At 47.4% G+C, this 140,653-nt stretch overlaps 4 protein-coding genes across 9 annotated transcripts in view; 2 read left to right on the top strand and 2 right to left on the bottom strand.

Moving 5' to 3' along the window:
* Nucleotides 1-58,848: 58,848 nt before the first annotated feature.
* On the bottom strand, nt 58,849-71,363 carry CCNE1 (cyclin E1). Of its 2 annotated transcripts, none has more exons than XM_084215430.1 (11): nt 71,171-71,363; nt 70,783-70,873; nt 70,494-70,562; nt 64,093-64,238; nt 63,882-64,017; nt 62,935-63,081; nt 62,051-62,146; nt 61,558-61,692; nt 61,363-61,474; nt 61,122-61,279; nt 58,849-60,265 (listed from the first exon to the last, which is right to left on the bottom strand). In XM_084215430.1, exons 2-11 carry the CDS (start codon nt 70,816-70,818, stop codon nt 60,143-60,145), a joined length of 1,158 nt encoding a protein of 385 aa, XP_084071556.1. In that variant the 5' UTR covers nt 70,819-70,873; nt 71,171-71,363; the 3' UTR covers nt 58,849-60,142. The 2 variants fall into 2 exon arrangements, with proteins under 2 accessions (XP_084071556.1, XP_084071555.1); XM_084215429.1 differs by lacking the exon at nt 71,171-71,363 and adding an exon at nt 70,971-71,078.
* Nucleotides 71,364-71,523: 160 nt separating this feature from the next.
* Nucleotides 71,524-92,416, top strand: LOC311159250 (uncharacterized protein F13E9.13, mitochondrial-like). Of its 3 annotated transcripts, XR_014616502.1 has the most exons (8): nt 71,524-71,562; nt 71,730-71,805; nt 72,869-72,951; nt 79,543-79,723; nt 84,259-84,409; nt 86,232-86,359; nt 88,962-89,174; nt 89,797-89,855. XR_014616502.1 is itself a non-coding variant. In XM_084215221.1 (7 exons), exons 2-7 carry the CDS (start codon nt 71,733-71,735, stop codon nt 91,824-91,826), a joined length of 807 nt encoding a protein of 268 aa, XP_084071347.1. In that variant the 5' UTR covers nt 71,524-71,562; nt 71,730-71,732; the 3' UTR covers nt 91,827-92,416. The 3 variants fall into 3 exon arrangements, 2 of the variants coding, with proteins under 2 accessions (XP_084071347.1, XP_084071348.1); XM_084215221.1 differs by lacking the exons at nt 88,962-89,174; nt 89,797-89,855 and adding an exon at nt 91,636-92,416; XM_084215222.1 differs by having other exon boundaries at nt 88,962-89,810.
* A 1,375-nt stretch (nt 92,417-93,791) lies between these two features.
* Nucleotides 93,792-119,297, top strand: LOC311159252 (protein C19orf12 homolog). Of its 3 annotated transcripts, XM_084215230.1 has the most exons (5): nt 112,154-112,190; nt 113,992-114,079; nt 114,193-114,295; nt 116,837-117,013; nt 118,032-119,297. In XM_084215230.1, the coding sequence occupies exons 3-5, from the start codon at nt 114,277-114,279 to the stop codon at nt 118,292-118,294; spliced, it is 459 nt and encodes a 152-aa protein (XP_084071356.1). In that variant the 5' UTR covers nt 112,154-112,190; nt 113,992-114,079; nt 114,193-114,276; the 3' UTR covers nt 118,295-119,297. The 3 variants fall into 3 exon arrangements, with proteins under 3 accessions (XP_084071357.1, XP_084071355.1, XP_084071356.1); XM_084215231.1 differs by lacking the exons at nt 112,154-112,190; nt 113,992-114,079 and adding an exon at nt 93,792-93,816; XM_084215229.1 differs by lacking the exon at nt 113,992-114,079 and having other exon boundaries at nt 112,071-112,190.
* A 13,730-nt stretch (nt 119,298-133,027) lies between these two features.
* PLEKHF1 (pleckstrin homology and FYVE domain containing 1) overlaps nt 133,028-140,653 on the bottom strand; it is a 7,689-nt gene continuing 63 nt past the window's right edge. The window contains exons 1-2 of the mRNA XM_084214987.1: nt 140,650-140,653; nt 133,028-135,699 (exon numbers count right to left, since the gene is read on the bottom strand). The exon at nt 140,650-140,653 is cut by the window's right edge and continues 63 nt beyond it. Of these exons, the coding sequence (XP_084071113.1) occupies nt 134,866-135,687 (822 nt within the window). The 5' untranslated portion in view covers nt 135,688-135,699; nt 140,650-140,653 and the 3' untranslated portion in view covers nt 133,028-134,865. The remainder of the gene's footprint in view (nt 135,700-140,649) is intronic.

Below are 140,653 nucleotides of genomic sequence, written 5' to 3'. Positions count from 1 at the left end.
ATGGCCTCTGCGATGGCTTTAATTGTGGCACCTGCCTTAACCCTAGGCTGATTTGCTGCCCGGCCTAGGGTTAGGGTTAGGGTTAGGGTTAGGTTTAGGGGGTAGGGTTCTGAAAACTAAAAAGCCCAGAGCTCCAGGAACACTGCAGCTGCAAAAGGCATCCCAAGGCCATCGCAAAACTGCCACAACATGGCCTCTGCGATGGCTTTAATTGTGGCACCTGCCTTAACCCTAGGCTGATTTGCTGCCCGGCCTAGGGTTAGGGTTAGGGTTAGGGTTAGGGGGTAGGGTTCTGAAAACTAAAAAGCCCAGAGCTCCAGGAACACTGCAGCTGCAAAAGGCATCCCAAGGCCATCGCAAAACTGCCACAACATGGCCTCTGCGATGGCTTTAATTGTGGCACCTGCCTTAACCCTAGCTGATTTGCTGCCCGGCCTAGGGTTAGGGGTTAGGGTTAGGTTTAGGGGGTAGGGTTCTGAAAACTAAAAAGCCCAGAGCTCCAGGAACACTGCAGCTGCAAAAGGCATCCCAAGGCCATCGCAAAACTGCCACAACATGGCCTCTGCGATGGCTTTAATTGTGGCACCTGCCTTAACCCTAGGCTGATTTGCTGCCCGGCCTAGGGTTAGGGTTAGGGTTAGGTTTAGGGGGGTAGGGTTCTGAAAACTAAAAAGCCCAGAGCTCCAGGAACACTGCAGCTGCAAAAGGCATCCCAAGGCCATCGCAAAAACTGCCACAACATGGCCTCTGCGATGGCTTTAATTGTGGCACCTGCCTTAACCCTAGCCTGATTTGCTGCCCGGCCTAGGGTTAGGGTTAGGGTTAGGTTTTAGGGGGTAGGGTTCTGAAAACTAAAAAGCCCAGAGCTCCAGGAACACTGCAGCTGCAAAAGGCATCCCAAGGCCATCGCAAAACTGCCACAACATGGCCTCTGCGATGGCTTTAATTGTGGCACCTGCCTTAACCCTAGGCTGATTTGCTGCCCGGCCTAGGGTTAGGGTTAGGGTTAGGATTAGGGTTAGGTTTAGGGGGTAGGGTTCTGAAAACTAAAAAGCCCAGAGCTCCAGGAACACTGCAGCTGCAAAAGGCATCCCAAGGCCATCGCAAAACTGCCACAACATGGCCTCTGCGATGGCTTTAATTGTGGCACCTGCCTTAACCCTAGGCTGATTTGCTGCCCGGCCTAGGGTTAGGGTTAGGGTTAGGGTTAGGTTTAGGGGGTAGGGTTCTGAAAACTAAAAAGCCCAGAGCTCCAGGAACACTGCAGCTGCAAAAGGCATCCCAAGGCCATCGCAAAACTGCCACAACATGGCCTCTGCGATGGCTTTAATTGTAGGCACCTGCCTTAACCCTAGGCTGATTTGCTGCCCGGCCTAGGGTTAGGCTTAGGGTTAGGGTTAGGGGGTAGGGTTCTGAAAACTAAAAAGCCCAGAGCTCCAGGAACACTGCAGCTGCAAAAGGCATCCCAAGGCCATCGCAAAACTGCCACAACATGGCCTCTGCGATGGCTTTAATTGTGGCACCTGCCTTAACCCTAGCTGATTTGCTGCCCGGCCTAGGGTTAGGGTTAGGGCTTAGGGTTAGGGTTAGGGGGTAGGGTTCTGAAAACTAAAAAGCCCAGAGCTCCAGGAACACTGCAGCTGCAAAAGGCATCCCAAGGCCATCGCAAAACTGCCACAACATGGCCTCTGCGATGGCTTTAATTGTGGCACCTGCCTTAACCCTAGCCTGATTTGCTGCCCGGCCTAGGGTTAGGGTTAGGCTTAGGGTTAGGGTTAGGGGGTAGGGTCTGAAAACTAAAAAGCCCAGAGCTCCAGGAACACTGCAGCTGCAAAAGGCATCCCAAGGCCATCGCAAAACTGCCACAACATGGCCTCTGCGATGGCTTTTAATTGTGGCACCTGCCTTAACCCTAGCCTGATTTGCTGCCCGGCCTAGGGTTAGGGTTAGGGTTAGGTTAGGTTTAGGGGGTAGGGTTCTGAAAAACTAAAAAGCCCAGAGCTCCAGGAACACTGCAGCTGCAAAAGGCATCCCAAGGCCATCGCAAAACTGCCACAACATGGCCTCTGCGATGGCTTTAATTGTGGCACCTGCCTTAACCCTAGGCTGATTTGCTGCCCGGCCCTAGGGTTAGGGTTAGGGTTAGGGTTAGGTTTAGGGGGTAGGGTTCTGAAAACTAAAAAGCCCAGAGCTCCAGGAACACTGCAGCTGCAAAAGGCATCCCAAGGCCATCGCAAAACTGCCACAACATGGCCTCTGCGATGGCTTTAATTGTGGCACCTGCCTTAACCCTAGGCTGATTTGCTGCCCGGCCTAGGGTTAGGGTTAGGGTTAGGGTTAGGGGGTAGGGTTCTGAAAACTAAAAAGCCCAGAGCTCCAGGAACACTGCAGCTGCAAAAGGCATCCCAAGGCCATCGCAAAACTGCCACAACATGGCCTCTGCGATGGCTTTAATTGTGGCACCTGCCTTAACCCTAGGCTGATTTGCTGCCCGGCCTAGGGTTAGGGTTAGGGTTAGGGTTAGGGGGTAGGGTTCTGAAAACTAAAAAAGCCCAGAGCTCCAGGAACACTGCAGCTGCAAAAGGCATCCTAAGGCCATCGCAAAACTGCCACAACATGGCCTCTGCGATGGCTTTAATTGTGACACCTGCCTTAACCTAGGCTGATTTGCTGCCCGGCCTAGGGTTAGGGGTTAGGGTTAGGGTAAGTAGGTTTAGGGGGTAGGGTTCTGAAACTAAAAAGCCCAGAGCTCCAGGAACACTGCAGCTGCAAAAGGCATCCCAAGGCCGTCGCAAAACTGCCACAACATGGCCTCTGCGATGGCTTTAATTGTGGCACCTGCCTTAACCCTAGGCTGATTTGCTGCCCGGCCTAGGGTTAGGGTTAGGGTTAGGGTTAGGTTTAGGGGGGTAGGGTTCTGAAAACTAAAAAGCCCAGAGCTCCAGGAACACTGCAGCTGCAAAAGGCATCCCAAGGCCATCGCAAAACTGCCACAACATGGCCTCTGCGATGGCTTTAATTGTGGCACCTGCCTTAACCCTAGGCTGATTTGCTGCCCGGGCCTAGGGTTAGGGTTAGGGTTAGGTTTAGGGGGTAGGGTTCTGAAAACTAAAAAGCCCAGAGCTCCAGGAACACTGCAGCTGCAAAAGGCATCCCAAGGCCATCGCAAAACTGCCACAACATGGCCTCTGCGATGGCTTTAATTGTGGCACCTGCCTTAACCCTAGGCTGATTTGCTGCCCGGCCTAGGGTTAGGGTTAGGGTTAGGGTTAGGGTTAGGTTTAGGGGGTAGGGTTCTGAAAACTAAAAAGCCCAGAGCTCCAGGAACACTGCAGCTGCAAAAGGCATCCCAAGGCCATCGCAAAACTGCCACAACATGGCCTCTGCGATGGCTTTAATTGTGGCACCTGCCTTAACCCTAGGCTGATTTGCTGCCCGGCCTAGGGTTAGGGTTAGGGTTAGGGTTAGGGTTAGGGGGTAGGGTTCTGAAAACTAAAAAGCCCAGAGCTCCAGGAACACTGCAGCTGCAAAAGGCATCCCAAGGCCATCGCAAAACTGCCACAACATGGCCTCTGCGATGGCTTTAATTGTGGCACCTGCCTTAACCCTAGGCTGATTTGCTGCCCGGCCTAGGGTGGTTAGGGGTTAGGGTTAGGGTTAGGTTTAGGGGGTAGGGTTCTGAAAACTAAAAAGCCCAGAGCTCCAGGAACACTGCAGCTGCAAAAGGCATCCCAAGGCCATCGCAAAACTGCCACAACATGGCCTCTGCGATGGCTTTAATTGTGGCACCTGCCTTAACCCTAGGCTGATTTGCTGCCCGGCCTAGGGTTAGGCTTAGGTTAGGGTTAGGGTTAGGTTTAGGGGGTAGGGTTCTGAAAACTAAAAAGCCCAGAGCTCCAGGAACACTGCAGCTGCAAAGGCATCCCAAGGCCATCGCAAAACTGCCACAACATGGCCTCTGCGATGGCTTTAATTGTGGCACCTGCCTTAACCCTAGGCTGATTTGCTGCCCGGCCTAGGGTTAGGGTTAGGGTTAGGGTTAGGTTTAGGGGGTAGGGTTCTGAAAACTAAAAAGCCCAGAGCTCCAGGAACACTGCAGCTGCAAAAGGCATCCCAAGGCCATCGCAAAACTGCCACAACATGGCCTCTGCGATGGCTTTAATTGTGGCACCTGCCTTAACCCTAGGCTGATTTGCTGCCCGGCCTAGGGTTAGGGTTAGGGTTAGGGTTAGGGTTTAGGGGGTAGGGTTCTGAAAACTAAAAAGCCCAGAGCTCCAGGAACACTGCAGCTGCAAAAGGCATCCCAAGGCCATCGCAAAACTGCCACAACATGGCCTCTGCGATGGCTTTAATTGTGGCACCTGCCTTAACCCTAGCCTGATTTGCTGCCCGGCCTAGGGTTAGGGCTTAGGGTTAGGGTTAGGGGGGTAGGGTTCTGAAAACTAAAAGCCCAGAGCTCCAGGAACACTGCAGCTGCAAAAGGCATCCCAAGGCCATCGCAAAACTGCCACAACATGGCCTCTGCGATGGCTTTAATTGTGGCACCTGCCTTAACCCTAGGCTGATTTGCTGCCCGGCCTAGGGTTAGGGTTAGGGTTAGGGTTAGGTTAGGGGGTAGGCTTCTGAAAACTAAAAAGCCCAGAGCTCCAGGAACACTGCAGCTGCAAAAGGCATCCCAAGGCCATCGCAAAACTGCCACAACATGGCCTCTGCGATGGCTTTAATTGTGGCACCTGCCTTAACCCTAGGCTGATTTGCTGCCCGGCCTAGGGTTAGGGTTAGGGTTAGGATTAGGGTTAGGTTTAGGGGTAGGGTTCTGAAAACTAAAAAGCCCAGAGCTCCAGGAACACTGCAGCTGCAAAAGGCATCCCAAGGCCATCGCAAAACTGCCACAACATGGCCTCTGCGATGGCTTTAATTGTGGCACCTGCCTTAACCCTAGGCTGATTTGCTGCCCGGCCTAGGGTTAGGGTTAGGGTTAGGGTTAGGTTAGGGGGGTAGGGTTCTGAAAACTAAAAAGCCCAGAGCTCCAGGAACACTGCAGCTGCAAAAGGCATCCAAGGCCATCGCAAAACTGCCACAACATGGCCTCTGCGATGGGCTTTAATTGTGGCACCTGCCTTAACCCTAGGCTGATTTGCTGCCCGGCCTAGGGTTAGGCTTAGGGTTAGGGTTAGGGGTAGGGTTCTGAAAACTAAAAAGCCCAGAGCTCCAGGAACACTGCAGCTGCAAAAGGCATCCCAAGGGCCATCGCAAAACTGCCACAACATGGCCTCTGCGATGGCTTTAATTGTGGCACCTGCCTTAACCCTAGCCTGATTTGCTGCCCGGCCTAGGGTTAGGGTTAGGCTTAGGGTTAGGGTTAGGGGGTAGGGTTCTGAAAACTAAAAAGCCCAGAGCTCCAGGAACACTGCAGCTGCAAAAGGCATCCCAAGGCCATCGCAAAACTGCCACAACATGGCCTCTGCGATGGCTTTAATTGTGGCACCTGCCTTAACCCTAGGCCTGATTTGCTGCCCGGCCTAGGGTTAGGGTTAGGGCTTAGGGTTAGGGTTAGGGGTAGGGTTCTGAAAACTAAAAAGCCCAGAGCTCCAGGAACACTGCAGCTGCAAAAGGCATCCCAAGGCCATCGCAAAACTGCCACAACATGGCCTCTGCGATGGCTTTAATTGTGGCACCTGCCTTAACCCTAGCCTGATTTGCTGCCCGGCCTAGGGTTAGGGTTAGGCTTAGGGTTAGGGTTAGGGGGTAGGGTTCTGAAAACTAAAAAGCCCAGAGCTCCAGGAACACTGCAGCTGCAAAAGGCATCCCAAGGCCATCGCAAAACTGCCACAACATGGCCTCTGCGATGGCTTTAATTGTGGCACCTGCCTTAACCCTAGGGCCTGATTTGCTGCCCGGCCTAGGGTTAGGGTTAGGGTTAGGGTTAGGGTTAGGGGGTAGGGTCTGAAAACTAAAAAGCCCAGAGCTCCAGGAACACTGCAGCTGCAAAAGGCATCCCAAGGCCATCGCAAAACTGCCACAACATGGCCTCTGCGATGGCTTTAATTGTGGCACCTGCCTTAACCCTAGGCTGATTTGCTGCCCGGCCTAGGGTTAGGGTTAGGGTTAGGTTAGGTTTAGGGGGTAGGGTCTGAAAACTAAAAGCCCAGAGCTCCAGGAACACTGCAGCTGCAAAAGGCATCCCAAGGCCATCGCAAAACTGCCACAACATGGCCTCTGCGATGGCTTTAATTGTGGCACCTGCCTTAACCCTAGGCTGATTTGCTGCCCGGCCTAGGGTTAGGGTTAGGCTTAGGGTTAGGGTTAGGGGGTAGGGTTCTGAAAACTAAAAAGCCCAGAGCTCCAGGAACACTGCAGCTGCAAAAGGCATCCCAAGGCCATCGCAAAACTGCCACAACATGGCCTCTGCGATGGCTTTAATTGTGGCACCTGCCTTAACCCTAGGCTGATTTGCTGCCCGGCCTAGGGTTAGGGTTAGGTTAGGGTTAGGGGTTAGGGGGGGTAGGGTTCTGAAAACTAAAAAGCCCAGAGCTCCAGGAACACTGCAGCTGCAAAAGGCATCCCAAGGCCATCGCAAAACTGCCACAACATGGCCTCTGCGATGGCTTTAATTGTGGCACCTGCCTTAACCCTAGCCTGATTTGCTGCCCGGCCTAGGGTTAGGGTTAGGTTAGGGTTAGGGTTAGGGTTAGGGTTAGGTTAGGGGGTAGCTTCTGAAAACTAAAAAGCCCAGAGCTCCAGGAACACTGCAGCTGCAAAAGGCATCCCAAGGCCATCGCAAAACTGCCACAACATGGCCTCTGCGATGGCTTTAATTGTGGCACCTGCCTTAACCCTAGGCTGATTTGCTGCCCGGCCTAGGGTTAGGGTTAGGGTTAGGGTTAGGTTTAGGGGGTAGGGTTCTGAAAACTAAAAAGCCCAGAGCTCCAGGAACACTGCAGCTGCAAAAGGCATCCCAAGGCCATCGCAAAACTGCCACAACATGGCCTCTGCGATGGCTTTAATTGTGGCACCTGCCTTAACCCTAGGCTGATTTGCTGCCCGGCCTAGGGTTAGGGTTAGGGTTAGGGTTAGGGGGTAGGGTTCTGAAAACTAAAAAGCCCAGAGCTCCAGGAACACTGCAGCTGCAAAAGGCATCCCAAGGCCATCGCAAAACTGCACAACATGGACCTCTGCGATGGCTTTAATTGTGGCACCTGCCTTAACCCTAGGCTGATTTGCTGCCCGCCTAGGGTAGGGTTAGGTTAGGGTTAGGGTTAGGGGGTAGGGTTCTGAAAACTAAAAAGCCCAGAGCTCCAGGAACACTGCAGCTGCAAAAGGCATCCCAAGGCCATCGCAAAACTGCCACAACATGGCCTCTGCGATGGCTTTAATTGTGGCACCTGCCTTAACCCTAGGCTGATTTGCTGCCCGGCCTAGGGTTAGGGTTAGGGCTTAGGGTTAGGTTTAGGGGGTAGGGTTCTGAAACTAAAAGCCCAGAGCTCCAGGAACACTGCAGCTGCAAAAGGCATCCCAAGGCCATCGCAAAACTGCCACAACATGGCCTTCTGCGATGGCTTTAATTGTGGCACCTGCCTTAACCCTAGCCTGATTGCTGCCCGGCCTAGGGTTAGGGTTAGGCTTAGGGTTAGGGTTAGGGGGTAGGGTTCTGAAAACTAAAAAGCCCAGAGCTCCAGGAACACTGCAGCTGCAAAAGGCATCCCAAGGCCATCGCAAAACTGCCACAACATGGCCTCTGCGATGGCTTTAATTGTGGCACCTGCCTTAACCCTAGCCTGATTTGCTGCCCGGCCTAGGGTTAGGGTTAGGCTTAGGGTTAGGGTTAGGGGGTAGGGTTCTGAAAACTAAAAAGCCCAGAGCTCCAGGAACACTGCAGCTGCAAAAGGCATCCCAAGGCCATCGCAAAACTGCCACAACATGGCCTCTGCGATGGCTTTAATTGTGGCACCTGCCTTAACCCTAGGCCTGATTTGCTGCCCGGCCTAGGGTTAGGGTTAGGGCTTAGGGTTAGGTTTAGGGGGTAGGGTTCTGAAAACTAAAAGCCCAGAGCTCCAGGAACACTGCAGCTGCAAAGGCATCCAAGGCCATCGCAAAACTGCCACAACATGGCCTCTGCGATGGCTTTAATTGTGGCACCTGCCTTAACCCTAGGCTGATTTGCTGCCCGGCCTAGGGTTAGGGTTAGGGTTAGGGTTAGGTTTAGGGGGTAGGGCTTCTGAAAACTAAAAAGCCAGAGCTCCAGGAACACTGCAGCTGCAAAAGGCATCCCAAGGCCATCGCAAAACTGCCACAACATGGCCTCTGCGATGGCTTTAATTGTGGCACCTGCCTTAACCCTAGGCCTGATTTGCTGCCCGGCCTAGGGTTAGGGTTAGGGTTAGGGGTTAGGGGGTAGGGTTCTGAAAACTAAAAAGCCCAGAGCTCCAGGAACACTGCAGCTGCAAAAGGCATCCCAAGGCCATCGCAAAACTGCCACAACATGGCCTCTGCGATGGCTTTAATTGTGGCACCTGCCTTAACCCTAGGCTGATTTGCTGCCCGGCCTAGGGTTAGGGTTAGGCTTAGGGTTAGGTTAGGGGGTAGGGTTCTGAAAACTAAAAAGCCCAGAGCTCCAGGAACACTGCAGCTGCAAAAGGCATCCCAAGGCCATCGCAAAACTGCCACAACATGGCCTCTGCGATGGCTTTAATTGTGGCACCTGCCTTAACCCTAGGCTGATTTGCTGCCCGGCCTAGGGTTAGGGTTAGGGTTAGGGTTAGGGTTAGGTTTAGGGGGTAGGGTTCTGAAAACTAAAAGCCCAGAGCTCCAGGAACACTGCAGCTGCAAAAGGCATCCCAAGGCCATCGCAAAACTGCCACAACATGGCCTCTGCGATGGCTTTAATTGTGGCACCTGCCTTAACACTAGGCTGATTTGCTGCCCGGCCTAGGGTTAGGGTTAGGGTTAGGGTTAGGTTTAGGGGGTAGGGTTCTGAAAACTAAAAGCCCAGAGCTCCAGGAACACTGCAGCTGCAAAAGGCATCCCAAGGCCATCGCAAAACTGCCACAACATGGCCTCTGCGATGGCTTTAATTGTGGCACCTGCCTTAACCCTAGGCTGATTTGCTGCCCGGCCTAGGTAGGTTAGGGTTAGGGTTAGGGTTAGGGGTAGGGGGTAGGGTTCTGAAAACTAAAAAGCCCAGAGCTCCAGGAACACTGCAGCTGCAAAAGGCATCCCAAGGCCATCGCAAAACTGCCACAACATGGCCTCTGCGATGGCTTTAATTGTGGCACCTGCCTTAACCCTAGGCTGATTTGCTGCCCGGCCTAGGGTTAGGGTTAGGGTTAGGGTTAGGGGGTAGGGTTCTGAAAACTAAAAAGCCCAGAGCTCCAGGAACACTGCAGCTGCAAAAGGCATCCCCAAGGGGGGGCCATCGCAAAAACTGCCACAACATGGCCTCTGCGATGGCTTTAATTGTGGCACCTGCCTTAACCCTAGGCTGATTTGCTGCCCGGCCTAGGGTTAGGGTTAGGGTTAGGGTTAGGGTTAGGTTTAGGGGGGTAGGGTTCTGAAAACTAAAAAGCCCAGAGCTCCAGGAACACTGCAGCTGCAAAAGGCATCCCAAGGCCATCGCAAAACTGCCACAACATGGCCTCTGCGATGGCTTTAATTGTGGCACCTGCCTTAACCCTAGGCTGATTTGCTGCCCGGCCTAGGGTTAGGGTTAGGGTTAGGGTTAGGTTTAGGGGGTAGGGTTCTGAAAACTAAAAAGGCCCAGAGCTCCAGGAACACTGCAGCTGCAAAAGGCATCCCAAGGCCATCGCAAAACTGCCACAACATGGCCTCTGCGATGGCTTTAATTGTGGCACCTGCCTTAACCCTAGGCTGATTTGCTGCCCGGCCTAGGGTTAGGGTTAGGGTTAGGGTTAGGTTTAGGGGGTAGGGTTCTGAAAACTAAAAAGCCCAGAGCTCCAGGAACACTGCAGCTGCAAAAGGCATCCCAAGGCCATTGCAAAACTGCCACAACATGGCCTCTGCGATGGCTTTAATTGTGGCACCTGCCTTAACCCTAGGCTGATTTGCTGCCCGGCCTAGGGTTAGGGTTAGGGTTAGGTTAGGGGGTAGGGTTCTGAAAACTAAAAAGCCCAGAGCTCCAGGAACACTGCAGCTGCAAAAGGCATCCCAAGGCCATCGCAAAACTGCCACAACATGGCCTCTGCGATGGCTTTAATTGTGGCACCTGCCTTAACCCTAGGCTGATTTGCTGCCCGGCCTAGGGTTAGGGTTAGGGGTTAGGGTTAGGTTTAGGGGGTAGGTGTTCTGAAAACTAAAAAGCCAGAGCTCCAGGAACACTGCAGCTGCAAAAGGCATCCCAAGGCCATCGCAAAACTGCCACAACATGGCCTCTGCGATGGCTTTAATTGTGGCACCTGCCTTAACCCTAGGCTGATTTGCTGCCCGGCCTAGGGTTAGGGGTTAGGGTTAGGTTTAGGGGGTAGGGTTCTGAAAACTAAAAAGCCCAGAGCTCCAGGAACACTGCAGCTGCAAAAGGCATCCCAAGGCCATCGCAAAACTGCCACAACATGGCCTCTGCGATGGCTTTAATTGTGGCACCTGCCTTAACCCCTAGGCTGATTTGCTGCCCGGCCTAGGGTTAGGGTTAGGGTTAGGGTTAGGTTTAGGGGGTAGGGTTCTGAAAACTAAAAAGCCCAGAGCTCCAGGAACACTGCAGCTGCAAAAGGCATCCCAAGGCCATCGCAAAACTGCCACAACATGGCCTCTGCGATGGCTTTAATTGTGGCACCTGTCTTAACCCTAGGCTGATTTGCTGCCCGCCTAGGGTTAGGGTTAGGGTTAGGTTTAGGGGGTAGGGTTCTGAAAACTAAAAAGCCCAGAGCTCCAGGAACACTGCAGCTGCAAAAGGCATCCCAAGGCCATCGCAAAACTGCCACAACATGGCCTCTGCGATGGCTTTAATTGTGGCACCTGCCTTAACCCTAGGCTGATTTGCTGCCCGGCCTAGGGTTAGGGTTAGGGTTAGGTTTAGGGGGTAGGGTTCTGAAAACTAAAAAGCCCAGAGCTCCAGGAACACTGCAGCTGCAAAAGGCATCCCAAGGCCATCGCAAAACTGCCACAACATGGCCTCTGCGATGGCTTTAATTGTGGCACCTGCCTTAACCCTAGGCTGATTTGCTGCCCGGCCCTAGGTTAGGGTTAGGGTTAGGGTTAGGTTTAGGGGGGTAGGGTTCTGAAAACTAAAAAGCCCAGAGCTCCAGGAACACTGCAGCTGCAAAAGGCATCCCAAGGCCATCGCAAAACTGCCACAACATGGCCTCTGCAATGGCTTTAATTGTGGCACCTGCCTTAACCCTAGGCTGATTTGCTGCCCGGCCTAGGGTTAGGGTTAGGGTTAGGTTTAGGGGGTAGGGTTCTGAAAACTAAAAAGCCCAGAGCTCCAGGAACACTGCAGCTGCAAAAGGCATCCCAAGGCATCCAAGCCTCGCAAAACTGCCACAACATGGCCCTCTGCGATGGCTTTAATTGTGGCACCTGTCTTAACCCTAGGCTGATTTGCTGCCCGGCCTAGGGTTAGGGTTAGGGTTAGGTTTAGGGGGTAGGCTTCTGAAAACTAAAAGCCCAGAGCTCCAGGAACACTGCAGCTGCAAAAGGCATCCCAAGGCCATCGCAAAACTGCCACAACATGGCCTCTGCGATGGCTTTAATTGTGGCACCTGCCTTAACCCTAGGCTGATTTGCTGCCCGGGCCTAGGGTTAGGGTTAGGGTTAGGGTTAGGTTTAGGGGGTAGGGTTCTGAAAACTAAAAAGCCCAGAGCTCCAGGAACACTGCAGCTGCAAATAGCATCCCAAGGCCATCGCAAAAACTGCCACAACATGGCCTCTGCGATGGCTTTAATTGTGGCACCTGCCTTAACCCTAGGCTGATTTGCTGCCCGGCCTAGGGTTAGGGTTAGGGGGTTAGGGGGTAGGGTTCTGAAAACTAAAAAGCCCAGAGCTCCAGGAACACTGCAGCTGCAAAAGGCATCCCAAGGCCATCGCAAAACTGCCACAACATGGCCTCTGCGATGGCTTTAATTGTGGCACCTGCCTTAACCCTAGGCTGATTTGCTGCCCGGCCTAGGGTTAGGGTTAGGGTTAGGTTTAGGGGGGTAGGGTTCTGAAAACTAAAAAGCCCAGAGCTCCAGGAACACTGCAGCTGCAAAAGGCATCCCAAGGCCATCGCAAAACTGCCACAACATGGCCTCTGCGATGGCTTTAATTGTGGCACCTGCCTTAACCCTAGGCTGATTTGCTGCCCGGCCTAGGGTTAGGGTTAGGGTTAGGTTTAGGGGGTAGGGTTCTGAAACTAAAAGCCCAGAGCTCCAGGAACACTGCAGCTGCAAAAGGCATCCCAAGGCCATCGCAAAACTGCCACAACATGGCCTCTGCGATGGCTTTAATTGTGGCACCTGCCCTTAACCCTAGGCTGATTTGCTGCCCGGCCTAGGGTTAGGGTTAGGGTTAGGGTTAGGTTTAGGGGGTAGGGTTCTGAAAACTAAAAAGCCCAGAGCTCCAGGAACACTGCAGCTGCAAAAGGCATCCCAAGGCCATCGCAAAACTGCCACAACATGGCCTCTGCGATGGCTTTAATTGTGGCACCTGCCTTAACCCTAGGCTGATTTGCTGCCCGGCCTAGGGTTAGGGTTAGGTTTTAGGGGGTAGGGTTCTGAAAACTAAAAAGCCCAGAGCTCCAGGAACACTGCAGCTGCAAAAGCATCCCCAAGGCCATCGCAAAACTGCCACAACATGGCCTCTGCGATGGCTTTAATTGTGGCACCTGCCTTAACCCTAGGCTGATTTGCTGCCCGGCCTAGGGTTAGGGTTAGGGTTAGGTTTAGGGGGTAGGGTTCTGAAAACTAAAAAGCCCAGAGCTCCAGGAACACTGCAGCTGCAAAAGGCATCCCAAGGCCATCGCAAAACTGCCACAACATGGCCTCTGCGATGGCTTTAATTGTGGCACCTGCCTTAACCCTAGGCTGATTTGCTGCCCGGCCTAGGGGTTAGGGTTAGGGTTAGGTTTAGGGGGTAGGGTTCTGAAAACTAAAAAGCCCAGAGCTCCAGGAACACTGCAGCTGCAAAAGGCATCCCAAGGCCATCGCAAAACTGCCACAACATGGCCTCTGCGATGGCTTTAATTGTGGCACCTGCCTTAACCCTAGGCTGATTTGCTGCACGGCCTAGGGTTAGGGTTAGGGTTAGGGTTAGGGTTAGGGGTGTTAGGGTTAGGTTTAGGGGGTAGGGTTCTGAAACTAAAAAGCCCAGAGCTCCAGGAACACTGCAGCTGCAAAAGGCATCCCAAGGCCATCGCAAAACTGCCACAACATGGCCTCTGCGATGGCTTTAATTGTGGCACCTGCCTTAACCCTAGGCTGATTTGCTGCCCGGCCTAGGGTTAGGGTTAGGGTTAGGGTTAGGGTTAGGGGGTAGGGTTCTGAAAACTAAAAAGCCCAGAGCTCCAGGAACACTGCAGCTGCAAAAGGCATCCCAAGGCCATCGCAAAACTGCCACAACATGGCCTCTGCGATGGCTTTAATTGTGGCACCTGCCTTAACCCTAGGCTGATTTGCTGCCCGGCCTAGGGTTAGGCTTATTGTTAGGGTTAGGTTTAGGGGGTAGGGTTCTGAAAACTAAAAAGCCCAGAGCTCCAGGAACACTGCAGCTGCAAAAGGCATCCCAAGGCCATCGCAAAACTGCCACAACATGGCCTCTGCGATGGCTTTAATTGTGGCACCTGCCTTAACCCTAGGCTGATTTGCTGCCCAGCCTAGGGTTAGGGTTAGGGTTAGGGTTAGGTTTAGGGGGTAGGGTTCTGAAAACTAAAAAGCCCAGAGCTCCAGGAACACTGCAGCTGCAAAAGGCATCCCAAGGCCATCGCAAAACTGCCACAACATGGCCTCTGCGATGGCTTTAATTGTGTCACCTGCCTTAACCCTAGGCTGATTTGCTGCCCGGCCTAGGGTTAGGGTTAGGGTTAGGGGGTAGGGTTCTGAAAACTAAAAAGCCCAGAGCTCCAGGAACACTGCAGCTGCAAAAGGCATCCCAAGGCCATTGCAAAACTGCCACAACATGGCCTCTGCGATGGCTTTAATTGTGGCACCTGCCTTAACCCTAGGCTGATTTGCTGCCCGGCCTAGGGTTAGGGTTAGGGTTAGGGTTAGGTTTAGGGGGTAGGGTTCTGAAAACTAAAAAGCCCAGAGCTCCAGGAACACTGCAGCTGCAAAAGGCATCCCAAGGCCATCGCAAAACTGCCACAACATGGCCTCTGCGATGGCTTTAATTGTGGCACCTGCCTTAACCCTAGGCTGATTTGCTGCCCGGCCTAGGGTTAGGGTTAGGGTTAGGGTTAGGTTTAGGGGGTAGGGTTCTGAAAACTAAAAAGCCCAGAGCTCCAGGAACACTGCAGCTGCAAAAGGCATCCCAAGGCCATCGCAAAACTGCCACAACATGGCCTCTGTGATGGCTTTAATTGTGGCACCTGCCTTAACCCTAGGCTGATTTGCTGCCCGGCCTAGGGTTAGGGTTAGGGTTAGGGTTAGGTTTAGGGGGTAGGGTTCTGAAAACTAAAAAGCCCAGAGCTCCAGGAACACTGCAGCTGCAAAAGGCATCCCAAGGCCATCGCAAAACTGCCACAACATGGCCTCTGCGATGGCTTTAATTGTAGCAACTGCCTTAACCCTAGGCTGATTTGCTGCCCGGCCTAGGGTTAGGGTTAGGGTTAGGGTTAGGGTTAGGGGGTAGGGTTCTGAAAACTAAAAAGCCCAGAGCTCCAGGAACACTGCAGCTGCAAAAGGCATCCCAAGGCCATCGCAAAATTGCCACAACATGGCCTCTGCGATGGCTTTAATTGTGGCACCTGCCTTAACCCTAGGCTGATTTGCTGCCCGGCCTAGGGTTAGGGTTAGGGTTAGGGTTAGGTTTAGGGGGTAGGGTTCTGAAAACTAAAAAGCCCAGAGCTCCAGGAACACTGCAGCTGCAAAAGGCATCCCAAGGCCATCGCAAAACTGCCACAACATGGCCTCTGCGATGGCTTTAATTGTGGCACCTGCCTTAACCCTAGGCTGATTTGCTGCCCGGCCTAGGGTTAGGCTTAGGGTTAGGGTTAGGGGGTAGGGTTCTGAAAACTAAAAAGCCCAGAGCTCCAGGAACACTGCAGCTGCAAAAGGCATCCCAAGGCCATCGCAAAACTGCCACAACATGGCCTCTGCGATGGCTTTAATTGTGGCACCTGCCTTAACCCTAGGCTGATTTGCTGCCCGGCCTAGGGTTAGGGTTAGGGTTAGGTTTAGGGGGTAGGGTTCTGAAAACTAAAAAGCCCAGAGCTCCAGGAACACTGCAGCTGCAAAAGGCATCCCAAGGCCATCGCAAAACTGCCACAACATGGCCTCTGCGATGGCTTTAATTGTGGCACCTGCCTTAACCCTAGGCTAATTTGCTGCCCGGCCTAGGGTTAGGGTTAGGGTTAGGGTTAGGCGGTAGGGTTCTGAAAACTAAAATGCCCAGAGCTCCAGGAACACTGCAGCTGCAAAAGGCATCCCAAGGCCATCGCAAAACTGCCACAACATGGCCTCTGCGATGGCTTTAATTGTGGCACCTGCCTTAACCCTAGGCTGATTTGCTGCCCGGCCTAGGGTTAGGGTTAGGGTTAGGGTTAGGTTTAGGGGGTAGGGTTCTGAAAACTAAAAAGCCCAGAGCTCCAGGAACACTGCAGCTGCAAAAGGCATCCCAAGGCCATCGCAAAACTGCCACAACATGGCCTCTGCGATGGCTTTAATTGTGGCACCTGCCTTAACCCTAGGCTGATTTGCTGCCCGGCCTAGGGTTAGGGTTAGGGTTAGGGTTAGGTTTAGGGGGTAGGGTTCTGAAAACTAAAAAGCCCAGAGCTCCAGGAACACTGCAGCTGCAAAAGGCATCCCAAGGCCATCGCAAAACTGCCACAACATGGCCTCTGCGATGGCTTTAATTGTGGCACCTGCCTTAACCCTAGGCTGATTTGCTGCCCGGCCTAGGGTTAGGGTTAGGGTTAGGGTTAGGTTTAGGGGGTAGGGTTCTGAAAACTAAAAAGCCCAGAGCTCCAGGAACACTGCAGCTGCAAAAGGCATCCCAAGGCCATCGCAAAACTGCCACAACATGGCCTCTGCGATGGCTTTAATTGTGGCACCTGCCTTAACCCTAGGCTGATTTGCTGCCCGGCCTAGGGTTAGGGTTAGGGTTAGGTTTAGGGGGTAGGGTTCTGAAAACTAAAAAGCCCAGAGCTCCAGGAACACTGCAGCTGCAAAAGGCATCCCAAGGCCATCGCAAAACTGCCACAACATGGCCTCTGCGATGGCTTTAATTGTGGCACCTGCCTTAACCCTAGGCTGATTTGCTGCCCGGCCTAGGGTTAGGGTTAGGGTTAGGGTTAGGTTTAGGGGGTAGGGTTCTGAAAACTAAAAAGCCCAGAGCTCCAGGAACACTGCAGCTGCAAAAGGCATCCCAAGGCCATCGCAAAACTGCCACAACATGGCCTCTGCGATGGCTTTAATTGTGGCACCTGCCTTAACCCTAGGCTGATTTGCTGCCCGGCCTAGGGTTAGGGCTAGGGTTAGGGTTAGGGTTAGGTTTAGGGGGTAGGGTTCTGAAAACTAAAAAGCCCAGAGCTCCAGGAACACTGCAGCTGCAAAAGGCATCCCAAGGCCATCGCAAAACTGCCACAACATGGCCTCTGCGATGGCTTTAATTGTGGCACCTGCCTTAACCCTAGGCTGATTTGCTGCCCGGCCTAGGGTTAGGGTTAGGGTTAGGGTTAGGTTTAGGGGGTAGGGTTCTGAAAACTAAAAAGCCCAGAGCTCCAGGAACACTGCAGCTGCAAAAGGCATCCCAAGGCCATCGCAAAACTGCCACAACATGGCCTCTGCGATGGCTTTAATTGTGGCACCTGCCTTAACCCTAGGCTGATTTGCTGCCCGGCCTAGGGTTAGGGTTAGGGTTAGGGTTAGGTTTAGGGGGTAGGGTTCTGAAAACTAAAAAGCCCAGAGCTCCAGGAACACTGCAGCTGCAAAAGGCATCCCAAGGCCATCGCAAAACTGCCACAACATGGCCTCTGCGATGGCTTTAATTGTAGCAACTGCCTTAACCCTAGGCTGATTTGCTGCCCGGCCTAGGGTTAGGGTTAGGGTTAGGTTTAGGGGGTAGGGTTCTGAAAACTAAAAAGCCCAGAGCTCCAGGAACACTGCAGCTGCAAAAGGCATCCCAAGGCCATCGCAAAACTGCCACAACATGGCCTCTGCGATGGCTTTAATTGTGGCACCTGCCTTAACCCTAGGCTGATTTGCTGCCCGGCCTAGGGTTAGGCTTATTGTTAGGGTTAGGTTTAGGGGGTAGGGTTCTGAAAACTAAAAAGCCCAGAGCTCCAGGAACACTGCAGCTGCAAAAGGCATCCCAAGGCCATCGCAAAACTGCCACAACATGGCCTCTGCGATGGCTTTAATTGTGGCACCTGCCTTAACCCTAGGCTGATTTGCTGCCCGGCCTAGGGTTAGGGTTAGGGTTAGGGTTAGGTTTAGGGGGTAGGGTTCTGAAAACTAAAAAGCCCAGAGCTCCAGGAACACTGCAGCTGCAAAAGGCATCCCAAGGCCATCGCAAAACTGCCACAACATGGCCTCTGCGATGGCTTTAATTGTAGCAACTGCCTTAACCCTAGGCTGATTTGCTGCCCGGCCTAGGGTTAGGGTTAGGGTTAGGGTTAGGGGGTAGGGTTCTGAAAACTAAAAAGCCCAGAGCTCCAGGAACACTGCAGCTGCAAAAGGCATCCCAAGGCCATCGCAAAACTGCCACAACATGGCCTCTGCCATGGCTTTAATTGTGGCACCTGCCTTAACCCTAGGCTGATTTGCTGCCCGGCCTAGGGTTAGGGTTAGGGTTAGGGTTAGGGTTAGGGTTAGGGGGTAGGGTTCTGAAAACTAAAAAGCCCAGAGCTCCAGGAACACTGCAGCTGCAAAAGGCATCCCAAGGCCATCGCAAAACTGCCACAACATGGCCTCTGCGATGGCTTTAATTGTGGCACCTGCCTTAACCCTAGGCTGATTTGCTGCCCGGCCTAGGGTTAGGGTTAGGGTTAGGTTTAGGGGGTAGGCTTCTGAAAACTAAAAAGCCCAGAGCTCCAGGAACACTGCAGCTGCAAAAGGCATCCCAAGGCCATCGCAAAACTGCCACAACATGGCCTCTGCGATGGCTTTAATTGTGGCACCTGCCTTAACCCTAGGCTGATTTGCTGCCCGGCCTAGGGTTAGGGTTAGGGTTAGGTTTAGGGGGTAGGGTTCTGAAAACTAAAAAGCCCAGAGCTCCAGGAACACTGCAGCTGCAAAAGGCATCCCAAGGCCATTGCAAAACTGCCACAACATGGCCTCTGCGATGGCTTTAATTGTGGCACCTGCCTTAACCCTAGGCTGATTTGCTGCCCGGCCTAGGGTTAGGGTTAGGGTTAGGGGGTAGGGTTCTGAAAACTAAAAAGCCCAGAGCTCCAGGAACACTGCAGCTGCAAAAGGCATCCCAAGGCCATTGCAAAACTGCCACAACATGGCCTCTGCGATGGCTTTAATTGTGGCACCTGCCTTAACCCTAGGCTGATTTGCTGCCCGGCCTAGGGTTAGGGTTAGGGTTAGGGTTAGGGTTAGGTTTAGGGGGTAGGGTTCTGAAAACTAAAAAGCCCAGAGCTCCAGGAACACTGCAGCTGCAAAAGGCATCCCAAGGCCATCGCAAAACTGCCACAACATGGCCTCTGCGATGGCTTTAATTGTGGCACCTACCTTAACCCTAGGCTGATTTGCTGCCCGGCCTAGGGTTAGGGCTAGGGTTAGGGTTAGGGTTAGGTTTAGGGGGTAGGGTTCTGAAAACTAAAAAGCCCAGAGCTCCAGGAACACTGCAGCTGCAAAAGGCATCCCAAGGCCATCGCAAAACTGCCACAACATGGCCTCTGCGATGGCTTTAATTGTGGCACCTGCCTTAACCCTAGGCTGATTTGCTGCCCGGCCTAGGGTTAGGGTTAGGGTTAGGGTTAGGTTTAGGGGGTAGGGTTCTGAAAACTAAAAAGCCCAGAGCTCCAGGAACACTGCAGCTGCAAAAGGCATCCCAAGGCCATCGCAAAACTGCCACAACATGGCCTCTGCGATGGCTTTAATTGTGGCACCTGCCTTAACCCTAGGCTGATTTGCTGCCCGGCCTAGGGTTAGGGTTAGGTTTAGGGGGTAGGGTTCTGAAAACTAAAAAGCCCAGAGCTCCAGGAACACTGCAGCTGCAAAAGGCATCCCAAGGCCATCGCAAAACTGCCACAACATGGCCTCTGCGATGGCTTTAATTGTGGCACCTGCCTTAACCCTAGGCTGATTTGCTGCCCGGCCTAGGGTTAGGGTTAGGGTTAGGGTTAGGTTTAGGGGGTAGGGTTCTGAAAACTAAAAAGCCCAGAGCTCCAGGAACACTGCAGCTGCAAAAGGCATCCCAAGGCCATTGCAAAACTGCCACAACATGGCCTCTGCCATGGCTTTAATTGTGGCACCTGCCTTAACCCTAGGCTGATTTGCTGCCCGGCCTAGGGTTAGGGTTAGGGTTAGGGTTAGGGTTAGGTTTAGGGGGTAGGGTTCTGAAAACTAAAAAGCCCAGAGCTCCAGGAACACTGCAGCTGCAAAAGGCATCCCAAGGCCATCGCAAAACTGCCACAACATGGCCTCTGCCATGGCTTTAATTGTGGCACCTGCCTTAACCCTAGGCTGATTTGCTGCCCGGCCTAGGGTTAGGGTTAGGGTTAGGTTTAGGGGGTAGGGTTCTGAAAACTAAAAAGCCCAGAGCTCCAGGAACACTGCAGCTGCAAAAGGCATCCCAAGGCCATCGCAAAACTGCCACAACATGGCCTCTGCGATGGCTTTAATTGTGGCACCTGCCTTAACCCTAGGCTGATTTGCTGCCCGGCCTAGGGTTAGGGTTAGGGTTAGGTTTAGGGGGTAGGGTTCTGAAAACTAAAAAGCCCAGAGCTCCAGGAACACTGCAGCTGCAAAAGGCATCCCAAGGCCATTGCAAAACTGCCACAACATGGCCTCTGCGATGGCTTTAATTGTGGCACCTGCCTTAACCCTAGGCTAATTTGCTGCCCGGCCTAGGGTTAGGCTTAGGGTTAGGGTTAGGGGGTAGGGTTCTGAAAACTAAAATGCCCAGAGCTCCAGGAACACTGCAGCTGCAAAAGGCATCCCAAGGCCATCGCAAAACTGCCACAACATGGCCTCTGCGATGGCTTTAATTGTGGCACCTGCCTTAACCCTAGGCTGATTTGCTGCCCGGCCTAGGGTTAGGGTTAGGGTTAGGGTTAGGGTTAGGTTTAGGGGGTAGGGTTCTGAAAACTAAAAAGCCCAGAGCTCCAGGAACACTGCAGCTGCAAAAGGCATCCCAAGGCCATCGCAAAACTGCCACAACATGGCCTCTGCGATGGCTTTAATTGTGGCACCTACCTTAACCCTAGGCTGATTTGCTGCCCGGCCTAGGGTTAGGGCTAGGGTTAGGCTTAGGGTTAGGGTTAGGGGGTAGGGTTCTGAAAACTAAAAAGCCCAGAGCTCCAGGAACACTGCAGCTGCAAAAGGCATCCCAAGGCCATCGCAAAACTGCCACAACATGGCCTCTGCGATGGCTTTAATTGTGGCACCTGCCTTAACCCTAGGCTGATTTGCTGCCCGGCCTAGGGTTAGGGTTAGGGTTAGGTTTAGGGGGTAGGGTTCTGAAAACTAAAAAGCCCAGAGCTCCAGGAACACTGCAGCTGCAAAAGGCATCCCAAGGCCATTGCAAAACTGCCACAACATGGCCTCTGCGATGGCTTTAATTGTGGCACCTACCTTAACCCTAGCCTGATTTGCTGCCCGGCCTAGGGTTAGGCTTAGGGTTAGGGTTCTGAAAACTAAAAAGCCCAGAGCTCCAGGAACACTGCAGCTGCAAAAGGCATCCCAAGGCCATCGCAAAACTGCCACAACATGGCCTCTGCGATGGCTTTAATTGTGGCACCTGCCTTAACCCTAGGCTGATTTGCTGCCCGGCCTAGGGTTAGGGTTAGGGTTAGGGTTAGGTTTAGGGGGTAGGGTTCTGAAAACTAAAAAGCCCAGAGCTCCAGGAACACTGCAGCTGCAAAAGGCATCCCAAGGCCATTGCAAAACTGCCACAACATGGCCTCTGCCATGGCTTTAATTGTGGCACCTGCCTTAACCCTAGGCTGATTTGCTGCCCGGCCTAGGGTTAGGGTTAGGGTTAGGGTTAGGGTTAGGTTTAGGGGGTAGGGTTCTGAAAACTAAAAAGCCCAGAGCTCCAGGAACACTGCAGCTGCAAAAGGCATCCCAAGGCCATCGCAAAACTGCCACAACATGGCCTCTGCCATGGCTTTAATTGTGGCACCTGCCTTAACCCTAGGCTGATTTGCTGCCCGGCCTAGGGTTAGGGTTAGGGTTAGGTTTAGGGGGTAGGGTTCTGAAAACTAAAAAGCCCAGAGCTCCAGGAACACTGCAGCTGCAAAAGGCATCCCAAGGCCATCGCAAAACTGCCACAACATGGCCTCTGCGATGGCTTTAATTGTGGCACCTACCTTAACCCTAGGCTGATTTGCTGCCCGGCCTAGGGTTAGGGCTAGGGTTAGGGTTAGGGTTAGGTTTAGGGGGTAGGGTTCTGAAAACTAAAAAGCCCAGAGCTCCAGGAACACTGCAGCTGCAAAAGGCATCCCAAGGCCATCGCAAAACTGCCACAACATGGCCTCTGCCATGGCTTTAATTGTGGCACCTGCCTTAACCCTAGGCTGATTTGCTGCCCGGCCTAGGGTTAGGGTTAGGGTTAGGGTTAGGTTTAGGGGGTAGGGTTCTGAAAACTAAAAAGCCCAGAGCTCCAGGAACACTGCAGCTGCAAAAGGCATCCCAAGGCCATCGCAAAACTGCCACAACATGGCCTCTGCGATGGCTTTAATTGTGGCACCTGCCTTAACCCTAGGCTGATTTGCTGCCCGGCCTAGGGTTAGGGTTAGGGTTAGGGTTAGGTTTAGGGGGTAGGGTTCTGAAAACTAAAAAGCCCAGAGCTCCAGGAACACTGCAGCTGCAAAAGGCATCCCAAGGCCATTGCAAAACTGCCACAACATGGCCTCTGCGATGGCTTTAATTGTGGCACCTGCCTTAACCCTAGGCTAATTTGCTGCCCGGCCTAGGGTTAGGGTTAGGGTTAGGGTTCTGAAAACTAAAAAGCCCAGAGCTCCAGGAACACTGCAGCTGCAAAAGGCATCCCAAGGCCATCGCAAAACTGCCACAACATGGCCTCTGCAATGGCTTTAATTGTGGCACCTGCCTTAACCCTAGGCTGATTTGCTGCCCGGCCTAGGGTTAGGGTTAGGGTTAGGGTTAGGTTTAGGGGGTAGGGTTCTGAAAACTAAAAAGCCCAGAGCTCCAGGAACACTGCAGCTGCAAAAGGCATCCCAAGGCCATTGCAAAACTGCCACAACATGGCCTCTGCCATGGCTTTAATTGTGGCACCTGCCTTAACCCTAGGCTGATTTGCTGCCCGGCCTAGGGTTAGGGTTAGGGTTAGGGTTAGGGTTAGGTTTAGGGGGTAGGGTTCTGAAAACTAAAAAGCCCAGAGCTCCAGGAACACTGCAGCTGCAAAAGGCATCCCAAGGCCATCGCAAAACTGCCACAACATGGCCTCTGCCATGGCTTTAATTGTGGCACCTGCCTTAACCCTAGGCTGATTTGCTGCCCGGCCTAGGGTTAGGGTTAGGGTTAGGTTTAGGGGGTAGGGTTCTGAAAACTAAAAAGCCCAGAGCTCCAGGAACACTGCAGCTGCAAAAGGCATCCCAAGGCCATCGCAAAACTGCCACAACATGGCCTCTGCGATGGCTTTAATTGTGGCACCTGCCTTAACCCTAGGCTGATTTGCTGCCCGGCCTAGGGTTAGGGTTAGGGTTAGGGTTAGGTTTAGGGGGTAGGGTTCTGAAAACTAAAAAGCCCAGAGCTCCAGGAACACTGCAGCTGCAAAAGGCATCCCAAGGCCATTGCAAAACTGCCACAACATGGCCTCTGCGATGGCTTTAATTGTGGCACCTACCTTAACCCTAGGCTGATTTGCTGCCCGGCCTAGGGTTAGGGCTAGGGTTAGGGTTAGGGTTAGGTTTAGGGGGTAGGGTTCTGAAAACTAAAAAGCCCAGAGCTCCAGGAACACTGCAGCTGCAAAAGGCATCCCAAGGCCATCGCAAAACTGCCACAACATGGCCTCTGCGATGGCTTTAATTGTGGCACCTGCCTTAACCCTAGGCTGATTTGCTGCCCGGCCTAGGGTTTGGGTTAGGATTAGGGTTAGGTTTAGGGGGTAGGGTTCTGAAAACTAAAAAGCCCAGAGCTCCAGGAACACTGCAGCTGCAAAAGGCATCCCAAGGCCATTGCAAAACTGCCACAACATGGCCTCTGCCATGGCTTTAATTGTGGCACCTGCCTTAACCCTAGGCTGATTTGCTGCCCGGCCTAGGGTTAGGGTTAGGGTTAGGGTTAGGGTTAGGTTTAGGGGGTAGGGTTCTGAAAACTAAAAAGCCCAGAGCTCCAGGAACACTGCAGCTGCAAAAGGCATCCCAAGGCCATCGCAAAACTGCCACAACATGGCCTCTGCGATGGCTTTAATTGTGGCACCTGCCTTAACCCTAGGCTGATTTGCTGCCCGGCCTAGGGTTAGGGTTAGGGTTAGGTTTAGGGGGTAGGGTTCTGAAAACTAAAAAGCCCAGAGCTCCAGGAACACTGCAGCTGCAAAAGGCATCCCAAGGCCATCGCAAAACTGCCACAACATGGCCTCTGCGATGGCTTTAATTGTGGCACCTGCCTTAACCCTAGGCTGATTTGCTGCCCGGCCTAGGGTTAGGGTTAGGGTTAGGTTTAGGGGGTAGGGTTCTGAAAACTAAAAAGCCCAGAGCTCCAGGAACACTGCAGCTGCAAAAGGCATCCCAAGGCCATTGCAAAACTGCCACAACATGGCCTCTGCGATGGCTTTAATTGTGGCACCTGCCTTAACCCTAGGCTAATTTGCTGCCCGGCCTAGGGTTAGGCTTAGGGTTAGGGTTAGGGGGTAGGGTTCTGAAAACTAAAATGCCCAGAGCTCCAGGAACACTGCAGCTGCAAAAGGCATCCCAAGGCCATCGCAAAACTGCCACAACATGGCCTCTGCGATGGCTTTAATTGTGGCACCTACCTTAACCCTAGGCTGATTTGCTGCCCGGCCTAGGGTTAGGGCTAGGGTTAGGCTTAGGGTTAGGGTTAGGGGGTAGGGTTCTGAAAACTAAAAAGCCCAGAGCTCCAGGAACACTGCAGCTGCAAAAGGCATCCCAAGGCCATCGCAAAACTGCCACAACATGGCCTCTGCGATGGCTTTAATTGTGGCACCTGCCTTAACCCTAGGCTGATTTGCTGCCCGGCCTAGGGTTAGGGTTAGGGTTAGGTTTAGGGGGTAGGGTTCTGAAAACTAAAAAGCCCAGAGCTCCAGGAACACTGCAGCTGCAAAAGGCATCCCAAGGCCATTGCAAAACTGCCACAACATGGCCTCTGCGATGGCTTTAATTGTGGCACCTGCCTTAACCCTAGGCTAATTTGCTGCCCGGCCTAGGGTTAGGGTTAGGGTTAGGGTTCTGAAAACTAAAAAGCCCAGAGCTCCAGGAACACTGCAGCTGCAAAAGGCATCCCAAGGCCATCGCAAAACTGCCACAACATGGCCTCTGCGATGGCTTTAATTGTGGCACCTGCCTTAACCCTAGGCTGATTTGCTGCCCGGCCTAGGGTTAGGGTTAGGGTTAGGGTTAGGTTTAGGGGGTAGGGTTCTGAAAACTAAAAAGCCCAGAGCTCCAGGAACACTGCAGCTGCAAAAGGCATCCCAAGGCCATCGCAAAACTGCCACAACATGGCCTCTGCGATGGCTTTAATTGTGGCACCTACCTTAACCCTAGGCTGATTTGCTGCCCGGCCTAGGGTTAGGGCTAGGGTTAGGGTTAGGGTTAGGTTTAGGGGGTAGGGTTCTGAAAACTAAAAAGCCCAGAGCTCCAGGAACACTGCAGCTGCAAAAGGCATCCCAAGGCCATCGCAAAACTGCCACAACATGGCCTCTGCGATGGCTTTAATTGTGGCACCTGCCTTAACCCTAGGCTGATTTGCTGCCCGGCCTAGGGTTAGGGTTAGGGTTAGGGTTAGGTTTAGGGGGAAGGGTTCTGAAAACTAAAAAGCCCAGAGCTCCAGGAACACTGCAGCTGCAAAAGGCATCCCAAGGCCATCGCAAAACTGCCACAACATGGCCTCTGCAATGGCTTTAATTGTGGCACCTGCCTTAACCCTAGGCTGATTTGCTGCCCGGCCTAGGGTTAGGGTTAGGGTTAGGGTTAGGTTTAGGGGGTAGGGTTCTGAAAACTAAAAAGCCCAGAGCTCCAGGAACACTGCAGCTGCAAAAGGCATCCCAAGGCCATTGCAAAACTGCCACAACATGGCCTCTGCCATGGCTTTAATTGTGGCACCTGCCTTAACCCTAGGCTGATTTGCTGCCCGGCCTAGGGTTAGGGTTAGGGTTAGGGTTAGGGTTAGGTTTAGGGGGTAGGGTTCTGAAAACTAAAAAGCCCAGAGCTCCAGGAACACTGCAGCTGCAAAAGGCATCCCAAGGCCATCGCAAAACTGCCACAACATGGCCTCTGCCATGGCTTTAATTGTGGCACCTGCCTTAACCCTAGGCTGATTTGCTGCCCGGCCTAGGGTTAGGGTTAGGGTTAGGTTTAGGGGGTAGGGTTCTGAAAACTAAAAAGCCCAGAGCTCCAGGAACACTGCAGCTGCAAAAGGCATCCCAAGGCCATCGCAAAACTGCCACAACATGGCCTCTGCGATGGCTTTAATTGTGGCACCTGCCTTAACCCTAGGCTGATTTGCTGCCCGGCCTAGGGTTAGGGTTAGGGTTAGGGTTAGGTTTAGGGGGTAGGGTTCTGAAAACTAAAAAGCCCAGAGCTCCAGGAACACTGCAGCTGCAAAAGGCATCCCAAGGCCATCGCAAAACTGCCACAACATGGCCTCTGCGATGGCTTTAATTGTGGCACCTACCTTAACCCTAGGCTGATTTGCTGCCCGGCCTAGGGTTAGGGTTAGGGTTAGGGTTAGGGTTAGGTTTAGGGGGTAGGGTTCTGAAAACTAAAAAGCCCAGAGCTCCAGGAACACTGCAGCTGCAAAAGGCATCCCAAGGCCATCGCAAAACTGCCACAACATGGCCTCTGCGATGGCTTTAATTGTGGCACCTGCCTTAACCCTAGGCTGATTTGCTGCCCGGCCTAGGGTTAGGGTTAGGGTTAGGGTTAGGTTTAGGGGGTAGGGTTCTGAAAACTAAAAAGCCCAGAGCTCCAGGAACACTGCAGCTGCAAAAGGCATCCCAAGGCCATCGCAAAACTGCCACAACATGGCCTCTGCAATGGCTTTAATTGTGGCACCTGCCTTAACCCTAGGCTGATTTGCTGCCCGGCCTAGGGTTAGGGTTAGGGTTAGGGTTAGGTTTAGGGGGTAGGGTTCTGAAAACTAAAAAGCCCAGAGCTCCAGGAACACTGCAGCTGCAAAAGGCATCCCAAGGCCATTGCAAAACTGCCACAACATGGCCTCTGCCATGGCTTTAATTGTGGCACCTGCCTTAACCCTAGGCTGATTTGCTGCCCGGCCTAGGGTTAGGGTTAGGGTTAGGGTTAGGGTTAGGTTTAGGGGGTAGGGTTCTGAAAACTAAAAAGCCCAGAGCTCCAGGAACACTGCAGCTGCAAAAGGCATCCCAAGGCCATCGCAAAACTGCCACAACATGGCCTCTGCCATGGCTTTAATTGTGGCACCTGCCTTAACCCTAGGCTGATTTGCTGCCCGGCCTAGGGTTAGGGTTAGGGTTAGGTTTAGGGGGTAGGGTTCTGAAAACTAAAAAGCCCAGAGCTCCAGGAACACTGCAGCTGCAAAAGGCATCCCAAGGCCATCGCAAAACTGCCACAACATGGCCTCTGCGATGGCTTTAATTGTGGCACCTGCCTTAACCCTAGGCTGATTTGCTGCCCGGCCTAGGGTTAGGGTTAGGGTTAGGGTTAGGTTTAGGGGGTAGGGTTCTGAAAACTAAAAAGCCCAGAGCTCCAGGAACACTGCAGCTGCAAAAGGCATCCCAAGGCCATTGCAAAACTGCCACAACATGGCCTCTGCCATGGCTTTAATTGTGGCACCTGCCTTAACCCTAGGCTGATTTGCTGCCCGGCCTAGGGTTAGGGTTAGGGTTAGGGTTAGGGTTAGGTTTAGGGGGTAGGGTTCTGAAAACTAAAAAGCCCAGAGCTCCAGGAACACTGCAGCTGCAAAAGGCATCCCAAGGCCATCGCAAAACTGCCACAACATGGCCTCTGCCATGGCTTTAATTGTGGCACCTGCCTTAACCCTAGGCTGATTTGCTGCCCGGCCTAGGGTTAGGGTTAGGGTTAGGTTTAGGGGGTAGGGTTCTGAAAACTAAAAAGCCCAGAGCTCCAGGAACACTGCAGCTGCAAAAGGCATCCCAAGGCCATCGCAAAACTGCCACAACATGGCCTCTGCGATGGCTTTAATTGTGGCACCTGCCTTAACCCTAGGCTGATTTGCTGCCCGGCCTAGGGTTAGGGTTAGGGTTAGGGTTAGGTTTAGGGGGTAGGGTTCTGAAAACTAAAAAGCCCAGAGCTCCAGGAACACTGCAGCTGCAAAAGGCATCCCAAGGCCATCGCAAAACTGCCACAACATGGCCTCTGCGATGGCTTTAATTGTGGCACCTACCTTAACCCTAGGCTGATTTGCTGCCCGGCCTAGGGTTAGGGCTAGGGTTAGGGTTAGGGTTAGGTTTAGGGGGTAGGGTTCTGAAAACTAAAAAGCCCAGAGCTCCAGGAACACTGCAGCTGCAAAAGGCATCCCAAGGCCATCGCAAAACTGCCACAACATGGCCTCTGCGATGGCTTTAATTGTGGCACCTGCCTTAACCCTAGGCTGATTTGCTGCCCGGCCTAGGGTTAGGGTTAGGGTTAGGGTTAGGTTTAGGGGGTAGGGTTCTGAAAACTAAAAAGCCCAGAGCTCCAGGAACACTGCAGCTGCAAAAGGCATCCCAAGGCCATCGCAAAACTGCCACAACATGGCCTCTGCGATGGCTTTAATTGTGGCACCTGCCTTAACCCTAGGCTGATTTGCTGCCCGGCCTAGGGTTAGGGTTAGGGTTAGGGTTAGGTTTAGGGGGTAGGGTTCTGAAAACTAAAAAGCCCAGAGCTCCAGGAACACTGCAGCTGCAAAAGGCATCCCAAGGCCATTGCAAAACTGCCACAACATGGCCTCTGCGATGGCTTTAATTGTGGCACCTGCCTTAACCCTAGGCTAATTTGCTGCCCGGCCTAGGGTTAGGGTTAGGGTTAGGGTTCTGAAAACTAAAAAGCCCAGAGCTCCAGGAACACTGCAGCTGCAAAAGGCATCCCAAGGCCATCGCAAAACTGCCACAACATGGCCTCTGCAATGGCTTTAATTGTGGCACCTGCCTTAACCCTAGGCTGATTTGCTGCCCGGCCTAGGGTTAGGGTTAGGGTTAGGGTTAGGTTTAGGGGGTAGGGTTCTGAAAACTAAAAAGCCCAGAGCTCCAGGAACACTGCAGCTGCAAAAGGCATCCCAAGGCCATCGCAAAACTGCCACAACATGGCCTCTGCGATGGCTTTAATTGTGGCACCTGCCTTAACCCTAGGCTGATTTGCTGCCCGGCCTAGGGTTAGGGTTAGGGTTAGGTTTAGGGGGTAGGGTTCTGAAAACTAAAAAGCCCAGAGCTCCAGGAACACTGCAGCTGCAAAAGGCATCCCAAGGCCATCGCAAAACTGCCACAACATGGCCTCTGCGATGGCTTTAATTGTGGCACCTGCCTTAACCCTAGGCTGATTTGCTGCCCGGCCTAGGGTTAGGGTTAGGGTTAGGTTTAGGGGGTAGGGTTCTGAAAACTAAAAAGCCCAGAGCTCCAGGAACACTGCAGCTGCAAAAGGCATCCCAAGGCCATCGCAAAACTGCCACAACATGGCCTCTGCGATGGCTTTAATTGTGGCACCTGCCTTAACCCTAGGCTGATTTGCTGCCCGGCCTAGGGTTAGGGTTAGGGTTAGGGTTAGGTTTAGGGGGTAGGGTTCTGAAAACTAAAAAGCCCAGAGCTCCAGGAACACTGCAGCTGCAAAAGGCATCCCAAGGCCATCGCAAAACTGCCACAACATGGCCTCTGCGATGGCTTTAATTGTGGCACCTACCTTAACCCTAGGCTGATTTGCTGCCCGGCCTAGGGTTAGGGCTAGGGTTAGGGTTAGGGTTAGGTTTAGGGGGTAGGGTTCTGAAAACTAAAAAGCCCAGAGCTCCAGGAACACTGCAGCTGCAAAAGGCATCCCAAGGCCATCGCAAAACTGCCACAACATGGCCTCTGCGATGGCTTTAATTGTGGCACCTGCCTTAACCCTAGGCTGATTTGCTGCCCGGCCTAGGGTTAGGGTTAGGGTTAGGGTTAGGTTTAGGGGGTAGGGTTCTGAAAACTAAAAAGCCCAGAGCTCCAGGAACACTGCAGCTGCAAAAGGCATCCCAAGGCCATCGCAAAACTGCCACAACATGGCCTCTGCAATGGCTTTAATTGTGGCACCTGCCTTAACCCTAGGCTGATTTGCTGCCCGGCCTAGGGTTAGGGTTAGGGTTAGGGTTAGGTTTAGGGGGTAGGGTTCTGAAAACTAAAAAGCCCAGAGCTCCAGGAACACTGCAGCTGCAAAAGGCATCCCAAGGCCATTGCAAAACTGCCACAACATGGCCTCTGCCATGGCTTTAATTGTGGCACCTGCCTTAACCCTAGGCTGATTTGCTGCCCGGCCTAGGGTTAGGGTTAGGGTTAGGGTTAGGGTTAGGTTTAGGGGGTAGGGTTCTGAAAACTAAAAAGCCCAGAGCTCCAGGAACACTGCAGCTGCAAAAGGCATCCCAAGGCCATCGCAAAACTGCCACAACATGGCCTCTGCCATGGCTTTAATTGTGGCACCTGCCTTAACCCTAGGCTGATTTGCTGCCCGGCCTAGGGTTAGGGTTAGGGTTAGGTTTAGGGGGTAGGGTTCTGAAAACTAAAAAGCCCAGAGCTCCAGGAACACTGCAGCTGCAAAAGGCATCCCAAGGCCATCGCAAAACTGCCACAACATGGCCTCTGCGATGGCTTTAATTGTGGCACCTGCCTTAACCCTAGGCTGATTTGCTGCCCGGCCTAGGGTTAGGGTTAGGGTTAGGGTTAGGTTTAGGGGGTAGGGTTCTGAAAACTAAAAAGCCCAGAGCTCCAGGAACACTGCAGCTGCAAAAGGCATCCCAAGGCCATTGCAAAACTGCCACAACATGGCCTCTGCCATGGCTTTAATTGTGGCACCTGCCTTAACCCTAGGCTGATTTGCTGCCCGGCCTAGGGTTAGGGTTAGGGTTAGGGTTAGGGTTAGGTTTAGGGGGTAGGGTTCTGAAAACTAAAAAGCCCAGAGCTCCAGGAACACTGCAGCTGCAAAAGGCATCCCAAGGCCATCGCAAAACTGCCACAACATGGCCTCTGCGATGGCTTTAATTGTGGCACCTGCCTTAACCCTAGGCTGATTTGCTGCCCGGCCTAGGGTTAGGGTTAGGGTTAGGTTTAGGGGGTAGGGTTCTGAAAACTAAAAAGCCCAGAGCTCCAGGAACACTGCAGCTGCAAAAGGCATCCCAAGGCCATCGCAAAACTGCCACAACATGGCCTCTGCGATGGCTTTAATTGTGGCACCTGCCTTAACCCTAGGCTGATTTGCTGCCCGGCCTAGGGTTAGGGTTAGGGTTAGGGTTAGGTTTAGGGGGTAGGGTTCTGAAAACTAAAAAGCCCAGAGCTCCAGGAACACTGCAGCTGCAAAAGGCATCCCAAGGCCATTGCAAAACTGCCACAACATGGCCTCTGCCATGGCTTTAATTGTGGCACCTGCCTTAACCCTAGGCTGATTTGCTGCCCGGCCTAGGGTTAGGGTTAGGGTTAGGGTTAGGGTTAGGTTTAGGGGGTAGGGTTCTGAAAACTAAAAAGCCCAGAGCTCCAGGAACACTGCAGCTGCAAAAGGCATCCCAAGGCCATCGCAAAACTGCCACAACATGGCCTCTGCAATGGCTTTAATTGTGGCACCTGCCTTAACCCTAGGCTGATTTGCTGCCCGGCCTAGGGTTAGGGTTAGGGTTAGGTTTAGGGGGTAGGGTTCTGAAAACTAAAAAGCCCAGAGCTCCAGGAACACTGCAGCTGCAAAAGGCATCCCAAGGCCATCGCAAAACTGCCACAACATGGCCTCTGCGATGGCTTTAATTGTGGCACCTGCCTTAACCCTAGGCTGATTTGCTGCCCGGCCTAGGGTTAGGGTTAGGGTTAGGGTTAGGTTTAGGGGGTAGGGTTCTGAAAACTAAAAAGCCCAGAGCTCCAGGAACACTGCAGCTGCAAAAGGCATCCCAAGGCCATCGCAAAACTGCCACAACATGGCCTCTGCGATGGCTTTAATTGTGGCACCTACCTTAACCCTAGGCTGATTTGCTGCCCGGCCTAGGGTTAGGGCTAGGGTTAGGGTTAGGGTTAGGTTTAGGGGGTAGGGTTCTGAAAACTAAAAAGCCCAGAGCTCCAGGAACACTGCAGCTGCAAAAGGCATCCCAAGGCCATCGCAAAACTGCCACAACATGGCCTCTGCGATGGCTTTAATTGTGGCACCTGCCTTAACCCTAGGCTGATTTGCTGCCCGGCCTAGGGTTAGGGTTAGGGTTAGGGTTAGGTTTAGGGGGTAGGCTTCTGAAAACTAAAAAGCCCAGAGCTCCAGGAACACTGCAGCTGCAAAAGGCATCCCAAGGCCATCGCAAAACTGCCACAACATGGCCTCTGCGATGGCTTTAATTGTGGCACCTGCCTTAACCCTAGGCTGATTTGCTGCCCGGCCTAGGGTTAGGGTTAGGGTTAGGGTTAGGTTTAGGGGGTAGGGTTCTGAAAACTAAAAAGCCCAGAGCTCCAGGAACACTGCAGCTGCAAAAGGCATCCCAAGGCCATTGCAAAACTGCCACAACATGGCCTCTGCGATGGCTTTAATTGTGGCACCTGCCTTAACCCTAGGCTAATTTGCTGCCCGGCCTAGGGTTAGGGTTAGGGTTAGGGTTCTGAAAACTAAAAAGCCCAGAGCTCCAGGAACACTGCAGCTGCAAAAGGCATCCCAAGGCCATCGCAAAACTGCCACAACATGGCCTCTGCAATGGCTTTAATTGTGGCACCTGCCTTAACCCTAGGCTGATTTGCTGCCCGGCCTAGGGTTAGGGTTAGGGTTAGGGTTAGGTTTAGGGGGTAGGGTTCTGAAAACTAAAAAGCCCAGAGCTCCAGGAACACTGCAGCTGCAAAAGGCATCCCAAGGCCATTGCAAAACTGCCACAACATGGCCTCTGCCATGGCTTTAATTGTGGCACCTGCCTTAACCCTAGGCTGATTTGCTGCCCGGCCTAGGGTTAGGGTTAGGGTTAGGGTTAGGGTTAGGGGGTAGGGTTCTGAAAACTAAAAAGCCCAGAGCTCCAGGAACACTGCAGCTGCAAAAGGCATCCCAAGGCCATCGCAAAACTGCCACAACATGGCCTCTGCCATGGCTTTAATTGTGGCACCTGCCTTAACCCTAGGCTGATTTGCTGCCCGGCCTAGGGTTAGGGTTAGGGTTAGGGTTAGGTTTAGGGGGTAGGGTTCTGAAAACTAAAAAGCCCAGAGCTCCAGGAACACTGCAGCTGCAAAAGGCATCCCAAGGCCATCGCAAAACTGCCACAACATGGCCTCTGCGATGGCTTTAATTGTGGCACCTGCCTTAACCCTAGGCTGATTTGCTGCCCGGCCTAGGGTTAGGGTTAGGGTTAGGTTTAGGGGGTAGGGTTCTGAAAACTAAAAAGCCCAGAGCTCCAGGAACACTGCAGCTGCAAAAGGCATCCCAAGGCCATCGCAAAACTGCCACAACATGGCCTCTGCGATGGCTTTAATTGTGGCACCTGCCTTAACCCTAGGCTGATTTGCTGCCCGGCCTAGGGTTAGGGTTAGGGTTAGGGTTAGGTTTAGGGGGTAGGGTTCTGAAAACTAAAAAGCCCAGAGCTCCAGGAACACTGCAGCTGCAAAAGGCATCCCAAGGCCATTGCAAAACTGCCACAACATGGCCTCTGCCATGGCTTTAATTGTGGCACCTGCCTTAACCCTAGGCTGATTTGCTGCCCGGCCTAGGGTTAGGGTTAGGGTTAGGGTTAGGGTTAGGTTTAGGGGGTAGGGTTCTGAAAACTAAAAAGCCCAGAGCTCCAGGAACACTGCAGCTGCAAAAGGCATCCCAAGGCCATCGCAAAACTGCCACAACATGGCCTCTGCAATGGCTTTAATTGTGGCACCTGCCTTAACCCTAGGCTGATTTGCTGCCCGGCCTAGGGTTAGGGTTAGGGTTAGGTTTAGGGGGTAGGGTTCTGAAAACTAAAAAGCCCAGAGCTCCAGGAACACTGCAGCTGCAAAAGGCATCCCAAGGCCATCGCAAAACTGCCACAACATGGCCTCTGCGATGGCTTTAATTGTGGCACCTGCCTTAACCCTAGGCTGATTTGCTGCCCGGCCTAGGGTTAGGGTTAGGGTTAGGGTTAGGTTTAGGGGGTAGGGTTCTGAAAACTAAAAAGCCCAGAGCTCCAGGAACACTGCAGCTGCAAAAGGCATCCCAAGGCCATCGCAAAACTGCCACAACATGGCCTCTGCGATGGCTTTAATTGTGGCACCTACCTTAACCCTAGGCTGATTTGCTGCCCGGCCTAGGGTTAGGGCTAGGGTTAGGGTTAGGGTTAGGTTTAGGGGGTAGGGTTCTGAAAACTAAAAAGCCCAGAGCTCCAGGAACACTGCAGCTGCAAAAGGCATCCCAAGGCCATCGCAAAACTGCCACAACATGGCCTCTGCGATGGCTTTAATTGTGGCACCTGCCTTAACCCTAGGCTGATTTGCTGCCCGGCCTAGGGTTAGGGTTAGGGTTAGGGTTAGGTTTAGGGGGTAGGCTTCTGAAAACTAAAAAGCCCAGAGCTCCAGGAACACTGCAGCTGCAAAAGGCATCCCAAGGCCATCGCAAAACTGCCACAACATGGCCTCTGCGATGGCTTTAATTGTGGCACCTGCCTTAACCCTAGGCTGATTTGCTGCCCGGCCTAGGGTTAGGGTTAGGGTTAGGGTTAGGTTTAGGGGGTAGGGTTCTGAAAACTAAAAAGCCCAGAGCTCCAGGAACACTGCAGCTGCAAAAGGCATCCCAAGGCCATTGCAAAACTGCCACAACATGGCCTCTGCGATGGCTTTAATTGTGGCACCTGCCTTAACCCTAGGCTAATTTGCTGCCCGGCCTAGGGTTAGGGTTAGGGTTAGGGTTCTGAAAACTAAAAAGCCCAGAGCTCCAGGAACACTGCAGCTGCAAAAGGCATCCCAAGGCCATCGCAAAACTGCCACAACATGGCCTCTGCAATGGCTTTAATTGTGGCACCTGCCTTAACCCTAGGCTGATTTGCTGCCCGGCCTAGGGTTAGGGTTAGGGTTAGGGTTAGGTTTAGGGGGTAGGGTTCTGAAAACTAAAAAGCCCAGAGCTCCAGGAACACTGCAGCTGCAAAAGGCATCCCAAGGCCATTGCAAAACTGCCACAACATGGCCTCTGCCATGGCTTTAATTGTGGCACCTGCCTTAACCCTAGGCTGATTTGCTGCCCGGCCTAGGGTTAGGGTTAGGGTTAGGGTTAGGGTTAGGGGGTAGGGTTCTGAAAACTAAAAAGCCCAGAGCTCCAGGAACACTGCAGCTGCAAAAGGCATCCCAAGGCCATCGCAAAACTGCCACAACATGGCCTCTGCCATGGCTTTAATTGTGGCACCTGCCTTAACCCTAGGCTGATTTGCTGCCCGGCCTAGGGTTAGGGTTAGGGTTAGGGTTAGGTTTAGGGGGTAGGGTTCTGAAAACTAAAAAGCCCAGAGCTCCAGGAACACTGCAGCTGCAAAAGGCATCCCAAGGCCATCGCAAAACTGCCACAACATGGCCTCTGCGATGGCTTTAATTGTGGCACCTACCTTAACCCTAGGCTGATTTGCTGCCCGGCCTAGGGTTAGGGCTAGGGTTAGGGTTAGGGTTAGGTTTAGGGGGTAGGGTTCTGAAAACTAAAAAGCCCAGAGCTCCAGGAACACTGCAGCTGCAAAAGGCATCCCAAGGCCATCGCAAAACTGCCACAACATGGCCTCTGCGATGGCTTTAATTGTGGCACCTGCCTTAACCCTAGGCTGATTTGCTGCCCGGCCTAGGGTTTGGGTTAGGATTAGGGTTAGGTTTAGGGGGTAGGGTTCTGAAAACTAAAAAGCCCAGAGCTCCAGGAACACTGCAGCTGCAAAAGGCATCCCAAGGCCATTGCAAAACTGCCACAACATGGCCTCTGCCATGGCTTTAATTGTGGCACCTGCCTTAACCCTAGGCTGATTTGCTGCCCGGCCTAGGGTTAGGGTTAGGGTTAGGGTTAGGGTTAGGTTTAGGGGGTAGGGTTCTGAAAACTAAAAAGCCCAGAGCTCCAGGAACACTGCAGCTGCAAAAGGCATCCCAAGGCCATCGCAAAACTGCCACAACATGGCCTCTGCGATGGCTTTAATTGTGGCACCTGCCTTAACCCTAGGCTGATTTGCTGCCCGGCCTAGGGTTAGGGTTAGGGTTAGGTTTAGGGGGTAGGGTTCTGAAAACTAAAAAGCCCAGAGCTCCAGGAACACTGCAGCTGCAAAAGGCATCCCAAGGCCATCGCAAAACTGCCACAACATGGCCTCTGCGATGGCTTTAATTGTGGCACCTGCCTTAACCCTAGGCTGATTTGCTGCCCGGCCTAGGGTTAGGGTTAGGGTTAGGTTTAGGGGGTAGGGTTCTGAAAACTAAAAAGCCCAGAGCTCCAGGAACACTGCAGCTGCAAAAGGCATCCCAAGGCCATTGCAAAACTGCCACAACATGGCCTCTGCGATGGCTTTAATTGTGGCACCTGCCTTAACCCTAGGCTAATTTGCTGCCCGGCCTAGGGTTAGGCTTAGGGTTAGGGTTAGGGGGTAGGGTTCTGAAAACTAAAATGCCCAGAGCTCCAGGAACACTGCAGCTGCAAAAGGCATCCCAAGGCCATCGCAAAACTGCCACAACATGGCCTCTGCGATGGCTTTAATTGTGGCACCTACCTTAACCCTAGGCTGATTTGCTGCCCGGCCTAGGGTTAGGGCTAGGGTTAGGCTTAGGGTTAGGGTTAGGGGGTAGGGTTCTGAAAACTAAAAAGCCCAGAGCTCCAGGAACACTGCAGCTGCAAAAGGCATCCCAAGGCCATCGCAAAACTGCCACAACATGGCCTCTGCGATGGCTTTAATTGTGGCACCTGCCTTAACCCTAGGCTGATTTGCTGCCCGGCCTAGGGTTAGGGTTAGGGTTAGGTTTAGGGGGTAGGGTTCTGAAAACTAAAAAGCCCAGAGCTCCAGGAACACTGCAGCTGCAAAAGGCATCCCAAGGCCATTGCAAAACTGCCACAACATGGCCTCTGCGATGGCTTTAATTGTGGCACCTGCCTTAACCCTAGGCTAATTTGCTGCCCGGCCTAGGGTTAGGGTTAGGGTTAGGGTTCTGAAAACTAAAAAGCCCAGAGCTCCAGGAACACTGCAGCTGCAAAAGGCATCCCAAGGCCATCGCAAAACTGCCACAACATGGCCTCTGCGATGGCTTTAATTGTGGCACCTGCCTTAACCCTAGGCTGATTTGCTGCCCGGCCTAGGGTTAGGGTTAGGGTTAGGGTTAGGTTTAGGGGGTAGGGTTCTGAAAACTAAAAAGCCCAGAGCTCCAGGAACACTGCAGCTGCAAAAGGCATCCCAAGGCCATCGCAAAACTGCCACAACATGGCCTCTGCCATGGCTTTAATTGTGGCACCTACCTTAACCCTAGGCTGATTTGCTGCCCGGCCTAGGGTTAGGGCTAGGGTTAGGGTTAGGGTTAGGTTTAGGGGGTAGGGTTCTGAAAACTAAAAAGCCCAGAGCTCCAGGAACACTGCAGCTGCAAAAGGCATCCCAAGGCCATCGCAAAACTGCCACAACATGGCCTCTGCGATGGCTTTAATTGTGGCACCTGCCTTAACCCTAGGCTGATTTGCTGCCCGGCCTAGGGTTAGGGTTAGGGTTAGGGTTAGGTTTAGGGGGTAGGGTTCTGAAAACTAAAAAGCCCAGAGCTCCAGGAACACTGCAGCTGCAAAAGGCATCCCAAGGCCATCGCAAAACTGCCACAACATGGCCTCTGCAATGGCTTTAATTGTGGCACCTGCCTTAACCCTAGGCTGATTTGCTGCCCGGCCTAGGGTTAGGGTTAGGGTTAGGGTTAGGTTTAGGGGGTAGGGTTCTGAAAACTAAAAAGCCCAGAGCTCCAGGAACACTGCAGCTGCAAAAGGCATCCCAAGGCCATTGCAAAACTGCCACAACATGGCCTCTGCCATGGCTTTAATTGTGGCACCTGCCTTAACCCTAGGCTGATTTGCTGCCCGGCCTAGGGTTAGGGTTAGGGTTAGGTTTAGGGGGTAGGGTTCTGAAAACTAAAAAGCCCAGAGCTCCAGGAACACTGCAGCTGCAAAAGGCATCCCAAGGCCATCGCAAAACTGCCACAACATGGCCTCTGCGATGGCTTTAATTGTGGCACCTGCCTTAACCCTAGGCTGATTTGCTGCCCGGCCTAGGGTTAGGGTTAGGGTTAGGGTTAGGTTTAGGGGGTAGGGTTCTGAAAACTAAAAAGCCCAGAGCTCCAGGAACACTGCAGCTGCAAAAGGCATCCCAAGGCCATCGCAAAACTGCCACAACATGGCCTCTGCGATGGCTTTAATTGTGGCACCTACCTTAACCCTAGGCTGATTTGCTGCCCGGCCTAGGGTTAGGGCTAGGGTTAGGGTTAGGTTTAGGGGGTAGGGTTCTGAAAACTAAAAAGCCCAGAGCTCCAGGAACACTGCAGCTGCAAAAGGCATCCCAAGGCCATCGCAAAACTGCCACAACATGGCCTCTGCGATGGCTTTAATTGTGGCACCTGCCTTAACCCTAGGCTGATTTGCTGCCCGGCCTAGGGTTAGGGTTAGGGTTAGGGTTAGGTTTAGGGGGTAGGGTTCTGAAAACTAAAAAGCCCAGAGCTCCAGGAACACTGCAGCTGCAAAAGGCATCCCAAGGCCATCGCAAAACTGCCACAACATGGCCTCTGCAATGGCTTTAATTGTGGCACCTGCCTTAACCCTAGGCTGATTTGCTGCCCGGCCTAGGGTTAGGGTTAGGGTTAGGGTTAGGTTTAGGGGGTAGGGTTCTGAAAACTAAAAAGCCCAGAGCTCCAGGAACACTGCAGCTGCAAAAGGCATCCCAAGGCCATTGCAAAACTGCCACAACATGGCCTCTGCCATGGCTTTAATTGTGGCACCTGCCTTAACCCTAGGCTGATTTGCTGCCCGGCCTAGGGTTAGGGTTAGGGTTAGGGTTAGGGTTAGGTTTAGGGGGTAGGGTTCTGAAAACTAAAAAGCCCAGAGCTCCAGGAACACTGCAGCTGCAAAAGGCATCCCAAGGCCATCGCAAAACTGCCACAACATGGCCTCTGCCATGGCTTTAATTGTGGCACCTGCCTTAACCCTAGGCTGATTTGCTGCCCGGCCTAGGGTTAGGGTTAGGGTTAGGGTTAGGTTTAGGGGGTAGGGTTCTGAAAACTAAAAAGCCCAGAGCTCCAGGAACACTGCAGCTGCAAAAGGCATCCCAAGGCCATCGCAAAACTGCCACAACATGGCCTCTGCGATGGCTTTAATTGTGGCACCTACCTTAACCCTAGGCTGATTTGCTGCCCGGCCTAGGGTTAGGGCTAGGGTTAGGGTTAGGGTTAGGTTTAGGGGGTAGGGTTCTGAAAACTAAAAAGCCCAGAGCTCCAGGAACACTGCAGCTGCAAAAGGCATCCCAAGGCCATCGCAAAACTGCCACAACATGGCCTCTGCGATGGCTTTAATTGTGGCACCTGCCTTAACCCTAGGCTGATTTGCTGCCCGGCCTAGGGTTAGGGTTAGGGTTAGGGGGTAGGGTTCTGAAAACTAAAAAGCCCAGAGCTCCAGGAACACTGCAGCTGCAAAAGGCATCCCAAGGCCATCGCAAAACTGCCACAACATGGCCTCTGCGATGGCTTTAATTGTGGCACCTGCCTTAACCCTAGGCTGATTTGCTGCCCGGCCTAGGGTTAGGGTTAGGGTTAGGGTTAGGTTTAGGGGGTAGGGTTCTGAAAACTAAAAAGCCCAGAGCTCCAGGAACACTGCAGCTGCAAAAGGCATCCCAAGGCCATCGCAAAACTGCCACAACATGGCCTCTGCAATGGCTTTAATTGTGGCACCTGCCTTAACCCTAGGCTGATTTGCTGCCCGGCCTAGGGTTTGGGTTAGGATTAGGGTTAGGTTTAGGGGGTAGGGTTCTGAAAACTAAAAAGCCCAGAGCTCCAGGAACACTGCAGCTGCAAAAGGCATCCCAAGGCCATTGCAAAACTGCCACAACATGGCCTCTGCCATGGCTTTAATTGTGGCACCTGCCTTAACCCTAGGCTGATTTGCTGCCCGGCCTAGGGTTAGGGTTAGGGTTAGGGTTAGGGTTAGGTTTAGGGGGTAGGGTTCTGAAAACTAAAAAGCCCAGAGCTCCAGGAACACTGCAGCTGCAAAAGGCATCCCAAGGCCATCGCAAAACTGCCACAACATGGCCTCTGCGATGGCTTTAATTGTGCCACCTGCCTTAACCCTAGGCTGATTTGCTGCCCGGCCTAGGGTTAGGGTTAGGGTTAGGGTTAGGTTTAGGGGGTAGGGTTCTGAAAACTAAAAAGCCCAGAGCTCCAGGAACACTGCAGCTGCAAAAGGCATCCCAAGGCCATTGCAAAACTGCCACAACATGGCCTCTGCCATGGCTTTAATTGTGGCACCTGCCTTAACCCTAGGCTAATTTGCTGCCCGGCCTAGGGTTAGGCTTAGGGTTAGGGTTAGGGGGTAGGGTTCTGAAAACTAAAATGCCCAGAGCTCCAGGAACACTGCAGCTGCAAAAGGCATCCCAAGGCCATCGCAAAACTGCCACAACATGGCCTCTGCGATGGCTTTAATTGTGGCACCTGCCTTAACCCTAGGCTGATTTGCTGCCCGGCCTAGGGTTAGGGTTAGGGTTAGGGTTAGGGTTAGGTTTAGGGGGTAGGGTTCTGAAAACTAAAAAGCCCAGAGCTCCAGGAACACTGCAGCTGCAAAAGGCATCCCAAGGCCATCGCAAAACTGCCACAACATGGCCTCTGCCATGGCTTTAATTGTGGCACCTGCCTTAACCCTAGGCTGATTTGCTGCCCGGCCTAGGGTTAGGGTTAGGGTTAGGTTTAGGGGGTAGGGTTCTGAAAACTAAAAAGCCCAGAGCTCCAGGAACACTGCAGCTGCAAAAGGCATCCCAAGGCCATCGCAAAACTGCCACAACATGGCCTCTGCGATGGCTTTAATTGTGGCACCTGCCTTAACCCTAGGCTGATTTGCTGCCCGGCCTAGGGTTAGGGTTAGGGTTAGGTTTAGGGGGTAGGGTTCTGAAAACTAAAAAGCCCAGAGCTCCAGGAACACTGCAGCTGCAAAAGGCATCCCAAGGCCATTGCAAAACTGCCACAACATGGCCTCTGCGATGGCTTTAATTGTGGCACCTGCCTTAACCCTAGGCTAATTTGCTGCCCGGCCTAGGGTTAGGGTTAGGGTTAGGGTTCTGAAAACTAAAAAGCCCAGAGCTCCAGGAACACTGCAGCTGCAAAAGGCATCCCAAGGCCATCGCAAAACTGCCACAACATGGCCTCTGCCATGGCTTTAATTGTGGCACCTGCCTTAACCCTAGGCTGATTTGCTGCCCGGCCTAGGGTTAGGGTTAGGGTTAGGGTTAGGTTTAGGGGGTAGGGTTCTGAAAACTAAAAAGCCCAGAGCTCCAGGAACACTGCAGCTGCAAAAGGCATCCCAAGGCCATCGCAAAACTGCCACAACATGGCCTCTGCGATGGCTTTAATTGTGGCACCTACCTTAACCCTAGGCTGATTTGCTGCCCGGCCTAGGGTTAGGGCTAGGGTTAGGGTTAGGGTTAGGTTTAGGGGGTAGGGTTCTGAAAACTAAAAAGCCCAGAGCTCCAGGAACACTGCAGCTGCAAAAGGCATCCCAAGGCCATCGCAAAACTGCCACAACATGGCCCCTGCGATGGCTTTAATTGTGGCACCTGCCTTAACCCTAGGCTGATTTGCTGCCCGGCCTAGGGTTAGGGTTAGGGTTAGGGTTAGGTTTAGGGGGTAGGGTTCTGAAAACTAAAAAGCCCAGAGCTCCAGGAACACTGCAGCTGCAAAAGGCATCCCAAGGCCATTGCACAACTGCCACAACATGGCCTCTGCCATGGCTTTAATTGTGGCACCTGCCTTAACCCTAGGCTGATTTGCTGCCCGGCCTAGGGTTAGGGTTAGGGTTAGGGTTAGGGTTAGGTTTAGGGGGTAGGGTTCTGAAAACTAAAAAGCCCAGAGCTCCAGGAACACTGCAGCTGCAAAAGGCATCCCAAGGCCATCGCAAAACTGCCACAACATGGCCTCTGCCATGGCTTTAATTGTGGCACCTGCCTTAACCCTAGGCTGATTTGCTGCCCGGCCTAGGGTTAGGGTTAGGGTTAGGTTTAGGGGGTAGGGTTCTGAAAACTAAAAAGCCCAGAGCTCCAGGAACACTGCAGCTGCAAAAGGCATCCCAAGGCCATTGCAAAACTGCCACAACATGGCCTCTGCGATGGCTTTAATTGTGGCACCTGCCTTAACCCTAGGCTAATTTGCTGCCCGGCCTAGGGTTAGGCTTAGGGTTAGGGTTAGGGGGTAGGGTTCTGAAAACTAAAATGCCCAGAGCTCCAGGAACACTGCAGCTGCAAAAGGCATCCCAAGGCCATCGCAAAACTGCCACAACATGGCCTCTGCGATGGCTTTAATTGTGGCACCTGCCTTAACCCTAGGCTGATTTGCTGCCCGGCCTAGGGTTAGGGTTAGGGTTAGGGTTAGGTTTAGGGGGTAGGGTTCTGAAAACTAAAAAGCCCAGAGCTCCAGGAACACTGCAGCTGCAAAAGGCATCCCAAGGCCATCGCAAAACTGCCACAACATGGCCTCTGCGATGGCTTTAATTGTGGCACCTGCCTTAACCCTAGGCTGATTTGCTGCCCGGCCTAGGGTTAGGGTTAGGGTTAGGTTTAGGGGGTAGGGTTCTGAAAACTAAAAAGCCCAGAGCTCCAGGAACACTGCAGCTGCAAAAGGCATCCCAAGGCCATCGCAAAACTGCCACAACATGGCCTCTGCGATGGCTTTAATTGTGGCACCTGCCTTAACCCTAGGCTGATTTGCTGCCCGGCCTAGGGTTAGGCTTAGGGTTAGGTTTAGGGGGTAGGGTTCTGAAAACTAAAAAGCCCAGAGCTCCAGGAACACTGCAGCTGCAAAAGGCATCCCAAGGCCATCGCAAAACTGCCACAACATGGCCTCTGCCATGGCTTTAATTGTGGCACCTGCCTTAACCCTAGGCTGATTTGCTGCCCGGCCTAGGGTTAGGGTTAGGGTTAGGGTTAGGTTTAGGGGGTAGGGTTCTGAAAACTAAAAAGCCCAGAGCTCCAGGAACACTGCAGCTGCAAAAGGCATCCCAAGGCCATCGCAAAACTGCCACAACATGGCCTCTGTGATGGCTTTAATGGTGGCACCTGCCTTAACCCTAGGCTGATTTGCTGCCCGAGTGAAAGGATGTGCAATGTTTTGTTAAGCCTTGCCCCTCGTGCGTGTGTACACATGTGTGGGAGAAATACATAGAAATAAACTTCACACGCTGGAAAGTGACAGATTGATTCCCACCCATCCACCAGCCTGCCCCACAGCAACAGAGAAAACCTGGGGCACGTAAACATGAGAAAATAAAAAGATTGTACCACCCTGTGTGAAATTTGTGGCAAAAGTTCACTGGTCTGTTTTAGTGCAGAGAAGCTGCTTCATACACCAGCTCTTATACTCAGGAACAGCTTTGATGTATCTTATGAGGATACCCAGCTTGGGAGGGTTGGATGTGGCCAGGTCCCTTCCTGAGGCACCACAATCACAGAATGAGCTGAGCTGGAAGGGTCCCCCAGGGGTCATGCAGTGCAGCCCTGGTGTGCCCAGCACCATCCCCAGGAGTTACACCGTGTGCCCCGTGCCATGTCCCCAAATGCCTCTCCACCTCTGACAGGCGTGCAAGCCATTCCTTCTCCTGCCCCACAACCATTGCCAGTGCCCTGAGGGTGCCTCCTCACTGGGTGATGCCCAGGTGCCCACTGAGGCCCCCTCTGTCCTGCACTCTCCTTCACTGTCAATCCTCCTCGTTTTGGTGCAAGCCAGGGACCAGAATTTTAATCCCTGTGCTGCTGTGCCATGCCAGGGGGGGTTAAAGTGTCCAAGGATTTTTAGGGTGGGCCGGAGGGCAAGGAGGACTTCCTGCAGCTTGCAATACCTTCTGTGGTACAATATAATGCTTTAGCACCAGGAAAAGCCACAGCACTCTCCCAGCATGATTTACACTCCGCTTGAGTCAGTGTGACAGCAGGACTACTTAACGCTACCCTCCGCCCCTACTGTTACAGAGTTATGACTTTGAACGCCAAATATGAATCAAAAATTTCCTCTCCATTCAAGTCCTCCTTCTGCCCTTCTTATCTGACTCATTTCCAGGCTGCCCACTGACCTTCATGCTAATTGATCATTACTAATAGATAAGGGTAATGCAGCTTTTGAGCTGTGCTTACTGTGTGCTTTGTGCTTCTTGATTGGCACCGGCGACATTTTTTTGCCCAGACTGAAATTAAGTCAGAAGCCAGTGGACAACACCCCTGCAGGCTGGAGTGAACTGCCATGCTGCCATGAAATGGCTGGAAAAGCCCAATTCCACCACAGTGGGCATTTGCAGGAGGCTGGGTCTGCTCTGACACCCCCAGAGAGCACCTTTAGTGTCCCCGAGCCCTCTCACACCAGCAGGTTCCTCCTGGAGGGTGCCTGAATTCCCTGGGTGGGTGCAGCGCTCCCCAGCTGCCCTTTCCTGGGGGCTGAGGTGTTTCACAGGTGTTGGTGAGCTCAGGAAGCCACGCAGCACCCCAGGTACCCGTGGAGCTGAGCCATGTGTGGATCCAGGGCAGCAGAGGGGATTTAAGTGACTTTGTCAGGAGTTATGGGGAGAGCCCGAGGTGCAGCTCAGATCACACTCGCTGCCTGCAGCCCCTCTGCAGCCATCAGATAATGCAGCCCTCTGCACTGCACTGATGCTGGGGAGCATGTTTCATACTCAAATGGATTATTACTGCAATCCTATAGATAAAGCCTTTCATCTCTGTGGCCCTTGGGAGTCTGGGAAGCTAATACACATCACAGCAACAGGACATGTAAGGCAGGCAGCACAAAGACACAGTGAGAAGCACCTGCAGGAGTGCTGAAAGGGAGACAGGAACCAGAGCAGGCGAGCAAATTACACAAGATACACAGATGTACACACAAACTTCACCAAAAACCCCAGATCTTCAAGCACTTTCAGGGGAAGCCTTCAGAAATATCAACAAGAGCTAAAAGAAAAACTTCGAACTCCTTTGGTTCAGCCACCGATTTTCTTGGCGGGACTGTCAATGATAGCAGCAATTGTCAGCCTTGTTCTCAGGCTTGCCCATGCAGGTGGAGGCAGGTGCTGGTGGCAGGGGACACCCGGCCTGCCCTGCCCAGGTGTTTGTACATCTGCCCCTTTATCCAACCGCGGGGACAAAAGTAAGAGCAGAAATCCCAACGCCCCATTTTCACCAGCTTAAACCCTGGTGATGAGCACTCTAAGAACCCATTTCAGGCAGAATAGAAAATTAATGAGGGAATAAAAGAGGTTGAGTCACACATCTTACATCTCAAATATGCCTCGCACAAATCGGCCGTGATGAATTGTTGTATGAAGTCTGGGCAAGGCTCCTCGCTGGTCAGAATACTGATAAAGCATGTGTGGGGCTTCTCACATGTTAAACAGAGCTCATTAAGGGAAAGATGCTGTTTATCCTTTTAATTCTGACCACATCATTCACTCGTCATCTTATTTAGACTCTATTTTTCCCCAGACTGGCAGGTGATATGATTGCATTGGCCTCAATACAATCGCAGCTCGCACTTTGCTTGACAATCCAGCAGCAGTGACCAGAGCTTTTGTGCTGGTGCAGCTGGGAGAGCCGGGTGCCTGCTCATGGACATCCCAGCCCAGCGGCCAGCACGGGAACAAAACCAGGCAACTCTCAGGCCATGAATATACATCTCGTTCAGAGCAAAAAGGAGCCTCTCCAGCAGCAATGCCAAACATGCAGATTAATGACAATGCTTTGCCTGTGAAAATGGCCTTGCTGAGTCCAAACACGTTCTCCCAAGATGCCAGATTTTGTAAGTTAGCAAAAATGTTGAGCTGTCTGTTTGCTTTAAACAATTATGTCAGCTCTGCAAGTAAAATATGTTCCCTTGCCTGACCTCCCCATGCTGCTAGGTAGGGCAGCATTTGGCTGGCTCTTGCTTTAACACAGACATCAGGGGACAGCTGGAGATTTTCCCTGAGAGGAGAAGGGCACAGCCAGCAAGGGGAGAGGTGGCAGGACCGGCAGCACCAACAGGACCCAGCAGCAATGAGTGTTATCACCTGCTGCAAGCCCTAGTACCCCAGCACAGGTAAAAGCCCTGGTCAGCTGTGGGTTTAAGTCTTCAGCAACAAGTGAAGACAGACGTGCTTTCAGAAGGCAACTCCTGAAGCAGAGATTTGGTGCCACATTATATACAAATACAGCCCCAAAGCAGACAATACAAAGGAGCCTGGTGTTGCTGCTCCCACCTCTCTCCCCAAGGGAGAGCTGCTGCAGAAAGAGAGATTAAATGATTTATCCTAGGTCAGAGTAGAAGTTAGTGGCAGAACTGGGAATTGCAGAGGCTCCCCCGGGTGCCCACCCAGTACATTAAGCACAAACTGAACCCCCTTGTCCTCAGCAGTGGGTGAGAGGCCAGGTCAGGCATTCCCTGGGCTGGGACAGGCTGTCAGAGCCAGGCTCTGGGCTGCTGAGCAGGAAACACTGGCTGTCAACACCCAGGGCAGAGCAGCAATATTTATATCAGAGCTAATGGAGGCGAACACCCACTGCCTTCCTGTGATTTACACCAGCACAGCACGGCCAGGCTGAGCCACAGGAGCCCATCCTTCCAGCACCTTTCCAAAACCAGCACCCCAGCCCACGGGACAGCCTGCAGGGCATCTTCCCATGGGAGCAAACACTCACTTGACAAACAAATGAGTCACACAAGCACAATTACCCCAGGGCTGGCACTTGGTGTGACACCACACGGGGCTCCCAGCCTGGAAAACACTGCTTGGACAAACCTGGGCTGGATGGCACCAGCCCTGAGTGAACTGCAGTGGAAATAAAGCTAGAGGGCAACCTGGTGCTCAAACACACATCCCAAATATTTCATTGCCAGTATCTCCAGAGCCCATCTAGGCAGCTTTCTGGTATGCAGAAAATCAGGTTTGGGAGAGCCAAAAAAAAATCCAGAATGGTACTGGGGGTTGTGCTGTGGTGGTTGATTAGAACATGAGACAATTCTGAACACATGGTGGGGAAAAAAAGACCAAACCCATGGGGGAAAGAAAACATACAAAAAACCCACAAGAAAAATAAAGGGGTTGTTCATCTGTGCACTGCACTGCAGGGACTGTGGGGTGGCACATCTGGGAGCCCCTGGGCCACAAAGCCCCTGGACACTCTGGTACCTCAGCCTGCTCTGCAGGACTCTGCTCACACAGAGCTCCCTGGCCTGACAGGGAACCTCCTGCACCTTTTAGCTACTCATTCACAAGAGTGGCTTCTTGGGATGCAACTGCATGCAAAGCCAGTATTCATCTTGTCTCAAACACAGCAAAGAACTGTGTGAAAATACACAATTGAAGGTGCTTCCCATGGTGTAATCATGTGACAGTTCAGAGAGAACAGAACTGTGCAACAAATCCAAAAGCCATGACACTTCTGACTGTGATGATCTCACTTCCAAGCTAGCAGCAGGTGAGGACAACACACCTCTTTCCAATATTCAAAGACATTTTAGCATCAAAAAATCTTTCAGAGTGATAACAGTCCAGGAGAATACGTATAATTCCCTTTAAAATAATTTGGAGCTTCACTGGGTAGAAAATTGCTATTTCTGCTCCAATGCCGGAGAATTCCATTTTTAATTATAGAAATTTCTGTTATGCACAATTATAATATTCTTTCATATTCTCCCTCACTCTTAGCTGGAACACACTATTAGCTACTTAAACTGCTGCTATGCATCAGGCAGACACAGGTCACTCCTGCTGCACAGGAATGCTGATGGTCCTGCCTCCAGAATCAGCTCAGCCCAAAGAACAGAGGATGAAGCACCTTTTTTCTGTATATTCCAGGACAAATTAACCCAAGAATCAGTGACTGTTTGGATGCAACCTTCAGTCAGATGCAATTAGAACATAAAAATATTAAATACCTTCTCCAGAGTGCAGATATGTGGACTGATGCCTTGTGGAATTCAAGCTAAGGACCAAATTCAGCGAGCAGAGTGAGAAATGCAATGTGAGAATCCACAGCAGAAGTCAGTGAAAAAGACTGCCTGTGTTTGCAGGATCAGGAAATAGAGGGATAAATTCTCATGTCCCAAACCAATAAACACAAAATTATCTTTACACAATAATTAATCATCCTGTAGAATGAATCAGCTGAACCAAAAAATATCAACCTGTTTCTGAGGAGCTGTTAGGGGCAGCAGCTGGAGATTCACAGCTCAAACCTGTCCCAGTCAGATGAAAGGAGAAGACTCCAAGCACACAGGAGTGTGTCCAGACACACATCCCTGGGATTAGTGCTTGCAGAGGTGCAAAGATGATGAATGAGTTGCTTTAGTCTGTGGCTGCATTAAACAGATTGTCTCTGCACATTTAGTACCTGCTTTTTCAGTTCCAGCGGGAATTTAGTACCTTTGCTGATCAGAATCGATAACTTTAATTGGTAGTTTAGAGTTAGGTGCAAGGTGCATTGACACTAATGAAAATTAGTTGCTTAATTTGCCAGTGACACCAGGGAGCATGCTGGGGAAGGCAGTGGGAAAGCCAGGCAGGGCTGCTGCTCTGTGTGCCCCATTCCTTGGGCACAGGGGGACAGAGGGATGGATGGAAAGAGGGATGGCTGGGAGGGGGACGGCACAGAGGGAAGGATGGGAAGGGGGTGGAACAGTGGGATGGATAGGACTGAGGGACAGAGGGATGGATGGGAAGGGGATGGCACAGAAGGATGGATAGGACAGAGGGACAGAGGGATGGATGGAAAGGGGATGGCACAGAGGGAAGGATGGGAAGGGGGTGGAACAGTGGGATGGATGGGAAGGGGATCAGAGTGAAAACACAGCTACCTTGCAGGCACGTTGGAAGCCCTCACTAGCCAGCAATTGAAAGGTTCTGGCTGGCCCTGTTCCCTTTGAAGCATGCCTGCTGGCTGTAGGTTTCTCTTGTGCTCCCTCGCAATTACAGCACTTTTCAGCTTCTCTCTCTCCTTTTTTCTTTAATTTAAATAGATTGAGAGGAATTAAAAAACCCTCATCAATCAGATTTATCAAATAAAACTGTTGAGGTAGGGCCAGCTGCAGCTACATATGTCAAACTCAGCTGCAGATATGAAAGGAGAGGCTGTAATTCACAGGGTGCTCAGCTTTTTGAGGGTTTAGCAGCAAAGCTAATCCCATTGCTATATTCCTAAGCCTATACAGATGCCTCCAAGCTAGGCAAGGATCAGTCCCTGCATACACAGGTCTGTCTGGACTCTGTGAAAGGGGGTGTCCATGCTGTACTTGCTGCCTGGGCACATTCCTTCTCAAGCTGCTGCATTGTCTCCCTTCTCAGGGCTTGGGAAGGACTCAACAGACCTTTGGCTTCTTTCCTTGTCCTTGTCCCACAAGTGTGGCTGAACAACCTGGGTGCATCATCTGTGCACAGGTTACTGCACTTGTAAGAGCTCAGGTGAAAGAGAAGAGTAACAGCAAAACTTCTCATTGATTAACAGGGGTCAGTATTTCCCCAGCCTTGGCAAATTTTGGTTCAGAGGTCAACTTTTGTTGGACACTATTAGCTGAGTGACAATGCAGCCAAAGAAATCCAAAAGCAGGTAACATATCCAGACTCCTGTACAGGGATCTTGAGGTGTGGGTGAGAGCAGTCTTCAGGGGCACAAGCTGAAAATGATGAGGAACAGATATCTTGGCAATGGAGAAAGGCAGAGGTGGAGCAGTCTTCTCCCATTCTGTTAAAAAGCACTGCTGTTTCCATGTAATCCCCACATGCCACTGCTCTGGGACACGAGGGATGCCCATGGCTCTCCTGCAGATTCTGCTGGACAATGCTTTTTGCAAATACCCTGATCACAACCCTCCCTCTGTCATGGCAAAGTGTCAAGGGGAGCACTGAGAAGCCACAGCATCCTCTCCTCTCCCTCTGCTTTTCCACACTTGTCTTGGTTTGGAAAGACAGGAGTCTGCTAAGGAAGGCAGGAGCCTCCCCTGGAATGGAGAATGCAAACCCTCCCCACCCCTCTGAATTGCTATAAATTTTAAATTAAGGGGCTCTCAGGCAAAAAATATGGGAGCAAGAAATAACAGTTCTTTAACAGGGAAGGAAAATAAAAGGATAAATAAAACAATGCAATACACTAGAACAACACTGACAGAGTCAGAACTCAACCTGACACCCTGTGGGTCAGGGTGTTGGTAGCAGTCCAGTTGGAAAAGGGGCTGCAGTCCTCCTGGAGTGTCAGGCATGGTTCTGTTGAAAAGAACCTGTAGAAAAGGGGTGTATTCTTCCTCCGCAGATCCGTGGAAGTAGCAGCAGCTGCTGTTCCTCTGGGTAGTCCAGTGGAGAAAAGCTGTGCTGGTGTGTCAGAATCTCCAGATTATATCCGGGTAGGAATGCTTGGCTTCTCCCTCTGGGCGGGGCATCTCACAATGGGATGTTACAGTTCTTATCAGCCATGCAGTGACATTCAATAGCCTGTTAGCAGCAGATGTCCCCTGGGAGGGAGGAGAGATTATGACCACTCAGGGAGAGAGATAAGGAGCATTGTCCACTTGACACCAGGCAATGCCATACAGATGGTAGCAGAATACATCCTGCCTTGCAATCCTGAGCAAGGCTGCTGTGGAATGGCCAACTCTGTGCCAGGAGCATCCCAGCAACTGCTGACCACAAATAACACCCCAGGGCACTCAGGGACAGACAGTGTTCAGGGATGCACAAGGGTGGAAGGACTTGGTGGTTTTTCTCGTGGTTACTTTAGCAAAAACAGAGTTTAAAAGCTGCTCTCTGCAGAGGTCGCTGCTGCAGCATCCACCACCTCCTTCAGCAGAGGTGTCCAGACCTCACCTCACAGGGTAAAACCGAGCTGCTCTCTCAGGCTGCTGCCAGGCCCCGAGTCCTCCAACAGACTCCATCTGCTGGTTTTTCAGACAAGCAGCTCCTGCAAGGACAAAAATCTATTGAGTTAAATAATACACGCTTCATCTTCTGTTTCTCTCAGCAAAACTGTGCAATTTTTTGGAGATATTTTGTAAATTCAGATTTATGATGATTATTTTTCATGCTATGGCTACCACAGTGACCATAGAGAATTTATGGAGGTAATAATGTATTTAAATAGCCAATTTTGAAAAAAAACTGAGCCATTGCAATGGATTAACACTCAAACCATTAATATTCAAACATATTAAGTCACTTGAAGGATTTTTTTGTGTGTATGCATATTTTGGGGTATATTCTCCTCATAATACGTGGAGAGAAGATATGCTTTACTGTTGACATTTAACACATTTTCTTTATTGCTTTTCATTTCATTGTGAGTAAAAGCATTATTTGTCCACCCAGCCTTCCTTAGGACAAATGCCATCAATTCTGTTTGCAGAAGCAACCAAAAATTAAAGGAAATATTTTAGATGTCAACATTAAATGTCAAAAACTGATTTTAAGTAATTAGTAATACCCTGGCACATATGCATTTTATTCAGAAAATTCCCATTAAAAAATATTCATCGGGGGATATTCAAATTTATTATGTAGAACAACATGGCATTAACGTGCTGGCTTCTATTTAATGCTTTGGTTCATAGCAACAAAGATACCAATGGGAAATCATTAAACAAATATGAGATTTTTTGCAGCATAATAGGTCTGTGTTTGGTATCACTCGAAAAAAGAAGAAACCCCTCACCGAGCTCAAACTGGCAGAAAAAAAATCAACGATCAGGCAAAGTACAGCAACATTATACATGCGAACAGATTTCAGAAAGTGATTTTATGCTAATTCCAGTGTTAACGCTGTCCGAGGCTGCAGAAGGGAGCGCGGGGCTGCGGGAGGAGCGAGACGGTGCCGGCAGGGAGCACAAAGGGCTGCCTCTTGCTGGGGGGTGGGGGCACTTTTATTAATTATATTTCCTTTCGAGCCCTAACAATAACATGTCAGTAATGCACACATTCTGTACTTAATTGACGTTAATGATTTGGCCGGCCGGGAGCCTCCCCGCGCCGTGAGAATCGCGGCGGTGCCGCGTTCCTCGGCCCGCGCCGCAGCCCCAATTAACTCGATGAGCGTGGGGCCGCCGAGCATCCATCCCCTGCCATCCCCGCGGCCCCCAGCTCCCACCCTCCAGCCCTCCCCGGGCAGCAGCACAGCCCCAGCACAGCAGCCCTGCACAAAGGGACATTCAGGGATGCACCCCCGGAGTGACCGCCAGCACGCACGGCCACCCTGCCTGGTGGCACAGGCGGGGCTGGGGCTGCTCCTCTGGCTCCCCTCTGACACCACAGCCGGGGAGAGTCTGGGATTTCTCTCTCATGCAGGTGAGCAGCAGGTCCCATAGCCAGCCATCCCAAAAAACCCAGCCATCCCCAAAAACCCAGCCATCCCCAAAAAACCCAGCCATCCCCAAAAAACCCAGCCATCCCAAAAAAAACCCAGCCATCCCAAAAAAAACCCCCACCATCCCAAAAAAAAACCCCACCATCCCAAAAAAAACCCAGCCATCCCAAAAAAAACCCAGCCATCCCAAAAAAAACCTCAGCCATCCCAAAAAAAAACCCAGCTCCAACCATCCCAAAAAACCCAGTCATCTCAAAAAACCCAGCCATCCCCAAGGAGCCCAGCCCCAGCCATCTCACATGCCTGCAGCTGCCCTCGAGGTGCCATCCACCTGCAGGCACTCAGCAAAGTCAGGTACAGCAGGGAAGTGATGCCTCTCAAAGCAGGCCCTGCCTGGGTTGCTGTAGTAACTTCACCTGTGGTGAAGCCAGCACAGAGCACCCCAGATTCCCATGGTTTACACCTCCAGAGTCAGCTCTTTCCATGACAGCAGCCCCTGGAAAGGTGGTTTGGCTGTGGCCAGGAGCTGGGGGGAAAGCCCACTGGGCAGCAGCAGGATCCAAACCCACTGCAGCTGCTGGCACTTCCAGAGTTCTGCCAGGGGCAGGCAGTCCTTGGGAACGGCAGGAGATGCCTGGAGTCCTGCCACAGCCCAAGAGCACGTGGAACTTAGAGCAGCAGCACCACCGGGTTGCTCTGGGCAGATGCAGGATGGCCTCCTGGTGTGCTGCCCCAGTGCATCCCCTGCATCCTCCCAGCACAGTGGTATGCAAGGAAGTCATGCAAATTCCTCCATGAGGACCAGTAACAGACCTGCTTTTGTGTATGGCTTGTCCTCCCTCCCTGGGGCTACTCAGGCTCAGCCCTCTTCAATGCCAGATGAGCATCACATCTGCCAGTGCTGCAGCCCCACTTCCTTCTTCCTCTCTTCCCACCTTTGATCCTGCCAGCACAGAGCACAGTGGCTGAGCCTGTGCTGAGCCTTCACAGGGCATCAGTAACTTGTCTGACTCCTTTTTCTTCTTACCTGCATTAGCAGAAGCCAGATCTTAAGTTGTCCAATGGAGGAAGCCAAGAGACAGGGAAGTGGGGAGAGAAACCAGAAAAAAAACCCATGAGTTGAGGTTTGGTAGGAAATCAGTTTTAAAAACCAACCAACCCAGGAACTGCCAGCAGATACCAGTCCCTATTTAGGGGTTTCTAGAGCAGCCATCCCACAAGCAGCACCTCTCCCACTCCCAGCAGAACAGGGTGGCCCAGGCAGCAAAACATCCAACAAATTGTTCCGTTGCCACTTCTCAGGGGAAAACATTTGCTTAAAACCAGTCAGATGAATTTGGAGTGATCTATAGGGCACTTTGTTATGTTAATGACTGTTACCAACTGTCTGTTCTTTATATTAAAGTGTTGACTCATTGTCAGCTGGGGCGAGACAAGACAGCTTGCTTGTGCCTTGCAGTCCTTTTGCACTCACCCAAACTACTCATGTGAAGACACTTTAATATGAAGAGACACTGTCTGTGGCTATTATTAATCTCCTGACTGAAGCCCAGAATACTAATAACACCATGCAGGATCAGCTAACCTTTCCTCAGAGCATTCTTCATTCTGCAAGATTTTGGCCAAAACGAAAACATTTTTCTCTGCTCTCACGAGGCTGACAGCCAGACTTCCCAATCAGAGATGTAAAAAGGTTTTCATTTGCCCTCTCCTGTGCTCAAATAACATCGTCATCATCATCATTCTGGCAGAGGTAAGAGGTGTGCCTCCTGCAAGCCCAGAAACATCAGCTTTACCCACATCAGACAGCAGCATTTGGCAGGTCTGGCTGAGGTGAGAAAGCAACTTGTTTATTCTCAGACTGATCTTAAACCCAAGTGTAACAACTGAACCTCACTGCGAGCTGTACGGTCCAAAAATGACATTGGCATCTGGTAAGAACTGGAAATGGATCATGGGGTGAAAAGATAAAGGTTATTTTTATTTTTTTAAGTCTTGTAATGGTCAAAACTTGACACGTAGAAAAATTGGGCTGAGGTGCAGAGGCTGGTGTCCTGATAGAGTGCCCCCCTCACAAAAATTTCCAAACACCTTGCACAGAACTGCAAAACAAAGCACCATATTACTCTTCTCCATCTGATGCTGCTGCTCTGGGATCCAATCCAAGACAGCTCAAACCATTTATCCTGGCTGCACACAGAGCACACCATAGGTGAGTTTGTGTAACTGGAGTCAGAACACGATAACCTGAGCAAGTCACAGCTGTCCCTACTTCTCCTTTTGCCTTGGGAGGAGCCCAAACACATTCCTACACAGTTTCATTACATTTTTACTCTCCTCTTTCCAGCCAAGCCACTTATTTTTAGTTGTATGTGAGGCCTCTTCCATCCATATTTAAGAAAAAAGCAACAGTCCAAGACCCAGAGCAGCGTCTGCTCCCTGCTCATGCACACCAGCCACTCTCACCCTGGCAGCTTTGGTGGACTTCCCATCCTTGTGTCACCAGCAGCTTCTTTCTGGAAACACATCTGTACATAAGTTACTTTGGGCTCCTGACTACTGAAAATAAAAGAAGCTGCCCCCCAAAGGAAGAAAATAGACCCAGCTTTGCTTTTAGCACCAGGAAAAAAAGTCACCCCACATACATGAGAACTGCATGATTTTCCAGAAAATGTTTAGGGTTTGTTGCTTTTCTCTGTCAGGAAAACTGTTTAGCTCTTGATTAAACCCCTTATTTCATTTTCAAGGAATGCTACTGTATACAGTTTGTGAGAGACCCAAACATTTGATGCTTTGATGTTGCCTTTATAGCACAAAAGTATAACATATGTGACCAAACACTGATTTTTAAATGAAGAGTGACCAATTGTAGTATTGCCAGAAAGACATGAAGTGCATTTAGATTTACAGAAGCATTTCCCCTCCCCAGCCACTGTCTATAAACAAAGTAACTTCTCTTTTTTCAATAGCCATGGCAATTTAAGAAAGCAACAAAACTTACTTCTTTATCCAAGCCAAGGCAGAAGTTAACATATGAGACTCATAACAGCACAGGCTGATAAAGGAAATCTTTTCCCCTCAAATAAAGACAGTTCTTGTCAGGCACCTGCCCTCCTCCACCCCAGGAGCAGGGCTGGGGGGCACACCTGACAGAGCAGGTACCAGGTGGGAGAAGCTCCACACATAATTTTTCCTCATATCCCAGGCAAACACATAGGCTGAGGCAAACATTTAGGATTTCATAATTTTCCTCTCTGAATATTATTGCCATCATGCTGAAAATCAAAAAAATCAGTGCATTATAAAAACATTTGCTTTCTTACTATATGAGTTACTTGAGAATATGTTTGGCTTGGTAAAACAAACCCAGTCTTCAAGTAGATTTGCACCTCCAGTAGACAGTCTGCTCCCCTGGATTGGCAGCATCTGTAGGACCAAAGCCCCTGGGATCAGAAAGGTTTTCCTCCCTTCCTTGATAGCCATCTCATTTAATTTGCCCTCCAACACACCAGTCTGTGAAATTTTGAAATCCCTGGTTTTATTCTGCCTACAAAGAATACTTCCTTTCTTTTCCTAATGTGAAACTCAACTTTAGCAGAAATAAAAAGCTTCATATACTAACTTACCCTTTCTGCTTAACATAAACTTCTCATTTCAAGAGATTGAAAGGTGACAGCTCATATAGCATTGCAATATTCTGCAGTCTTTGTTTGATTATGTATAAGTTGTGGCAATAGTGGACTACTCAAAATTTGAGAGAAACACATTTTGTACTTTAAAGCTGGCTTGCAGATAGTGTGGCTGAAAGAGCACAGGATCATCATCAAAATACTCACTGTTCATCAACTCAAGCCAGGTGGATGCTGCTGTGCTGCAGTTTTAACATCAAAGCAGAGAAGTTTCACAAATTGCTATACCAACAAGAAATGAACATGAAAGTCTGCTTGTATTTGTACATTGTTTTCTTCTGCCATCTCACAGACACAGAAAAAAGAAAAAATGAAATACAACCCCAAAGCCTCTCAGTTTGTCCACCTTGACTGGCCACCCCATGCCTGGGGTGAGGGCAGGATGACCAGAAGGGGAAGAGCCCTGCTGCTTCCTGCCACAGGCAGCACATGACAGAGCTACATCCCCTATTTGAAATGCCAAACCTGGACAGAGACCACAGAGTTCAGGCCAAGCTGCCCCTGGCCTTGCCAGCAAGGCAGAGCTGTTCCTAATCCCCAGCAAATTCAAGGCTAGACAAAGCTAACCTGTGGAATTTCACAGCACGTGTCAGTGTCGCTCTTTTTTTGATGGCAGAGGCTTGTGGAAGATGGAGTATGAATAACCTAGTGCTTTAAATGCTTGTTGGTAAATACCCAGAGACAGCAGTTCCCTGAATTTCCAGAACAGAAGGTTTGTGCCAGCTAACAAGGGGAAGTGGGTACATCCAATGTCAACCTGCACCCGCACCAGCCCCCTGCTGCATGCACACTGCTCCACAAGGCTTTGCCTTGCAGGTGTTTCTCCAAATAGAGCCTGGAAAAAAGCCCATTGCAGGCTATGGCAGCTCCCAAGCTGAGGTTCAGGTTCCCTGACATCTCCCCCCAAGAGCAGATGCTGCTGTGAGCCTCCAACAGTGGCAGTGAGGTCTGACCTGACAGCCTGGCTGCAGAAGCATCCCACCCAGCCAGCCTCCTGCATTCAGGCTGGGCTGAGCTGTGTGGGCAGCAAATAGCACCCAGGAACAGAGAGAACCCTGAGCCAGGCCTGAGGGCTGCCTCTTGCCTCCACCTCGTGCAAGCAGGGATGTAATAAACCTCTCATGTTGTAATTCCTGAGAACCAAGAGGAGATGCTGACCTGAGACCTAGAAATAGAACCAGAGAAACCACCCTCCTGCTTTAGGGCAGACAAGCTATGCACAACTATTTCTGTGAACTATTTATACCAGTAACTATTTCTGTTAGGTACCTACAGCATTTACAGGAGCTGAACATGTGGCTGACTCAGTGGGGATCACCATGCTCCATCCCTTCTGCTCATCAGCCCTGGTCCCCTCCACCCCAGCTCACAACTGCAGCCTCAGCTCACTCATTTGGGGCTATTTCCTTCAATACACCCACAGCAACCCCCAGCTTCCAATTTCACAGAAGCAGTAATACAAAATTAGCACTGGATTCATTTCTGTGGTTCAGTTTCACTGATGCCCCCAGCTTTCAGACCAAGGTGAGGGTTTGATGCATTGTGATGACAAACCTTTCAGGAGGAGAAGATAATCATGCACCACCTGGGTTACTGCAAATTCAATTTACTTTGCAGCATGCTTTATGCTGGTCTGGAGCTATTAAGGAGAGACAGTTTCCAGTTGAGGAGTGTGCAGCACTGCACAGCTAAATTGCTTTCTCAGGATGGCCCAGTGCTGCCCCTCCTGCATCACCCTGGGGCTGTTCCCCCCTGGAGGCCTCTCCCCACCTCTTGGTGTGACACATCTGAGGTCAGAGCCTGCAGGGATATAGTATTTGGTATCAGCCTGTCTTCTTTGCACAAACTTCAGCCCAAACACCCAAAACCTTCTTCTCTTACCTAGCCAGGCAGAGCTTACTTCCCCCTACCAGACTGGGCCAGGATCAAAACTTAGAATAGGATCCACAAGCAAAGGAAAAGGGAGGCAACTCCCTCTTGGAGGTGGTTGGCTTTTTCTAATAGGGACAACTATCTTCCTTAAAATTACCCGCACTCTTCTTCTCTAAAAACTTCTTTTCAGCTTGTGGTAACCAATGCCATTTTTTTTTCAAGCCACCCTAGAAAGACAGCACCAGACAGAACAACACAGTATCCATATGTTGCAATAGAAAACCAGAAACAATTCTTATAAAAGGTGAGAAAGCAAGAAAATAGCTCTCAAGGTAGCCCCCCCATCCCCAGGTGGGATGTGACAGCATTCTTACCTGGGGAGCTGCAAAGCCACCATCTCCATGCTCTGAACACACTGCCTTCCACCAGAAAAAAGGAGGATGACCTTTCACAGAAGAAAGAATTTTCAAATTAACAGGATTACCATCTGAAGCACAGATCACATCTGGAGAGAGGCCTGTTGTCCGAACAAGTTTAATTCACAGGTGTATCAGTCTCCCAGCTCCTGGTTGCCCACACAGCCCAGAAACACATAGAAATATCTACAGTCACTCCTGCATAGGTATTAACAACAGTTAAATATTCAGCTTAAACTGAAAGTTAAGACTTTACTGTATCTCTAATATTGCTACAGGATATTTTCTTGAACAGTTAAATGCAATCCCCATTTTTAAGAGGACAGTTAGAAATTTAAAAAACGGAATTGTGGTTTTGGTGTGAAACATCTAAAAGGGACTAAGATCTGAAAATAAACACCAAGAGGCCTAGCACTGAAGCATGGTTGCTGATTTAGGACTCAAGCCTAGAGACTACCTTTCAGGAGGATTAGTTTCCCTCATCCACCCCCATTTTGTGTTCTACATTTAAGGACAAAGCACCAAAATACATCTTGGCAAATCCTTCAATAATCAGCAAAAATTACATCCCCTTTGTTTCGGGCATGCAATTCTCTGAGAAATTAAAAACTCTCTAAACTGGCACCAGCAAACATTTTCAGCTCACATTTGCACTTGTTAACACAGAACTTAAAACCATTCATTGCAAGGAAAAAAAGCCAGCAGCACCAAAGAACTTGCTTACCATTAATTACCATAGGCATTTTTATTATATTAAAGCTTTAACATTTATCAGAATACTGGGTCAGGGAAGAGAAAATAGAATAACTTAAAATAATAAAAAGCAGCCTTGCTGGGAACTATTGTTTTTTAAAAAAATCTAATCAACAACAGAATAGGAGCTTCCTGAAATATTAAATGTAGCATTTAAGCTAATCTGCAGCAGGACAAGAGGAACCCCTGGTAGTCTCACAAAAGTTTTCAGTGTTATTGTACAGTCCTTCAAAATAAGCACCAAAAAACACACAAAAAACAAATAACCATTTATTTCTGTGTTCCCCTCCTCTCCAGAACCACGAGTTTCCAGAAAACGTCCTACTAGGATCTCCGTGATTCTCAGACATTGCAAAGGTCAAAGACTTTCCTGTAACAAGGCACACACCTCTCCAGAATTAAACTATGCACACATGATTCTTTGTCAAATACTGTGCCAAACCCCCAACGTTTAATTTTTTTTTTTTAGGAAGAGGTAGACTTTTCCTACTGATCACCTCAGGGTAACAATCTAGACAACCTGATTCAAGAATTTCCCAGTAAGCTGATCATTACAGAGTGTTAATTCCCCATGTACTTGTCATGTCTATTATCCCCTCCCCAGCCTCCTGTACCTGGCTAGAGGAAATCCAAGTAGCCCAACATGACAATTAGTATCCAAATAAGTTTCCACATAAAAGCCAATAGTGGTAAATAAATAAAGCAATAGTTACTACACTATTCATCCCCAACTCCCACACTTATTAATGGTCACAGTCTGAAAAAAACCTTAACTGATCATAGTTAAAAGAAATATAGAAATATACATAAAAACAGCTGTCTTAGACAGCATTTTTATTTAAAATGAATACACAGAGACATAGCAGCTTTTACAATAAAGAGTTTTTTAAAAGGCATCAAGTTGTAAGCCAACCATTCGAAAAAGAGGCTTTGAAATGTTGTCTTCCACAGCACTTTTTGCCCATTTGTCAACAAGGGAGAGAAATCTGCAGATTACCCAAAGGACAAACAGGCACAGTAACTAATTTAAACTTCAAGCCCTTTTTCTGAACAGTTGATCAAGCATCACCCTCCGTAGCAGCATCTGGAGCACACTTCAGTGTTCTTTCAAGTGGCTGGTGTACTTGATCCATTTCTTTAAAATACTTTAACATTCAATAAAACTATTTCAAATAGAAAAACTTCTGTCAGATGAAAGTCAGGTTTCCTTTTCAGATTCCGTGAAAGCTTATGAACTTCACTGGCAGCATTTCTGTAATGGAGCAGGAGCTAAAACCAGCAGAACAGGCACTTGAGCAAAATTGTCCACCAACAGTTCCTCAAGTCAGATTGACTGCAGTCCAGAAGACAGTTTCTTACTACTTTGTGGTGGTGTAAGGACACCAGTGGGGAAAGGTGAAGTCCTATTTTGCTCAGCCAATATGGCTTGTTTTGCTTGAGCTCTGTCCTGAAAGCACATGAAAAAGAGGGAAAAAAAAAAATCTTTACTTTGGTGTGTCTATGCAACAGATCAACAGAATTCAGTGTTTTACAATCTGATGGACTGTTAATCTGGAAATGCATATGCATATCCATATCTAACTCTCCTAACAGTAACTGATAAATCACATAGTATGCAGTAGTTACTTATACTACAACTCAAAGAGATCAGTATTCGTTTTTGGAATCTGATGATCAGCATTAGGCATTCATAACACACAAGCACCCCTGTACCTTCAGAAAAGCAAAATGGAGAAACAATTGAGCAGGAAGAACTTCAACCTAGAATTCAATAACCTAAAGAGAAAAACTAACCCAAGTATCTTAAACCACAATGTTTTGAACAAGATTTTGATCCTGTGCAAGTTTCTCACACTAAAAACCACTCTTGCTCCGCTGCTTGTCAGTGACCACTGTCACGTAACAATCCCACCACATCAGTCTCAAGTGATCAATCTTTGTTTTTCTCCAGATCAGACAACACTGTATTAGTGGTATTTCCTAGAGAGAACGGTCTAACACATGGTATTTGAAGTACCCCAAAGGGTAGACAAATGCTTCTGATTTCAAGGGTAATCATATGCTTTTGATATGAGAGGCTGAAGGCACATCTTTTTAAATAAAATACTGAACAAGTCGGTCCCAAGAAAAGTCTTTGTCTCAAGAATTTTGTATCTGAACTACAACCTTATATCTTTTATAATCTAAATACACTCAGTCTCAACCCGCTCATGCATTTCTTAAGTTGACTGAATGTCAAACCAAAGAAACAAAACTTCAGAGATTTCACAGACAGTTTTTTGTCTTCATTTGCATAGACATACCAGCAAATCAAAGCTGTTGATGTGTGTCTGTATATTGTGCAAATCTTCAGGAGCTATCCCACTAAAGTGTTTGAGTTTGGAGCTTCCTACTTCTCTCAGAGCCATGGCAAATGGGACCATCCATTTCACACAGTCCTCTATCTCACAGAACTCATAACCTGCAACACAAGACACATGCTTATCTGCCTGAATCAAGACAATGTTTGTCAACATACAAGATTAAATCTATAAATGCCAATACCTGAAACTTTCTGCATCAACTCAGATGAAGAGAAGTGATACAAAGCAGAAGCTGCAAGTATTCCATAGGTATATTCCAAGCAGCCAATATCCAGCACACAGAGATCCAAGAGCTGAAAGACAATAGGTGTTGAGTAAGCCTGACAGAAAAACCACTTTTCCAGGCGAAACAGCATTTGAAGGAAATCAGTCTCACCTCCGTTATTTGTACAAATATCTGCTGTGGATATTGTGGCAGCATTACCTCATAAAGATCATTTAAATATGCAACTTGCAGGTAAATGTTTAGCCACGATACAACTGTCAGTGGATTTAAGTTCCAATTAAGAGCCTGAAAGAACGGACATACACAAGATTTCAGTGCCAATTAAAGTTAAGTTCTAACTTAAACCATGCAAGATGGTTAAACAATCACAAGCTCTAATCCCAGTTGGTTAAGGCATCTTTAAAACATGCAAATCAAATACTCTCCTGGAGCTCTACCTGCTGATACAGTAAGGGAACAAATAATTTTGTTAATACACACATACTGGTGGATGCCTTATATCACTTGTTACCTAAAGAAAACACTGCTTTCTAATTAGCAAGAGAAATTGTGCCTCTTAGCAGCACCTGAGATTAACTGAGAAGCTCTGCTTTTAGTCTGATGCTATACATTTCTAAAAACTAACTCCACTTGTAAATATTACCTTCATAATGATCAATTCCATACTGATGATTTCATCTTCTGTACAGGCTCCATCTGTAACATAGGCAAACTGGTGCAACTTTGGCGGATAAATTTCCTGAAAGACAGGGGATCAAGTATTTAATCTGTGGTATAGGTTGTATTTAGATTCATGTGGGACTTTTACAAAAAGTAAAGAAATAAACAGAACAACCACTGTTTCAGGCTGCCAAAACAGAAAGGGGAGAGGGGATAGTTCCTTATTCCCCCATTCTAAATCCTGTGTTCTCCACCTTTAACAGACACAGATTTCTTGTCCATCATAGCCTTCAACTCTCACTTTGGATGGATCAGTACAAACCTACATTGTTTAACTACAGCACCACTGTGGCTGCATCACAACTGACACTAAGATTTTTTTTAAGCATCCTAAAGAAAAGGCCTTTTATCTCTTGCTTAAGAACAGACTGAACATCAGCTCTTTTAAACAACTAAGAACTTAAAAAGCACTCTGTATTTTAGTAGTTCAAAATGTTCTAGTAAATAAGAGCTCAGACTATCATGCAGTAGGTACTCTATTGCAATGAAATTGCAACAAGTGATTCTCTGTATACAGTAGCCGGCCAAAATTCATTTAGCAACTGCAACTAAAACTTTAGATTTATTCTAACACTGAATCCTCTGATGAGAAAACTAGATTACATCACAGTATAATTTTACCCACGTCTAAAAAAAACAGGAATGGTGAAAACAAACAACAACAACAAAAAATCTTTGTTCTGTCTCCCATTTGAAAAAAATGATAGCACGTAACTCCATAAAGCTTTCCACAAAGTGTCCAGCATCCAAGAATTGTGCTGTGTGTCCATTCACATTTTTATGGTAAGAAAAGCTGGAGACACTTACCTCAAGCTTTGCTGCTATGAATAGAGAAGTGACACCAATAAGCTGCAATAGTGTTTTTACAACGTCCTGCTGTGTTGCCATAAATCGATCAAAGAAATCTTGTGCTAAATAAAAAGTTTCTCTATGAAGTTTGTAGGCTTCACAAACCTGGGAAAACAGAGATTACAAAGGTCAAGAACAGTGTTAAAACGTCAAAAGTAGATGCTACATATGTATCAAAAAAAAAAGCATAAGATAGACATAAAATTTATATTAGCTTTCTACTTCACTGCTATTGTGAAGTAACATGTTAACTAACTGCAAGGGTTAAACAGTTTCCTTTGACACACGATGACTGTCATTACAGTAACTTCCAAGAAAAAACCAGATCAGAGTGAAAACCCTTCTAGGAAATGCAAGCACATGTTCCAACAATGTCAGAACATCAGTTCCTCATTTGTTGCAAAGATCCATCATTCCAACACCTAAAAGAGAAAATTCCCACAAGCACTTTTAAAACTAAGAACAAGGATTATGTCACTAAGTCATCCAAATAGTGAAACAGACTCAGACAAGAGGAGCTGTAGCACATTCTGCATGACAAAAACAGATAAAAAGGCCAGGAGATGGATCTGATCTCAGAACTATCCACCTTCCTTCTTACAGTGACTTTTGTAATTATTTCTTCAGCCTTTGTCTGCAGTATGACCTTAAAAGCTTACCCTGTGTTAGGGACAAATTGATTATCGCCCACTATCAATCTAAATGAGTAACAGAATGTATTGACAGTCGGCAAATCATCAGCTCACTACATCATATATTCTTTAAGTTTGGTGTCATTCATTGACAAAATTTAAGATGAAGACAAGTGTCTGGAGCTAAACATGCTCCTGAAGTGCACTCATGACAGTTATTAGTGCACTTAACAAAAGCACACTTGAAACACTCAGAAGCACAGAAAAGCTTACCTCCATTAGCCAGTCTAGAAGGATGGTTCTCATCTTAGGCTGCAGCTGGGGATGCCTTTGCATGTAGAATTTATCCCTCACGTAGGTCTCTTCTTTGTTTATCATGTTTTTCCATACATCATCCTTGTTTGCCCAGCTAAAAGAGATCAATGTTTAGTCTTGGCTCACAAGACAGGAGGAAGGCAGAGCAGCAGCAGCCCAGCACACTCACCCTAGAGCTGGCAGTGGGGTGGCTCTGGTGGGAACGACGCTCAGATGGATGAAGCGCGAGTAATCGACACGGACGGGATCATCGTCGTCTTTATCCGGAGTGGGAATCAGCATGTGGGCATGCTCATGGATGTTAGTCCAGGCCTTCTGTCAAACCAAACACCAGATTTCACACTGTGCTTTTTAAAGTAATCATTTTAGCTGTAGACAGATACTACTCATAACTTCCGTCACAATTTCTTGCCAATGCCTTATCTCTTTGAACTGCACAGAATGGTGGAGGCTGGAAGGCACCTCTAGGTCCTTCCATCAAGCTCCCTGCTCACACAGGGCCACCAAGAGCCAGTTGCCCAGGATCATGAACAGAAGGCTTTAGAGTATCTTCAAGGATTGAGACTCCAGAATTATTTTGGAAAACTTGTGCCATGCTTGCCTGCCCTCACAGTAAAAAGTGTTCCAGGATATTTAGAGGGAACCTCTTCTGCTTCAGTTTGTGTCCATCTCCTTTTGCCCCATCACACAAAGAAGAGCTTAGGTCCATTTTCTTTACATCTTCCCTTCAAATAGTGATAAACAATTGACACAAGTTGCCACAGACCTTTTCTCCAGGCTTAACAGGCCCAGCTTCCTCAGCCTTTCCTCATCAGCAAGATGCTCTTGTTCCTGAATTACCTTTCTGGACTCTTTCTTGTATGCTCAAGTCTCTTTTTTACTGGGGAGCCCACAACTGGACACAACACTACAGATGTGGCCTCACCTGTGCTGAATTGAGGGGGTGCTGCTTATAAGCACAGAGAGAAAGTTTGGAACTAAAGCTGAAGAACATTCACCCTGCTCTTTTGAAGGACCACAAGTGTTTCATGGAAGGATACCCAAGTCAGAACCTCCTACTCTCATGCTGTGTTTTGTTTTTACCAAAAATATACTTGCCCTCAAGTAAAGAACAAGCAGATGGAACTCAAAGACCCAAATATGAGGTCAGGATTTCTGGTCAGGAATATGTAGACAATATGCCTAAAGCCATGTTTTCATTCAAAGCATCTCAGATGGTGAACACAGCAAAATAGTTTGTAGGATTTTGTACTCATTCATTTAGCAGAGTTAAGATAAAAACCCAAAGCACTTATGACCCAATTTCCAGAATATAGCCAAGTCCATGTTAAGCAAATGCTACTAAACTATCAAGCTGACAATTTTATATGTCAAATTCTGCCATGGTCTGCAAACATCAGCTATCCAAAACTTCACCTGGCATGTCCGTTCAACCTTTATTTGGACCAGAACTTAAATCTAAGTTTACTCTTCTACCATCTAACTCTTAAATAGGATCTTGTACGCTTCACACAGTGCCCCAGGAAAACACTATTTTATTTGCAGTAGAATGCAAAGCCAGCACTATGTCATCATGCATGAGCAAATTACAATTTGGCATTTCTGTTTAATAACGAAGTCAGCCATCTTGCTGCAAATTGATCTGTTCTGCACCACTAAAAGGAAAGAACTCCCTAACAATTTCTAATATGCTAAAAAAAATTAATTAAAAACAAGTTCAGGAGAATCATTAGGCACTATCAAGTAAAACACTATGTGAAACTTTGCCTCTTGCAAAAAAGCTTCCACAGCTGATTTTTGCCATCTTTCTTACATATGACATCACTTTCCAGCAAAATGGCTCCTTCCTGCCCCAGTTTCACAAACAGAAACCACTGACTTGATGAAACCAAAACCACATTTCACAGTTCTCTCACAGCTAAGACTGCTTTGCAGCAACCTTTGAGTTACTGACACACAGATCAGTCTTTTTCCTTCTTGGGAGTTCTACATGCAAATACAGCATAGCAACATACCCAGCCATGCCAGGATTTAATTTGGGTGGGGAGGAGGCAAAACAAGGGAATACTATCCTTATCTCAAAAATGACAGACTCCTTACAAACGGAAAGTTCGAATGAAAATGTCGCATCAGCGTTGCTTTGAGTTAATTTTTGTCCTCCCTCAAAACTAGACTTTAGTCATACTTTGTTCTCCAAACTGCACAGCAAGCCCAGCTGCCAACAGCCTTTGGAGAAGTGCTGTCTTATCAGTTAATCAGCAAACAGAAAAGCAGTAGATTATACAGTATCTATTTAAAGGTGCCTACTATACCAGCAGCTTCTGAAGGACAAGAGACTTGCTCACAAAGCTCTCAAAGCAGACACATCACATGCAACAATACTAAAGATATTCCACCACCCTCAATTTTCTAAAAGGAAATAGAAATCAAAGTTCAAGAGCCTCTTAGGTGTTTTGAAAAGAATGGAAAACAAAGTTTTTGACAACATAATGTCACTTAACAAGACACTGGGGAAGAGATGTGAGCAACACTACAAGTACACAGCTCAGCTAGAGACAAGAATGAAACTAATGTGCAGGGCCTCAAAAGACAGCAGCCTATGGGGAAGGAGACAGGAATTAATTAGTGTGGGTGAGGGAGCACCGTAACTCTGGCACAGATTTTGGTTGAGAAAATGAACATATCAATCAGGCTCGAGTCTTTAAAACAGATTTAGCAAGACACTCAATCGAAAGCAAGAAGCACTATCAAGAGACTGCATTACCTCACACTGCAACTGTAAGGAAATAGGAGCCACGACTGAAAAAAATAACAGTTTAAGGCGGGGAAGGTCTGAGGTTTCCTTTGGGCTTGCACAGAGCCAAGCCAAAAGTGGAGACCTGTCAGAAAGCGACAAATGCTACCCAGAATCTGTGCAGCCCAACAGAGGAAACACTGCAGTCCTGAGCTTACTTCTGAGACAAACAGGAGCTGAAGCAGCACACAAGCAAAAACATCAGTGGGGAGAACGGCCTCTTCAAATCTATGTGGAGCCCAGCAAGAAAGCTCAGTGACTCCCACAGTAATGTTCCAGGTACAGGAGCAACTAATCAGATGCTGACCTCTATCTCAGACCTAAGAACAAAAGACAGACTGGAGGAAAAAAGCACCTGAGAAGGCTCATTAGGAGGAGAGGTACCAAGAGGGAAGAAGGTGGATGATAAGCCCATTACAGAACCCAATCCCATACAGCTCCTAACAGAGAAAACCCAGGAGTTCAGAGGTGGGGGTCTTTACAAAGCTCAAACATTAGCAGGCCTCAGTTTCCTGCAGCACACTGATACATCAAATATTCAGAGAAAATAATCTTTTTGAACAACCTTCAGGTTATAGACCAGACACAAAACAGAGGGTTATTTGTTATAGGCCAGGAAGGGCCTTCAGTGAAGAACACCTAAAAATACAACCTGCTGAAACACTTGTGCACCTCCATGTGAGCTAGGAGCCACCAGAATGAGCATCCACTGACAAGAAAAGAGTGCAGGAGGAGGAAGAGAATGACACAGAACTGCATTCAAACAGCAACATCAGAGGTTTTTCAGCATGGAAATCAATGGTAGGAGAACAGGCCTGTTTGTCACCCTTAAAGCAGCACCTTGTACCATAGACGATGGTATCGCTTCCAAGTCCACAGCCTTAGTCTGCCCATCAGAAATAGCAAGACCTATAATTCTAGCCACTTTTTACTCATAGGATGCATTACTTTGAAGAATTGAATTTTTCTTTGCCATCAGAAGGGAATTCCAGATTTAGCAAACAGAGTAACAACTGAAAGAGCAACTCACACTATTAAGTTGGTCCAATCCTCTTGGGAGGGCACACAAGCTTCCACACCTTTGAAATAAAAGTCTAAATGTCCTGATCCAGATTAAAGCCAAGTCAGTTCCCAACCTATGTATAGTTTAGACTCCTTTTGTGTGGGCTTTATTTTGTTTGGTTTTTTAAAATTAACTTTTGAAGATTCAATCTAGATTAGTAAAAAACTTTTTTGAGGTTATTTTCAAAACACTTAGGTGGAACACTGACAATGCTAAAATCAGATTCTGCAAAACATCTAGTAAGAAACTGATCAAAACTCCTTCCTGAGAGTTTACTCCACTTTACACATGAAAACATTAGCTAGTTTCATCAAACGAAACTAACTTAGAGATTCCATTCTTCACTTTATATGGAGGTGACCATGCAACTTGCATCACAATTACACAGATTATTCTAATCTAGTGAGATGAATTTTGTTTTACATGGAGCCTCAGAAGTGTATTCATCCCCACAAAGCAGCCAGAATTAGTATGAGAATTGCTAGCAGAATTACAGCAGTGCCAGTTCTCCAAAATCAAACACAGAATTTATGCAATATTCTGCTGTCACAGACCTGATGATATAGCCACCCTTTCATCACATAAAGGGTAACAGCATCCTAATTAAGAACTGAGGCCTTATGTTCCACAGAAGCAAACTAATGAATTGACTATGAAGATGTCATAAAGTGGGATGTGACTCTGATATTTTGCCTTGTGGATAAACTAGTGTCAGTAAACAATTTATTTAATGCAGAAGTCATGTGGTACAGGCTGCAGTGGATTTATAGCTGCTTGCATTTTAGAACTGTCGTGTCTCCACAGAATAACTGTCGCCCTGGCTATCATTCCAGCCTGCTATGCTGCTGCTGGAACCGTAAACATATTCTCATTAGTGGTCCATGGCAATTTATATCAGAGAATAGCTTGTGTCACACCATAGACTGAAGAGCTGCTGCTGTGCAGCCAAATGTTAGCTTTTTTAACCAGATCTGGAACAATCTGGCTACTTTGTCACAATAAAAATACCTGATCTATGTAGGGAAAGATATACAGGCGTGATGTTATTTATTGTTTATAGAATGAAAGGGTCAAATTCCACCAGCATCCTATAATGACCTTGAAAAATTACCAAGAAAGATTTTTGATGCCTACTGCCTAAATTATCTAAGTTTTAGTTTACCTATCAATCCTGAAGTAACACTGAATGGCTACCAGGCCAAGAGCACAAACGAGAAGACAAAATTGGAAGTCTTTATCTGCTTTGAAAGTTGAAGGTCAACATATGCAAAAGATACTTCAAGTTTCCTTCCACTGTCTTTCTGGGAGACAGTAAAATTGGGTCCCCATTGAGATTTTCTAACAAATACCTTGTTATTATGCAATAAACATGCACGAGAAGGCCTTGCTAAGTTTAAACAGAATGAATCTTCTGGTGAAGGAGAAAGCTGCAGTGAAGGACAGGCAGCTCTTCCTTGTCAGAAGTGAGAAATTAGTTTAATATACTGTGCAAAAGAAAGACAGAAGGGAAGGAGAGATCCCCTCATTAAATGCTCACCATTTGAGCCCTGCTTAATATGTTGACTGATAACTAGTGTACGCAGTTGCAACAAGCAGAGGCCATTCCAAACAATGACGCCCATCTGTTATGGTAGCACTTCAGTCTTAGAACTTCCAGCTGCCACTTCGGCTTAGATGTGCCACATTATGCACAGCCTGGCCTACCAAATGAGGACAGGCTGCACACCCTGCCCGTGACTTCTGCACCTTCAGCATCACCCTGGGCGCAGTGACAGGCTGAAGGCTCAGTGGCAGGGACTGAGCAGGAGTGCACGTGTTCAGGGAAAAAGGGGAATGCACCTATTCCTAAACACAGGCTACTCAAGGCACAAAAAGCATCACGCTTTCAGTGTCACACACCACACGGCACCTAACAGAGATACTAAAAGCATCCGCTTTTTCAAGAATATGGAAAGCACACAAATGGAACTAGAGGACACCAGTCAAACTAGCTTTGACTTTTTAAGGTGGTTTATTCTACATGCCTTGCTGAGAAAGGTGGCAATGGTCACTATCAATCTCCACAGCAGGACTGATTTTCACAGGTAGAGTGACTTTATAGAAATATTCCTTTGTTCTGCAGAGAAACAAAGCCTGTTTCACCATACCATGAGCATCAAGTACGCACTTCCAAGTTCTAACCAGGAACCCCTTACTTAATCTGTCTGATAACTACCCTTGTCAATGGGAATAGAGCTGATCTAGGAGAAAAGGAGACACTTGACTCTTTCTCAGATGACAGAGAAGTAGAGACATGACTACAAGGAGAACCACCTCAAGAGATGATCCTGTCTGCATGCTTAAGGAGCACATGTACAAGGTACAAAAGCACATGACGGTACTTTTGCACCTCTCTAGAGAAGTAAATGCAGAGTAGGTCTAAAGGTGCACCCTTGCAAACCCAGGACAGCTGAATTCACTTCAGCATTAACATAATGCTTCAGATCAACACAGGCCTTGCACCTTACAAAGGCTTCAAAACTACATCTATGAACTCAATTGTTTTGCACACTCCCTCATCAACCAGGGCCAACAGTCCCCCTTGCCCACTGTTATGCAGCATGTGGCAGCAGCATACCTGTTTCACCACGCTGCCATAAAAAATGGGGTGCTACAAAGTAAGTGCAGGGTTAAGTAAGATTACAATATTTACATATAAGGCAAGTTTAATTACCTGTTTTTCGCACGGCTTTTTTCTAGTCATCTCCATTTTGGCAATTTCTTCATCAGGATCCTGTAAGAACTACAAAAAGCGACATATGATTTCCGGACTACAAACCGCGGGCCCAGCAGCTGTTGGCCGCTGTGACACGCGCCTGGTCCCGCAGGAGCAGAGCCCCGCAGGCCCACCCTGCCCCCGGCCCACCGCGTGGGGCCCGCACCCCCAACAAAAGGCGGCGAGGCCGCGGGGGCCCAGCCCGGCGGGCTCTGGCCCGCGGGCACCGGGCCGGGCCCGCACTCACCGTGGCCACATCAGCTTTCCTCTTGCGGGCTCGCATGGCGTACTCCGCACCCGCGTCCCCCTTGGCAGGACCCTGGTCGTCCGCGCAGTCGCTGCGGAGAGAGGGGAAGCTGAGCGAGCGCCGGCCGGGGAGCCGCCCGGGGTGCCCGGCCTGCAGGGCCCCGCGCAGGGCGGGCTCGGTGCACTCACCTCTCCCGGCGCATTGCACCCGCCTTGGCCGGCGGGCCGAGCCGAGCGCCGCGCGGGACGGGGCCGAGCAGGCCCGAGCCGCACACCCCCCCACAAAGGCCGGCAGAGGCGCGCAATGGGCGGCCGGATCGGCCCCACCGGCTCCCCCCGCCCCGCAGCCGCCCACCGCCCCCTGCCCGCCCGCGCTGCCGCTCACTCACCGCCGCACCGGCCCTTGCCGGCCGGGAGCGGGTGGTCAGCGGGTGCCGGGCCGGTGGGGCAGGGCGGGAGGCGGGCGGGTTCCGCCGGGCGCCTACTGCCTCACGGCGCGGCCGCTCCCGTCCCTGCGCGCGGCGCGGGCCGCGCCCGGCGGGACATTTAAACGCGCGGCGGCGGCGCGGGGCCGCCTCCCGACCGCGCACGTGGGCCCGCGCGCGGGCCGGGGCGGGGCCGCCGGGGCGCGGGAGCCGCGCGGAGTCCCGCGCGCGGCAGGGGGCGGGGCCGGGGCGGGGCCTGCGGATCCCGCGCGGAACGGGGCCGGAGGGGCGGGGCCGGGGCGGGGCCCGGACGCGGAAGCGGCGGGAGCGGCTGCAGCACGTGGGACCGCGCCGGGGTAAGTCGGGCCGAGCCGGGCCGGGCCGAGCCGAGCGGCTGAGGATCCTGTCCCGGACTCGGTCCTGGCCCTGTCCCTGTCCCGGTCTCGGTCAGCGGTGGGAGGCGGGGCCGCCACCACGGCCTGCCCGGCCCGGCTCCGCTCACGCCCTCCTTCCCTCCCCGCAGGCCATGCAGCGGGCCGGGCTGTTCGGGCGGCTCAAGGCCGCGGTCGTCGGGATGGTGCACGTGGGAGCGCTGCCAGGTAAGCGGCGGGCGGGCGGCACGGCTGGCGGGACCAGGACCGGTACCGGTCTGTGTCGCCGGCGTCAGCCCTTTAGCCCGGCTGCGGTCCCCTGGTAGGCTGTCCCTTCACCGCCACCACGGGCCCCTCATGAGGCGCCGTCAGTTTGGGCGCTCCCCGTTTCAGAGGTAAAAAAGGCGGGAAACGGTTCCACACAGGGAGCTAGGCTAAGAAAACGAGGGTTTGGGCTCGGTGAGCTCTGTGTTTCAAGCAGCGAGGGTCAGGGAGTTGCACGGATGGACATTGGGATGGGATGGAGGTTGGATAGAGCTCCCCCATGCCCTTTGAGGCAGCGGGAAGCTCAGACAACAGGCGGGATATGTTCCAGACTGGCCTCCTCGTCCTTTCCAGGGGCTCAGGGTGGGCAGGACTGCTCTGGACAGCCCACCTTGCCCTTATTCCCCAGGCGGTAGGGCGAGCTCCCCCTGTGCTGGGAAATCAGGCCAGCTAACAGAGCTAACACAGGGCTCAGCACAGTCCCCATCTCAGACTCTCACTGCCTGACCCTTGGGGCCCAAATGTCACAAGAGACTTTGGTCTTAAGGCAAATTCATTGAACTCAACAAAATCTGTACATGTGTATTTCTGCCATCCAATTATCCTTGCAGATTAAGGAGAGCTTTAGCTGGTTTTAAACTCACTGTTGTTTAGTATAGGTGTTCTGTGCTGTCACAGAGGTCAGTCTTGCCCATGGGTTGTATTGTCTGGAGCATCACTAATACAGGATAAATTACAAGTATGTGAATAGCAAGCTAAGAGCAGACCTAGTGCAACAGGGGATTGTAGCAGACATTCCTTAAGTTTGTGAATTAGGTTTAGGAGCTGAATGGTTACAGCAGTTCTGCCAAGTTCAGCTAAGGAAAGAGATGTCACTAAGGCAGGTCACAAGGAGACAGGGCAGTCTTTGAACAAAATTTGCCCTATATGTCCCTGTGTGCTATCCCCATGGATGTCCTACCCAATTACTGTCCATAGATTTGGTTTGTGCATGCCCTGGGGTTAGCAGCATTATTCTTGCTTGCAGGGACACCAAGAAGTTCTCTTCCACTGACCCAGATCATTGATCAAGCTTGTCAAGAGGCAGAAGTTTACAAGGATGCTGGAGTTGTAAGTTTTGGTTTCTTGCTTCCCATGATGGCCATTACACTTCTGCATAGCCAGAATTTTAAATTGAGCCTATAGCTCATAGATTAGAGAGGCTTAAATCCATATTGTTTATTTCAACACAGGAAGTAGGCCTTCTAGATTGCAAAAAAAAAAAACACCCTAAGATAAGTATCAGCTGCACCCAAAACAATTGAAAAAACTTAGATTCAAATAGTACAGTTCAAGTTGTTTGAGTTGGATGAATCAAGTCAATTTAAGGAGTTAAAAAAAAAAAGCCTGGCATTCAAGGTCTCTAGCTGTAGAAGGCTTCATCAATCTAGTCTGACAAGCTACTGTATTTTTAGCTCTGTGCAAGCCTCTGGTTTCCTGAGGTCATGGAGGTGTGCCATGTGCACAGCTGATACACTGCATGCACACCTCAGGAACCTGGAGCGTGCAGGCTCACCCCACAGCTGTGTTTGTATCAAAACAGCACTGATAATTCAGGATCTAAAAAAAAAAAGGCTCAAGCCCTTTTCTGCCCTCACTAAGCCTCTCTCCAGGCCCCTGGCAGCAAACATGCCTGCTTTGCACGTCCAGAAGAGCAGGCCCAAAAGGCCATTGTCAGCCAGAGGCAAGAAGAGACTGCTGTCAGAATTGCTGTTGGACCTGAAGTGGTGCAGTAATCTTCATAGGTCAGTATATTTTAACAGGGTGTATGTCCTTTTGAAAGGTCAGATATGTTTTAAACATTTCATTACACCTTGTCTTGGGGTGGTGATGTTCTTTTTCTTTGACCTGCCCACAGCATTATGAACATTTTCTGGTGGTGTACTAATGTCCAAGGTTTGAAAATGTCTTCAGTGAACAAGCAGTCACTGCTCTGAACTGCTGTTTTCAGAAAAACTTTATTAACAAGCAGGTTGAAGCATTTTTAATCTATAAATTAGAATGATACTATACAGACAGAACAAAATTGAATACCATAGAAGACCAAGGTCAAAATGCCAAGACAAGTCACACAAGGTGGGTTATGGGCAGAGTCCTGGTAAGGTTAAACTAGGAAGGAATGCTGAGATGTCCACCCAGTTAGAATAGTCCCTGACTGCAAGCTGAACAGAACAAGGAAGTTTTCTTCCTTTTCATTCCTCCTGAAAGAACAGGGGTGCAATAACTGTATTCTGTACTGTGCCTTTATACTTTGTTGCAGTATCACCATGAGGTATAATGTGATTCGATCTACATCAGAAGAGTGGCAAACACTAATCTCTGCCTTCCTGTGCCAGAGGAAGTGCTTGCACAGATAATCTGTAACTCATAAAGCCATTGCTCCACACTGCAGTGCTTGTTTGCCCATTTCCTTACATAATTATTACACATTGAAACCTTCAACAGCAGGGGGAAGACACCAAATACTCCTGAAGGTGAAGGAAGGTACAGAAACAGTTACTGACACTGCTGGCATGCACAAAGCTGGAGTAGCTTTGAGATAAGCTTTAAAATCAGTACTAACAAAAAGTTTTAATTTGGCTTTTATACTTTGTCTTTTCAACAGTAGTACTGAATTCTGCAGTTCCAGCTCTAACTGGTTTACCTTTTCTGTAAGTGCATTGCAGTCTCTGAACTTGAATATGTCTTTAAACCTACCTGTCAGGAGACACCTGAGATGCAGTCATTTCTCTACACATTTGGACAAATTGAGGGCTTAGAGTTGTAATTAACCAATTTTCCTATAGAAGTCACAGGAACAGAAATATACTTCCACACCAGTCTTCATTCTAAGGGTCTGCACAGTGCTAGAGAGTAGAACAGAACAGAGTTAGAGCAATATAACAAATCTTTTATTAAGGAGGTAAGTCTCAGAGATGATCAGGAGAGCCTCCGTAAATACCAGTGGAGTTGCTTAACACTTTCTGCAATTCAATTCTCTAGTTTTTTTATGTTACTTTAAGAAAAATGCAAATTTTCAGGATAGATGCTTTCAGGAGCTTCCCAGCTTTTACACAGAGGTCACTACTGCCAAACTACTCTGGAATGGGAATCTGTTTGGGTTTCTTGCTCAGTATTCTAAAGGAGCTGTTAAGCTGTCCATTTTTCTTGTGAAAGAAGACCTAGAGAAATGGTTTTTTCCCATGGATGTTTGTACTGACAGTGTTCCCAAATGCTGCCCACAGTAGCCCTTAAGAAGATACATAACAATTTGCTGCTATTTAGATATTTACATATTGTCTCAAATTGTTCAGATTGGTGTTAACATTTAAAAATAAAGTATATGGTCTTGCTCATTCCATCTGTGTTGCACTTGGAAGTAAATCCTGGTATATTCAGAGTAAGGTGACTTGTCTGGCACATTCACAGCTTCACATAATAAATATGAAAGATTTGTGATATTAGAGCATAGTAATGAAAACAAGTGAGTGCTCAGTTAGGAAGCCATCTGTGCTCAAAATGTATATGCTTTGTACTTGTGTGTTGCTAAACAATGAAATTCCCTAGACAAGATTTTATAAGCAGCAGGCTATGAGCTATTATAATCCCTCCAATTTGTACCTGCTTTTCTTTAAGGAAGAGGCAAAATGTATCTATTCAGGTTAATTTTTATTCATTCCTTTCAGCCTGGCTGACATTTGTTTTGTAGCTAGAAAATAGAGCACAGGTTCCCACTTGCCTGTTAGTTACTGTTCCTAACTGTAGCTGCTGGAGTAGGTGACATTAAAAACAGTTACTAGTATATGTTTTGCATTGGTGTTTTTAAAAAAAAAAAAGAGTGGTAAACCTATTGGTCTTATAACTACAGTGATAACTGGAATTCACAACACTTAGAATTTAATAACAGTGGAGACAGAATAAAGTAGTATTTCTGCATAGAAACATATAGGTAGCTTTCACTTTGATTACAGAGTTTAACATTTCAAATCTCAGCTGTATTACAGGAAAATAAAATAGCAGACAGACTGCCCACAGCTACCTCCTCTGGCATGTGCAGGAGACCATGAGATAGCAGCTTACTTCTGCTAAGGCAGCAATCTGCTCTGGAGGTGAGTTTTTAAAGAAGTTGCTAAGAGCTGTGCTTACAAACAGCAATTAAATGCTCTGCAAAGACACCTGATTTCCCCTCTAAGGGGCACGTGAGGGGTGTGGGGGTAATTGCTGCCATTGTCTTAGTCCCCACCTGGGGCTGTATAATAACAGGGATGGTGCCAGGCCTGCTCCCTTTCTAGAGAAAAGAACAGAGGTGCTGAGCTTGGAGAGGTTTGTACTGAGGTGCAGGTAAAGCCTTTCTCGGGGGAGAAGCACTGGGGTTAAAGTTGCCCTGGGAAAAAGTTATGTTAGGCATATGCTGAGTTAAAACTTATGCAATTGTTGCCTCATTTGCGGTTTGTTACTGTTTTGAGGCTTTCCTGCTGTAATATGTGTGAGGCTGAAGTGTTTTAAGAGGTTATTTCTGTAAGCAGAATATAGCTAAGGAAATTATTTTTCATGTAGTTAGAGAGCTAATTAAAGGACCTATTTTTCAGTAGCTAACTGTGATACAAAGGGCACTTCATGTGTAGCACTTCAGAAGCCTTTCCAAGTAAAAAGGAAATACATTGCTTGAAAATTACTTATAATAAGGCTATTGCATATAAGTAACACTTAAACTATCTTAACAGTCAATGGCAAAGGAGCACAGAAGGCTCTTGCAAGAGTTTTATCTCATACTGTCTACGTAAATCCTGCTTTGGAGGATATAATGCAGAAGCTATTTCCATAGGCTTCTAAACCATAAGCCTAAGTTCCAAGAATTTTAATTTAGCATAACTGTTTTCTTTCCCCCATTTTAATTAGCTGTCTGATAGTACTGAAGTTTGTTTCCTATACATATCAAGTCAGTAAACACAAATCTGTGGTGTTATATTTTTATATAAAATATGAAAGAAAGCTTTGACTTAATGCATCTGTAATTCAGCTTTCTGTATTGCAGAACATATGTTGTTCTCTTTTTAATTAAACAAAGCATAATATGCAAAAGAACAGTCGGATGGTACCAAAAGAATAACACATTATTAAAGTTCTACCAAAAATATTCACTGTAACTGTGGACCTTGAGGCTATAGGAAGAGGCAGTTGCTGAAAAGTGAATATAGTAAATTTAAAGCAGGAGAGAGAACTGTTGCAATCCTCCCATATGCCTGCACTTTGAGTTAGAATTTAATGAGACACTTTTTATGTGTAGTACTATGGCTAGGGGTTTTTATAACTTATTAAATGAATTAATTCATTAATGTAGCTAATGGAATAATTTGCTTTATGCAAATCCAGAACGGTCAAAGTAGTAGCAAGTTGTGAAAAGCTCAGTTTCACTGTGGAATTCTGCCAGCCTATTCTCTTGCTTTTTTTTGGCTACTAGTGTGGCTCTTTAGGAGCTGAGCATTTTGAAGCCCCATTCCCAGTTGCCTTTCTTCCTGTTGAGATTGATTCTGGACTGCCTGGAAGCCTGGGGATGCTGTTTTACAGATCCTGATTCCTGGCCTTTATGATAAGCTTGGAGTTTCCCCAATACCCAGATTTTGCTGAAATCTGCCAAGTAGAGCATTTCTGAGCCAAGGGCTTCCAGGCTTTTTGGCCTCAAGGAATTACCTGGTTTTGATGGCTCGTTGCATTTTTTGGAATTTGCTTTGTTAAAGTGTTTTAGTTCTACATTACTCCTTTTGCCACATGCAACTACTGACCAACTTTGCATTCTTGCTGAGACTGATTTAATATAATTATATGTAGTGAGAAAAAGAGGCTACAGGGTTTCTCTTTCTGTTGGTACCACAAGGGATTCAGTAGCTGTGCCTCAGATACCAAGACCATTTGGTCAGTTCTGGTTTGTTGGAGCAGTCCTTATCTAATTCCAGAAAAAAAATTACTAGAAATTTTTCTAGTAGATTTTCTGGATGTTTTTGTGATTTTCTTAGGACAGGTTGTCATCTTGGTTGTATGGCTACACCCCATCACAGGTACAGAAGTGTGGATGTTCCGTATTGAACTGGACACACAAACAAAGTCAAGTGCAGATGTTTTGGTTGGTTGCCATACCTGCTGCTCCTTTGCCTAATTCAGGTTTTCCTGGGCTGGAATTATGTAATTGAATATGTTGGTGAATGGCATCACATGGTGCAAAGGTCTGATGTGGAGTGTCATCATATCAGGTCACCTTTTCCATTAGCAGGTCACATTCCATTGCTTTTTAGGTAGCATGTCTTTTGTGTATTTACATACTGAGCTGTGAGAAGGCAGCTGTGCCCTGGTGCATTGAATGTGTGCAGGTTCTGTGTTTGGACTGACCATGTTGCTCCACTGGATTATTTCCTTCTCACTTTTCCCCACCCTCTGTGCTGGGTGTTCATTTTTGATGCCTGTGCCATAGCCTGTAATTCAGCCATTAAATGCTGACCCTGTTTTAGGTACTGTCTTATCCTTTACTGCCAGAAGGGCTTTCACACTACAACAAAGATTAGAGAAGTGTCACATATAAAAGATTTTTTTTAAAGGAAACTTTTTTTTTGTTTCCCCTTCCTGATTCTCTGTGTCATTAAGAACCAAGCTGCTATGTTTAATCTCCAGTTGTATTTTTTCCCAAAAAATGTTCCTTATATTTTTGTTCAGTTACCATCTCTGTGAAAGGAAAAGCTCTCATTTTAAAGGATTAAGATGTGTGATAAAACTCCAGAGAGAGCAGAATTTATTTGCTATATATGCAATTAGTTTGTCTATTAAACTTTTTGCATTTTTAGAATTAAGCTGGTGAGAAAGATCTGGTTTTCTTTTCATCTTCTTACCGCTAATGCAAAATACCAGGCATGGAATAGGTTTCAAGGCTCTACTTTTACTCTTGTTATTAATCCTTAGCATAATTATGCATTATCTGCAGTTGTTGCAAACTTTTTGGTCTAGCCTATGCAATGATTAGAAATGTGTGTGGCATCAAGTAATGTACAAATTGTATCAGCAGACTGTTTTATCATCACTGCGTTGTTTGCTAGGTGTATGTCCATGTGGATGGAGAGGTATAATGGACAATAAATAGCAATATCTTCTTTCCATTAATTCTGAATACAGAATGGGGGAAATATCACTACTTCATATTAGGGCATTTGGCACAATAACAGTCAAACAAAAAATTCCTGTATTTTTCCAAAGTAACACTTATTTTCTGACATTAATTGAATTGAAAATTGCCCTGATTATCTCAGAGTCCTCTGCTATCCGAACATACTCAATATCCTGTATTCCCCTTGGATAATTGAAGTTTGACTTTACACTATTTTTAATGAGGTATAAGATTTAACTCATTTGCCTATAGTTCACATTTTAGGATGGATCAAAGGAACCCAAATTGATGAATGTATAATTAAAATCACATTTATTTCTCTTCATAATTTCACTGCACATACCATGCTGTCGATGAAAGCACTTTTATATATAAGTGGTTATGTGCATCAAATGCATCAGCCCAACTTGCTGTAGATACTCCTCCCTCTGAAGGAACCCCTTTACACCTGTGTGTCTCAGTGCACAGTCCATACTGGCGAGCTGGCCACGTGTGTGCAGTGCAGTGATATTTTTTTCTCATTCTTTGCCCAGGATGGGTTGATCCTGGAGAACATGCACGACGTGCCGTACACGGTGCGCCCGGGCCCGGAGGTCACCGCAGCCATGGCCGTGCTCGGCGCTGCCATCAGACACAGCTGTCCCCGTGTCCCTCTGGGCGTCCAGGTGCTGTGTGCTGCCAACCAGCAGGCAGTAGCCATTGCTCTGGCTGCAGGTAATGCAAAGGGCTCTCAGGTATTGCTGCTGTTGCTGTGGCATTCGCTCTCCACAAGCCGCACCTTGTGCTGGCAGGGATACCGTGGAAAGTGACTGTGCCCTGAAACAGCAGCAGTTAGGTTCTGAGAATGATGCCTGCTTGATTAGAGTGGGTGGTGCTTGTGCACTGCTTCACTTGGAGGCTGCCAAAGGCTGCCACCACAGCTTTCTAGGTGAAACCTGTCTAAATGTAATCATTAGTTTAAATCTGCTGGTGTCTAAAAGCCCCCTTTGGTGTAACTCTTATTTATTTCAGTTATATTATATGTGAGGATAAATTTAACCCATGGGGGTTAAGCATCCTGTTTCAGTATCTATTTATATGTTGTTGCTGCTACTGCTGTCCATGAAAACTAAGTTTTCGTTGTCTTTTTTAATGAATGAGTAGAATGAAGCTTTTTATATAATGACAAAAATTGAGTGTATAGATAGCCAAAGTACTTAAAATTAAATTGCCTTTGGGGGAATTAAATATAAATTAATCTATCCTTATTGCATGAATCCTAGACTTGACTACTTGCTCTTACTGTTTGCCGAAGCAATTTTAGTTTTTCATGTGTAACCCTCCCTGATGTAAAGGTGTAGGCTGGCTTAATATGGAAAGCCTGTACTTCCTAAATTCACAAAATGAGGGTTAATGCATGTTTTTGCCCGAATTGACTGTCATTATGCTAAGGCTGCACATTTTTGCATGTGCCAGTTTCACAGAACCAGGTAGAAGATGCTGGTGTTAAATGAAAGCCATACTTCAGGTACAATCATGCAGGCTAACCCATCTGCAGTGGCAGTTTTAATTATGCCTAATATGTTCCAAAAGCTTTAAATTCTTGTTAATAGATGTGTTTTGAACTGGCATTTGTTTTGTGAACTTTAAAATCAGATGTTGCCATTTTCAAAGTATCTAGCCACTTGACAAATTGAGAAAACCTAATTTTTATTGCTGCATTGGAACCTATATGAAAACATCAAATAAAAATGGTAACAGTTTTAGTTTTTAGAGGTTACTGCATGTAGGCCACTTGAGGTACATAGGTATTTGAAAAAATAGCACATACCCTATTTTTAAAAGCAATCCTTTGAGGAGCAAAAATCATCACTAAATAAGGGATATGGTCTGGGAACAATGTATTTCTCTTCTTTGCAATTATTAATGAAGGGAAGAATTCCTGGAGGGCTTGGGTTTTGCTCAGCTCCACTACTGTTCTGCACTATTTCCTCTGTAACTGTAGAACACCAACCAGGAAGGGCCTGTGTTTAATGCATTTCATTGCACTTCTCTAAAAGTGATTGTCTCAAGTTCACTGAACAGGGAAGGAAAAAGAAAATCACTTTAAACATAACCATAATAAAGTGGGTACTACTTTGTAGATAGCAAATCTTTAAATAGCATTTCTGTAGCAATGTAGTAGTGGCTTTAATGTGAATACAATTTTGATAGGTAGCTATTAACAAAGCAAATCCTGTATGCTCTCACTACCAAAATAACTTGTGGAAGGTGTTCCAGCTAAAAACCATATGTAGCATCTTCTTCCTATTGTACAGTCATTTCATTTTCCCTGTGGAGATCCCTGTCTTTGGAAGGAATAACTGTTCTTAAGAGAACCACACAGGGAATTTATAACTGGTCTCTAGGAGAAGGTAATGATTTTATTTGGTAAAGGGTGGGGGGAAATCCACAGGTCTGCAGTATGACTTAATGCTCAACTAGCTTGAGGAAGGACTGTAGGGTCCTGTGCCTGGGTGAGCCTGGGGCACTCACCATGACTCAGGGCTCAATTTTTAAGTTTATCTTACCTCATAAATTTAGAAAAAAATGTTTCAGTTGGAAGGGACTTTAAACAGTCATCTAGTCCAACTGCCCTCTCTACCTGAAACTGCCCTTTTCCCTTTAAGAATCAATTACTGAAATTCCAGTTCTGGATCAGTCTTTGTCAATGATGATGACACAGTTGATAGCTGATAAATGAGGCTTCATGTCAGGACTTATCCCAGATCTTTCCATGTCTTTTGCAAACACAGCTTTGCTGTCTGAGCCCATTCCTTTCCCTCCTGCACCATCAGAGTGGGAATTCAGTTACTGTCATCCACAACACTGTTTAGGGTAAGACAGAATTAGGCAGAGCTGTGTGCTATGGTTTTTGCTGCCCTTTTTAAGTGCCACCATATTAATGCAGTGGTGAGGGGAGGCAGCTCAGCTGAGAACTGCAGCAGGGAGCACCCAGAGGTGCTGTGAAAGGAAGGGAGTGTTGTGGATCCTGCTGGGACAGCTGCTGGAGACCCTGCTCCTGTGCCTGCAGTCCATGCTGAGCACGGCAGGAGCTGCTGCAAGAGTGTCCTGAGAAGTATTTTTGCAGCACAGACACACTGTGCCTCCAGTGTCAACAGCAGACAAAGTCAGTGCTCCTCTAAGAGTTCTGTTTATTAGTTTTTATTGGATATTGCCTATTCTTGTTTTCCAGTGAAACTACAAAATGTGTTATTCCCATATAAGTCAGAAATGGGACTGCCTATTAACTATTCAATGGCTATTACTTTTCAACTTGCCAAATGTGGAAGTAAGCAATAGTATCATTCTCACAATTTTATGAGCATAAAAATGAATTCATTAGCAGAATCTGATTATGGCTTCATGAAACAGAAGGGTAATGATATGGTGCCTGCACCTATTACACTTGGTTAAAAATTGCATTTTCATGGCCTCCAAAAAACCAGATTGAGAGTGCAACCTTGTTAAACTAAGTACAATCCAATGTTTAGCAGAAAGTCTTGTATTACTGCACTAAGAAAACACAAACCAAGCAACAACAAATAAGGTGGCTTCAATAAATGAAATTACTCAATGAATAGCTCCTGTCCCAAGTTAAACCTTGACTGCAGCGAAAGTGTTATGTCTCTAGGCTCATCCACAGTTTAATGATTAGAGAAATAATTCTTATATAACTCTGAATTGTACTGTGAGCTTGGATGATGTAATTAGAAGCTACAGCTTTTGTTCCTGGATGTAGAAATCTCAGTTTAGCTATTTGCACTGTGTTTATCACCCAGTGTCTACAAGCGCCTGCAATGGTACTTGTGGCACACTCTTGTCTTTGGATCCTGGGAATACTCTGTGCTTTGCACGAATCTCAAGGCACAGGACAGCTTGCATTTGATTTGGCATCCATCTGTGATGTTTCTTGTGAGCTGGAGTCTGTGTTGCTAAGCAATGCAGGCTCTTCTCTATCAGCCGTAAGCTTCTGTTTCTGCAACTTCAGGGCTTTTGGAATGAAACTGGAATTTTAAAATAAACAGACACCTTGTCATTTGGTAAATAAATTTTCAAGATCAGCTATGTTTATAGTTGGAATGTGCTAAGGTAATGCCTCTGTTGCCTAATCAGTTGTGGGTAGGATTGCATTCTTGATGACTGTTTCCACATGCATTGCTTTCCTTTGAATGATGTCAGCTCTAATTAAATGTGCATCTGACTCCAAAGCTGGAGCCGTAGCAGAGCTTCAGAAGGGCTTGGAAGACCCCTCCAAAGCAAACTGGAAGAGCAGCAAAACTGCCCAAGATGAGTGCAGAGCTTTTACAAAAATGTGTAAAAGAGGCAGGTTTAAGTGACAGTTCAAGGCTATGAAAGCCAGGAGAGAAGTGGGGATTGCAGTAAGGGAGTCAGAATTAAATCTTGTGCCTCACTGCTGTGGGCTTATTGCTCTGTGGTCCAAGTCTTCAGTCAGAGATATTTCAAGGCTGTGGAGGGGGGCCCTGAATGTCAATGACTGGCCCATATGAAGTAATTGCAACTCTTAATCTTCCTCTTCAGCATCCATGCCACAAAACCTTCCTAGGGACAAAACTTAATGAATATGGTGGAACCCATGTTACTAAGGCATGGCAGAATTGATGTTTGGAGTAGAATGGCAAATGTTTGACTCTTTCTGAGCCTTTGGCACAGCTCTAGAAGCAATTTGTTGATGTGGTGCTGTGTAGATGGAGTCACATGGGTTGCATATAACATGCTTCAGGCTGCGTTTTCTTGCCTAATTTCCTAAAGAAAGATGACAGTGCTATTCCTCTGTGGCTGTAGCCTGGAAAGGGGGAAGAGATGAAGTCAGTGACCCTTTTTGGAGAGAAAACATATCATTAGAATAGAGAGGTGTGTTTTGACCCACCTACTCCTCTGCATGGCACGTCATGGCAGCAAACAGGGCAGGGTGTGCAGCTGTCTGTTCTGAGCCACACAGGGACAAACTGACGGGGAGAGAAGGGGACCAGGGGCTGGGGGAAAACTGCTGGGGTCAGTGGGAGAGATGGGAAGAAGTCAGAGAGAATAGGGGCAAAAATGAAGAATGGAAAAGTGAGGTGGGTTAGTCCTACAGTGGGTTAGTCCATGAAACAATTTGTGTTGGGATCAAATAGGAAGGGCAGTAAGGTGGATTTTCATTTGCTTTTAGTGTTTTTCTTTTAATGTTCTCAGTTTCAGGCTAAAATGTAGCTTTTGACTGTTTTCAGGTCTTGATTTTATCCGGGCTGAAGGGTTTGTGTTTTCTCATGTGGCTGATGAAGGGATTATAAATGCCTGTGCAGGTGACCTGCTAAGATACAGAAAACACATTGGAGCAGACAACATTCAGATTTTTGCTGATATTAAAAAGAAGCATAGGTAAATACAAGCAAAATTTTATGTAAATATGAATGCAATAATGATCGTATATTTTTCTCCATTTTCTGTTTTTTTTAATGTCAATTTTCTTCCAGGAAAGTTAATCATATAGGGAGAAGTTTATTATTTAAGCACAGACTTGCAGTGCTGTAAGGGGATACATTTAAAAATAAATTTGCAGCTGTAAGTTGCAAGTTGCTTTATCTGTGATGTTTGTAGTTTTTTAACCTTCAGGTTTTCAGTATGCCTGCTATGAAAGCCTTGCATCTGGTATTGAGATTTTGTATGCATGTGTAAATGTCTATTATGTTTAAAGAAGTTGTGTTTCTGAAAGTTAGGTATCCAAGGTTATTTTTTAGTTATGAAGGCAGTTGCCATATAAAAGCATCCAAGTGATCATAGTTTGGCATTTTAAAAAGCTCTTCTCTTTCTTCTCCTTCCTGCCAATAATACTGATTCCTGCTACTTAAATCAGTGCTGTCTATGTAAGGGTTATGTTCTATGATTATCAAACAGAAGGAACTTATGACAGATAAATTCAGTTTCTTTTCTGCTTATACTTTATCTTACCTGTCACATGATGCTTTCAGCTGTTTAGATGTCAGTATTTGGATTTGTTGGGTTTTTTTTTTCCCCAGAACTGCTCAAGTGCTATGTATTATACATGCTAAATAACCTAATTAAAATGTTTGTGTGTAGTATGTGAGCAATCATGAGAATAATCAAGTTTGGAAGATCTTAAATATGTAATAAGCAGGTAATAAATTTCAAAAGAGAAAGGAAGCAATGCAGTGTGGTGGTCAGATGAAGCTTTTCAGGTCCTTTCAGAGCAGTTTGTTTCTGATTATTATTTGCATCTATATATAAATGCAAATGCACTGCATTAGACTTTCTGTAAATGAAATTGCATCATGCCATTTTTATTTTTAGTCTTGACAATTGATGAATTGATATTTGGGTTATACTTCCCAGTTTTCAAAGAGTTGGGATTTAAGAAAGGCAAAGAAGTTTTTGTTTCAGGCAGAAACATAAAAAGAAATGCTGAAGGACTTCTTGGTTGAGCTTTTTAATGTAGAAGAGTGCAGCTGCCACTGAGAGCTGCTATGCTCCTGTTCTTTAGAAGAGGAGAAACTGTTCTTGTGCCATTAGCACTCAGCAGTGCAACATATTTGCCATAGCTGTTGTTTTCTGTTTAAATACGGAAAATCCAACAGTGTTGGATGTTCAACCAGCAATGGCTGGAATTCTTTCCAAGTTTGGGACCACATAAATTAATAGTTACTGTTGCAGTAGGATTCAGACAGTGTGTCACCCATACATCAAAGCCTGCTGCTGAACAGCTGGGATGCAGGTGTAATTGATATTTGTAATTGCCGTGTAAGATGATTCCTGTGGCTATATCATAGGTATTAACCATACTTTCTGTTATTGGACTTGTGGAGGTTGTTGATTCTGCCCTAGGCAACAGGATCTGATTTATGAATGAGGGCACATCCACAACTCCCACTCGAAGTCAGAGAGCTCTGTGTGCTCAACACTTCTGAAATACAGGTGCTTGACATGTAAGCAGCTGTCTCAATTGACACTTGGTGGCTCACACTTAGCACTCACTCTCTAGAGCCAGGAGACCCGGAGCAATCACCGATCAATGAAGGGAAGGGTTGGTTTTTAACTCCTGCTCGGGTGGCAGTGTCACCTGGCGGCAGTGTCACCTGCCAGTGTGAAGCTGGACACTGCTAAAGCAGCCCCTGGGGGTTCTGCCAGCGGCAGGGTGGGGACCCAGGCGTGTGTCCCTCGAGTGTGACAGGCTGTGTCCCTGCAGTGCTCACGCCCTGACGGCCGATGTCAGCGTGGCGCAGACGGCGAGCGCAGCCCAGCTGTTCCTGGCTGACGGCGTGGTGCTCACTGGCACGGCCACTGGGCACCCCGCTGACCCCCGGCAGCTGCAAGGTGAGCTGGGCACCCAGCTGGGCAGCAGGGAGGGGGCAGCTGCCAGGTGAGCTGGGCACCCAGCTGGGCAGCAGAGAGGGGGGATGCTGGGGACAAGGAACTCTCACTGTGGTATCACCAAAGGGGTATCAGGACAGACAAAGGTGATATAGAGAGTCCATCATCAGAAGGCATGAAAAGGCACTTTATCATTTGAAATGCACAGTTGTTATAGAAGCAATGGTGGGCGTAAGTCTGATTGGCCTTTAGGAATCTTCTCGCACCTGTTGGTCAAGAAGGGTCAACTCCTTCTTGTAAACATCTTTGGCAAACAGGGATTGCCTGCCAGGTGCAGAGATTGAGATAATAATTGTTTTAATTCTTTCTCTGAGCTTTCTCGCAGCTTCCTAGGAAAAGCCTGGGAGAACTATGTCTCTGTTCATAGGTTATGTGATACCACACTATGGGGTTTGAGTTGATCAGAATGATCATATTTGAGGTGTTACTAAGATGGGCTGTAGTATGTTTCTATACAACAGTTTGGCAGGGCAAAAATAACAATTATTCCAAGCTTTTATAACAGAGTGATGCTGAGGCTGAAAGAAAATACTGTTTCATTTGTAAAAACCCCTAATGCAAGAAAAAGCCACTTTATGACCCTAGAAACTAGCTATACTAGAACTAGCCATATTAAACTAACTAGCCAACCATAAATCTTTTCATTGAAGGGTTCAGTGTTTTTATCTTTCACAATGAAAATTGAATTCCTGCAAGAAAAGGGGCGTTTTCATAAGGCAACATTCCAAACATTAATACCAGAGAAAGGACTGCTTGGAAGATTTGCAGAAAGAATACAAATTCATTGCTAGACAGGAAGATATTAACATCAAAATAATTTTTAAATAGTGTGCACTTTTGTCAAGGGAGACTCATTTGACCTATGAGTTCTGACCTTTGCAGAAGTGCTGTGATTCTTGATATTTTTATATTAGCATCAGTTTGGGCTGTGTTCATGAAACAGTATTGCTCCCATGCTAGAATTAAAGTTCTATCATGGGGACATTTAGTTTTCATCACTAGTTTTAATTTAGATCAATGGCTTGAATTTGAATGTCTCACTACATAAAATAGAATGTGTATTTTTTTAGGTTTTACTTTACCCAACACGCTGTAACTTGGCATATTTTGAGGTTCCAGTGCACTGTATTGTGTTTAACTTAAGTGAGGAGATCAGCACAAAAGACATACTTTACCTATCAGAGAAAACCTGGACCTCAGCAGGCTGTATTTGTATCTTTTGTATTGTATTTCTGTATCTTTTGAAACAACATAAAATCATTCAGTGTTTTCAGGGCTTTATGTATATCACACATGCTTAAGAGCATTTAAAATGAATGTTGAACTTGTCGGAATGGTTTTCTTATTTCATACATATTAAACTTTTTACTAAAAAAACATATTACAAATTGCTCAGTCACCAATGCTAAAAAGAAAATGATGGTGTGGTGTGAACACTGAGCCCCTTGAATTAGTTGGGTCTTTTGGTACAGCAAATCAGAAATGATGTGTGGAACAGGTGATACTGGAACCTATGCCTGCTTTAGAGACTGCAAAATTTGTTAATCTAGAGATCCATCCCTGTTTGTACTTAATGCCTCCAGATCAAATAACTTTTAAAAAATATTTGATATGTCGTTGGGCAAAATCCTAGGTTAAATTCTGCTTTCATGTATGCACATGCAACCTCCATTGATTTACTGCATCAGAGAACAAAACCTGACCTGTAGGCCCAGAGGCTTTTTTGTCACAGGACCCCAACCAGACAGAACCATAGCTTCTGCTTTTCTTTCATGTGAACAAACTTGTCAGTCCCTGTCTCTTTCTCTTTCTGAGTCCAAAGAACAAAATGAATCAGAGTTGGCAGCTGTAATGAAGTACACATTAATTCTGTGTTTGGATTTGTGTTATGAAAGCAAGAGTGTGCAGATCATGGGTTTATTGTACTTAGATCACAGCATTTTGGATGTTAGCAGGCCCTATCATGAGAAAGATGTCTTAAAACAGGTAAGAGAAGGACTTAAAAATTCCACAGTATTAAAAAAAATGACAAATTAGGCATATCTATGTCAGGAAATTCTTAAAAGGGATCAGGTCTACAAAGTTGGTGTTGATGTGAGTGAGATTTTGCATTTCAGGAATTTATGCAGCCCTGGCAGTGCTGTATTACAGTGATACAATTGGGCACCTTTCATCACACTGCAAAGCAGATCTTGAAAGCAAAGCTGAGAGACAGATGAGATTTTTGTCATGTCTCTTTTTCAGCTTTGTTGTGCAGTAATATAGAAGTGGTTTTGTCTTTGTGCAGAATTGATTGATTTGTGATGGGCTGTGGGAAGTGTTTCCCTGTCAAGGCAGAGGTGTGTGTTCAGTCAGGTTTTGTTTGCAGTTTGTGTTGCTGCCTTCTGGAGGCTGGCAGGCTCTGCTCCAGGGCTGCCTGGGCACTCCAGGGCAACAGAGGTCGAGGGAGTGCAAGGTCTGAAACATCAGGCTTCATGTTGTTAAGGAGCAAGAACTGTAGCTGAGCATTTTGAATTCATTAATAAACCATCTTTTCATCTTAGAGGTTATAGAAGTTGCAGTTTGCTGCCTTGTGGAATATTCTTTGGTTGGATGTGTGATGTGTGAACCCATCAGGTTTTTTCTTTGGCTATGACTGCTGAACTACCTGCTTTGCATTCAGTTTGTATTTTGAGTGACCAAAGCTTTGCATAATGACTGCTCACTTATCTCTTTGAGCAAAACAAAGTGTCTCAGCTGAGTAACCTGTGGAGAACAGGTACATGCTGAAATCCAACAGCTGGCTGTGACTGTCACCTCCTTAATTACTGTTCATAAAAGGGGCCTCAAGACTGGCTCATCCCCTCTCATCTTTTGATGGCCAAAATAGAGACTGCTGACTGTGTGACACCCTCAGAGATAGAAAAAGTACTGATCACTCACATCTCCTGTTTAAACCCTAAATTTAATGACAGAGAAAAAGTCCTTTGAATTAAAAACCTAAAATGTGTTAAGAGGGGGGAGCATTACCATAAACATAGTGTTTTGTATGGTACAGTGATCACTGCAATGAGAAAGCTGTTAGAGAAGAGTAGTCAAGCAAGTTATTGGCACAGTGGTGCTTATTTTTACACCACTCTTTGCCATTGTTTTCAAGCTAGGAGCACTTGGCCTTTATTTCATGAAACTTGTGCATACCATAGTTCAAATGCTTTCATTGTGCTTTGCAACCAAGCACGATTTCATTGGCTTTTATTAGAGACCTGTGTGCAGCTGTGCTGCCACAAGAAAGAGCACAGTGCCCTCTAGTTACAGTCCACTGGAACAGAGAAATCTATGTCAACTTCAGCATCTTGTACCTGTAACATCACAAAATTGTCTCCTTTTTCTCACCATGTCAGAAAAGAAAAAGAATGCCAGGAAAACTGAGAGATTTGAAGCAGAGCTCCGTGTTTAGAGATATTTTGACAGTGACTGAGCATTGCCACACAAAAGCACATCTCACTGCTGTTGCTTTATTTTCTTTTACAGGTTAGAATTTGTATTAGCACAGCCAATAGACAAATCACCTTCTACTAATCAACTTTAGGCCCTGATGTGCTTGGAAAGGACTTAAAAGTAGCATCTGTAGCATACTTAATGAGGTAACACATCTCAGTGCACACTGAGCACTCCCTTTGCCATCCTTCACATTGTCATTGTGGATAGATCTGCAGCCCAGGAGATGTGTGTGCAGTGAGAGCACAGCAGCACTTGAGACCTTCCCCCTTTGGAAGGCTTTGGGTTGTTCTGGAGTTTCTCATCAGTCTCAAGCTTCACTGGGTTTTTCCCTTTGCCCAGCAGGGCTGAGCTGTTGTTTCAGACCCATATGAACTTGCTCTGTTTAATTATTTGGCTCTTTGTTTTTCCTGCTGATGTGAAATAATTATGAAGCAACTCCCTGCTAACGTGCTTTACGCACTTGTAAGAGCAAATATTGACTTGGAGCCTGCTTCCTCTGGGGATTCAGGCAAGTACTGTCACCAATCTGTGGTCAGTTGCACCTTATTTGTGTGCTGGTAGTGATGTAAAGCAGATAGGATAATCCTAAGAGCATATAGATATTATATAAATAAAAAAGAAAATTTAAAATACATCTCCTGTTTTTTAGAACTGGATATTCGTAATAATGCTATAAGTCACTAGAAATTAATTATTTTGTTGTGGTAAGCAGAAAAACTAAGAATATCAAATATGCATAGAAATAAGTTTTAATCATATATGCATGAGCCATTTGATTTGTTGTATATTTTCAGGAAGGGCTGTGTTGAATGGTTTTATTTTCATGTTAAAATCTTTTTAAGAGGGAGTTATTGTTCCTAGATGGAAAAATGGTAGGGCATGTGACCTAAAAAGAGATTCAAGAACATTTTAATTGATCCCCTTTCTTCAGTGAAGTAGGAAGGTGATAAATAATTAGTCTTCCCTGAAGCATAATTAATAAGTTAGGCTTCTGATGAAACTTCATTTAAACAGTGTTTTGAAGCAGACTTTTATTTGTTGCATGTGTGCTTTCCCAAGTTACCTCAAGCTATAACTACCTTGCCATCAGCTTATCACTAATTAAGCCAATTTATATGTTTTTAAAGGTCAGAAATAATGGCTCACAACATTCCTCTAAGGGATGAAGCATCCAGTTCTATGAGTCACTCTTTGGATGGTCAGTTTGATATAAAATGATAAGAAGGCTGCTTAAGTAATTCTTGAACTGGGCTTTTTTTTCCTCTTCCCAAAGATAGTATTGTATTTTGAGCCTTGTTTTTGTCTATTTCTCCTCTTGAAATCAGGTAAAAGATGAAATCATCAAGTAACACTGTATATAGGAAAAATGAGAGGCTTTTTAATTCCATTGTCATTCCTTATACTGATAAATGACCACTCCTCTTTCTGGCCTTTTCTTTCTGGAAAAATTAGCTGAGCTGTCAGTGGTTCCTGTATGATCCCTGCTCTCTTTCATACAAGCAAATATAGGAAGCATTCCAGACAAAAGAATATAAAAAGTAAGATTATTTTTTTCTCTTTAGAGCTAGAGCTGTTTTTTCTAGAGAACCTGTTTCATTCTGCAGTAGAAGTAATAAATACCACAATCAAAAATTTCTCAATACATTTGTTTATCTGTTGAAAAACTAGGCAAATTAGAGTCTTTATGGAGAGTTTCAAAGACAGGAATAAACCCTGATTTTGTTTTTTTTTCTCCTCAGAGGTTAAGCATGCTGTGAAGATTCCTGTGCTGGTTGGGTCTGGAGTGACTCTGGAGAATGTGAGCAATTACTTGGATGCAGATGCTCTAATAATTGGTTCGTATTTCAAGAAAGAAGGATATTGGGCAAATGCTGTTGATCCTGACAGAGTCAAGAAATTCATGGAACACATAAGTAAACTGAGGGAATGAGTTTGTCAGCAAACACTGTTTGTTTGTAGAAATGCAGTGTGGTAAGTCCTACAGAATTAAAGCACAAATGTGTGGCCGAATGGCAGATAGTACCAAATAAAAATCACATCATCTCCATAACTAGCTGGGTGACAGACATACTCCACAATAACCTGGTGCTCTGATGTTTGCTCCTAGGCAGCACATTTCTGTGGTGCTCAAAGCTACCATCAATGCAAAGCCAACTCTGAAATCTTGTGTGAGATATTCTCTCCTATAAGTCAAACGTTTACGGAGTTTAGGAATTTTTAGAAAATGTTCATTACAGGTGAGCTGAGTTCTGTTTTGCCTTTAAGTACAATAGGATGCCCTAAGTTTACAGCTAAAAGTGTTGTAAATTGGACAAGTTAATTAGCCTTTTCAGTTTCCCCATCTGTAAAATGATGATAATAGCACCTACATCACACAGGGGCCGTAAGACATAATGAAGGAAAGAATGTACAGCACTTTCATCTCTCCAAATGAAGGGCTCTTTTAAAGTTCAAGATCATTATTTTTTCATTAGAATTGTGCATTTCTACAATTGCTACATTTTTCTAATACCACACAAAAATTTAAGATAATTGGGATATTGATTTACTTACAATACTTATTAGAGAATATATGTAAATATTTAATTACATTTTAAGTAGATTTGGAATGTAATCAAAATGCTTTTGCAAAAACTGGAGATTTTAATAAAGGTTTATTATTTTTCAGCAAGCACCTGCAGCTTTGTACCTATCTAGACTAGTAATAGTGATGTAAAAAACTTTCTTGGAATACACAAGGTATAATTACAATAGAAGCCTTTCTACCAAAGCCACAGGTAAACACAGATTTTTATTTTTCATATAAAATGTTGAAGAAAAATATTACAGTCTCACTGTGTATGTTGTAAGATATTCCCCTTGAATTTGATCCTTTAGCTCTAAGGAAACTTAAAAGAACTCAAGGAATACCTGTTATGTCATGGCTGCACAGAATGTGGGCATTTGTTTTCTTTCCTTGGGACTCTGGGATCTTTCTTTTTCCTTGACGTGTGCACATCAGGCTTGTGCTGATGCCCGTGAAAGTGAAATTGTGGCTATCGAAGCAAGCATGCAAGCATGGGGTTTGTGGCAGCTGGCAGAGCACCCATGCTCCTCTAACAAGATACATCCTCCTTCCAAAGACAAGAAGATTTTCAAGATACTTAGTTTTGTTAACATAACGGTGATTCCAGAACATCACAGTATGAGACTATCTTCTCAGGTTTCTTTTTTCTGGACTGGTCTGTTTCCCACATGACTCCCATCAAAAGCAATGAAATCTCTTTGGTGTGTTGCCCTGCTGGAAAAGATGTTCTTTAGGTCCTGTGGCAACCATAGCTTTTCTCCCTTTTTCTCCTAAATGCATTGACACAGCTTCAATGCACAGAAATCCTTTCAGGTGCCTGTTTGTTGTGGCTGGCACTGCTTTGTCAGAGTTCACATTTACACAGGCACTTTAAACCGTGTGGTGGTGTGTCCCAACCCCATCCCTGTGCCAGCAGGAGCACCCCTGTGGGTGCTCAGGATTCTAGCTGGAACCTAACCCAGCTTGTACCAGCCACACTCAGGGGCTGGGGAAGGGAGAATTGATGTAATCTTCCTGAGTCCTTGCATCTGCAGCTCACCAGGCTCTTGGTAGAGGCAGTTAAGGATCATGAAGATGCTTTTTGAATTTGTATTCCACACAGCCACAGCATCTTTGCCAGGTAAAGAAATTATCTGGTTTAATCTTACAATTCTTAGCCTGAGTAATGAATGTTATTTTATGTCTTCTGTATTGGGAAAAACACCATATTAAATTAAAATAAATTCACTTAGATACCAGTAATATCAGTCTGCTTAAATCAGTACACATGTTTGATCTTTGTGCAGTTAGAACTCTCTTGTGTGTGTTTCCATACAGCATTGCACAGAAGATGCAGTGAAGGTTGTCCCAACAGGTATGCACTAATACAATTGTTACCAGCTTTGGAAGTTATTTTCAGTAAACCTGTGAGCTTGAAAGGCTGACATGCAAGCAGTGAGCACTGGTGCTCTAGTGCCACAAGAGTAAAAATCTTCAGTCAGCTGAAAACTCCAACACATATACTGATAAGGATTGTTCAGTGGTGATAGTTGTTTTCAAAGAAACTGGTGCCTGTTGTCAAAAGTCACATTCACCACTGTGAGTATAAGAATTTTGTGTTTGCCAGTGTGTTTCTTGAATTGGTTTCTACTTACATCCTAAAAACTCAAATGGGTTTTTATTGAATAAAAGGAGGGGGTAAGTGAGAACTTCCTTAGGTGCTGTATGCAAGGTCCAGAGGCAGTGATGTTATACACAGTAGTTGTTTAAGACACAAGTTGTTAAATACAGTAGTTAAGACAGAATCCTCAATGAGTTGGTGTAATGCTCATAATAATGCAGTGAATACTGTAGACAGCACTTTGACTGCCAGGATTTCATGTAACACCACACTGTGTGAGGAACACAGCACTTTGGAAGGAACAGGTCATAATTTGGGTCTGTATTGTTACACATGAAAGGTAAGTGCAGAATTTAGGGAATAGAAGTAAAGGAGAGCTGATTTTCAAGCCTGAAAATGTGACTGATCACCAGCTCTATATCATTCTTTGTGCCAAAAGTATTTGTCTAGCAGCATTAAGCATCTGCTTGCCTGTTTCACACAGATGCTGTAAGTAGAATTTGACCTTTTGTTCAGCAAGTGTTTGAATATTTAACGTGAAAATATTAAGTTATCAGAAAGGCTGACTTTTGGGAAGACTGTTCAATTTTTATACAGCCCAAGTTGTTAAAGTACTTTGGAGCATGAACAACTTCAGAGCAGAACAAAGCAGCCAGTGCTAATGTGTAGAAACTCCAGAAGTAAATAACAGCTGTTCAAGAAGACTTCTATTAAATATGTATTAATTAACTTGAAGTGCATCACTTAAACATGTGAAGAGATTATCTTGTGTTAATTTACATTAAAACACACAGCACTTGTTAGCCTCATTACACCACCCTAAGTATATCCTAAGCTATCACCTCATCTTACACTGAGCGTTTTGTTGGGTGTTGATTGCTTTCGATTTGCCCTTTTAAAATGTCAGATAGTGGCCTCCATTTCTTGTTGGATCTCTTTTTTTCTCTCAGGTTTTGCTCTTGCATAGTAGCTGTCTTTACTTGTGTCTGTTCTGTGCTGAGCAGAAAGAAAAATAACAATAGGTTGTGAAAATATAATAGTAATTGCCCACCCAGACTTCACAGGTGGATCCTGCTGTTAACCTGTGCACCAGCAGAGAATGTAAGTGTCCATTTGTGCAGGAAAATTGTTTTATATGAAGATTCAGTATCACCTTTGGACCAAGAAAGATAAATAGTGAAATGGAGTCTCTTTAGTGAAATTATAGATAAATAAAAGGCAGTGCTAATAATAGTGGTCTAAATCAATGTGTCATAAACTCTCATTCCATCCATAAAACAAGTATTTAGGTGGACTTAAGTAAAAAGCCATCTTTCTTTCTATTTTGGTGCTGAAAATATATAAACTTACAGGATTTTATTTAGTGTCATTTTAGCAGCAGATCCAGCTGCTGGGCTGTTCTTTGATCCAGTATTTTGACTCCACAGATCACAAGCTGGAGTCCAGTCCTTGTTTCTCACACCTATCCCAGCACACTCCTCACTAGGGGGAGACTGAGGAATGTGAGAACTCTCAGGCAGGCCCTGACAGAGCAGGAAGGGCAAATGAAACCAAAATATTTCGCTTTAGCAGAACCTTGAAGTCCTGGACAAGTTGCTCCATTGCATGGCTCTCCTGGGAGAAGTGAGTGGGGCTGTTTGCTCTACTTTCAGGTTGTTTGCAGCCTCTTCAGTTAAGACTGTGAATTTACACCTCTGTTGTGTTTCCAAGATTCTCTTTGCTGTATTTGTGCTTAGGGTGACATTTTTTCCTAAGTGAAAGCTGGTTTGCAAGGTAATTATGGCAATATGGGAAGTGCTACCTGTAGAGAAATCCAGGCTTGGAATTCACAGCCCTTTGGTTCAAGAGCAGATTTAGATGCATGTATCTTCAAAAAAATCTTTAAAGGTGACTTAAATTAAACCTTCACTGACTGTGCCCTGACATCCAGGCAGTGTTTGCTGTGCTGAGGAAGCTGAGCTTAGGAATAGAACTCACTGTGGCTTTTTTCTTGTGCATTTACAGTGCTTATCTCTGTGACCTAAAGGATGTTTTTTTCAGAAAGGGTGGAGAACTGGGCTGAGATACTGTTTTTGTGGGCTGAAATGCCATGGTGTGTGTAGTAGAACTGACCACCCCTATAGTGAAGATGTTTTTCCTAATACCCAACCTAAACTTCCCCTGGTGCAGCCAAACTAAAATGCCAGGTGGTCTCTAGTGAAATCTTGAGAGTGTAGTGGATACTTTTTCACCCTAATCTTTAAAAACACAGAAAATTAAAGGTGGGAAAAAATCTTTCTGCAATGGAAACAGGAAAGCCTTTCACATGAGGTAAAAGGGTTGCAATTCACAACATATCTGATTCTTTGCTTACAGTTTGAAGCTTTAGAAGTAGTAGAGCTAAGGAGAGCCTAAGATGTGTCTTGTTAAACACTTAAGGATAGGAAAAGACGTGTGAGGGTAATTATCTTGATTAAAAAAATTGATCATCTTAAATAGGTATTTTTCAAGGTGCTAAAAAGGGATTTTGCTGATTTGGGCTGAAACTACTACTCTCTATGTTTAACTCCTCTCTTTCCTGTCACTCAAATTTTTGTTTCATGAAGTAAATTCAGTGTCAGCAGCAAATGTTAGTGTTTTATAATTTCTTTTTTAAAAGGATGTCACTCCTTTAAAAATGAGTGATCAATGAATGGGACAGAGATGCTGGTGCATGGGTTACTGGGTGTTTTGTACCTTAAAATACAAAGGGAAATGTTTCTCCCTCTGTCCTACCACCTGTGCAAAGGGAGATGGAATATTCAGTGTAGAGAGTAGGAGTTGCTGAATTGATGGGTATTTAGGACCTTTTTATTACTCAGTGAACAATATTAACTGAAAAAAAAAAGAATTTACATCTAAATTTGTCAAATCTGATATGAAACCAAGTGTTCAGGATAGTAGTTGAACTCAGAATTGTTTGACTTTGTGCCTGGTCACTGTGTTAGATGTGCTATGTCATATTGCTTCAGAAAGAGGTCACAAAAAGAGAACATTGAAATCATGTTTCATGCAAATGTAGGAGGAATCCTAAATTCAGCAGTAAACAAAAATGAAAAGGAAGGCAGCACAATAAGGGCAAGAAAAGATGCTTAAGTTTCCCACAGTTCCTGCCTCATTGTTTATTCCAGCTTCCTGTTTTTTTTCAGTCTGCTTCTCAAGCCTTTCTTGTGCATATACACAGATTATAGTATGCACAAGAATAAGCTGAAGGCAGAAACTGACTTAATGAAGACATTCTTGTGAGAGAGAAAAGATTTTGTTGTCCACAGATGCGCAAAGAAAAACAGAAAAGCAGCTGCCCTTAGAAATGGAGTAAAAGTAGAGCTGAGCGCCACGTCATGGTGCTTTACTCAAAATCTGGTGTGTTCAAAGTCTTTGAGAGCTTTGTACTCTTGTGCAGGGATGTAACCAAGAGGTGGAACAAGAAGCTTCTGTAAGTCTCATGTCTTAGATACTGTCCTGAGCAGTGCTGACTCTTTGCCAATTTTCAGATGGCAAATAAGGGTAAAAGGAAATGGCTTTCATAACTCTGGTATGGATGACACTGTTACTATTCAGTTTGGTGTCAAAAACTTCTCTTTCCTTAAGTGCAAGCTATTGAGAGAGTCGTGTGCTGTCATCCTCCTCTTCAGAGGAAGTTTCTGAAGGGCAGAGGTCCTCAGCTCACTAGTTCCCATCTCTGTGGGAAATTAGTTTGTCTTTTCTGAAACCTTTGAGGGCAGGGACAGTATAAATGGTGAAAAATGTGTGGCAAGTGGGTGGGGAGGTGAGATGAAGTGGAGCTGAGATATAGCAATTAAATGAAGGCTTCTGGTCACTTGGCCTGCAGAGTTAAAGAGCTAGGGATGTTGGTTAGCAACAATTATTAAATTTAAGGAATATCTGCACTGCACCCACAAGGCTGTGAGCACTGGCATCTGGGTGAATTGGGCTGGTTTATTCTACTCCTTGTGTTAATTGTTTATCAGCTGAAGCGTTTATGAGACCAAATGCAGCTGGTGGCATTTGGGCTGTGGAAATTATAGTTTGTAATATTCTTCTAACAGTAATTTGAGAGTTTAAAGAATTCTGTAACTAATATTTCAGTCATGCACTGAAAACCTTCAAGTTTTAGGATTTTTGGTTTTTTTTGCACTGCCTGTATGAAATAGCCAAAAATTTTATAGGATTCCTCTGAATCACTAACCATGGCTGCAGCAGCATACCTGGTGAAATAGATCAGTGGTCCAGTCTGCTTTGACAACTCCTATGTAACCAAATATAGGAGAAAGAGAAGAGAAAATTTGTAGGGCTGGTAGTGGCTTGTATTTTTCAATAATTTATCAAGATTCGAGAGCACAGATTTCCTTTGGGAAATATTAGTTCTAAGGTTTACAAAGTGCCTCAGTTGTAAATACCCATAAAAATGACAATTTGGTAGGTCATATTTATTCTTAAGCGGGTCAAAGGACATTAGCGTATTCCTACTGCATAAATCTGTCAAGTACAGAATTTCTTTATGCTCCCAAATCACAAAAGCACCTCTTACAGTCAAGGAGAAAGCATCACATTATTGCCAATCAAGGACAACAAGCAAGAATATTGATCCCTACCCAATAACTTTTGCCCTGCTCACTAAGTTTTTATTACTGAAACTGGACACATCAAGGGATTGGATTTAATATATACATATAGTGCTGATTTATTACAGAGGAGAAATATGGTCTGGCCTTACTTCTGGCTCAATATTTTAAGACTTATTTTATTCCTTGCATGGAAGCTTTTTCTACAGACAAAGTGTAAAATTTCCAGCTAGCCCTGAGTGTGCACAAATCTTCAGCTCACAGAGGTACGTTGACTTATGGGTATACAAGCATCCTGCCTTTGATGGCCTTACAGTCATGAGTCTTGATTTTAGGAGTTTATGTGAGTGAAAGTCTGTATAGGAGGGTTGTTACTTCAGAAAGACATCACTAAAGATGACCTTGGGGAGAGAGGAGGGGAGGTTGAAGGGCACAAAAGGTCTGGGTGCTGCATGCTGAGCCTGGTGTTGGCTTTCTGCTCATCTGTGGAGCTGTGCATGTAAAACCCTTTGCACAGGGACTGTTTAGCTGTCACAAGTATTGGAATGAAGCAGAGGGCCAGTATCCTGCATCTTGGTCTCCTGTTGGTGAAACTTCATATTTTGTGGTGATTTTTGGTTGATTGCTGCAGAGGATTTGGCCTGCTCCACAAATACAGCATCTCTGAACTCTGTCCACAGTGATAGCCATGGCTGAAGGCGGAGGTAGGATCAATCAGCTGCTTTTTAGAAAGGAATTGCAGCTACAAAACTGAAGGGACAGTTCTTCACCACAGAATTACAGAACAGAAGGAGCACCTAGTGTGACCCACCAGCTCAAAGCACAGTGCTCTCAGTGTTGCTCAGTGAGCAGGTTGTTTGCTCCACTGAACAGGTTGCTCAGGATTTGAATACAAGGATGGTGTTTCCACAACCTCTCTGGGTAACCTGTTCAGTATTTCAGGGGTCAAGGATTAGCTACTGAGTTAAAAATACAGGCCATGTAAGTCACCAGGACCAGATATCTGCTTATTTTGCATCCTAGAGAGCAGCCAACTCCCTGTGTAATTATAAGCCCTGCTGGCTTTTTACCTGTCTAGGCAAAAGATTTGAGTTTTGATTGCTCTTTGGCCTTTCAAGAGCTGGTCAGCCCTTTCACAGAATAAATGCATGCAGAAGTAGCTGATGGATTTGCTGCTTATGTTCATAATGCTGTGGAGAGAGCTGGAGAGGCCATACCCCACTCTCCATCATTTCCTGACAGAGCAGGCAGAGGGACACATGCTGAATTTCTCCAGACATGTCATTCCCACACCAGACAATTTGTCAAGAGGTCATGTGCAAGGGTTATGTGTTTGTCAGGATTTCCAGATGTCAAGTAATCCCAGCACAGGAGCAAATCCTACCGTGCCTGTAGAGCAAACCTGACACTCCCTGGAAGTGCCTGCACGTGGTGTGCACGCTGCCACTGCCTCTGATGTGGCTGGGGGTCCTGTGCCTGTGCCCTCCTGTGGATTTCCACAAGCACAGCAAATTGGATGTGACCCAAACGTTTTGGATCAACTCTGCATGTTCAGACCATCTGTGCAGCACATGTACCACAGGGCTGGTGGTGCTCTGAGGGTTGGACACAGTACTTCTACCACACAGCTCCTGGGGGTGCATTTCAGTGTAAGAAGAGTTCAGAACAGGATCATAGCACAATCAGAAATCATGTTTTTTACTGGGAACCTCTAGGAAGAATTCTGCCATAGGAAGAAGCTGATTTTTTTGGGTTCTTCAGCCTCCTGACTTGTTACAGGTAATTGTATAGTCAGCCTTACCCTGCCTTCATGGTGCTTTCCTATGGCACAGATTTCAGAAGTATCTCAGAAGGCTTTTGATTTTGCATCTGTGTGTCTTAACTAGAACATAATTTCTTCACCAACAATAGTTCAAACCAGAAAGGAAAACAAAAAATGTGGAGTTGAAATGAAAATATGACCCAGGGTATGCATTGTCTACTTCAAGTATCAGGTGGAAATGCTGAGTTCTGCCAGCTGCCTTTAAAATCACCTCTCAGAATCAAGCCTAGAATGAGAAAGTGACAATGACTTCCATGTCACCTTTTCAGGTAAATACAGAAAGCTGTAGTTGCCAGAGCAGTGATGAATCATGATTTTCTTCCATCCAAAGAGCCTTGGGCTTTTTCCTCATTCAAACATTTAACTTACTTGCAAGGCTGACAGAAAAGCAGTAGATTTTTTTTCCAAATATCCATTTGCCTTTCCATTTATCTACTTTGATCTAAAATATAGAACCTGATAGATGCCCTAGGTAAATCAAACATTTTCCGTCTGCCAAAACGGTTTTGCAAATGCTTATTTCATGCCATTACCATTTTTCTGTTTCTAGCAGTAAATCAAAAAGTATCAGCCATTCATCCACTTTAAAAGTAATGCCTTTCCTTAGCATAATTACACATACCCAGTGGAGATCTGTGTGCACAGTAAATCTATTCCTTTAAAAGGTTTCGCCTTAAGTACCACGGTGACATAAATTGGTGAAGCACAAATTTATTTATTTAAAAGGTTTATTCTTTTAACTGATCGAGTAACTGTTCCACATCCATTGTTTGGGTTGGGTGGGGAGGGCTTTTATTAATGTATCAGATTTAATTTTGCAGCAGATGTTTATGTAGAAAGGTCTCACTCCTTACAGGACTTGTAGCAATTGATATGCATGTGTAATTTATTCTCATTACAGGTTTATTCTTAACTGGTGTTCAGGGGGTCTTCACTGTATCTCTAGTAGATCCTTGAGAATTAAACAGTTTAACCAATGTAATGAGCAAGCCTGAAAGAAGTACATGTAAAGCAGAATATGGATTTGGGTATTACCTCTCCAAATTTGCAAATAATGTAAGTACAGTATTAAAAGGGAGTGAGAAATTGCCAAAAATAAATACCTTCAAGTAATAAATGTCCCGGATGGTATTTTGGCAAAGCAAAGATTAAAAAAATGGATCTTTTCATCATTCTCATGTAAACTTGCTCATCTTTGTAAGTCATGCTTGTAGCTCTCAGGGGTGTCAAACCTAAAGCAGACAAGCCCAGCTGGTGGAAGCCTGGGAGTGAAATGATGAATTTTTTAGCAGATCTGAGTTTATTTTTAGGCTTTATAGAATTATATTTCATTTCCCTGTGAGTGAAATTGTAGGAAGTAGCTTAGAAGAAAAACAAATTAAGAAACTTCACCAGAACAGCAAAAAATAGCAAAACACTGGACCCTGACTACAGCTGAGCACAACATATCCTGATTGCATTTGAAATTGTGGCTACAGTTTAGTCCTGCAAATATTTACATACATGCTCAGTTTAATGCATATGAGAATTCTTGAAACAAGCAATAAGTCTGAAGAGACAGCAGACTGCAGGTTAGGCTATGGCATGGGGAACTGAACAAAATTTCTAGTGGGAATGTATTTTCTGTGGATATATTTTCCGTGCTAGTGAATGTGGGAATAAAATTCCAGGTGTTTGGATTTTGTTAGGTTGTGCAGTAAAAGAAGTGTAGAAACATTTTTGGAGAGAGGAGAGTTCATAGGAAGGTTCTGGGTCTGGAATCTTGTTTGGTTAGTGAAGATAATTTCATTAACATAATGGACATATTCAACTCTATGATTTCACACTATCCATTTTTGCTGGCATTATGGAATTGCCAACTCTTTCCTGCAGATAAAAAAGAAAACCTGCATTAGTATCCAAGGCAAGTGTGGGAAAATGCCATGGACCTGTGATGAGGAGATGCATATGACAGTTACAGATCTAGCAAGGGCTGGCTTTTGCAGGAAGTTTATCCCATGCAGCTTCACATCCCATGTCCATTAAGGCCATTCTTTTGAGATTTCATTTTAAGTGAACTTGGCTTTTTGGGGTCCTTTCTAGTACATGGAGTAGATCAGATGTTGCCAACCATCCTTTTTTCTCAGAGTTGATGGTGGTGCTGCCATGGGGTTTTGCCTGTGATAGAAAGTGGATTAGTAAGTGACAAAGATGCCTCTTTATATCCCATGTCCTAGAATGTGCTCCTGGGAGTGCTGGGGACTGCAGCCTTCCCCACTGAAACAGCCTCCCCTCTGTTCTGCAGTTGGGAACCAAGGAGCCACCTTAAAGGGTGAGAGAGTACCTCAGCTTCCAGACTGGCTCAATCTTTGTCTTCCCATGCTGTTTGCATCGATGCTAATCAATGTTAATTATGGTAGTGGGGCTTGTGATGTACTCATTATAAAAGCCATCCTATTTTTCTGTGCTTGTACAGTCTGTCACACAATAGAGCCCTGATTGGGGTTCCCTAGATGCTACAAATGGCAATACAATTTGTTATAATAATGAATATGTGGTTCCTGGTGCAAGACTACCAAACTCAGTTCATGGAGCTTGGGAGCATCCCTTGATAATTGTGTTTGCTGTTACCACTGGCATTCTGGATATGTCTTGACAGTTGAGGTCTCAGCAGTAAACCAGTTAAGTTTTTGTTACTGTTTTAATAGGTGCTTCTTTTTAAATTTGCATTTAAGTCTGTGGCTTTTGGTGTAAATACATGCTTGAAGTTAGCTGTGCTTAAAAACTCTTCTGGTTCAGCATCCTCACTGTGCTGGGTCACAATCCCACCACCCCTCCATGCCTGCACTGGGAGCTGTGGGTGCTGAAGGATGGGGTGCCAGGGTGTTTCTCTCCTAGGCTGGAGGTAAGAGGTGCAAGAGTAGGAAGGTGCTTCACCCCAGGTGCTGAGCAGCTGCTGGGTGTGTTTGTAACCATGGTGCCCAGCTCCTGCAGGGGCTGGTACTCCAGAGCTGGGAGCTGATGCTTTCCTTCCTCCCAAAGCTGCAGCCTCCTCCTCTGTTACTAAGAGCTGACACCCAAGAGGTGCAGTCTCCTATGATGAAATTGGTTCAGTCCTACTGTTACCCTCACTGGAAATTTCAGCACCATTTGTATAAATAACTGTGTTAGTAATAATAATAATTTGTATAAGTAAGTTTTTTATATATTAATTTGTAAACATAACTCACTCTGCACTATCTTTCTGAGTTTTGGTGACTTATATAGACTCTTTTTTCTTTCTTTTCAGAGAATGTTTTCCACAGTGTTATTGCTTGTTACCTGGTTTGTTATGGATATTGGTTCTAGTCTCATTTTTTTTCATTCCCACCAGACTGCATGCTTGAATTTTAGTTACTTACATGCAGTTTAGGTGTGTGATTATAGAGTGCTGACCAAGCCAGTGTACAAAAATGTTTTAAATTGTTTTAGATGTTACATTACCTCTCTTGAGTGTGTATGTTGTTTTAAGAGGAATTCAAGTCAGTGGAGAGCTGCTTCTGTGTTTGTAATTAATTTAAAATATTTATTATAGCAGATTTTTTTTCCCTGCTAATGGTGCTTTACTGAAATTTCATGATCTACAGCACACCCTAGTGATATCTGGAAATCATGAAGTTACACCCAGTCAATTTTATTTCCTTTGTGGTGAAGCACATCTTAGTGCTCCAATAAGCAAATTCCAGGAAAGTAAGTACCTAAATGCCTTTGTACCCAAAATAGGAAGTGGTTTTGTAAAGCAAAAAACAGCCCTAGAAACTGAGACTACAGGCTAGTCCTCTGTGAAAAGAACATCTGTATAATGAGTTCATCTGGCTTGCAATCTGTAATGTTTGACATGTTTAACAACATGGGGAAAAGCAGCCCAAGGTTATGTGAGAAGAGAGGAATATCTCTTTAGACTGGAGAGAGAAACTAGATATAAATAAAAGCATTGTGGAGGAAACCTCCAGGCAGATTTCATAGGTCAGAAGCATGAATGATCATTTACTCTCTTACAGCCAGAACATTAAAAATTATGCTGTGTATTAAATTCCTCCTTTTGCAGGATGTTAGGTCACTTGGTTTTTCAGGTGGTGGTACCTGTATTGAGTTTTAAGTGGCCATCAGGCTCCATATGATCCTGCAGAGTTGTGTGCACCTTCTTAACTTTTTAGGTTATTGTCCACTTGGTTTTTCCTGAATTTCTGTATTTCAGTAATTTATTTTCTTCTGATTTGTCTAAACACAGAGACTGTCAAGGGTTCTGAACTGGCTACTGTTGACCCCATGATGGGGTGAGAGGAGAAAGCAGGTTTTGAGAAGGAATCTGACAAAGAAGTGTAATTAAATAGTCAAGAAGGAAGGCAAATATTTATTGGAGGTGAAATCAAATAGGTGACGTGTGGATGACACTGAAAGAAAGTGAGAGCAGTATGAGCTACAGCTTGGAAGATCAGATCCCATATCTCTGTTTTATGTACAGAGCATTCCTTGTCTATGTCAGGCAAAGCTGAATATGGGGTCCTGCTTTCTGGTCCTCTCACGCATGAGAAATCTGTAATACTTTAGGGAGAGACAGGTTTCCTCTCAGACCTCTGCATTTCACTCTTTTCAGGTAATCCAAACAATAATGGAAATTAGTATTTTGTTTTATGTAAATAAAAACCAAAAGTTTGCAATAATTTACGGTATTTATTTAAATGACATGCAAATTACTTTGTGAAACTTAGGGGGGAAAGCAGCACAACTGAAACAGCGCAATTGTTTCCGAGAACATTCATTTCAGATCCACATACAATATTTCATTCATGCTTAATTATTTCCCCAATGCTAGTCTAAGCATTACTAGTTTCCTTTGTCTTTTTGCTTTTGCATGCAGCACGATTAGCAAAACTGCTTGTGCTCTACCAACTCCTGCACATATGGGGTTTAACCTCATTGTTCAAGGGGTGGAGCAACAAGCAGTATGAACACTCATGCTGCCAAATTTGGCACACGTGAGCCCTCCAAAGTATACAGATAGCACCAGTTTCATTTAAATCCCTGTCTATATTTTGCATTGCTACCATAATGGCAACTCCATTGTCTGGGTGTATTATTTGAAGCAGCTTTCCTGCCATTGTTTGTGCACTGTAATCCTGGAGGTTTCTGTAGTCTCGTGAGCAGCTTACGTGAAAGAAATCCTTTAGCTAGCAGTGAACCTGCTGGCAAAGGAACAGGCCATGACTAAAGCATGAGACCTGTGATCTTTCTGAAGAAAATCTCTTCAGTAGATTGCATAATTTCTTGTTTTCATGAGACCCTGTTCTCAGGTTTGGACTCAGTATTTCCTTTTGTCACCTCTGAGGCATGATGGGAGTATCAGCTAAAAAAAGAGCAATGGATGTGTAGCCTAAAAACATTTTATACACATCTCAAATGCCACCAAAGAGACACAGCTCCTGTTTGTCAGAAATTTAGGACAGTTGTTTATTCTAACTGCAGCAAAGTCTTGGCCTTTTATTCTTCCATGGTATTGATTGAATTGGCACATCCTGCTGTGAGTCTTTCCAACAGACTTTGAAAACTTAATGCTTGTCTGCTTAGGGAAGAATAAAGAATTTCCTGGAACTTATTGCAGAGAAAGAGCTGCCCAGTTCTTTCCCTTTCTAGCATTCAGTCACCTGCCTGGGCAGTGCCCTCTCCTCCAGTGCTGCTTGCCTCTCATGACTGTGTATGCACACACTGTTGTCCATAAAGCCATTCAGCATTAGCTCTTATTTACAAATTATGCCCTTTACTGGTTTTGCATGCACATAATTTTACTCCTGACACATTGTGTCACAAATGTCATTTGTGACATTTTTAAAGCAGTGGCTCCCAAGATTAGGGCTGCAGAAAGCGTGCAAAAGGTCCCTTTGTAATTTGCAAAGTTTCCAGTTCGTTTTGTTTCCAAAGTCTAGCTCATGTTAGAGGACAATATAAATGCTATATAAACAATACCCCACTCTTCATTTAGCTTAGTTCTTCAGAGAACCCTGCTGCAGCCACATAGGCATTATGTGATCCCAAAGGGTGACACCTTTGTGCTTGCATGTGACACTGAGGGATGACCCAGGAGACAGCATTGAAATCTGCTAAACTGTGAGTCATCCATCCTTGATACTCAAGTGTTTTGTTCCTTAACTGAATGTACAATAGGCATTTTAGATCTGATTTTGATGTTTGTCTACTTTATGTGTGTCCTTTAATTAGTTTTGACAAAAGCTCAGGTGCACTATTTAAGACACACACCACAAGAGTGCTGTAGGAGATGGGGATTTTTTCTTAGCTCCTCTCTGGGAATCTTTCTAGCTCCTCTCTGGTATTTTGTGTAGCTATTTTTTAACCAGGTTTTTATTTCCACATCAGTGTTCGTCCATGCTATAACCTATAAACATGTAAGCTAATTTCAGGACACTGACTTTTACATTCAGATTGCTGTAACTTTTTTCTGAAAAGGTCACAAAATGACTATACCAGTAAACACAATTAGTGAATTAGGTTGCTGAGGAAGTAAAAACCAGCATAAATGACTACTGTAAAAGAGGCTAAAAGAGCAGGAGATAGGTTATTCCATTTGCAGGTAAGAGCATGCCTGAAGTTCCTTTAACAGCTTGTTTGGATAATGCTAGCTAGCAATGTGTGCTCTGTTCCAAAGCACCAGCCTATATTTTTGAATCATCTTTCAAGACTGAGATGATATAAGGCAATTAATAGTGTTTTGTGACCTTCTGCACCAGTAGTCCATCTTTTTGGCATTGAAACTGATTTTGCCCAACTTGGCATTTTATCACCTAGGAGTACATGGGGAGATCAAAGCGACACCTTTTACAGCAGCAGTGGAATGATTTACTTCTGTCACACTGTTCTTCAAATTCACTATTTCTTACAAGCTGATGAGGCAAACCTCTTCTTTGCTTAATATCACATAAGGTACATTGAAAGGCTGTGAAGAGGCAGATGTTCTATAGCTTCACTTCATATGCAAAAACCTGTTATTCTTTATTTGCATTCAATTAGAAGTCAGACCCCAATGAATATCTAGTGTAGGAAATAGGGAAAAGATTTGCCATCATGCATATGATTTGCTTGTAGTGGATCTCAATAACCTGCTATTGTGTCTTCTTGCAGTCATTTGGTCATTTTTACTGTATTATTTACACCGTCCAGCTCAGGGGTAAAGACTGTTAATAGGTGACAACTGGAGTTATGTTCCTGCCTTTAGAAATGTTGCCTTTTCTCATTCCTTTTAAAAAGCCATTCTGCAGTTGCGAATTTCCCTTACTAAGTAGCTCTGTTTAAGGATTTAAATGCTGTAGCATTACTTCCACATTCATTTTCTTTTTTGATACAGTTGTGCCTTTTTTGATCCTGTGAAGGCTCACCATTCTCCTGGCAATCCTGAGTATATTATGAGGAGCTCAGAAGTTATAAAACTGTTGTGTTGTCAAGAAGGGAAGGTTCAAATGATTGCTGTAATATGAAGCAGAAGTGGCAGACTCTTCCAGTACAGCTGCTGTGATTGCTGTGACCTGTAAGAGCACACATACCACGGTATTACAGTACCTAGGGAGAGATGGAAGGTCTCTGGAGCCTGAGACAGCAGAGACAGGGAGAAGCAAATCAGCGTTTCATCACTGCAGCACAGGGTTTTCCAGCCTTTGGGAAGATACAACAGGAATCTCATACCTTCCTAAACTGGGATGTGATTAGAAACTTGCTTTGTTACATCCTCCATCCCCTTTCTTCTCCGTGGCCCACTCCCACCACATGTTCTGGAGAACACATGACATTTCTTCCTTTTTCCTCTTTTCTCTTTGCTTTGATCTAACATTAAATTAAACCATCCTCACCCATATCCAAGCAATGCATTGATACTAAAGGAAAACCTTGAGAGTATTTTTAGGTGCTTTGCAAACTTAGACAAACAAATCAATATTACTTCATGGATGCCTCAGGTTTGGAATGGTTCTTTGTCCTGCCATTGTGATGATAAAAAATTTCAAGATTTCAAGGAAAAAAAAAAAGTGCAGCTAGATGAAATGATGAAACTAATTCTGTCACATACAGTTGCCTAATCCTCATGTTTTCTCTGCGATTCTCTAGCTCGGAATAAAATGTAGAGACACAACCTTTTTTCTGTGCAACAAGATTAAGTGTCTCATCTTGGAAAAAAAAATATCTGTCAGGGTTTCCTGTGAAGGTAATAGGTGTTTCAGATAATTGGATCAGGTGTCTCTGGACAGTTTCTCCAGACTGAGCCTGCTTCCTATGAGCATTTTCCCAAGATGTACTAAAGGACAGGCTCAAAGCCAGAATGAATCATTGTTTTGGTAGCAACAGCCTCTCTGCAGCTGAAACCATTTGTGGTGCCCCTTGGCCTATCTCTTAGTGTGTCAAAAGCTGTGCAAACATCAGGCTGAGGACACAATGAAGGGCTTGCAGTCATTTTGGGCTCTGCTGTATGTGAGGGAAGCCCTTGACAGAAATCTGCCAAGAGGCTCTTCAAACCAGAATGCCAGTGCACCACTGCTGTGGTTGATATCTGACATATAATGAGGATTTTTGGGGGTTAAAAAGTGGCTTTTATCTTGATTTTTAAAAGCATGAACATCCTAGTAACCTGAAGAGGAAAAATATATAAAACATCCTGATACAGGAAATGAAATAATGAATCAATGCTGATAAAAGGGATGGGGGAAGAGCAATGACATCTAGTATTTATTAAGAGCCCAGCTCACTGCAGTGAGTAGGGAATCACAGAATGGGTCAGGTTGGAAGGGAGCACAGTGTCCCCACCTCCCTGCTCCAGCAGGGCCATCCCAGAGCTCATGGCACAGAGTTGTGTCCAGGATTGTTGTGGAATGCCCCAGTGAGGGAGACCCCACACCATCCGTGGGCAGCCTGTTCAGTGCTCAGTCACTGCACAGGAAAGTTCTCCCTCATGTTCAGGTGGAACTTCCTGGGCATCAGTTCCTGCCTGTTCCTCTTGTTCCACTGCTGAGCCCTACGGAGCAGAGCCTGGTCCGTGCTCTGACAGACACTGCCCTTTGCACAGTGACAGACAGCAATGGGGTTCCTTCTCAGTCGTCTCTAGACCCAATTCCCTTAGCCTGTCCTCCTAAGAGAGATGTTCCAGTCCCTAAATAGAGAGAGAATAGTGAGATTATTGGCAGGATCGGATGTGCAGCAGGACTGCCTTGAGCTACTCCCACTCCACCAGCTCCTAGAATTAAAAAGCACACGAACGCCTGTTCCCGGAGCAAAGCTGTCCCTGAGCTGTCCCTCCGGAGCCCTTCCCGAGGGGCAGAGCTGCGGCTTCCCCAGCTCGGCGAGAGGAGCTGCGGGCTCTCCGAGCTGCGGCTGCCGCCAGATGGAGCCGCCGGGCAGCGGGACCCGGGCGCGGAAACGCCGAACCAGCGCCGGGATCCAGCCCGAGCCCGCCGGGTGAGAGCTGGGCTGACACCCGGGCACGGTGAGCGCTCACCAGGGGAGGAACTGGCTGGCTCCACCAGATCCCGGCTGGGAACCGCCGACACAATCGTATCGCAACCCTGCGGATGCAAGAACCAGATTCCCATTAATTGATTCCCTTAACGAACCAGATTCCTGTAAAGAACCGGATTCCCGTAAACAGCCACATTCCCGTAAACCAGATTCCTGCTGACTGCAGCTGAGTCCGTGATTGTTTAAGGCTGTAGTGCGATTACAGCAGCACGTACAGCGTTAGAGGATATATACCATACCCTACATCTTGATTTTAGTAATTTCTAACATGCTAAAAAACAGACCTAGTAAGGACCCACTGATGTAGCCCTAATAACCCGTGTGTATTTTTAACTGGTGTAGTGAGGTAATGATTCCGTTTGGAATACTGATAAAAATTCTTCTTTGAGAGCTGGCAGACTTCATTGCTTTTAATTTTGCCCCTTGGAAAGCTGCTTGCAGCTGGAATTTGGGGTGTAACTTTTTAAAATGTACATGGCATTTAGGCTCTTTCCTCATTTTAGGAATTACATTTGTGTTTTACGTCCGAATCATAAAAATCAAGAGCATCGGTAGACCTGTAACATTTTGAGTTGTTACACAGAGAGTTATTTTATGTGATCATATAAAGCATGGGGAGGTTAAGAAGTCCCCAGTGCAGCTGCAGGAAAGGGACAAAAATTGTGAGTTATATTTCTCCTTTTCTCATCCTGCATTTTTAATTTCTGAAAAAGGAAATGATGGGAGATGGTTTATCTTAAATCAGAAATGAAATCATAATGAAGGCTTAGTTTACAAACCCAAAAACCTGTTATTTCTTGAGGAAATGGCAGCATTTTTAACATTTGACAGTAACTTTTCCAAGAGTGTACTGGTATTAGGAGCCAGTGTGGTATTTCAGGAGCCATATGTGACACAGCTGTTTAATGCTCGTTTGACTGCTCCTGGTGCTCTATCAGACTTGCACACTGCATTTTACTGAGCTGGGGGCTGAAACAAACCTGGATGACAAGCATGCAAAAACATTCTGAGATTGAATTCTCAGAGTAGGGCCAGGCACTGTTCTGTGGCAGGCAGGCTCTTTCCTCCTCCTTTATTATCCCAGCTCAGATGGGACTGGGATGTTCCATTCCACAACCATGTTCCTCCAATCATAGCATCATAGAATGGTTTGGCTTAGAAGGAGACCTTGAGGAACATCTTGTTCCACCGCCCTGCCATGGGCAGGGACACCTTCCACACTCCCAGGCTGCTCCAAGCCCCATCCAGCCTGGCCTTGGACACTTCCAGCATGGGGCAACCACAATTTCCAATGCCTCACCACAATCCAAGAATTTTTCCTAATGAGAGGGAGGTGTCTTTACAAACAAACTGTGGGCCTGCTGTTAGATTAAGGCAGATACTGATAGGTGAAAGAAGCAATGAGAAGAACCAAAAATTCCAGAAGAATTCCACTAATTGACACAGACTGCTGCTCACCCAAGGCCGTGCTACATTCCTGGACTTATAGAAAAAGAGCAGGATACACTAATAAAGAGGCTCTTTATTAGTCAATTTGGGAAGTTGTACCTCTCAAGTACTTCAGCCACTGGGGAAAGAGAGGGGGAAATGCAGTTGGGAAATCAGGATAAAAAGGAGGCTGCATCGTCTAGCAATTTGAGACCCCATGGGAAATGCTCCATGGCCTCTCCCTTTATTCAAATAAAGCTACAGAGCTTTACTTACTCCTCTGTCTCCTTTTTTGACATAAACCTCTGGCATCGCAAATTTCCTAACACAATCTCTAATCTAAACCTACTCTCTGTCAGTGTGAACCCATTCCCCCTGTCCTGTCACTGCATGCTCTGCTAAACAGCCTTGCCGCATCTTTCCTCCAAGTTCCCTTCAGGCACTGGAAGGCCGCAGCGCGGTCACCCCAAAGCTCCCCTTCCCCAGGCTGAGCAATCCCAGCCTTCCCTCGCAGGCAGGGCGCTCCATCGCTCTGAGCACCACAGCGTGCCCGTGTCCGGCCGGGCCGTTCTCCCGGCCCCGAGGCGGGCGGAGGCGGCGGAGGCAGCGGGCAGGGCCCGGTGGAGCGCGGGCCCCGCCGCCCGGCCCGGCGTTCCGCGGCCGGCGGAGCTGAGGGCGGGCCGGGCCGGGCGCTCCGCGGGGCCCCTCCTCCGGCGCCCCGGCTGTTTCCGGCCCGGCCGGCGGAGAGCCGGGCGCTGCCGGCGCAGGTAGGCGGGGGAGAAAGGGGAGGAGGGAGAGAAAGAGGGAAGGAGCGGTGCGGCGGAGCGCGGCGCTGGCTCTGTCCGTAAGGCCCCGCGCCCCGGGCAGCGCCAGCGGCCCGCGAGGTTCGCGGGTGCGGCCGGCGGGGCCGAGCTCCCGGGGAGGGAGCGCCGGGGGAGCCGCCCCAGCGGCTGCGGCCGGGCCCGGAGCTGGAGCTGGACCTGGACCTGGAGCTGGACCTGGGGCCATGGTTCGGTGCGGCGCTAATGCCCCTAAAGACCTTCAGGCCCCACTGCAGTCCCCGTGCGCTGCACAGAATCCCCGAGTCATTATGGTGGGGAGGGAGCCCTGAGATCACCCAGCCCTCCCGCCCAAGCAGGGTCACCCCGAGCAGGTGACACAGGAACGCGTCTAGGTGGGTTTTGAATGAACGTTTCATTTCCCATTTCTCCAAGTCACATTGCGGCTGGAGCAATGCTTCAGCAACAGTAAACCTGAAATTGACAGGAATGTAAATAAAGAAATAGCTATAGTGTAATTAAATTTCGGCTGTTTCAAAGGATTTGTAATTGCATTTTATGCTCAGCCTATTTTAGTCATAACATTTTTAATAAATTTTAAAGCATTCAGAACATGTTGATTAATTTTAATGAGGTGAAATTCTATGTTTTTGCAATGAGTCAGGGAAAACATCTTTAATTTTCAGGCTTAGTTCAGATTTTGAAGATATCACTGCCCTGTGCTGTACTAAGTACCTCTACAGCAGAACAGCTCTGCTATTTGTGTTTCTGAGTGTCAGCTCTTTCCTCTTTCTTAACTGAAAGTCTCATTATTGGCTTCAGTATCAGCTAGCTGATGAAAGCGACCTGTAACTTTTTTGAATACAGCTTTCAAAATGGAGAAACTGGCTAGGAGATGTGGGGAAGGAATTGCTCTTAGTTTATAATTAGAAGGACAATGAATGAAGTCTATAAAATTCAAGGGCAGAAGGAGTTATGGCCAGTCTTTCACAGATGCTTTGCAATTCAGCAGACCAGGTAAGCTGGGTATCCTAAGTGCCTAGGCAGGTTAGGTGCCAAATTTCCTTTTATCTCAGTGGAATGAGATCATTCCCATTGAATATTTAGCTGCATTTTTAGGCATCTAAGAACGATGTAAAATCAGCTTCTAGGTCTCTACAAGTAGTTTGCTCATCTAATGAGTGAATTTGTTACCTCTTGTGTTAAATAAACCTATTAAGTGCTTTGATTATGTTAAATGCTTTGATAAATACACAGAAGAAGAGCAATGCTCTTAAGGCCTCTGTACTTACAAAACTATATTAAAATGCTCTTTTATGCATTTCAATTGAATTCAGGTTGTCTAGCAAATACAAGAGTTTCTTACCATCTCCTCATATAATTGAAACTAAAAGAAATCTGAGTAAATATATAGTCAGTAACATATTATTACAGTAAATATTTGTAGATATAGTGAATCCTTATGGTTGGGAAAGAAGAGTACCAAATGCTGACGTGAGAATGGCAATGAGCATATTTTAACTGTTATGCCACCAAGCTGGAGTAAACCCTTTCTTAGCAAAATAAATGAAAATTGTAAATGCAGAGCAGGTTCAAAACTGGTATATTTACTGGCTGCTCATGGCAGTCAGTCATGATTTATATCAGACAGGGCACCTGCTTTGCAGGTTCCAAGTACTAGACCAGGCTGTAAAGGTAGGATTTTCAGAAAGTGATGGTTTAGCAGCCAGATGCTGCTCATGCTTACAGGATGTGTAGGGACCAGTGATGAGATAATTGTCCTTTGCAGATGGACTCAGTATCTTGAGTCCCTGTCTGTCCACCAGCTATTATTGAAATCATTGATGGACTTCTGGCCTGTTCAATGAATCAATCAGGTGATGTTGTCCTGCACCCTATTTGTGAAGTTGTGTTCTTTAGTCTGTCTCAGTCTCTTGAGTAACTTGTGTTTGGATTTGCTCCAGTGCTGTTCTCGTATTTCTTATAAAAGGTTGCAGTTCATAAGGAGCTGTCGCTGTACAGTTGAGACAGAAGAAATTGTCGCCTTCTTGTTCATCACCATCTGGTGTCCACCATGATACGGACAGGCACAGGTAAGAAGACTTCTCTCTGTATCTTCCCAGTGGGTTTGGAATGTGCTGTGTGGGTGGGATCTTGTGCTGTGTCCATGCCCATGGCAGAGATGTTCCCTCAGTTCCCTCCACGAGAAGCTGCAAGGAGCAGTGAAGACAGCTTGATGGAGGGGCAGGCTGGGTGCTGGTGGGAATGTCTGCTGTGTGGGCATTTGGGAAGAGGCTCATTTTTCTCTGAGTGAGTGCAGGGATAGAAGGGCTTTTGTTTGTGTGCAGTCATCATTTGGTGAAGGGGGAAGTAGGCTGATGAGATGGGAATGTTAACCTGGGAGCAGCTGAAATGAGGTTCACTAAGTTACCTGGGAACCCTCTTCAATTATTTGCATTAGCAGGACTTTCAGTGAGTTGGGTATGATATTGTTGTTTTAATTCTTTCTCTGGCATTTTTCTTCTTAAGAAAACCTCTGGCTGTAGGTTCAAAGTTGGAACATGATCTCTTTGGAGATCAGGAGCATTGCTCACTTTGTTCCCCTGTCTTTGAGCTGACAGTGAGGGAGGGAGCATCAACTGGAGTAGAGAATCTAAGACTTGGGATGAGTATTTGGGGAGACCACAAAGACTCAAGGAGAGCTGCCATCAAACTGCAATAGAACAAAAACATTGCACAACAGAGCTTGGTTTCTCAGCAGCTTCATGTTCTGGAACTCTTGGGTTTGTTCTTTTCTTGAAGAGTTGGAAGACTCAGTACCACGTGAAGTCAGTAGGAGCTGTGGGCACTTAGCACACAGTTTGGAAGCTGCACACAGTTTTGTGGATGTTGACATTTCTATCCCTTCATTAGACCAAAGCCAGTGTTTTACAATTTTGGTGTTTCCTAATGTCTGGGTGAATTCAGTAGGGAACAATTTGTTGGTAGAATCAAATTGCACATTAAGTTACTTGTCAGTTACACCATCAGAGTTTGTAAATGTTTTTGGCTGTCATGTGATTGTACCTCTAACACACAAAGTTTACAGCTCCTTCTGTGCTGTTCTGGGGTAGGATCCTTGCTCCTTTGTAACACCAGTGGAATTCTGCAACATGCCTGTCTTCCTCTTCTGCTTGTTTGTGATTCTGATCAGTAGGTTGATGTCAGATGCAACTTTGTGCTTCACATTCTTGCAGTTGGCTTCTCACAGACTTCTGAGCCACTGCTCGGTCATCAGCCTGCCAAGAACCCAAAAGCAACAGTGGCAAAATGATGAACTTGGATGTTTTATTTAGACTCTCACAAAGATGAGTGAAGTAGTGAGAGAAATCAACTATTTGATGGATTTCCTGCTGTGCCTCTTTGCAGCTATGGAGCATATGTGGTCCCTTCCAAAAACCCAGACCCTTCTTCAGGGTCAGCAGTGCTTGGATCTTGCAGTGCCATGGATGATTTGCAGTTAGCCATTTTAGAGAAAAAGAAAGCTTTCTCTGTTGCGGTAGTGTATTTTTAATTTGAAAAAATGTGAGATACCACTGCACATTAACTTTGCACTGAGGAGATCTCTTAGGAAAGACTGAAACAGGTTGGCCTGGGCAGAGAAAGTATTGCACACACACTGGGATAAGAGGTTTTCTAGGGTCTGAAAAACCCCAAATGCTCATCTCTTCTGTAGTGCTGACATTACATGTACAACGAGAAGTCTGCAGCTTGTGTCTATGTGATTTTATTTTTAATCCCATTCAATACTTTTTTGTTTGCTTTAAAGTATCCCTGGAAGCCCTTTCCTCAGCTGGCGTGCACAGTGGGCAGTATTTATGTAGTGAGCAGCAGCAGCGAGTGAGGTGGAGAACCTTTGGTCTCAGAGTGCTTATTCTCAGGGACTACCTTGTTCTCAGGTCTCTGTCCCTTGCTGAGGACATGTGACAGCATTTCACAAGCTGGGGTCCTGTGTCTCTGCTTGCTCCTTTGTGAGACTCTCCTGGCATCTGTGCTCTGAGTCCTGACTGCCTTATCCACCCAGCCCTACCTTTCTGCTGGCCTGGCTCCAGAGCACCTGAGTGCTAAATGTCCCAGCACCAGCTCTCTCCTCCAACCCTTCTAAGGCACTTCTTGGTTGCTCCAGACAGCCTCCTGCCTTCAGAAATCACATGGAGGCGTTTAAACGTGTAACAAAACATGGAGAAGAACTGATACATGAAAGTAATTGATGGATTTGTGGTAAAAATTAGGACAGTGCAAAGATACCTGACAGATTAGCTGTGGCAGAGTGGAGCTCTTTTTCCCAGAGCTGTGTGTGATGCTGAACACAGATGGGAATTGCTCAGGCCAGCAGGAATGTACCAAAGAACTTGATTCTCTGAATTGGTTATAAACCCATTTTTTTTCTGGTTTAACCTGAGGTCTCTTTGGCATTTCCAGTAACCTTCCACACCTGCTGCACGTGGCGGTTTTCTGAGAATCAAAAGTGAAAGCATTTACTCTTTCCAGTGTTTGTCCTTAAATCCTGGGGTTGTGTTCCCCCCAGATTCATTTAGCAGCCAGGTTTAGTCTCGGTTACAGTGACCAAAAGGTAACTTGAACATCTTTTGCAGGGTTTGGAGACGCCGCGATGCCGATGCGTGCCGATGATGTGATGACGCTGCTCAGCCACGTTGCCACGGTGAAGGGCATGAAAGCTGCTGTCGCCCATTCTGGCCGGGGAGCCATGCTCACAGGGGCATCAGCATTTGTGGGGGGGATGCTTGGAGGCCCTCCTGGAATTGCTGTAGGTGAGTGTGCTATTTTTAGGAACATGAGGGTGGTTAAATCTTGGACATCAACACTTCTAGTGGCTTTTGCATTAAATGCCCCTAAATCAGTTATTGATGTTCTCATAAAAGTCCCTTGAAGATTAATTCAGCCATCGGAGGCTTTCAAGTATTTCTGTGCTATCATGGGAAAAATTGCTAACTGAGTAAAAGCTGCAAATTAAAGAGTTTTTGTCTAATGAAAAACTGCATCCCTGTGAGTGCCTAGATGACTTTTTAGGAACAGTCTCTGGGGGTGGCAGTTTTGGTGGCATGGTCAGTTCTGCCTCCTCTCCATTGGGAGGGTTCTCTCTCTCTCTCTCCTTCCTTCCTGCCATCTGTCCATCCATCCCAGGCCGTGTGTGCTCTGGGCAGTGCTGGGCTGCTTTCTCAGCAGCCACAGGCACACTGGCTGGAGATCCATCCCTCTGCTGGTATCCTGATAACCTGGGGCCTTCCACTTAGCCCAGCATGTCTTGTCCACCTGGGGAGGTGGGCTGTGCACGTGGTAGATGAAAGCCTGGATGTGGCTGATGGGCTTGGTCTCTGACACCTGCAGGGGTGGGCTTCAGGTGTGTAGGACACTGGAGCGTGTGACTCTTAACCAGAAAGCTCTGACCAGTCTGGGAGTATCTAGTCAGAGATTATGCCACTGCTGAGGCAGTTGATGGTCTGGTGTTTTCTGTGGGCAAGGTTTTAGTTAGCAGTAGAGCTTACCCTAAGAGAGTGTTTCAGGGAGTATTTTGGTTCTGATTTCTACCTTGAATCTATTAGTGTTGATTGTACAAAGGTTTTCTTTATGATTGCTGTGGATGTAAAGAGCTTTTAGAATGCTTTTTGATGCTTTGAATACGGTGTACAAATCTAGTTAAAGCAGACACAGATAACAACCCTGTGTTGATTTCTAATCGTGGTGGGAACATTGCTGGTAAAGGCTGTGGTTGGAATTCCAGGCTTTAACATTAACTGGTAAGGACTAATGATTAATTTTGTTTGCTAGGAGGAGCAGTGGGTGGATTGCTTGGATGGATGACTTCTGGACAGTTCAAGTCAGTCCCTCAGATTTTAATGGAATTGCCTGCTGCTGAGAAGCAGAAGCTCTGTGATGAAGCCATGGCTGTTGTCAAGAACTTAGACTGGACTGATGCTGCTCAGCTGATTGCTCTTGTAATGTCAAATACTGCGCTCACGGAAAAGGTATTAGGAGTGCTGACCACTTTCCTTACCAATGAGTTAAAAGCACAATTAAAATATGCAGAATAATCCTCTACAGAGCAGGATTTTTATGCTGGATTGCATATTATTCCCACAGTTGTGAATCTTCAACAATTGCTAGTATCAGTACTTATTATAAATATATGCTGATCTAAGTTTGGGGTGTTCAGTTTTGGTGTTTGGAGGTTTATAAATTTTTATCATCATTATTATTATTATTATTTTTTATTTGTGCAGATTTGTAAGGGTAGTATTAGATTACTGCATTATCCTGACACTGACTTGCTATGAAATTTTGGATTGCCCTGCACTAGGACTAATTCAAATTGCTGAAGGGAATCATGCTGCTCTTAGGCTAATGTGTCACTTGTGAAAATTTGCAAAGTAATTTTGTTTTATTTAGGAGACCTAATTGTATTTGTTTAAGTGCTTTAATTTTTTTTTTCCTGTGAATGACACACAAGGTGCCAAAATAGCTGGGGCACTGAAGAATTTTACCTGTTGTTTGTTTCAGCCCTGCAAAGGAAAGTTTTATAACGGAGTACATTACTGTGAACTCAAAAGACTCAATCTGTATTTTGTCACTTTTTTATTGTAATTCTTCAGTTATCTTTTTATGTAAGAAATGCAGCAAATACTTAAACAAGATTTCAAGTAACAGGACAACAAACTGCGAACACTTTCAATTCGTTTTTCACCAGCTCTTGTGCCCTGGAATGGGAGGGTGGGACATTAAAAAAACGGGGAGCTGAATCTGCCAGTTTCATATGAGCCCCAGGATGAAGGTTGTCATTTGAGCATTGGTTTCTGGCCTGAGTCTGTACAGCTGGTCCTGTGTTTTCATTAAAATCTTAATAAGAAACCTCCTATTGATCTGTGTGTTGCTTTAAATGAAAGGAGCACTGCAGGAGCTCAGGCAGGGCTGCAGTGGGCAGCCAGCAGCTGGCAGCAGCAGTGCTGCTGGGCTGGGCTGATGTGCCAGCTGCATTGTTACTGTCAGCACCAAATGCTGTGGTGCTGAGTGTCCCAGCTAGTTGGTCACACTGGGTTTCAAGGCCCTCATAAGACAAGTTTGTAGGTAGGAAAATGTGCAGGTGTGCCTTCTTTTTCTGTAAAGACACAACTGGAACTGTTCTGCCAAGTTCATTTTTTTGTCTAAAATAAAGATCTAGCTCTGTGTGTGTGTGATGCGATTTTTATAAGTTAAGGTTTAAATGGTGAAGCTTTAAACTCATTAGCTGTTGTTGTATGCATTTGATTAATTTACTTCTGCAGGTACTGTTTGCCTTTGATAAATTCAGTGGCATGCAGGGCAGTGATTGTTCTCAGCATTTGATAACACTTCTTCAGTGATGTGAGAAGGAGGTGAAAAAGAATGGCCCTCCTAACCTTGTCTGAGTTTCATAATGCCACACCTGAAATCAGTTGGGTTTCCATTTCATTGGCAGACTACACACACTGCTAATTTTAAAAGATTTTACAAACTATATCCATTTAAAAATACTATTTTTTATTATTCTGGTTATTTTAATTTGAAATTTTCTGGTTATTTCACAAATTAAATTCAGTCTTTCCAAAACAACACACTGCTAGCAGTGACAGATGATTGAATGATCCAGTGGGATGGAGTTGGCATCCTATGCTCAGCTGTTCAAACCCAGAATGAACAGAGCTGACAACTGATTGTAAAGCAGGCCATAGGAAACAGGGGGGTTCCAGTTCATCTGTAACAGTGTTTAGTATTTAAACAGACTTTTACAAATTTCAGTGGATTCAGACATCAATATTATGGTCCCCATTTCACAGATAGTCATAAATTTGGGCCCCAACATAGGCAGTGATTTGATTTTTATCACTTGTATCAGTGTAATAGACATGGATGGAGTTTAGATCATTTTACTCTGGTCCTCTGCTCTCCTGTGAGTGTTCTTTGCAATGCCTTTTATTATACCCTCAGAAATTGTAGAGCAATTGGAACTGCACTCTTAGCCTTCACTGTGGTATAAAAGGGGCATGTGTTAGATGGATGCCAGCAGAACTCAGGCCCCAGTAGTTCAGAGTTCAGTACACAGCAGTCCTAGCTCACCTCAAGCCCCACTGCTGCTGAGCTCCTCAGGAGCTTTATGCCACAGAGGAGCATGCTCTTAGTCATTACAATAAATTTAACTTCTAGAGGTTTTCAGATGACTGGAGTAGAACCAGAAGAAAGGAATTTAATTCTTTATGTTCTCTGTATCTTTATGTAACAGATTGGATGCTCTTGGAGCTCCTTGGAAGGTGGCAGGTTTTCAAAGTGGTAGCAGTAGGTTTGCAGACTGGTCTGAAACACATTTCACTGCTGGCAGTGGAAGAACAGAAATGAGCTCAATGCTCATCTCATGTGACTTTGGACTTGAGAGAATGAGGAAATGACCACTCCTGTTGGATACCTTGATATTAATTACTGAGGGAAAATGAGCATGGCAGCCACAAAGATTTTGTTGTTTGTGTTTCAGTGGTTTCTAACAGTTTATATTGCTGAATGCTGCAGGAGGAGCAAATTGGACCTTTTGTGCTCTGACTGCAGCCCCATTGCTGTCATATTGAGGTCACCATGATATTGGTCTGTAGCCTTGAGTGGGAATTTGGGTGAGTTAAAAGCACCCTTCAGCAGATGTGATCATCGGAGGGAGCAGAGCAGCTGCACAAAAGTGCTTTAACATCCATCTGTTGCTGCTCTTTGGTAGAGACGTGGCTGTCCACCACTGCAGCCCTTGCTGGTGCTGGAAACAGCCACAGGCAGGGATGGCATCTTCTGAAATCCATTCCAGCTGTATGATGTCCAGGCTGAGTGTGAGGCACAGCCATTGCCTGGGAAACGAGGTAACACAGTGCCAGCAGCTTTGGGAAGCAGCTGAACGAGTCACTATGGGGAGATGTACATATTTATATAAAGAAACCATCTGTGATGCTGGTTATTTACCTGGTTTGGTTGTAGATGTGACAGAATCAAGCTAGGTTTTCACTGGTAGATAGTGTACTTTTAGTTAAAAATTCTTTTTTAAAAAAAATTTGGGGTTTTTTAAGCTCCCTGATTTCAAAACCAACACACAGTGTTCTGTTAGCAAGAACAGGGAATATACATGCTTCTTTAAAAGGCAGTCCTGAATTCAGATACAGACTAGTAAATGAGATGTGCCATCTAGTGGCAATTGGATTAATTCTTAAACTCGGCCTCTCAAGGCTGCCTCAGTATCTGGATAACACAGTTAGTTACCTTTTTCTATGAAAAGTAAGGTTGCATTTCTTTTTTGCTCTTACTCTGTCAAATTTCTAGCTTTAGTGAATTTGTATTAAACTAAAAATATCAGCCCAGCTACAGCCTAGACTAAAATTTATATGCATTCCCTGCAGAAGTTGACTCTTTGGTGATTATCATATGTGAGCTGTGACAGCACAAATATTTACTGCAGCTGCATGTCACATTTAATTATAGTGAGAAAATACAGAATCAGGCAGAGGAGGGCAGTTTACTTCTTGATTACTGAGGGACAAGTGGATTTTGTGAGCTGAGCAGCAGCTGGTTTGCAAAGGCAGATTGTCCACAGTGGAACTGGCGAGCCAGTGAGGAGCTTGTCACCTGCAGGGCTGCATTTCTTTGTGCCCCACAAGGGAGGGCGCTTCTTGGCTCAGCCTGTTCACGTCGTATTTGTCACATCATCTCCCACCTCCTAGGCAGCACGAAAAGTAACGGGGACGAGCATTCCGCGGGCAGCTTTTCCAAGTCAGCCTCTCTCCTTGCAGGGCTGCACACCCGCGCCTGCAGCGGGCTTTGCTGGGCAGAGCATTCCCGGAGGAGCCGCTCCGCGGGGCTGCTGGGCTGGGCTGGGCTGAGCTGCCCCCGTGCAGGGCATACACACACCCGTGTCCCTGTCCCTCCTGTCCCAGGACACCCGTGTCCCTGTCCCTCCTGTCCCAGTGCACACACCCGTGTCCCTGTCCCTGCTGTCCCAGGGCACCCGTGTCCCTGTCCCTGCTGTCCCAGGGCACACACCCGTGTCCCTGCTGTCCCAGGACACCAGTGTCCCTGTCCCAGGGCACACACCCGTGTCCCTGTCCCTCCTGTCCCAGGTGCTGGGCTGGGCTGCCCCCGTGCAGGGCACACACCCGTGTCCCTGTCCCTGCTGCCCTCGTGCAGGGCACACACCCGTGTCCCTGTCCTTGCTGCCCCCGTGCAGGGCACACACCCGTGTCCCTGTCCCTGCTGCCCCCGTGCAGGGCACACACCCGTGTCCCTGTCCTTGCTGCCCCCGTGCAGGGCACACACCCGTGTCCCTGTCCCAGAGCACACACCCGTGTCCCTGTCCCTCCTGTCCCAGGACACCCGTGTGCCTGTCCCTCCTGTCCCAGTGCACACACCCGTGTCCCTGTCCCTGCTGCCCCCGTGCAGGGCACACACTCGTGTCCCTGTCCCTCCTGTCCCAGGTGCTGGGCTGGGCTGCCCCCTTGCAGGGCACGCACCCGTGTCCCTCTCCCTCTTGCCCCAGGGCACCCGTGTCCCTGTCCCTCTTGCTCCAGGGCACCCCTGTCCCTGACCCTCCTGTCCCAGGCGCTGGGCTGCCCCCGTGCTGGGCACACACCCGTGTCCCTGTCCCTCCTGCCCCAGGGCACCCGTGTCCCTGTCCCTCCTGTCCCAGTGCACACACCCGTGTCCCTGTCCCTGCTGCCCCCGTGCCGGGCACACACCCGCGTCCCTGTCCCTGCTGTCCCAGGACACCCGTGTCCCTGCCCCAGGGCACACACCCGTGTCCCTGTCCCTCCTGCCCTAGTGCACACACCCGTGTCCCTGTCCCTCCTGTCCCAGGGCACACACCCGTGTCCCTGTCCCTCCTGTCCCTGGTGCTGGGCTGCCCCCGTGCCGGGCACACACCCGCGTCCCTGTCCCTGCTGTCCCAGGACACCCGTGTCCCTGTCCCAGGGCACACACCCGTGTCCCTGTCCCTGCTGCCCCCGTGCACACACCCGTGTCCCTGTCCCTCCTGTCCCAGGGCAGCCTGGGCTGGGTTCCCCCGGGCTGCTCTGCCCTGCCTGAGCAGGCTGGGGAGCGGCTCTGTGCCTGAGCACTGTGTAAGGAGGCTGAGCCTTCTCCTGCAGCAGTGGTTTGCGGTGGGGACACTCACCCAGCCTCCCCACCAGCTGCTGGGGTGTGCGGGGCTGAGGGCAGCGCCCGGCTGGTGGTGGGTGCTGTGCGAGCTCAGTGACACTGGGGTGTGATATTCCAGAGTGGGGTGGGATATTCCAGAGTGGGGTGTGATTTTCCAGAGTGGGGTGGGATATTCCAGAGTGGGGTGTGATATTCCAGAGTGGGGTGGGATATTCCAGAGTGGGGTGTGATATTCCAGAGTGGGGTGGGATATTCCAGAGTGGGGTGGGATATTCCAGCACGCTGTTGGTGTTTGGTTGTTTCTCAGCATGATCCCAGGTGGTTCCAGCAGAGTGGGGTGTGCTACTATGTGCTTGCAGGCTGCTGTGCCCTGGCAGAGCTCTTGTCCCTCTCATAGTCACAATTTACAGCTCCTGCACCTGGGGCACAGGTGGGATGACTGCCATCCCCTGCTCCCACTCACCTCTTTAGGGAGGAGACCCTGTGCTTCAGAGGGCTGGGTGGGCCAGGGCAGCTGCTCTTCTGAGGCACAGTTCTGTTTAGCACCCATGGCACAAGGCTACTGAGACCCAGAGTGTGTGTCCATGTTTCTTTCAGGTGACACCCCTCTGATCATTGCAGCCCAGTGGAGATGAGCATGCTTTTTCTCACTTTGGTTGCTTTGTAGGAAATTAGGGCTACAAAACTCACTGAAAGATTGTTGGAAGGGGATTGTAATGTTCAAAGTCATTAAGCAATTTAATTATACACAGCCATACTCTCATGGCATACCTGCTCAGAGGGTCTGGCCAGGTTTGCTTGTGCACATGGAGGATGAGTCAAATCCTAGCTTCATCTCCTGGTTCTTCTTGATTGTCAATGATTAGCTAACTTTTTGGACAAATTTATTTTTGGACAAATCTTTTCTTTCCTTTAAGATATCTTTTATATCCTACTGCTGCTGCCTTCCTGTGAGCCCCTTGGCCTGTTGGGCTGACAGGAGGATTGGTATTTGTGGTTTGCTGGGATTTCTGTGCCTGTCCTGCTGTCAGTGCAGGGTCTTGTTCAGGAGCTGCCTGTGCTTTGTTTGCCCCAGCGTGGGGCCCTCTGGGGCTGGACAGCAGGAGTGAATCCTCCATGTGTTGGAATGGCATCCCTCACTATCCAGAGATGTCTCCAATGAACAAATTGTTCTGATGCTTTCACGTACACACACTTCCAATCACTTATTCCAAAATTAATACTAATAAATTAAAAACTCTGCAGATTCACGTGGAGATGAGATTTTCCCATTTTTTTCCTCACAGAGTGGCAGCAGCTCCAGCAGTGCTCACTGGGGACTCAGGCAGGCTCAGGGTTGGATCCTGTGTAGCTGCAGTGGTGGGACCTGCTGAGCTCAGTCCTCATCAGCAGTTTGGCAGTGCTGGTGCAGCCAGAGGATGTAAAAGCAATGCATTTCCCCCCCAGCTAAAAGCTCTTACAGAGAAAGCAGTAGCTTAGGCTGTCACTGCTTGATCAGCTGATGTATAACTCCAGACTAATTGAGTAGCAGCCTTTCAGCTGGGTTGGAAAGCTTTTAAAAAACCAAAGGCCTTTGCATTGAAGTGAACTAAAGCTATTAGCCCCTAATTAAAACATGAGGTTTCATCTTTACCTTTCTAGAGATCACAGAAATCTATGTATTTTTCAGGCTGTAAGCCAGAAATCAAACATTCATCATGTAATTGCAGTAAGTGTGGGCTAATACTTCTAATTAAGTGTGATTTATGAATTCCAGAAGAGCCTACGAGGTAAATATATAAAATTATTCTGAAGTCTGCAAAAATGAAGGTATTCATTTCTTTGGATGACTGTTCAGCAGGAAGAATTTAATGTCACCATTACAGCTGTCTACACTCAGTACAGACACTGCATTTGGACACCTGTACCTCTGCAGTTCCCTCCGAGCCACTGCTCATCCTTCACCCCAGCTCACCCTTCAGCTGGCAGCAGGGAAAGCAGGGTGGCTTTGAGGCAAGCCCCTTCTGCTGGGCCTCAGAAGATCTGTCACCTTCTCTGCCTCTTCTGCTTGTTTGCTGGGTGACCTTGAGTAACTTCCCATCTAGATCCTGAATGTGCTTTTTTGTTCAACACTTTGTAATCTATCAGTAGGAAACCATGTGTTACAGAAATGTGATAGCACTGTTCTGTAGCTAACCAATCTCTGCTCCTGCAGTCAGGACATGAGCATCAAAGAAGGAATGTAATAAATGTTAGCAGAGCTTCACAGCAATCAGGACAAAGAAGAGACTGCTAAGTTTTGAAATGTAGCTACTTTCTTTGTGGCAGGGGAGTGAAAGATTTACACTGATGTTTGACCTTAACTAATTAGACCCTGTACAGGAGTGTCTAGCAGGATGCAAATGTTTTGTGTTCCTTATTCCCTGCTCAGCTTCAGTAGGCAGGAGTGAATTAGGGTGAAATTAAATCTGTCCTGTGCTCTGACATGCTGCTTTGGAGTAGAGCACTCTCAGATTACTTCGTACATGTAATCTGAAGACAGAATGAAGGGTTTGTTATTTTGGGATCAGTCAGTGAGATATGATGAATAATCTTGGTAATTTTGGTTCATTCTACAAAGCTTTGAAGCTCTTATTTTTACCTGGCCCTGCTGCAGCTCCCTGAGCAGCTCCTTGTGCTGAAATTTTAAGGCAAAATAATTGAAGAATCAGAATCAGCTCCTGAACATTTACAGAGACCTGGGTGTTTGCAGTGGGAGAGACCAGGGAGCCAGTGCAGGTGTGTGCTTAGCCTCACCTATACCTCCCACACAGCTGGAGGAGATCTGCCTCTCCTTATGAAGTAGGCAAAGCCTGTCCTGGGTGTAGGTAAACTCATTCTTCTGATATTGGTGTAGATTCCCAAAATTAGTTGTTGTTCTCACCCAGCTAACTGTCCAATGAATATTTCCTCTCCATTTCTGCCTCCTCCCTGGTAGACAATTCTGCTTGATACTGGTGGAAGTTTTCTGCAAGAAAGGAGCCCAGGGCAGCTCTGACTGCTGTCTGCATTTACCCAAACCTCTCTGGCTTTACAAATCCTCCCCTTTAGGACAAAAAATGAGGGGGCCACCTCACTTTTCTACCTTGCTCTTCCAGGTAAATTTTAAGCCCTACATCACCAGTTTTTCAAAATCCTAAGTTAAAAACTTGCTCTCTTTTAGAGCAGTGAAGGATACAAAAGGCACAAAAGCTGAATGTAGTATTCAGGCTTGAGAGAGATGGGGTGCAAGAGCAAATGCTTAGTTACTCAACAAAGCAGGGGATAGGGCAAAATGGTCCAGAAAATAGCAGATTGAAGCAGAATCCTTGCTGAAGTATCAGCAGGGATCAGCTGCCTGCTCTGTGCCTGTCTGTGAGCCACAGTTCCTGCAGCAGACTTTGACCAAACTTCAGTTTATTTATGGCTTACACAGGAGCAAAGTCAGTAATAAAAGGCTAACTAGGGTGCTGGGGAGGAAGGCTCCTGGATCTGATTTTCCTGGCTTCCATAAAAGGGGCTGGCATGCTTTTTCCCCACCATTCTCTCCAGGAATCTGTGTATAAAAACATTTGTTCCATAACCACAGCGAACAGCCTGGCAGCCGCCTGCGTGCTTGAGGCTTTCTGCTGTCTGGAGTTTAACTCTGCAGGGCCTGTGCTGACGCTGAGTCTAATCCGAATTTCAGACTTTCATGTCCTCAACCCGGCCCCGTGGGGCTGGGGCTGCTGACAATGGCAGCAGCACATCCCTGGTGAGTATGGGGTGAGGCTCAGCCTTGACACCGTGCCAGGAATGCCAAGTGCCAGTGAGGATGATAAGGAGCACTCTTGTAGTGCTTTGCACCTTCCAAGTGCTCTGTTCTCTCTGACTAATTGAGCTGCCTTGTGACAAAGGTATGTTTGTGTTGTGCCTGAAGTAACTGCGCTGTACTGTAATGCAATAAACCAAAACTGGAGGGTGTCTGCAGATAGCACTCAGGAAATCAATTAACCAACTACTGGCTGCTCACACCCCAACAACAGAGCCAGCTTCAAAGCTGCCCCACGTCCTGTGCTTTGGTTAGCCCTGGCTTGTCTTTGGGAACCTCGGATATTCATGGAAAGCTGCACGTGCCAAGTGTTTGATGATGTGGTTGCAGTTGCGGCTCCGTTTCCAGCCACACCATCTCCCAGCCCTGCCCAGAGGATGCAGTCCCAGTGCTCCTGAGTTAAACCCAGGCCCTGCTGGGCTTAGCCCAAGAGTGCAGCTCTGTGTTCTAAGAACAGGATTGTCCTGGTGTGGAGTGGTCGCAAAGGAAAACAAGGTCACGCTGTGCTGTGCTGCTGCAGGGAGGAATAGAGGGGATGCTCTGCTCTATCTGCAAGATTTCAAAACCTTGCTGGGCAGCAAAGGCACCTTCCCACAGCACCCCAGTGCCTGCCAGCAGCTGCAGGCATTGCCACCAGCCTGCAGTCAGCAGAACCCTGCGTGTTGGTAAGTGAGGGTAACCCTGACCACACAGTGCTGACCTGTTTTCTCTCAGGAAGGGGCTTGAGGTCACTGAACAGATTTCTGACAGTGCTCAGCAGTGAGTCACAAGGCAACAAGAAGATTAGGACAGCTGGGAAAGGAAACCAAGGAGTAAATGTAGTTAGGTCAGTGAACAAACCCAGGTAGCTGCCACATCTTGGATAGTCTGTGCAGCACGCTCAGTCCACGGGCCAAGTTTGTCCTTCGGGAGCCAAAGAGGGCATTGCAGGGCTGGGAGGGACACAGAGAAGGATAATTCTGTGTGGGAGGGCACCTGTGTAAAGAGAGATGGGCTGGTTTAAACTCTTGCACCTGGAAAAGGCACTAATGGGGGGAGATTTTGTCACAGCTGTGACTGGCACAGAGCTGAACAGGAGGAACAATACCGTGCTGTAGGAGGCAGGGTGCACCCCCTGAACTGGCAGAGGTGAGGGGAAGTGCTTGTTCACACCGTGGGACAGGGAATTGTGGAGCTGATTGGCACAGGATGCTCCAAGTGCCAAAACAAAAATGTGTTCAGCAAGTGATTAGGCAGATTGAGAGAGGACTGGTCACACCAACCAGTGCCTCCACAAGTTCCTCAGCAGGCTGACAGGAGACTAAAGCAGCAGAAGTATTGCTCTGTAGGTGCCTCTTCAGTGCTGTCCCTCATGATTTTGGGAGAGGTGAACTCTGGCTCTGGGTTAGTCAGACTGCTTTCATGTTCTCCCAATTCCTGCAGTGCTGTGCCAACACACGAGCTGCTGTGAGTAAAACACAACGTAGGAGCTGCCAAAGCAATCACACTCTGAAAAAAGTGTGGCATTTTCTGTGTTGTACAAAAGGGGTTTCCTGTGCTAGGGAGGACCTGCCCATTTGCCTTTGTGTCTTTTATTCTGCTCAGGAGTGGAGCCTTCCTCTCTCACTGCTTTCCCATGTACAAGTTAGTAAGCAGAGGACCTGACCTCTCCAGGTCCATCAGTTGCAATCAGTTACTTCATAACCTCAAAATTGCAATATCAACTTAAAATTAAACCAAATGCCTTTATTACTTGCACCATAGAGGAAATGTCTTCAAGCTACCAGAACCCAAAGCACTAGGCCATGTTTTTAAAGAGGGAAATCTTTATTCATACCCTTTCAAAGTGGAAGTTGTATTAAGATATGGTCATGCTTTGTTTTGCAGAATCTCTCTTTATTTGTGTATATATATATATTAAACAAGCTCCTTCTCTTTCCCTGTCTTGCTGTCTCTGCTAAACCTGCAGCCAGGAACTCTCCAGCTCACAGAGGTGCCTGTTGTGCAGGGCTGGTACAGCTGGGAGGGAGGCCCTGCTTGCAGCCTTGTCCCAGTGTAGCTGGATGAGCTGGCCCCAGGAAAATCCAGCCTCCAGAGGCAAATTCTGGTGGGAAGGATGAGCAGGAGGAGAAAGTTCCAGTGCTCTGAGTGAGAAGCAGAGCTGGACAGGAGGTGCTGAGCCTCCAGAGAGCTGTTAAAGCCACATCTGTTCTGGAGCAGCCTGTCTGTGTCCAGGGTGTTGTGTTGCTTGTGCTTGGGCAATGCCCAGCTCCTGTGGCAGCTTCCAGAACAGGACCCTGACCCCATTTCCCAAGGGGAGCAGCATTTCCAGCGCTGGGGGCTCCCCCACTCTTCCTGCACTGCCCAGATGGTTCTCCCAAAGGGTGAGGGTGCTGAAATGGGGGAAGCTCTGTGGAGCTCTGACTTGTAAGGTGTCAACCACCAAACACATCCTTTTGGATCCCTTCTGTGCCACAGCCATGGCTGGGCTCTGGCTGTTGAGTGTCCCTGAGAGAGGGAGGCTGTCAGCTGGTGGGAGGGGTGCTTGCTTGCTGCTGCTGCTCCAGGCTGTGCTGAAAGGGCTGCCCCTGCTCCAGGGCTACACCAGCTGCATTCCAGATCCCGTTTTTCTGAGGTAACACCTCTCCAAATGCAGCATTAGAGGGAGCAGCAGCAGGACTGTTAAGTCCTGAAGCAGCCAAGTGTGACAGTCTCCATTTGTCACCCTCCCCAGATGAACAGCTCCCTGCCAGTGGATTCTGTAGAGCCTCTCATCATTAGAGCTGTCTCCTTGCAAACAGATGGCTGCAGTGTGACATCCCGAGTGCCTGTGGGACCGCCACAGACACAGGGGCTTGCTCAGCCTGCAGGGGCTGTGTCTGCCTCCAGCCCGGCGCTGTCAGTGAGCAAATGCAGCCTCACCCCCTGCAGGATGGATGTGCTGACACCAGGCACCTCTGCTGGGGTTTGGGGGAGGCATCTGCCCTGTGTGAGCCCCAGCAGGAAGCTGTGCTGCAGAGGGCCCTTGCAGCAGGGTCAGTGCACAGCAGCACTGCTGCCTCTGCTCCCTGCACTCAGCTGTGCTTGGCAGCGTCAGGGAGAGCAGCTGGGTGCTGGATGCCAGAGGAGACAGCCCTGCAGGGCTGGGAGCTCCCTGCTGCCTGGGAGCTGGGCAGGGCAGGATGCTGGTGCAGGGCAGCAGGGCTGCTCACTGGCTGTGCATGTGAGACTCTTCTGGACTGTGAACAGCACCTGGCTCTCAGGAGCTGCTCAGACAGGAAACAGGTGTGCTCAAGGACGTCTTGGGGAGGATCTGGAGACTCAGGCCAGTTTGTCTGGAACTTGCTGTTGAGCATTCGTTAAGTCAGAGGCGCTGACACAAGCCAGGGAGCTGTGACCTGGGTGCTGGTGGCTGTGGGTTGTGGGCTGGTTCTGGCTCTCACCCACTACTGGAGCTGCTTGAGCCACCTGAGGATGCCTGTGAGGGGCGCCCCTGAAAGCACTCTGGAAATCCTTTCTATATGAAGCCACTAAGACTCTGATTTTACCTTATTTAATAAGTCTTTCTTTAAAAAACATGATTTTTTTTCTTGTTGCTGTTAGAGGGGAAGAGACCTGTCTGGCCTTGAGTTAATGCTTTTTCCCTCTCAAATCCATTTTTTCCATAGGCTGTCACCCAAACACATTGTGTTTATGATTTTAAAAGAGGAGAGGTTGGCCTTGCTGCACAGGGCAGCTGGGGCAGGATCACAGGTAGCAGGGTGGCTGCCAGCAGCAGATGCTCTGCCCCAGGGTGTGTGCAACAGAAGGTGCTGCACAGTGGAGCTCTGCTGAAGTAAAACCTTTTCTCTAGCTGCCCTCCTCTCTTTCTCTCCCCTCCCTACAGTAACAGACTGGGAGGTTTACTGGGTGTAGCTTGCTCTGGGCCGTGAACCTCTCCCCAAGAGGTTTACAAAAACCTGCTCATTGCTTCTTTGCATTTCTGGCCCCCCCTGGAACTGAAGTCAAATGCCAGCTTTGGTATTGCTGGGGGTTCAGCACTTCACAGCACCTCCCTGCCTGCCTCCTCTCCTCCAGCTGCAGCACAGGACCTCAGCAGTGGCTGTGTTTTGAGGTTTTGTGAACCAGGTCACAGGCAGGAGAGGCTCCTCCCATACACCTGCAGGCACTGGGGTTGTTCTGCCTGTGACAGGCACCATAGAGCAGAGCTGGCTGGGTCCTGCCCTGCATTGCTGTGCACCCTGGGGTGCAGCCCGTGCTCCTGTCCTGGGGCACCATCCCAGCACACAGGTCTTGGGCAAGGGTTTCTTGCAGCTGTTTTGTGTCCGCCATGTGGGACAGCAGTGCAACATCTTCCTGCCAGCACCATTCTTAAAGGTCCCTGGCCTGCAGCAGGAGGGGTGAGAAACAGAAGCCTGTGCTTTTCACTGGAGACACCACTTCACAGCCCAGGAGCAGCTGGGCCTGTGTGTGCTCCTCAGTTCCTCCTCCTAATCAAAAACCCAGTGAGTGAGGAACAGGAGAAACTGCCTTGCAGCAGTAGTGAGTTGGAAGAGGCTGTGAGCTGCGACAGAGCCAGAAATCCAGCTTGGATAGAAACTGAGTGTTTGAGTAACTGGGAGCAAGACTCCATTGGAGCAGCTGGCTCACTTCTCCCTCCTGAGTGCTTGTGAATGCTGAGTCAGCTCCGTGCTGGGAGCTGGGGTGTGCCCAAGCTGTGCCTTGGGACAGCAGGACACACAGCTTTCCTTGATCCTTTTTGATCCTTTCGGTTTATTTGCAGAACAAATCTCCCAATTACCTTCTCTTAAGCTTTCCTGACTGGCTGCTGCACCAGTGCCATCCTCTTCCTCCCCTTCTAACCAGCTTTGGAGAGGATGGTGTGCAGTGGGGACACCCTCACCCTGCTGTGCCCGTTGAGCTGTGACACGTCAGGCAGGTTTGAGCAAGGAACCTCCTCTGGCACATGATCCCCACAGCTGATGTCTGGGAGCCCTTCAGGAGGAGGCTGTGACCCCACAAACCCTCCAGCCTGCAGATGTTCCCCAAGGTGAGCACTGGAGCTGCTGCTCTTCCTGGCCACATGGGGCTGCAAACTGCAATGACTCTCTGCTCTGGGCTTTATTGAGCTAAAACAGAGAGCAAAAACCATCAGGAAATGCTCTATTAAGGCATTGGAGATAGAATCAGGCTGGAAAACTCCAGGCTGGACTGTAACAGCACACAGCCTGTGATTTAAAACCCATGTGTTCAGCAGGCCAGAAGCCAGGAGCCCCAGGCTCCAATCCCAGTACTGAGTTCCACAACAGAACTTCAGGAAGTGGGGGAGAGGCTTTGTTTAAATTTCCCCATGTTTTCCTGGGCAGGATCCTTTTACCATAGGCATTAGAAGTTTAAGAATTGCTTGGTTTCTTGGGGCTTGCAGTTGGTGGAAGATGTGTACATTTCCCCAGGAGCCATCAGCAGCATGCTCCAGAGAAAGGGGCTGGGTTGTTTTTGGTGGTTTGTTCTGATTTTTTTTCCCCTGCTGTGATTAAGAAAAGCTTTTGCTCACCAAGAAGGCATTCTTTAGAGGCGTGCCTGTCCCTCATTAGAGCATAAAAGCAGTTCATAGGTCTTTTGGGGCTGGCAGTAGTAAGACCTTCGATCACACAAAGTAAGCTGATCTCTACAGAACTGAGGATTAGGTTCCAAACTGCAGTACATTTCTGATTGGATGCAGACTCAGCAGCTGGGCTATTTTTGGCTTGTGAACCACTCTAATAGCTGTTTATTTTTAAGGTCATTTTCTGTTTGCATAGCATGTACACCCTTCTGGTGGGGGGGAGGCATTGTAAAAACAATCACTGCTGTGCAGAGTTAGGAACTAAGTCTGGAGAGGGATGGAAAAAACAGAACTCAGTGTACTTATTGCTTGAAAGCCCAAAAACATCTGCTTAGGTCATAAGGTTTGCTGGCCCACTCTGAGCTGTGTCCCCACAGGAAAAATTCTGTTCCAGTTAATACAGACTACTGCAGGGATTGCAGGAGACTTGGGGAAAGCCTGTCAGACAACAACATGGTATAAATAGAAAGGAAGCATCAGATCTGATGCCCTTACCTTCAAGCAGTAAATAGAAACCAGAGCAGTCTCCCCACAGCTGAGGAGTCACCACTTGTGCTGGGCTGGCCAGAACTGGATCCCAGCTCTTGTTAAGACCCTTGTTCAGTAATAACATGCTTTATTGTCCTGTTTTCCTGGCTCCTTCCTGTTGGTAGTATCTTTATTCACACACAGTCAAGTGATACAAATTCACTGGGACAGCAGCAGTTTATAAAAGAGAGTAGGAATAATTATCTTCAACTGAAATTAAAAAAAAAACACATGGCCACCTGTCAAGCAATGCACTGCTTGTAACAGGTCATGGTAAGGAAACATTTTACAGCATTGGCAGTGTATTCCCAGCCATGTTGCTTTTCCAGATCACAACATACACAATTCAAAAGTATACTAAAAGTAATAATGGAGTTTGTAGAAATGCCTGCTGCAAAACAATTGCTGTTGTCTGATTTCCTCTATATTTACTCCCTTGCTACATTATAATAGAATACTTGAATAAACACAGTTTGTTTCTAACTGAATTTGAACCTTAAAGTTGATCTCAAGTAAACTGTAAAGTCTTTGGCTCCCATCCTTGAAGTACATGAAGGACCTTAACTTTGGACTTGTGAGACAGATAAGGCAGGAGGTGAGCCCACAAGTGAGAATCCAATGCCTTGGGCAGCAGCCCAGGAGGGAAGGGGAAGTTGAAGCGCTGTACTTCACAGGATCTTAATTTGGGGCTTTTCCCTGGATTTTTACAGACTTTTAACAAGTCTTCCCTGGGCTCTCCTTTTACCTGATAGGCTTGAGATTTCAAGTTTCTAGCAATCTGGTATAACTGCCTGTGTTTGAGATCTGGGCTCTGCACTCAGCTGAGGGAACTGCAGTACCTCTCTCCCTCCATATTCCACTGCTCAGGGTCATTTTCCCTGTCCCTTTGCCCTCCCCTCCCTCCTCCTGGTCTGGTACCACTGGCATGGCCTCTTTCCATGTGAGAGAGCTGGATGCTCCATGCTTTGCTGAGGCTCACACTGAGCCCCACACAAGCTCCCTGCGTTCCAAGTACCATTCTCTTAGCGTTTCCAACCTTGAGAAGAGAGGGAATCAATCCAGTGCTGGCTGCACTGTGCAGGGATGAGCAGCTATTCCCTCAGGCTGGCATGCTTGCAATGAGAATCTCAGAATGCTCATGGAAAGTGACATCCAGAGTGGCCCTTGCTGTGGGGAACAAACTGTGAGCAGGCCAATGTGTTCAACTCTGGGATTTCATGCTCCTTTTCCTCCCAAGAGCCAATCTCAAAACATTTCAAACAAGAGATGTTTTAGCAGAGAGGAAGAATAAGGCACTGAAGGTGAGCTCATTTGGCCAAGACTGATCCACAGGGTGCTGCCCCAGTCCTCAATGCTCTTCACTGAGCTGTTCTCTCTGTGCTCACATCGTATGAGACGTTCTCAGAGAGGAAACCTTGTCTCAGCTCTGACACCACACACGGGGGCCAAGGCCCACCTTCCTAGGCACGGCCTTCAGACAAATCATCGAGAAGGACACACACTGGAGGCCAGAGGTTGGCTTCCCAGTGTTTAAATGCCACCAGCTCGCAGAGAGGTCAGCTGTGGAAAGATGACCAGGATACCTGTGAGGTATAAAACTCTGTGTCAGCTGGCCACTGCTCAGCTTTGTCATCGTCAGACTTGTCGCTGTCATCGCCGCTGGAGGGTTCGGAGCCCTGCATGGCAGAGGGGATGGGCTCCGTCTCCCCGCAATCCACCTCTGCCTCCTTCTTCTTCTCTGCCAGCAGCTGCCTGTAGCACAGGTTGCAGACCCTCAGGGGCTTGGGGGACAGCCGGGGCATCAGGAACCTCTGCCGGGAGCAGTCGGCGCACACGACGAAGCCGCACTTGCGGCAGTGGTGCCTGCGGGTGAGCGTGGAGAACTTGGTGTGCGTGCAGCGCATGCAGATGTCCGTGGCCTTGTCGGGGATCCAGGGCGCCGCGGGCTCCCTGCAGGGCTGCCGGCCCGTCTTGCTCAGCAGGTGCTTGATGCACTCCTCCAGGTGGCTGATCCACTCCTTCCTCTCCGTCAGGGAGGCCGCGGACACCACAAAGGACTTCTTGGAGGTTTTAATCATCCAGCGGTTCTTCATCTGCAGCGTGTCTGGCAGCGTCTCCAGAGTGACATCTTCAAGGGGGATGATGTGCTGGGAGTTGTACTTCCTCTTGTTGATGATGATGCTGCCGTAGACCAGGATGTCGTTGAAAAGGAAAAATATGCGAGGCTTTGGCTTCTTGCGGCATTCCTTGGTTAGAATCCCCTCTCCCAGGAGCACCCTGCCCGGCAGGGCTAAGGGCTGCCCAGAAGCCCCAAAGCAGTTTTCCACAGCAGCGATGCGCTGGCTGTTGATCTCCGTGTTTGCAAGGTGGTCCATCATGTCCAGCTCGCTCTGCAGAGAGGAAAACACAGAGGGAAGGGGTGAAACTGCAGCCAGGGTGAAGGTGAGGAGCCAGTGGATGCACAGGTGAGATGCTCCTGATGCAGTCTGAGGTCACAGGTGACCTCATGAGCACTCCTGGCTTTAGTTTCTTTCCTTTCTAAATAAAATCTTCAAACTTTCTGACCTCATTTTGCAACAGCCCAGGCTCTACTGGGATGGTTCAATTTGCAGCAGTGGAAGCCCTTAAAGGCAGAGCCAGGTCTTCCTGGTTGTGCTTTTTACCAGTCTCCCTGTGTGCCCTTAGAAAAGAAAGCTGCTTGATCTGAACCTGATTTTATGCAGATTCACAGATCTGCATAAAAGGGTCTTGAGAGCAAGGCTCCCATTTCTGACTGCACACCTGCTTTATCAAGGATATCTTACAGACACACACCCCCCACAGCTCCATTTTGGGCCAGAGCTGAGGCGGGAACAAAAGAAAACCCTGTGGTATCACTTGTTCCATGCACGACAAAAAGGCTAAAAAAAGAAATTAAAGAAGCCGTCATGATGTGAATGAACCCACACAAAGTTAATCCTTTCCTCTGTTATCCCAGTGCTTCCAAATCAAGACACATCATTCTGAAAACAGTCAGCTCTGCTGAAGGGGAAGTGGAATGGAGCACACTCATCTCCCACACCTCTGCACCCTCCTTCTCACACAGTCTGGGGGTTTGACAGTGTGCTGTGCTTTTGTTCTAGCAGGAAGCCCAGGTAAGGGTAGCCCTGAAGGGAAAGCAGCTGCTGGCTCTTGGCAGTCTGCAGTGAGGGAGGTGCTCCCTGTCAGTCACTTTTCTCCTTGCCCCTTGCAGGCTGGAGGGTGCTGCCCAAGGCCAGCTGGCCATGGCAATGTGAGTCATTTCCTCCTGCACAGAGGTAGCTCAGCCATCACAAGGCACATCACAGGGCCATGTGTTGTTAGCCTGGTTGCTGCTGCTGGTTGCTGGGAGCACTCATGCAGAGCTGCTCTCCACTGGTATCCCTGTGCTCCTTGCCCAGAGTCCCTGCGGCCAAGGAGGCTGGAGGGAAGAGGAGGACGACACCGTGCCTGGTTCTGTGTGTGTGGGACATTGTACTCTTGCCCTTCACACCAAATCACTCCTTTGCTGTGCTGGAAGGAAACCACAGGGCTGCTGCACGCCATGCACCTCTCAGCTGACCCATCTGGCAGACAGACTGGGCAATTCCTCTGAGTTCCCAGAGCTTCCTTCTCTGGGGTGAAAAGGCACGAGGCCAAGACACAGGTTTAGCCATGGCAGACCTAAATGGAGTGACCCAGCCTGCAGGAACAGCTTTCACTGAGTGCTGAGTGCTCCTGAGGAGCTGCCTTCCTCCAGCTGGAGGGGGGGATGTGAATCCTCAGGGCCTCAGAGCCCTGGAGTGCCCTGGATGGGGCTGGGCACTGCTGGGCACATCCACTCATGCAGGTGGGCACTTTACACTGAGTGAGTGCTCTGGCCAGGCTGCAGCCAGAGGGGGAATCCAGGGGCTGCCTCCAGCAGCAGGAGCTGAGAGAACTCCCCAGCCAACTTGCCATGGCACAGACGTGCAGCAGCTGGGCCAAGGATCTGTTCTTGCCATCAGAGAGGAGAGAGCCTCCATTCCCAGCGTGGCTCCATCAGCCTGAGTGCATCTGTGCAGGGAGAGGAGATGTCCTGCTGCAATAAGCACCATGTGTTTTTACCCTCTCCCTCCTAAATACACAAATGAGGCTGAAGAGCAAACAGGCAGGGCAAACTCCCTGACTAGGGTTAGCCAGATTCCCACCTATCCTGGGATGTGATCTCTCCCCAAATCCCTGGATGACAAGTTTCTGTGTGAAAGAGCAAGATGAGCACACAAATAATAAAGGAAAAACTCAAATTACAGCTTTGAATTCAAATTCATGTGTGTACAGACTGAGGATGCAAGAATATACTGGCAAGAACTTTTGTCACCAGCAACACCAAGTGGGATAAACCAAAGCAGTCCCACCAGTTTCCTTCCCTCTTCTGGGTTATGGAGCTCTCAGCCTACCTCTTTCATTTTATGTATTTCAGAAGCATTTCAAGCATCTCAAGAATTTAGGGTACCTGACATGAATCTGCACACCAGATTCCAGTGGAAACTAAAATATTTTGTCAGATAGAGAGACCTTGCCTGCACAGAGCCAGGAAACCCGAGCTCCTTTCCAAAGAGGAGTGTAAGCTCTGCTGCTGTGAAAGCTTTAGCTGTTGCACTGACCTGGGTCCCTGCACAGAAAGCTCTTGGACTTACTGCATGGAGCAAAAGGAGAAGGGGCTGGACACAATCCTGTAGTGTGAAAAAAAACAAAGGTGAGCTCTCATTACACAGCAGACTTCTACCTGCAGGTATGTCCTTACTCCTCCATCCTCTGGTTTCCTGCCTAGTTAAAATACCACGAGTTAACCTAAGAAAAGCCAACTCTGTCGTGGGAAAATCTCTGCTAAGACTAAAACTGTTGGCTGCTCTAGCCCAGGGTATTTCTTGAAGGAATTTTTGTGGGACACAAAAGCAGAATGTTTTCCTCCCATCTCTCTCCCCCCTCAGGCACAAGTGACAGGAAAACAGCACATACACATAATAAAAAGTAAAAAAAAACAAAAAAAAGGTAGGAGCGGGACTTAGAGTGCCTACCTTTAGGCTTAGACAACTCACTCTATCCCTCTGTGTAATCCCTGCTCAGGCAGGGGGGAAGAAACAGCCATCTGAGGGGCTGACTCATCACATCCCACCACAAGCCAGATCCATCCTGCCCCGAGTTCCACACAGCGCTCGGCTCGACCGACCACGCAAAACCCAGTTTCATGTTAATACTGTGACTCACTGCAAATAACCCACAGTTTGCCTTTGGAATGCAAGCACTTTGTGAATCTGGTAAATAAAGATAGCTGCTGAGTGTTACTGTGGTCTCCTTTCCTGGGAGATGAGAGCCTCTCCCTTTGGAACAAAGCGAGGGTATGAAGTCTAATCTGTTTTATTCATTTTGGTAACTGCTTTTTATCCTGTTTGCTCAAGTTTGCTGTGTTAGGTCAGCATGGTCACAGTGCTTATTAGCAAGTGCTACATGTGCCCATGTACCACATGCAGCAGCAGCAGTTCACCCAGCTGAAATTAAGGTGGCAAGATGTGTTTTTCTGGCATGCTGCTTTTCACAGAAGTTTCTGGCATGGCAAATTCTGGGGCTGCTTTTTTCATCAAGATCTGCTGGGTCTGCATGTGATCAAATACTGTGCAGTGAATATGACTGATGTTCAAAGGGAAAAAACCACAGCTTGGCACTCCTCTCCAGAAGTAAGCACGCCACAACACTTAACAATGAGGGCTTGTTCACTTGTGATTATAAACAGCCATGCTGATGCCTGCCAGGCACAGCATTTCAACTTCAGCTCACGGGTCAGCAAGTCTGGGGTATGATTTTCAAGTCTCTATGTACCTAAGGCTTAGGTGTACTGATGCAGTGAGCTGTTCTACCTGATCCTTCCATTCCTGCCATCAGGCAGAACTGACAGCCTTGGTATCCACTGCATACCTCATGCATACCACACATGGGATGGTCCATGACACCCAGATCTGACTGCTGAGGGCTGCAAGCAGAAAATGCCCCGAGCCTCATCTCTCTGCAGCTTTCCCTGACTCCCTCTTTCTGCTCTGCTCTGAGAAATCTCCCCTGGAGTTAAGGCTGGCAGAAGCTCTTGCTCACCAAGGACAGCAAGTAGGATGCAGCTGCCCGAGCAGGCATGTAGAGCAAGAAGAACAAAGTTCCTCTCCTTTTCCTGCCTGAGGGCATTTCAGCTTGCTTCTCGCACTCTGTCGGCATGCTGTAACTGCTGGGGTAAGGAGGGCAGGCTCTGGTAAACCCCTTCCTGCCGTGCTTACGAGGAACCCAATTCAGCACATGTACATTTTGGGACTGGCTGTCACAGCCGGCCTTTAGGAATGTCACAGTCCCAGTGGGACAGGGACGGACTGAGCTCCTCGCCACTGCTGCTCAGCACAGGGCCAGAGCCGGGCAGGGTTTTGAGGAGCTCAGACTGATGCTACCGAACCCCGCTGTTGGCAGCCTGAGCTCAGCTGTGGCTCTTGCAAGTGCCCGCCAGGCTCAGAGGCGCCCAAGCAGCAGAGGAAGAGCAGGAAGGGAAGGAAGGAGGAAGGGGGAGAACCACGAAACTCAAGGCAGAGCCTTACCCCGTCCGTCCCCCCGCTCATCCCGGGGCGCTCCGGCCGCACCTCCCGCTCCGCCGCTCTCCGGACCAGCGGCACACAGGGGCTGGCCGCCGGGGGAAGCGACAATTGTCCCTCCCTGTCCCTCCCAGCGCCCGGCAGCTCAGCGCCCCTCTGGGACAGGCGCAGGGCCCAAGCGGGGTCCCGCGCACAGCTCCGCAGCGAGACAGCGTCCGGGGTTTGGTACACGGGCAAAGCTGGGACAAGAGTCCCTCTAAAACCCCAGCGCGCCCTCCCTTCCAAAAACCCCAGTACACCCGCCCCGCTGGAGCGGCGTCCGGGCCGCAGGCTCCGCACACGCGGGACGGGACCGCGGGACGGGCCGAGCACACCGCGGGAAGGGCCGAGGACACCGCGGGACGGGCCGAGCACACCGCGGGACCCCCGGGCGGGCCGAGCACACCACGGGAACCCCGGGCCGAGCACACCGCGGGACCCCCGGGCGGGCCGAGCACACCGCGGGACCCCCGGGCGGGCCGAGCACACCGCGGGAACCCCGGGCCGAGCCCGGCAGCCCGCACGGCGCCCACACCCCGCCGCTCTGTCCCACGGCGGGCGGAGCGGGGCCGCCAGACCGCTCCTGTCCCCCCGCTCCGGCCCGGCAGCGGAAAACCCCCGGCTCTCCTCTCCGCCCCGAACCGAACTCCCAGCTCTCCCCTCCGCCCCGAACCGAACCGAACCCCGCTCGCCCCGTACCTGC

Source organism: Fringilla coelebs, assembly GCF_963513975.1.
Source record: "Fringilla coelebs genome assembly, chromosome: 14".
Taxonomy (NCBI): domain Eukaryota; kingdom Metazoa; phylum Chordata; class Aves; order Passeriformes; family Fringillidae; genus Fringilla; species Fringilla coelebs.
Note: the sequence above shows the minus strand (reverse complement) of the source record. Positions and strands in the feature narration are given on the sequence as shown.

What these genes read in the sequence shown, in the direction of transcription:
- CCNE1 (XM_084215429.1), bottom strand. An exon ending in AAAAGCCGTGCGAAAAACAG is followed by an intron (nt 64,239 to 70,493) that starts GTAATTAAACTT and finishes TTGGTTTGACAG; the next exon opens with AAGGCCTGGACTAACATCCA. An exon ending in TCAACAGCTTTGATTTGCTG is followed by an intron (nt 60,266 to 61,121) that starts GTATGTCTATGC and finishes ATGTGCTTTCAG; the next exon opens with GACAGAGCTCAAGCAAAACA.
- LOC311159250 (XM_084215221.1), top strand. Translation starts at nt 71,733, where the DNA reads ATGCAGCGGGCCGGGCTGTTCGGGCGGCTCAAGGCCGCGGTCGTCGGG. An exon ending in TTTACAAGGATGCTGGAGTT is followed by an intron (nt 72,952 to 79,542) that starts GTAAGTTTTGGT and finishes TTCTTTGCCCAG; the next exon opens with GATGGGTTGATCCTGGAGAA. An exon ending in AGCCATTGCTCTGGCTGCAG is followed by an intron (nt 79,724 to 84,258) that starts GTAATGCAAAGG and finishes GACTGTTTTCAG; the next exon opens with GTCTTGATTTTATCCGGGCT.
- LOC311159252 (XM_084215231.1), top strand. An exon ending in CCCTCCTGGAATTGCTGTAG is followed by an intron (nt 117,014 to 118,031) that starts GTGAGTGTGCTA and finishes TTTGTTTGCTAG; the next exon opens with GAGGAGCAGTGGGTGGATTG.